General features: G+C 44.5%; 5 protein-coding genes and 1 pseudogene across 5 annotated transcripts; 2 read left to right on the top strand and 4 right to left on the bottom strand.

Annotated features, from left to right (window-relative positions):
- Window positions 1-2,014: 2,014 nt before the first annotated feature.
- On the top strand, window positions 2,015-42,663 carry ANKDD1A (ankyrin repeat and death domain containing 1A). Its single transcript, XM_036273355.1, has 17 exons — window positions 2,015-2,048; window positions 5,306-5,409; window positions 7,705-7,803; window positions 12,455-12,470; window positions 12,579-12,592; window positions 13,690-13,788; window positions 15,743-15,847; window positions 16,534-16,632; window positions 20,749-20,847; window positions 21,407-21,505; window positions 23,579-23,677; window positions 33,309-33,407; window positions 34,685-34,783; window positions 35,774-35,869; window positions 39,077-39,281; window positions 41,121-41,252; window positions 42,528-42,663. Exons 1-17 carry the CDS (start codon window positions 2,015-2,017, stop codon window positions 42,587-42,589), a joined length of 1,560 nt encoding a protein of 519 aa, XP_036129248.1. The 3' UTR covers window positions 42,590-42,663.
- Window positions 24,845-25,463, bottom strand: LOC118637790 (annotated as a pseudogene).
- Window positions 42,664-43,013: 350 nt separating the features above from the next.
- Window positions 43,014-66,602, bottom strand: SPG21 (SPG21 abhydrolase domain containing, maspardin). Its single transcript, XM_036270687.1, has 9 exons — window positions 66,480-66,602; window positions 62,418-62,504; window positions 58,922-59,083; window positions 55,490-55,570; window positions 54,436-54,581; window positions 51,634-51,742; window positions 50,655-50,762; window positions 48,530-48,670; window positions 43,014-47,627 (listed from the first exon to the last, which is right to left on the bottom strand). Exons 2-9 carry the CDS (start codon window positions 62,478-62,480, stop codon window positions 47,511-47,513), a joined length of 927 nt encoding a protein of 308 aa, XP_036126580.1. The 5' UTR covers window positions 62,481-62,504; window positions 66,480-66,602; the 3' UTR covers window positions 43,014-47,510.
- Window positions 66,603-78,758: 12,156 nt separating this feature from the next.
- On the bottom strand, window positions 78,759-107,525 carry MTFMT (mitochondrial methionyl-tRNA formyltransferase). The gene is made up of 9 exons (XM_036267478.1): window positions 107,305-107,525; window positions 105,366-105,575; window positions 102,903-103,025; window positions 100,403-100,505; window positions 99,666-99,741; window positions 89,421-89,512; window positions 82,198-82,276; window positions 81,258-81,340; window positions 78,759-79,124 (listed from the first exon to the last, which is right to left on the bottom strand). The coding sequence occupies exons 1-9, from the start codon at window positions 107,523-107,525 to the stop codon at window positions 78,930-78,932; spliced, it is 1,182 nt and encodes a 393-aa protein (XP_036123371.1). The 3' UTR covers window positions 78,759-78,929.
- SLC51B (solute carrier family 51 subunit beta) lies at window positions 107,437-125,417 on the top strand. The gene is made up of 4 exons (XM_036267491.1): window positions 107,437-107,488; window positions 121,248-121,458; window positions 122,608-122,698; window positions 125,197-125,417. Exons 2-4 carry the CDS (start codon window positions 121,362-121,364, stop codon window positions 125,378-125,380), a joined length of 372 nt encoding a protein of 123 aa, XP_036123384.1. The 5' UTR covers window positions 107,437-107,488; window positions 121,248-121,361; the 3' UTR covers window positions 125,381-125,417.
- A 363-nt stretch (window positions 125,418-125,780) lies between these two features.
- On the bottom strand, window positions 125,781-140,249 carry RASL12 (RAS like family 12). Its single transcript, XM_036272441.1, has 5 exons — window positions 140,035-140,249; window positions 138,016-138,072; window positions 132,295-132,368; window positions 131,410-131,600; window positions 125,781-127,360 (listed from the first exon to the last, which is right to left on the bottom strand). Exons 1-5 carry the CDS (start codon window positions 140,135-140,137, stop codon window positions 126,985-126,987), a joined length of 801 nt encoding a protein of 266 aa, XP_036128334.1. The 5' UTR covers window positions 140,138-140,249; the 3' UTR covers window positions 125,781-126,984.
- Window positions 140,250-143,170: the final 2,921 nt, after the last annotated feature.

Below are 143,170 nucleotides of genomic sequence, written 5' to 3' on the forward strand. Positions count from 1 at the left end.
CTTACTCCTAAAACCATGATTGTTTTAATAAAAATACAACTTTTCCACCCCCTCCCAGGTATCATGTAAAACTGAGGTTTTGATGGCGGTTTTCTGTGCCCCTTGTCCACCATGTGTACTCCAGAGTATGGACACCCCAGTTTGAGATGCCCAGAACCGGGGCATCTCAGAAGGGGGAGCAGGCAGAATGCACTGCAGACCTGGGCTTCCCTGAGGATGCCAGCAGAGACCCCCAGACTCCCAGTGTGTGGCCCTGAGACTCTGAGGAAAAGGTTCCCACCAATGTAAGGTGCCAAGGGCCATCACGGACTATGCCCGGACACTGGCATGTGCCCATCTTTCTGCAGGGGGTGCACAGAAGCAGGCATCACAGCCTGACCCTCCATGAGAGTGGCTGTGTAGCTTATGCGCTGTGTTTGAATCAGCCACTTACTGGCTGTGGGACCTCAGGCCTGTGGTCCCTCAGGTCTCGTGACTATCTTGCAACAGTTCTCCCTGAAAAGAGGTTAACAGCATTCACCTCACAGGGCGGCAGTGGGGGGAGGAGCGAACGTGAGATAATGCTGCTTTAGGACTGAGATAATGCTGATATGGGTCTGACACAGTGGCTGCTTCACAGCTGGTGCTCAGTAAATGAAGACGGTGTGAGAGATTAGATCGGCTTGTGGAAAATATCGAAATAAAAGCCTGTAAAAATGGATGGGGTTGTGTGGGGGTCAACCAGCCGATGTGTCTCTCTCACATTGATGTTTCTCTCTCTCTCTCTCCCTTCCTCCCATTCTCCCTGAAGATAAATGAAAAAAAAAAGTATGCTCGGGTGAGGATAAAAAAAAAAAGGGTTGGGATGAAGTGGTGTGGACAGCCTAGAGCCGTGCTTCTCATACTCTAATAGAAACAGGAATCACCAGGGACCTTGTTGAAATGCAGGTTCTGATTCAGCAGGTCTGGGCTGGGGGCTGGGGCCTGGGATGCGCCTTTCTAACGGAATGCCACCCAAATAGCAAAGGAACAAGAAATCAACTAGGCAAACTGCAAAACACAAGTCACAGTTCTATTTTGTTAAAAAACAAAAAACTCTAATTTCTCAAGATATACAGTAAGAACAAGAAAAAGCCAGGAGTTTCACCTCGTGGAGAAGACTGCCACCAGTGTTGGGGGGGGGGGGAGCTCAACTTCTCCTGAGTGACCTGGGTCAGCCAGGGACCACGGGGCTGGACCACTCACAGACCCTCCCCACAACCCATGGGTTTTACAGATGAAGAGGAAGAGAAGGAGCTGGATTTTAGGGACTCAGTTTGCTGTGTATAATCTCCTTCATTGCTGCCAGACTGTTTTGCAGAATGGCTATCCAGGCTACTCCCACCAGCAGTGACTTGGCTGTGACAGCTCCTCATTCCCCACCAACAGCTGGCATTCCTCAGCTTTCTGGTTTCTGCCAGTCTAATTGGTGCAAGTGATATCTCATTATCATTGTACTATCTCAATATCATTATGTATTTTTCTGATCATGAATAAATCGGACCATCTTTACAAACGCTTGCAGGCTTGCAGGGGCTTCTGTTCCTTAAGAAGCCCCCAAGGATGTGGGGCCTGCTGGAGGCCTTGTGCACGTCTCTGGGCGTGAGAGGCTGGGACAGCTCCCTGACTGCGGGTGGGGTGGGGTGGTAGGGGGAGGTTCGGAGGGGGTGGGGGAAGACACTCCCAGGGGGGCCGGGGGAGCCCAGAGTGGCTCCTACCAGACACCGGTGTGAAGGACGCCGAGGGTGGGCAGGTCCAGGGAGTCCGAGGAGGGACCCGCAGCCTGATCGGGGATGGAGGTGTGGGGGGAGGGGACAGGCTACAGAGCTCTGCCCACATCGTCCCCAAGGGGTCTGGGGGAGCGGCTGCCGCCCGCACCTAGAAGCTCCCGGCCCCAGCTCCGCGCCCCCTCCGCTCCGCTCCCGCCCCGCCCCGCCCGGGACGCGGCTGTGGGCTGGCGCCGGGCCAGAGCGCGCAGGGCCTGCGGAGCGGCGGCATGGAGGAGCACCTGCCCTGGGACACCGACGGCCGTGAGTCCGCGGCGCTGCGGGCCAGGGAGGGGAGGGGGGATGACAGCATCCCCCGCACCCCGCGGGCGACCCGGGCTGGGATTGGTGCGGTCCGCGTGTCCACCTCTGTCTTGGGCTCCTTTGTGGCGCCAAGAGGAACGCGCATCAGGCTGAGGGGACACTGGCCACGAGCCTGAGACATTAGCTATAAATAAGATGGCAATGCGGTCCTTTATTGAGTACTTACTTAGTGTGCCAGGCCCAGCCAAGACAGGCACACTGATCTCCATAGCGGCCCTATGGGTAGGACCTATTGCTATCTCCATTTTTGCAGAAGAGAAAGACGAGGCACAGGCTGGTTAAAGAAGTGGCCCAAGGTCACACAGTCATTAAGTGGTAGAGACGCCGAAGGCCCCAGCTCCCCCAGCATGTCCAGACTGAAGGAAGAGTGGTGACCATATCAGATGGGGAAACTGAAACCCTGGCGGGGAATTAGGCTGTGCTGCAGGTGGGACAAGGCACCTCAGAGCCTTGCAAGGAGGCCCAGTGCCAGGGCCTCCAGGCTAGGCAGCAACCACGTGGGCATCAGTGGCCTTAGGGGACTTTGTCTGGGGGAGGGGAGAGAAGGATGGTGCCCTGTGTCCTCACTGGGATGGGGATGGGATGAGGGACTCTACCAAGGTGCTATTTCACAGGGTACAGAGTTCTGCCTGGGGCAGAGGCTCACATGATCTTTACAATGTGCAGCAAGGTGCACTGAGGTGTGTGGGATGGGATTCTGGACTGAGGACCCAGCCTGGGCGAAGGCTCAGAGGCTAGAGTGCAGTGTGTATTTAATGTGGCCGCAAAGAGGATGCATGGGTTGAGGTAGATGGAAGAGATGAGGCTTGATTTTATTGGTGCTTGCTCCCATTCAGACTCTTGACTATTTTCCAACACAAACCAGACCACTCCCCCTAAGCTTCAGCTAAGAGAAAGGGAGTCAGAACTGGAAGAGCTCTCTTCAGATCACTTTCTTTTCACCCTCTCCCAATGATATAACTGAAGAAATTGAGACCCCCTCACCTCCCACAGGGGGACACGACTAGCCCAGGATCCTGCTGCTAGAAAGTGGCAGAGTGGGTACTAGGACCCCAGCTTCTCTAAGCTTATATCTGGAGTGCCAGCTCTTTCCCCAGATCTGGAGAGCGGGGGTTTTCAGGCAAGAGATTAAGGAAAGAAAAGCTGGGGACACAGTGCTTCCCAGAGATGTCTGAGATCTGACAGGGGCTCTTCCAGAAGGGCCCTCTCCTACCTGGAGGAAAGGCAGACCCCTTTGGGATGGGGAAGGGCGGAGCTATCAGCTATGTCCATGGTGGTGTTTTCTCCATCTTCTGAAGCGTTGACAGGAAGATGCCTTATACCAGGACTTCCTTCCTGTCATTTACCTGAATTTATGGTTTGGTTTTTCATGGGGCTAATGAGTCTTAATTGGGGCAGCATTTTATAGTTCAAAGGCCAAGAGATGTAATGATTTGTGTGTCACTCATACATTCAACAAATATATGCCAGGGCCTGAATTTGGGGATACAGTAAGGAACAAATCAGAAAAAAATCTCTCCCGTCATGGGCTCATATTATAATGGGGAAAGCAGACAATAAACTTAAATATGTGAATATAGCATATGCCGATAGTGAGAGGTGCTATGGAGAAAAATAATACAGGGAGATGGGTAGGGCGGGTTCCTTCCTTGGTTGGAGCCTTCGCTGGCTCCAAGGGCCCTGGATGAAGGAGTCCTTACCACTTCCAGGTCTTTGGTCAGCAGAGTGTAATCTCTGACCCTTCGCCTTGGAGGAATAATAGTGACAACACAATTACAATTACGTGGGCACTAGTTGCCAGACACCAAGCTAGAGGCTTTTTATATCTTAGATCTAATCATTACAATAACCATGCAGGGCAGCTTATGTCTCTATTTGGAATATCAGAAAACTGAGGCACAGGATAATTAAGTAACTAAGTCACACAGCTAGGAAGTGACTCAGCCAGAGCCTATTGCCCTGGGCAGCAGCTCTGAGGTCCACAGGTTGTTTCTGTGAAGCATCTGAAAGCCCCAGACCTTCTCCCACAGCTGGAAAGCTATTTGGAATTTATCAGGACAAACAAACTGCTGGCAGGCCTGTCTGTCACCTCAATGCATTATTAACTTTCCCTGCCAGACGCTGGCCACCTGTCCCTAGATAGACAGAGGCCGGGGTTGGACATTCACACTGGACCGTACATATAGGATGTGGGTTTGGCAGTAATAAAACTGCAGGATTACCTCCCTGTAATGACTGTGCAAAGGGCTGGGAAATATTTGTGCTAGTGTATCTAGGCTTTTCTGGAGGAGGGATGGGTATCTACTAGTCTGGGGTTATTAGTGTCACTCATGGAAGCAGAGTTTTGTGGATTCCTCCCTGTGCCCAGCTTTGGGCCTGCTGTAAGCTGTAGGTGGCTTGGGAAGGGTCAGGCCAGGGCCCCCAAGGAGCTTGAGGTCCAGCTAAGGAGATCAGACATCCTCACAAGCCAAGAGCAATCAGGACAACAGAAATATGGGGGTCACCAGGCCTGATTCTGCCTGACTAACCCTCTGAGCCCACCGCTGTCCGTGCAGGGGGCTGGCAGGGGAGCTCTGAGGTTCTCTCTAGTCTGAGACGGTCTGAGGTAAAGGTGCAATGATGAGGGTGAGAGGCATGCAGAGACCACAGAGAAGGCAAGTCAGAGTGGGCCCCTAGCGGGAAGAAGAGAGGAGAGAAGAAGTGGAGGGATGAGGGCAAAGAATCTGGGTGAACATGCCTCTAGCCTCCACCCGCTCTGACAGAGTAGATGGCTCAGTAGGTCCTGGCTGCTTTCTACGCAGTGCTGTGAAAAGGTAGCTATAGATTGCAGGGGCCTGACTTCCATTCCCTTCCTAAGAGCAGCTCTTGGAGAGCAGACATGAAGCCTGGATAATAGGGCACCCCTGAGGGGTGAGGGACACACACCTAGCCCCGTGGATGGTCTTGCCCATGGTCTCCTGTCTTCAGGGTTTTGCCGATTCCTGGCCGTGTGGACATGTGGTGAGTTAGAAGGAAACACAATCTGTCTGGGGAAGTCTGGTGATTGAAATGGAGGAGAGGCATCCCCCCAATTTCCATTCCTTTGGAAGACCCCAGCCCAGGAAACGTTCAGGGCCCGGGAGGGACTGTTCACTACTCCTTTCTATGCAGTGTGGGGACCCTCTCCCTGATCCCACACCCCCTTTTTCTGCCCCCAGTGCTTCCTCTGGAGAGGCAGCTCCACGAGGCTGCCCGCAGGAACGACATTGGGAGGATGAAGGAGCTGATCAGGAGAAGAGTCAACGTTAGGGCCAGAAACCACGTGCGTAAATGGCTCCTCCACTGGGGAGGGGGAGTGGCGGGGGGCAGTGTGGTGGGGGTGCCTCTCAGGAGGGACAGTGCACGGAGCCTGCATTTGCATGTGTTAACTTGGGGAAGGCTCAGGTTGTCCACACTGTCTCAAGGTCTATGGGGCCTCACCCAAGGTCAGGGTCAGGATTCCGAACCAGGCTTGGGCAGTTTCAGAACTGATACTCTTAATCCCTGTGACTCATCTGAAAGGCATACGCAAAGAACAAAAGTTAGAGTCAGGAGACCAGGGGGTCAAAGGTCAGGAGTCAGAGGCTGGCAGATAGGCAGATGGGGCAGACACCTGGAGGGACAAAGGTGGAGTATTGCCTGTGGTTAGAAGTCCAGGGGTTTGACACCAAGAGAAACCAGACCAAGAGAGGCTGAGCATGCATGAGGCAGCCATTTAGCTCAATTCTTTTTTAATAATTTTTTTTATCCTCACCTAAGGACATTTTTGCATTTTATCTTCAGACAGAGCAGGAGGGAGAGAGGGGGGAAGAAAGAGAGAAACATCAACATGAGAGAGATTCATCGACTGGTTGCCACCCACGCGACCCCAACCGGGCCGGGGACAGACTGCAACCGAGGTACGTGCCCTTAGCAGGAACCGAACCCAGGACTTTCCAATCCACAGGCCAATGCTCTAACCACTGAGCCAAACTGGCCAGGGCCATTTAGCTCACATCTTTGAGGGTTCTCTGTGCCCAGTGAATGGGTGAAGTTGCTGTGGGTCCCTGCCTACTGTTGGGGACTCAAAAACCATGTTGGGATGCTGAAGGTGAGGTGGTCCACAGCCCTGCTGGGGAAGAGGAAAGAGGGAAAAGCCATTCCTTCTGGTGGGGGACACTGAGGATAGGCCGAGCACCACCGCGGTAGCATCTCCCCACCTTGGGGCTCCGGCTGTCAGGAGCACCTTAGAGAGGATGCCAGCTTGAGTGCTGTGTCAGTGGAGGCCGAAAAGGTTGGATGCAGGATTTCTGACCGTAGCAGAGGCTCTGTATGGTGCGACATGACAAGGGCATGACCTGGCTCTTCAGAGCCTTCCTGAGACTCAGTACTAGTAACGGGAATTCTGGGGCTTTCAGAACACTTTGGTTTTCAGAACACCCGTCCACCTGCTTCCTGGTGATCCTCACACACCCTGGAGAGGTGAGGAGGGCAGAAAGTATTAGTCCTGTTTACATTTTGGGGCAGGCAGAGGGGGCAGCAAGCCTCCTTAGGTCACACAGCAAGTTACTGGTGACTGGATCCTTAGTCTCAACTGCTGGTTAAGCACTAACAAGGAAGCGTGGACTTGTTGGATGACAGGATGCTAACGTCAGACTTATTCATTCATTCATGCATGTATTCATTCATTCATTCATTCATTCACTCATTCATTGATTCATCCGATCAATAATATTTACTGAGGGCTTACCATTCTGTGCCAGCACCGTGCTAGGTGCTAGGTATGGAGCAGACCCGTGGTAGACGTAGTGCCTACCCTCTTGGAGCTGATAGTCTGGTGGGGGAGGATGGACATTAAACAATTCATTCTGACAGTGATAGTTGAGAACGTGTGGGGGTCGCACCTTTCAAAGGGTCAGGAAGGCTTCCCGAGGAAGAAGTGTTTTTGTAGGAGCCCGTGAAGAAGGACCGTATTCCAGGCAGAGGCGACAGCATGGGCAAAAGCCTTGAGGAAGGAACAGCAGGTCCCCAGAGACACTACACAGAAAATTAGTGTTTCCTTTTGTTGTCACCTCACAAGCTGAAGACTAGAGGGTCAATGGCTTCCACCAGGCCTGCTCAGACGTGCCGAGGGCCAGAGACCATGATGAACTGCCAGGGTGGTCTGAGAGTGAGTGGGGGTCAGGCCCCTTCGGGCCCATTCTGAGGGAAGGAGGGGACAGAACGCAGGCCCTCTAGGGTCCTCAGGGATTTGGAGAATAATCATAAACCACAGGGACAGACTTAGAGGGGGATGCAGGCGTTTCTGAAGAGCAGTGGTAGGCAGGGCCAGGCCATGCAGTTTGTCCCAGAGCTATGTGGAGCTGCGAAGAGTTTTCAGTGAGGGACAGATGGATCTAGTCGTTGGGTTTTACTATCTTCATGTCAGCACTGCTGTGTGGAGCAGGAGGGGCCAGAATGGGGCTGGGGCCCAGTCGCTGGTCACCAGAGCTGGCAAAGGCCCTTCCCCACTGCAGACCAGCTTACTGGCCTGGGGGCGGGGAAGGGTGGGAGTTGGGCCGGCCGGCAGCGGTGCCTCAGGACTCCTCTCACTCGGCAGGTGGACAGGGTGGCCCTGCACTGGGCCGCAGGTGCAGGGCACGAGCAGGCTGTGCGGCTTCTCCTGGAGCATGAGGCTGCTGTGGACGATGAGGATGCGGTACGGGACCCCTACGGGGGCATGTCTGTGTGTGCTTGTCTGTCTGTCTGTCTCAGGGTGGGGAAGGGGCCTCGGAGCTCACTCTGGGTCTGTGAGCAGCTGTCGTTGCCGAGGTTGCCGCTGATGCGCGTGCAGGTGCACAGGGGCAGGGTGGGCAGGGAGGCCAGGGGCTTTGACCCCGCACTGGTCCCACGTATCCCTCGCACAGACACAAAGATCTCTCCATTTTCAAGGGCCTTTCAGTTCTTGGAGAGCCTTTTCAGTTCCTCCTGATATCACGTGAGCAAGGAGCGATATGGGCTGTAGAACAGATAATTGGGTGGATTAATAAAGGCCTTATTAGTAAAGTCATCAGAAGGCAGGTCTCTCATGGTGTGCCACAAGGCTCTGTCCTGCCGCATCCTCTAACCAACAGTTTGCATGAAGACTAACAGTCTTAGCTCTACAGGTTTGGGGAAAGGGCTGAATTTGACAGTGACATTTGACAGGGATACATTTAAGAGTCTAAATTTAAAAATTTTTAAATTGGTCCGGCTGGTGTGGCTCAGTGGTTGAGCATTGACCCATGCACCAAGAGGTCGCCAGTTCGATTCCCAGTCAGGACATGTGCCCAGGTTGTGGGCCAAATCCCCAGTGGGGAGCATGCAGAAGGCGGCCAATCGATGTTCTCTCTCATCCATGTTTCTATCTCTCCTTCTCACTTCCTCTCTTTCTAAAATCAATAAAGGAAAAAAAGAAAAAAAATTTAAAAAAATTTTTTTAAATTGTATATTGCCTTGGCCCATGTGGCTCTGTTGGTTGAGCACCGTCCCATGCGCTGAGCGGTCCCCAGTTCAATTCCCAGTCAGGGCACGTGCCTGGGTTGCAGGCTCCATCCCCAGTAGGAGGTGTGCAGAAGGCAGCCAATGGATGTTTCTACATCTCTCTCCTTCTTGCTTTTTCTCTAAAATAAATAGAAACATATTTAAATATATATGTTTTTATTGATTTTTTAGAGAGAAAGTGAGAAAAGGAGAAGGGATTGAACTGGGGACCTCTCAGTGCATGAGATGACGCTCAACCAACTGAACCTCACCACCCAGGCTATAAAAAACATATTTAAAAAAATTAGTATAGCCCTGGCTGGTTTTGCTCAGTGCTTAGAGCATTGGTCCGCGGTCTAGAGAGACTTGGCTTCGGTTCCCGCTAAGGGCACGTACCTCGGTTGCAGTTTGTCCCCGGCCCCAATTGGGGTTGTGTGGGTGGCAGCCAGTGGGTGGCAGCCAGTCGATGTTTCTCTCTCACATCAATGTTTCTCTCTCTCTCTTCCTCCCTGTCACTCTATCTGAAGATGAATGCAAAAATGTCCTTGGGTGAGGATAAAAAAAAATTAGTATATTGAATATAACATAGGGACTACAGTAATAATATTCTAATAACTATGTATGGTGTCAGATGGGTGTGAGATTATCAGGATGATCACTTAGTAAGTTATATGATGTCTAATCACTAGAGTGTACACCTGAAACTAATATAATAATGTATGTCAACTGTAATTGAAAATAAAAAATGATATAGAACTATAATATATTGGAATAAACCCATAGGTCTCACATTATAATTTAAAAAATTGTCACTATTTAAATAATTATCATAGTTGTTTTTCTCTGTAATCTCAAATTCCTTCAAATGCATCTATAATTCAAACTATTAACTGTAACAGCAAAGGTAAAGTTATTTGAGATAAAATAAAAAACAAAATCATAAACTTTCCAGCAGATACTTAGCTTTCATGTAAATCCTTTCCTTTGTCCTGGCTTCTCTCTGCTCCCAGGCCCCCCCCCCCCAACCCAAGGAGGGCTTGATTATAACCTACCTCCCCACTCCTCTCTGCACCTGCTGTGGCCTTATGTAGAGGTGACTCTGGAAGGAGATTATCTGGGATCCTTGGTCTGAGTTTCCCAATGAGATTCTGACAGCTCTTTTGTCATCCCTTTGCCCACAAAGACCCCCACTATCACCACTGTGCTCTGATTTATTCCTTGAGGGACGGAGTAGGAAACGAAGATACGAGGGAGAAGAGTATTTTTATAAATCTTTTCCTTTGCAAATAGCAATTAATACATCTTGAACAATAAGAAGGCTGGTGGGCATGCCTACTTTAGTAACAGGGGGATGGAGGAGACCCTGGAGAAGGGAAAGCTATTGTTGGTCTCTAGTGATATGCCACGGGGCTCTCTCCCAGGAAGCTCCTGGAACTAGGACTGTGAGGTATCCCTGGGGTTCCCAATGGCAAGCGGCCGTGGCTTCCATGACTCTCCTCTCTCAGCCATGAGCCTTGATCCTTTTCATTCCCAAGTTCCTGTGGGCTCTCCCCCGGACTCTACCCTAAGCTTATCCATTCCCTCCCTCATCCAACCAGCCCACAGTTACTGCTATTCTGCAGGGGGCTGAGCTCAGTCCGTGCTGGATCTCCTAGCTTCTTTGGCTCCAGCTAAGACCAACTCCAGTCCCTATCTGAGGTGCTATGGCAGGTCCAATACCTTCCCCAAGATTTCAGGAGGAAGGTCTTAAATTCTTGTGGTCACTGCTGGCTCTTACTTTTAGCTTCTGCTCAATTTTTGCCATCCTCTTGAAATTTTGCAAATAACCCTTTGTCTCTCATAGATAGAGGGAATATTTGGGAGGCTGCCAGATGGGAAGGGGATTGGGAGGATGAGTGAAAAAGGTGAAGGGATTAAGAAAGTACGAATTGGTAGTTACAGAATAGTCACAGGGATGTAAAATACATAATAGGGAATATAGCCAATAATGTAATAACTACAGCGTTGGGCAAAGTGGGTATATAGTTGTTCATGTGGAAAATAATACAATAATTACTAATGCAAGAATAAACTCTCTGTTCCATGTACTCACAGCTGTAAACCTGTTTTTGCCTCATCCTGTGTATATGATGTCAGATAGGCACTAGATTTATCCAGGTGATCATTTCTTAAGTTATATAAATGTCTAGTCACTGGGGTGCATACATGAAAGTAATATAATATTGTATGTCAATTATAATTGAAAATTAAAATATTTTATTTTCTTTAAAATTTTTTCAACAGTCACTTATTTCTTTATTATTATTATTATTATTATTATTTATTTTTATTTTTTATCCTCACCCGAGGATACTTTTGCCTTTATCTTCAGATAGAGGGGGAGGGAGAGAGAGAAAGAAACATTGATGTGAGAGAGACACATCGACTGGTTGCCGCCCGCACAACCCCAACCAGGGCCAGGGACGAACCGCAACCAAGGTACGAGCCCTTAGTGGGAACCAAACCCCGGACTCTCTGGTCTGCAGGCCGTCGCTCTAACTGCTGAGCAAACTGGCCAGGGTGATTATTATTATTATTATTTTAAATTTTAACCTGAGGACATGCTTTTATTGATTTGAGAGAGAGACGAAAGGAGAGGGAGAGAGAGCAACATCACTGTGAGAGTGAAACATCAATCGGTTGCCTCCTGCACGCACCCCAACCAGGGGGTCGAACCCATAACCTGGGTATGTGCCCTGACCAGGAATTGAACCTGCAACCTTTTTGTGCATAGACGACTCTCCAACCAACTGAGCTACACCAGCCAGGGCTTTAAAATTATTTTAAAAAATAACCTTTTGGCCCTGACTAGTTTGGCTCAGGGGTTAGACCGTCAGCCTGTGGACCAATGAGTCTTGGGTTTGATTCCGGTCAAGGGCACGTACCTCGGTTGCGATTCATCTCTGGCCCTGGTCAGGGTCGTGCGGGAGGCAACCAGTCGATGTGTCACTCTCACATCGATGTTTCTCTCTCTCTCTTTCTTCTCCTCCCTTCTTTCCACTCTATTTAAGAATTAATGGAGCCCTGGCCGGTTTGGCTCAGCAGTTAGAGCGTCGGCCTGCGGTCCAGAGAGACCTGGGTTCGGTTCCCGCTGAGGGCATGTACCTTGGTTGCAGTTTGTCCCCGGCCCTGGTTGGGTCTTGCAGGTGGCAGCCACTCGATGTGTCCCTTTCACGTCGATGTTTCTCTTTCTCTCTCTTCCTCCCGCTCTATCTGAACAAAAAATGAAAAGATGTCCTTGGGTGAGGATAAAAAAAAAAAAAAAGAATTAATGGAAAAATATCCTCAGGTGAGGATTTAAATAAATAAATAACACTTTGTCTCTACCCTGGCAGCACCCTTAACATGGATCTCAGTCCTTCTCCCTGATTTCCATAGAGACCCCAGACACAAGGCTTTTGGTGTGGAACATGGTGTTCAAACTAAGAGGTGGAGGAGATTTACATGAAAACAATGCAAAAATCCTGAAACCCTCCTTTACATTCTTGTTCTTTCAAGTCCTTTGGCACTTTCCTTGTCTTGACCTCAGCCTCTGCCCCCGTACCCTCCTTCAGTGCTGTCCTTGTCTTCTCCCCAGTTCTTGCCTGTTTCTGAAGCAGAGCTGTGAAACTCTCTTTGGTTTTTAGATTATATAATTAATTTTTTATTTTTGTTAATCCTCACCCAAGGGTATTTTTCCACTGATATTTGTTAGATAGAATGGAAGGGAAGGAGGGAGAGAGAGAGAAACATCGATGTGAGAGAGGCACAACGATTGGTTGTCTCCTGCATGACCCCGACCGGGGCTCTGAATAGAACCTGCAACCCAGGTACGTGCCTTGACTGGTAATCTAACCTGCAGCCCTTCAGTTTGAGAGCCAGCGCTCTAACCGCTGAGCCAATCTGGCCAGAGATGTGAAACTCTCTTTGGATGTTCAGGTGCCTGCTGATCAGTCAGTTCCCTCTGTGTTTCACCTTTTATCCCAACCATGTGTCAGTACTTTTACCTAAACACAGTCTCTAAGAGAAATTCTGGTACCAGCCATTAAGACTCCTTTTCCTATTACCCCTTCCCATGGAGCCAGTGGGGAGGCAGCTGTGACCAGGGTGTTCCATGCAGGTGCTGGGATGCCCCGCCCCCTCTCTGTCAAGTCCAGACTGAAATGGAAGCTGATTCAGGACTTGGAGCTGGCCAGCTCTGTCCTCTGGCCCCTGCCCTAGGACCTAGGAAACTTGGAGCGTGCTGGGGTGGGAGCAGATTAGGGGGAACACTGACCTCTTTAGTTGTTCTTGAGGTGGACTCTGCATTTTTGCTCCCCACTGGACAGGGGAGCACTTGCCTACTACAGACCTGCTCCTCATGCTTGTGGGGAGGTCAGAGAAGGGGCTCTGATGACTCTGCACCACTTTGGGGAGGTTGAGGAAGAGCCTAATAGACGTGCTGGGCTGCTGTCAGAAGAAGGTGGGAACATGTTCTCGTTGCTTCTAAGGGCCGGTGGAGTGGAAAGCACAGGGGTGCAGATCTCAGTGGAGCGCAGGGAGGGACTTCTCAAGGGGAGCGGCACTTGACAGTGATGTCTGTGCTGTGACCAAGTGCTGTCCCGCCATATGAGCACGCTTAGCCATCAGCCTGGAGGATGTTCTGTCGGAGATTTAAACAGGTGATTCTCAAACGCCAGTCCAGGAAGAGGTCTTCACCACTCACAGCAAATCAGAAAATAAGAACAATGTAATGTGTTTTTCGTGAAAACTGTATTTGGAAAGAATGTATTCTTAGATTGGCTCCTTCCAAATTTTGTGTGTTAAATGGTCCCTCTTCTTTATGAAATGATGGTGACAGTAGATGGCAGCTGTTTTATTTTTAAGTTTTGTTTAGCACCTCCCCCCTACCCAAGTTTGCAATAGTATATCAGCCTCTCTTTTTAAATTTTTCCTGGACTTTAAATTCCTAAAGCTGGGAGCTCCTTGGCATGGGTGGCACTTATGGTGCCTTATGGTTGTATGACTTTGCAATGCAGCCGTGCCTCCTCATTCTCCTCCCCTCTGCCTGTGTCCTCTCCCCTAGTTTGGGATGAACGCGATTCTCCTGTCTGCCTGGTTCGGCCACTTACGGATTCTTCAGATTCTGGTTAATTCAGGGGCCAAGATCCACTGTGAGAACAAGGTAAGGCCTCGGCCGGCAGCCCGCTTGACTCCACTGCCCCTGCCCCCCCTGTTCCCCCTGTCCCCAGTGGCACAGGTCTGCCTCACCTCTGACACCTGCCCTGTGGCTGCCACCTTGCTCCCTTTCCATAGTTTATTGTTTGTTAGGAACACTTTGTGGTTTTACTTTGCATTTCAGTAATGACTAATGATGTCAGATATCCTTGTTGTTGTTGTTGTTGTTGTTGTTAATCGGCACCTGTGAATATTTTTTCTATTGATTTTTAGGGAGAGTGGAAGGGAGGGAGGGAGAGAGAGAGAAATGGATTTGAGAGAGGTACATTGATTGGTTGCCTCTGAACTTACCCTGACCTGGACCAGGGATCAAACCTGCAACCCAGGTATATACCTTTGGCCAGGAATTGAACCTGAGACCCGGCTGATGCCCCAATCACTGAGCCAAACCGGCCAGGGCTCAGATATCTTTTTTGAAAAATGTATTTTAATTGATTTTTTAGACAGAGAGAGAAACATCGATGTGAGAGGGAAACATTGATCAGCTGTCTCCTGCACACCCCCCCACTGGGAATCGAGCCTTCAACCCAGGCATGTGCTCTGACCGGGAGTCCAACCGGAACCTCTCAGTCCATGGGACGAAGCTCAATTCACTGAGCCACACCACGGGCTTCAGATATCTTTTCATGTGCTTGTTTGCCTTCTATATATCTTCTTTGTTGTCCAAATTATTATTTTTTATTGACTTTTTAGAGAGAGAGAAAGGGAGTAGGAGAGAGAGAGAGAAATATCCATGTAAAAGCAAAACACAGATCGGCTGCCTTCTGCATGCCCCTTACCAGGGATGGAGCCTGCAACCTGGGCACGTGCCCTGACCACGAATCAAACTGGCAACCTTTTGGTGCCCAGGAGGATGCCCAACCAACTGAGCCACTCTGACCAGGGCTCTAAGTTATTTTTATTTTATTTTTTTGAAAAATCTTTTTTTTTTTTTTTTAATCCTCATCCGAGGACATTTTTCCATTTTTGAGTGTTTTTTTTTTTAATCCTCATCTGAGGACATTTTTCCATTTTTTGTACAGACAGAGTAGGAGGGAGAGAGAGGAAGAGAGAGAGAGGGAAACATCGATGTGAAAGGGACACATCGAGTGGCTGCCACCCACATAACCAACCAGGGCCGGGGACAAACTGCAACCGAGGTACATGCCCTTAGCGGGAACCGAACCCGGGTCTCTCCGGACCGCAGGTGGACGCTCTAACCGCTGAGCCAAACCGGCCAGGGCCATTTTTCCATTTTTTGTACAGACAGAGTGGGAGGGAGAGAGAGGAAGAGAGAGAGAGGGAAACATCGATGTGAAAGGGACACATCGAATGGCTGCCACCCGCACGACCAACCAGGGCCGGGGACAAACTGCAACCGAGGTACATGTCCTTAGCGGGAACCGAACCCGGGCCTCTCTGGACCGCAGGCGGACACTCTAACCGCTGAGCCAAACCGGCCAGGGCTCTAAGTTATTTTTTAATTGTGTTGTTTAATTCCACACTGATGAGTTTTTAGAGTTCTTTGTAAATTTTGGAAACATTTAAAAATAAATTACAGACATCTGTATACTTCCCTTTAAATATTTCGGCATACATATTATAGGGTTCAATGTCTTTACAGACAAGGAAATACACAAATCTTACATTTATACTCTCTGAGATTTAACAAATGCTACTCCTATATAACCCAAATCACTGTCAAGATGTAAAACACTGTTCTGTTGACTTTTATAACCCATTGATTGTTGCAACACACTGGCTGTAATGCTAGGCTAGGGTAGAGGCTCTGAGCTATACACACAGGATTTGCAAACCTCCCTCACTTAAGTTGCTTCTGGGGCCAAGAGACCTCCTTCCTCGCAGTGTGTGAGAAGGGACTTCCTTCGCAGACTGCAGGGGCCTCCCTGGGCTTGTTTCAGGACGGCCTAACCTTACTGCACTGCGCAGCCCAAAAAGGCCACGTGCCGGTGCTGGCGTTCATAATGGAAGACCTGGAGGACGTGGCCCTGGACCATGCTGACAAGGTGAGCGTGGCATCAAGCCTGTCCTTTCCACTGGGCCTGGGGCTCCTGGGGCCACTCATGCCCCTTCCTTGAGTGTGTCCTTTGAGCTTTGGTTAGAGCCGACTGGACTTCGCCTCAGTCGAATGGCTGGTCTGGAAGGGGCATTAGGGCACTAATGAGCAGGACACAGGCGACGCCTGGTTAGTTCCTCCAGAGAGGCCCTGATAAGGACTAGAGAAGTTAGAGAGGGAGCCACTGCTTTCTGCTTCCTGGAGGAGGTGGCATTTGGTGAATGAACTGAATCCTGTCAGTAAGATGGGAAATCAAGGGCGTTCCAAATGGAGGAGAGAGCATCGCTAGAGCTTAGAGGTAGAAAAGGGTCCTTTGCGTGTGCGTTCAGGTGGATCAGAATATTGAGAGTGAGGGCAGAGGGGTTGTTGGGGTTCCTCAAGGAGATGTCGACCCCCAGCCTCAGGACTCTGTCCCTTATTCAATAGGCAGCAGGGAGACACAGAAGGATTTCAGTGGGGGAGAGACCCAGGGGGGTTTTGTTGGGAAGTTGGGTCTGGGCTTTCCAGGCAAGGTGTGTGGGGTGAAGGGAAGGAAGAGTATCTGGGGCAGGAGAGGCCACCGCAAGCCCAGAGTGGTTGGGGAAATAGGGACCAGATGGGCAGGGCACAAAGGTTCACTTTTCTCTTCCTGGTCAGCTGGGAAGGACAGCGTTCCACCGGGCCGCCGAGCACGGGCAGCTGGATGCTCTGGACTTCCTTGTGGGCTCTGGCTGTGACCACAGTGTCAAGGACAAGGTACTGTGACCATGGGTCCCAGGGGAGGGCCAGGCTCTGGGCTTCTGACTGGGGTGGGCGCTGCCAGCTCACCTGTCCCTACTTCTGATTCCAACTTGCTGGAGGGGCAGGTGGCCCGAAGACCAGAGTGTGTCTGATAGGCATCCAGCAGGCATTTTTTTGAGCACAAACTACGGGCCAACCCTGTGCTACAGGTGAGGAGCACAAAAATGCCCAAGACACAGTTGCTTACTCAAGGAACTCAATGCCACAATCCTGGTTAAAGAGTTGTGATCCAACGTGGGGAGTCAGGATGGCAAGTCGGATTGGTTGGTAGTGCTGCCTGGAGTGGGCTTGAGCGACTGTGATTCCACTGGGAACATCTGCTATTGGGGGTGGGGAACAGTTAGGGGGTGGCAGCCACTCACCTGTGGCTATTTGCTTTCTTTGTGGTTTAGTAAGCGACAGTGATGATGGCAAAAGTAGGATGAGCTCCGAGGAGTGAGCACTTCACTCAGGGTGGAGTTCAGGAATCTGAGAAGGTGTTAGGGGTGGGACTGGAAGGGACTACCCTGCAAATTACTCCTGTCAACGGACCATTGCAAATTATTAGACACACATGTTGCAGCAAATTCTAACCAATGCTTCTGACAAAGGAACGGACTCCATTTTTAACCCTCTGATCAACATGCTTGGTCAGAATAGAAGTAGTCCTGTTTCTAAGCTAGGGACAGAGAACTCACAGACAAATATACCACAGGAGAGTGTGAAGCTAAGCGAAATAAGCCGGTCAGAGAAAGACAAGTACCACATGATTTCACTTATTAGTGGAACATAAAGAACAAAATAAGCTGTCGACCAAAAGAGACCCAGAATCATGGAAGTAGGGAACAGACTGGCAAACCTCAGAGGAATGGGGGATGGGAAGAGATAAACCAAAGAATTTATATGCATATATGCACAACTAATCTACACGGACACTAGGCTGGGGAAGGCAGGAGGGGGTGGGAGCGGGAAGGAGGGGGTCAATGGGAAAAAAGGGGGGCATCTGTAAGACTTTCAACAATTAAATAAAAAGATCTTAGAACTGGAAAGCATCTTCATCAGGGGCCAGTTCAATCTTCTCGCCACAGATGTGGAAACTGAGGGCCGAGGAAGGGAATACTTTGGCCAGGGTCTCACAGCAGGACAAAGGTCAGGCTGGGTTTGCAACCCGCGTCTTGATGCCTCGCCCTGTGCTTCTCTCTCTCACCAGGCTGCCTCCTGGGGCACAGCCCTCAGGTTCGAACTGAGTGCGTCTGTCCGCATTCATCCTTTTGGGATGAAAAGGCTGAGTCCGGTCCTGAGAATCAGATTAGGCTGAGTCCCTTCATTTCGGAAACAGGCTGAAAACGGTCGTGTTCTGGGCCAGGCTCTGGGCCAGGCAATGGGGTTACAGAGAGGGGTGAAAGACAGCCCCTGCCAGGACACATCTACCCAGGAGGAAAGAAATGATCGTACTGAGGGCCCCAGGAGAGCAAGAGCACCAAAACCAGAAAACAAGAAAAGTGCAGCTTTGATGAACTTGCTCAGAACCTTGCAATCAGAAATTCCAGAAAGAAGTATTTAAACGTGCATGCCCCTGTTAAGTTTTGTATGTTCAGATGAGGAATATTTTCATTTTGAATTTCATCTGGGGAGGGCAGCACAGAAAGCATTTCAAGGCTCTGGGCTACTGAAGGTCTGACTCCTGCTAGGGCCCCACCTGTCAGATCAACACGATGACAGAACGGTGATGACACCTCTGCCACATGTGCTGGGATGGTAGGGAGGCTTTGAGCGTCCAGAGAAAGTGATTAATTCCACTGGCAACACCGAGGAGATGCTGACAGGACCTCATAGAGGTGGAGAGGCTGGGCATCCTCACAGCAGATGGCAGAGGGCACTGGGCCCAAGGCCAAGCTCTCCTCTCACCTGGCTCTCCTACCACCAAGCCCCCTGCCCTGTCTGGCCCAGGCACAGTTCGAGTGCCCTGTTATCGGGTCCCTGCCACATGCAGATTCAAAGGGCAGGGTGTGGATATTTATAATCCAGAAGGAAGAAGAAAGCCCTGCCTGTGTCCATAGCCCTGGGGGCTAGGGGCACAGATCAGCCTCCCTCAGTTTGTTTGCTTTTCTTGGCCACATTCCCCCAGCCTGATTCTTGCTTACTGCAGAGCTGACTAGGCTGCTGCATGCACCTCTGCAGAGCTGACTAGGCCGCTGCATGCACCTCTGCAGAGCTGACTAGGCCGCTGCATGCACCTCTGCAGAGCTGACTAGGCCGCTGCATGCACCTCTGCAGAGAGCTGACTAGGCCGCTGCATGCACCTCTGCAGAGCTGACTAGGCCGCTGCATGCACCTCTGCAGAGCAGACTAGGCTGCTGCATGCACTTCTGCAGAGAGCTGACTAGGCCGCTGCACGCACCTCTGCAGAGAGGTGGGAGAGAAGCAGAACAAAGCTGGTAGGATTTTAAAAACTTGATTTTTATTTACAATATGACTGTCATCATAGAGGAAGTTTAAATGTTTCATCTTTGATTCCATAAGATATTTACAGTTGTTTTAAATATGTGTGGACTTATCACAAGGGAGCAGTGTAAGTTTTTAACTCTTTTAAATACTGCTTTGGCGTTGGTATATGTGCACATCCTCATGGGCCCTTTAAAGATCTGTGCCTAAGTGTGAATGTCCCCTACTCATGAGGTATGAGACAGGCCAGAGTGAGGAAGGAGCCTGAGCTGGAAGGCCCCTAGGACCTGTTCAACTAGATGTATCCCAGGGGCCTTCGGGGTGTGAGGAATGGCCAAAGCTGCATCTTCCCTTCTGGATGCTTCTGTGATTCCTCAGGGGTCCTTGCCCTGGTTCTCCATCTGTGGTTCCTCTTTAGGAACACACCCCCTCTCTGGCCACTTCCAGCTGTCCTCTTTGCTGGGGCCCCTTCACCCTCCAGGTATCCTCTGCATCCCTTTAAGGATACCCCAAGCAGGTTGCCCTTGGTGGGGCCACTTCTAATACAAAGGACACTGTGCCTTTTGTCTCACTACATGGAGCTACCTCTCTTTGCTCTGTCACTGTCATCTTTGGACTTCTCCAGTGTGAGGCAACTACCAGTCCTCTGGCTCTCGGTCCTGGGAGACATGCGTCCGGCTCTCATCATGTTACTCATTGAACAGATATCTACTGAGTGTCTGCCATGTGCCCCAGGTGCTATTCTAGGCGCTTGGGGAAACTTCAGAGAACAAAAGAGACAGCCATCCCCACGCTGTGGTGCTTATGTTCTAACAACCGAGTCAGACAACAATCAGCATGGTATACACGTCAATTAAAGAGGTCTCAGAAGGCCGTCAGTGCTATGGAGAAAAAGGAGAAATCGAGCAGGATAAGGGGCTCAGAAGCACAGGGGTGGGATTCCAGTTTTAAGTTGTGTGGTCAGGGTCGGCCACATTATTTGATAAGAAGCTAATAATGTCCTGAGCACAGATGAGAGGAGGTGAGTGACTGGTGGCCGTGTGGCTGGCTGGGAGAGTCTCTGCAGTTGTGGCCTTGAGCAGAGGGAAGGGGTGGTGAGGGACCAGCTTTAGACAGGAGCATGGAAAGTAGGGCTTTTAACAAAAAAAATGTTTGCCTTGACGTGTAAGGAAAGAGAGACCAGGACTTGCCCTTGAAAGTGCCCTGGTTAATGGACATAGACAACAATGCTGGGGGCAAGGAGGGAGGGATCTGGAGAAGGGTGTCAAGGGGGAAAAAAAGAAACATCTGTAACAAAAATAAATTAATAAAAATATTTTTTTAAAAAGAAAAAGAAACTGCAGACTTCCCTCGGAGATATTGCAGGTTAGGTTCCAGACCACAACAATACAGTGAGTCCTGTAACAAAGCGAGTCATAATCTTTAAAAAAAAGAAGAAAGTGCCCTGGTTATAGTCTTTGGCATAGTTCTCAGGGGCAGGATGGCTTTGGCTCAGCATTCAGGGCTGCAGCTTGTCATGGACTTGCTCTGTGACTCTGGAGATGTCACTTCCCCTCTATGGACCTGTTTTCATGCCTATAAAATAAGGGGTGGCTCCAGCAGGTCCCCAGGGCCTGGGAAACTGATTCTACCAGCCCCTTCCTGCAGGAGGGAAACACAGCTCTTCACCTGGCCGCGGGCCGGGGCCACCTGGCTGTGTTGCAGCAACTCGTGGACATCGGGCTGGACTTGGAGGAGAGGAATGTGGTGAGTTGCCATCTGGATGACGCAGAGGTGGGTGACACTCATTCTCTGCCTTCAAGGAACCCACAGCCCGTGGCAGGGCCTGGTTTTCCCCGGCAGAGGCCCTGAAGGCAGGAGCTGAGCATATGTTCTTGAACTAACAGCTCACCAGGAAAAACTAAGCAGCAGCACAAAGCTCCAGGCTTCGTGGGCACTAGGCCTGAGGGATTGCGAAGTCATACACAGGGCATGTGCTCAAAGAAGGGAGAAATCTTGGTGGCCAGGATGGTCAAGGATAGCTTCCTGGAGTAGGAGGGAATGGACGGAGCAGGGTGAGGCTGTTTGGAGGGTGGGGAGAATGTGAGCGGAGGGGTGGAGGAGGCGATGAATGTACCCCTGCCCCTCAAAGTGAGAAAATCAGGTGCGGGGCTCAGGGAACCGAAAATAACTGGGTCATTGTCCTCGGTAGTAGGGCAGTGGAGAGCTCAAGGAGCCCTGGAGCCTGGCATGAGGGTGTCCTTGTCCTCTGCTCAGGTTCTGGCCTCAGCCTCCTGTCGTCCTCATACCTCGCCCTGTGTTTCAGGAGGGTCTGACCGCCCTGCACGCCGCTGCTGCAGGGACCCACCCCGACTGCGTGCGGCTCCTCCTGGCGGCTGGGAGCAGCGTGAACGCCCTCACCCAGGTAGCCAGGCCTACCCCAGGCTGACGGCGGCCCTGGCCGCTGAGCTGTCACCGAGTCAGCAGCAACAGCCTCAGTGATTCCTGAACAGTGTGTGTACAGAGGCCATGAGGCGCAGGCCCAGGTTCTGGTCTTGTCTTCTCCACTGCTGAGCTGTTGTGATCTGGGCAAGTTGCTTAACCCCTCTGAGCCTCTTTTCCCAACTATAAAATGGGGATGATTTATACTCACTTTTCACATTGCTGTGAGGATTAAACACGTAGCCCCGTGCCCCGGGGCATAACAGGAGCTCAGCGCCTGTTTGTCTTCCTGTTGTTGGGCATTTGATAGTTCACAAAGCACCTTTATAACTATTACCTCAAAAAATGGCCCCCGTTTTATAGATGAGGAAACTGAAGCTTAAGAGGGCGAGTGACCTTCCCAGGTCCCAAGCTGGAAAGAAGCAAACAAAGCTCAGTCTGAGAAGCCTATTGTCCTGACTCCAGAGCTCAGGGGAGGGTTGTCCCACCCAGTGGGGGAGGGGGAATCCCCAGTATGAGGCCCACCGTGGCAGGGGCCACACCAGCCCTCAGAGCTGGCCCTGTGTGACTCTGGGACAGACCTCTTCTCTCCTTCATCCTTGCGCTCCCTCAGTCAGCCCCTGAAATTCCCCCGTGTCCTGGAAAGGAGGACTGTGGCCTTTCCTCAGGTGCGGAGTTGGTGTTTCTGCTGCATTTTGCTTTGCTTTCTATTTTTAGGTCAATGACAGACAGTCTTTTTTTTGTCTGGTTAAACTGCTTCAAGACCTGGAATTCTTTATTTGTTCTAAATTTTAATAATAAGGCAAAAATAATATTGACAATAAATGATAAAATATAAATAACAGCAAAAATAGTTTTAAAAAACCACAGGAATTAAAATCGTTTGCTAAAATATTTATTTGACACAAAAGAAAACAGGCGAGGAGAAATAGAAGAACAAAATGAAAGGAAACATATAAATAGCAAAATGGCAAATCTAAATTTAATAATATCAACGTTAAACCACCCTAAGTGTGAATAGTGCTTTATAAGCCACAAAACACTTACTTTACAGAACTCCCGTAGGTGTGGGCACCACTGGCCTAAGGGTGTGGGGGTGGGGGGCACTGGGCCCAAAGAGGGAAAGGAGCCACCTCAGGGCACCCGATTGGGGCTTTCTGGTGTCGTCTTCGGTCAGTAAGGCCCCTTCCCTGTGCCCAGCACCGAGAGGGTTTTGTAACAGCAACAGCATAGGAATTTAGTGACTGAGGAGGCTGCGTCCAGCTGCTGGTGGTCACTGGTGGGGTTGGAGCGGCCCATGTCATGGGGCCTTGTGCTTCAGCCTTGGCTTGAGGTTGCTGGCAGAGGCCACATTCCATCTCGACATTCCCACCCCTTGAAGGGTCGTGCAGCAGGATCTCCAGCGAGGGGCCAAACCCACAGTGATTGTATTTCCTACTGGGAGGTGGGCTAGTTCCCACCCACCCTGTGCACTCAGACAGGACTTTGAAAGGGTGACCAACTTGTCCTGGTTTGCCCCATATTGGCAAACTGGACCAGTAGGTCACCCGGTGGGGCCTGCCTGGCACAGAGTGATCTCATGTGAGATCCCTGTTGGGCCAGGAGAGCACTTAGAAGGCCAGTCCAGGATGAAGCCCTCGCCCTGGCCCTGCCAGGTCCTGCTGGGACACCCAGAGACCAGCTCCAGTTGGGCAGTGTGTGCTGGGTGGGGATTGTCCTGGACTGGCAAATCTTATTTGTCCCCTTCTTTGAAAACCATCTCCTCAGAGTCTATACTCTGCGTGTCTTGACCAGCTAAGCAATTGTGCAACCTTTGGCCTCTGTTCCGGAGGCAAGGAAAGGCTGAGATCATAGTGAACTCCTTTTACTAGTCGCCAGGCCTGGGAGAGTCATTGATTTCTCCAGCCTCAGAGTTTAAAGGGGATAATAGTCCCAGGGGGGTAGGGAGGGTGGTGAGGGGTTCTGAGAGAAAATGGAGTAACGAATCCCAAAGTGCTTTGTAAACCCCACTACGAAGGGTCCTTAGGACATGGCATTGATTCCTGTTTTCCTCTAGAAAGAGCAGAGCTGCCTCCATTATGCAGCCCTCAATGGCTCTGAGGATGTGGCCCGGGCCCTCATCCGCTCAGGGGGCTGCACCAATGTGGCTGATCATGTAAGTGTGGGGACCTGGACTGAAGGGGATCCCCAGTGCAAAGTCTCCCATGACCCCATTCATTGGGGTTGGAGTCGGGGCTGGGACCAAGGCAGTGGGCAGCGTGTAGGAGAGTCAAATAAGGTTCTAGTGGAACAGGAGTAGAAACCAAGCTTGCATTTCCTTCCAAGCGAAACATCTGCTCATGTTCTCCTCTCATTTATCCACTGGGTCTTAGTAATGATCTCATTACAGATTTAGCCTCTTGGTTGTTCACTTCTTTTTCCTGTTATGTTGCGGGGACCTGCAATATACCACAGGCAACAGTATAACCTTGTGATTAACAAGTGAACTTTGGTGTCAGACGACCTGGCTTTGAGGCCTGGCTCTGCCACTCACAAACCGAATGACCTTGGGCAAGCAGCTTTGACCTCCCTGGGCCTCTGTTTCCATATCTATAAGTACTATTATTATTTTCATTACATAAATGAGGAATTATCTATTGTTTAAATTAGAAAGAGGTAATTTCATATGGCTGAAATAAATACTCTATTTAAAATTATTGTGAAAACAGTGTAACACAGTGCATTGGAATAGAGAGAGAAGAGGCAACCTTAATCCTGACTCCCTAGGAAAGCAGTCACTTTTCTATATCCCTGTCAGTTTCTCCTTGTGTATAGTAGCACCTCCAGCTAGAATAAATCCAGGCTAAGGCAGAATTCTGGAAGAAGGATGCTTATTTGTTTTTCCCCATCAAGACACTAGAATCTTGACTCCAGTCCAGTAGAGTCCACCTAGCCCAGATACCCAGTGTTGCTGCATAGTTTACCTGGTAGACATTTTTTAGGCGCCGACCATGCCAGGTGTGGTGCAGTGTCCACATCACACTTAACAGACCCTTAACTGTTGGATATTTAAGTTGGTTCTGACTTTGCTGCTATGAAGAATTATTTCATGAACATCTTTATGAAATAACTTTTTATTTCTTTTGCATTATATATGAATTCTCCAAACAGTATTTCTAGGTCAGGTAGTAAAAACATTTTTATGATTCTTTTTTTTTTTTTATTATTACACAGAAAGCCGTAACTGTATTAATGATAGAAACAGTACACATTTCAAACCAAGCAGCAATCACTCCTTTAAAACACACACACACACAAAAAAAAGGTCCTCATTTTCAGATGGTTACAGTGTTAATTCCATAATAGCATTTGCAATATCATTACTGTTATTCTTCAGGGCTTAGATGGACTTTGCTCTTGAAAGACCACTTCTATGTCCTTAACTCCCACATTGTTTCATCATCCTCTTCCTCTTCCCTCTCCTCTTACACAGTTGGAGTTCGTGTGTTTTCTTGAATGTCTGAGACAGCTTCACCTTGAACTTTGAATTTCTCAGCAGTTGCTAGCAGGGCTTGCTGAGATAAATCCTTGATCTTGGCTTCCTCCAAAACTATATCTGAGACTGGCTCTTAGAGACATCTGGTTTTGTGATGACAAAGAGGATAGGCTTAGATTGCTGGATAGTGACCCTTGCAATCCCAGTAATCTGTCGAAGACCCAGTTTGGACATAGCCTTCCTGCCTTCTTTTCACTCCAGCCCTGTTTTGCTGTGCTGACTGGTTCTTCATCGATTTCTGCCACTGCCTCCTGGGCTTGCTGTGTGGTTGCCTATGTGGAGTCGTGTTCCTCGAGCTCTGGACCGACTCATCACTGTCCGATTCTGTTCCAGACCCTGTCTCAGCCTGGGGCTGTGGCGACTGCTGCTCTGTAGCAGGAGCCGTTTCTCTGGCCTTACCAGGCATTTTGTGTTGGAACGTGGAACCAGGATCTTATGATACGATGCAAATCGTTAAATTGCTCTCCCGAAAGGTCACACCACATAGCTGCCAGTCATTTATGAGTGACCTTTCACCAATATTAATTTTATAGTTAAATGATTCCTTGTTATTGTTTTACTTTGAATCTATTAGATTACTATTGACCCATTTTTCTAGTATAAGTTCTTCTGTTGTGAGTTATTTCTGTAGATTCTTTGTCTATACTGGTGAAGTTTTGTTGTTTTTTTAACCAATTTTTATGAGATCATTACTCCTGGACCATTGTTTGTGTTCTTACAACTTTTTGATATACTGAAGATGTAAATGTTTATGTAATAAAAAGTATTTTTTTTTTTTTATGAATTTTTATTTATTTTTTTGTTACAGACATTTTACCTTTTTACCCCATTGGCACCCCCCACCCCACCCCCCCGTCCCCTGCTTAGTTGTCCATGTCCATTGGTCATGCATACATGCATATAAGTTCTGTGGTTTATCTCTTCCCACCCCCCAACCCCTCCCACCCCCTCTTCTGAGGGATGTCAGTCTGTGCCCTATTTCCATGTGTCTGGGTCTACTGTATTCCTCAGACTGTTATGTTCATTATATTCCGTATATAAGTGAGATCATGTGGTATTTGTCTTTTTCTGCTTGGCTTCTTTCACTTAGGATAATACTTTCCAGGTCCCTCCATGTCGTCTCAAAGGATAAGAGATCTTTCTTTCTTACCGCTGCATAGTACTCCATTGTGTATATGTACCACACCTTTTTTATCCATTCCTCTACGGGTGGACACTTGGGCTGTTTCCAGATTTTAGCTATTGTAAATAGTGCTGCTATGAACATGGGGGTACATATATTCTTCCTGATTGGTGTTTCAGGCTTCTTAGGGTATATTCCCAGCAGTGGAATCACTGGGTCAAATGGAAGTTCAATTTTTAATTTTTTGAGGTAGCACCATATTGTTTTCCATAGGGGCTGCACCAGTCTGCATTCCCACCAGCAGTGTATTAGAGTCCCCTTTTCTCCACACCCTCGCCAACACTTGTTGTTTGATGATTTGTTGATGGCGGCCATTCTGACAGGTGTGAGGTGATACCTCATTGTTGTTTTAATTTGCATCTCTCTGATGATTAGTGATGTTGAGCATTTCTTCATATGTCTCTTAGCCATTTGTATGTCCTGTTTGGAGAGGTGTCTATTCAGCTCCTCTGCCCATTTTTTAATTGGGTTCTTTGTCTTCCTTTTGTGGAGTTGTATGAGCACTCTATATATATTGGAAATTAACCCCTTATCTGATACATCATTGGCAATGATGTTCTCCCATACAGTGGGTTGCCTTTCCATTTTGATGATTGTTTCTTTGTAATAAAAAGTATTTTTGACACAAGTTTTGAGTTTTAATTTAGTAATCTTCTAATTGTGATTTAATTTTTGATGTTTCTCTTTAATCCTTCTAAAATATACTTTTTGCATGTGGTATGATATATTACTCAATAGATTCCCCCCAAATTTTTATGTATCTATCTCAAGTACATTTATTAATCAATTCTAATATTTCTTAGTGCTTTTCATTCCTTCCTTTATTACATATTTACATTTTGATATATGATGAGCTCTATTTCTGGGTGAATCATTCTCTTTCAATAAGTGGTATGTCTAATCTTGAGCCAGAAACATACTGTTTTGTTTTTTTATCCTTACCTGAGGACATTTTTAAAAATTTATAGAGTGGGAGAGAGAGAGAGGGAGATAAAGGGAGAGAGAGAGGAACATCGATGTGAGAGAGACACATCAACTGGTTGCCTCCCCCGCACGACCTTGGCCAGGGTGGGGGAACCGCAACCAAGGTACGTGCCCTTGACCAGAATCGAACCCGAGAGTCCTTAGTCCGTGGGCCAGTGCTCTACCACTGAGCCAAACACACCAGGGCCAGAAACATATAATTTGTTTTAACTAGTCTCCCTTAATTATTCTTCTGTTAGTATAATCTGTTATCCTTTTATATTTTCACCTGGTTTTTCTTCCAGTTGAAATTTAAAGTACTTTTATCAATTAAAAAATCAATTTAAGGGGTGGGATTGGGGAGGAGGGGGTCAATGAGGGGAAAAAAAGGGGACATCTGTAATACATTCAACAATAAAGATAAGTTTAAAAAAATCAATTTAAATTTTAGATTAATCACTGTAATAGTGTAAACTAATTGGACATAATTAAAATGATTTAAATATTTAGCCTTCCAATATAGAACACGATATGCCTCTCTCTCTATTCTAATATTAATTTAAATCTGCCAACAAAGTTAAACTTTAAAAATTTATTAAAGGACTAAAATATAAAAGGAAGTTTGGAAAACAGAATAAAATTATCTTTATTCCTACTACCCACAGATATTCTTTTTTTTATTTTATCCTCACCTGAGGACATTTTTAAATTTTTTGTTCAGATAGAGTGGGAGGAAGAGAGAGAAAGAGAAACATCAACGTGAAAGGGATACATCGAGTGGCTGCCACCCGCATGACCCAATCAGGGCCGGGGACAAACCGCAACCGAGGTACGTGCCCTTAGCGGGAACCAAACCCGGGTCTCTCTGGACTGCAGACCGATGCTCTAACTGCTGAGCCAAACCGGCCAGGGCTACCCACAGATATTCTTTTCTATTTATTCTATGATAATCTTTTTAAAAAGTTACCTACTTTAGTATAGTTAGAATGATAATGTACATATATAATTGTGTACCCAGATAATCATGAGCATTTCCATGTTGCTGCATAAATATTGGTGATGATGTTTGGGCTGATGAAGGAGGTGCCATGACTTTTTTTTAACCCATTTAGTTTTTAGAGAGAGGGGGTAGAGAGAGAGAGAAACATCAATGTGAGGGAAACACATCGATTAGTTGCCTCTTGCACATTGGGGTCGGTGATTGGAACTGCAACCAAAGTACGTGCCCTTGACCCGGAATTGAACCTGAGACCCTTCAGTTTGTGGGCCGACGCTCTAACCACTGAGCACACTGGCAGGGCGGGAGGTACCATGATTTATTAACCTCTTTAACTATAGTATAGCATGAAGTTTACTTTCCAGTTCAAATAGTACAGTTTCATGCATGTAACTTTTCTTCTGGAAAGATTCCCAGAAGTGGGAATTTGAGTAAAATATTGTGAACATCTTTCTAGCTCTTGATATATAAACTGAATCACCCTCTAGAATCTTGTGCCAATATGCAGAGCCACAACAATGTGGGCTGCATGTTTCTTAGTCCTCTCACCAACATTGTGTATTAAATTTTATATTTTCTCCCAGTTAAAAAAAAGTCCATAGTTTATATTATGGTTCACTCTTAGTGTTGTACATTCTATGGGTTTGGGTAAATACATAATGACTTGTACCCACCATTATACTATTATACAGAATGTATTCATCAACACCCCTCTACATACCATCCCAGCCTCCGGCAACCACTAATCTTTTTACTATCTCTATTCATAGTAGTGTCTTTCCCAGAAAGTCACATAGTTGGAATCATACAATATGTAGCCTTTTCATATTGGCTTCTTTCATGATTGGCTTGCATTTATGTTTCCTTCGTGTCTTTTCGTGGCTTGGTAGCTCACTTCCTTTGAGCACTAGGTGAGATTTCATTGTCTAGATATACCACAGTTTATTTATCCATTCACTTACTGAAGGACATCTTAGTCATTTCCAAGTTTTGGCAGTTACGAATAAGGCTGCTATAAACATCCATGTGTGGGTTCCTTTTCGTGACATAAATTTTAAACTCCTTGGGGTAAATACCAAGGAAGGAGACTGCTGGATCATATGGTGAGAGTATGTTTCGTTTTATTGGAAACTACCAAACTGTCTTCCAAAGCGACTGCACCATTTTACATTCCAAGCAGCAATGGATGAGAGTTCCTGTTGCTCCACATCCTTGCCAGCATTTGGTGTTGTCAGTGTCTTGGCTTTTAGCCATTCTAGTAGGTGTGTACATCACTGTGTTTTTATGGTGCACGTCCTTACTTTCTGTCACTACAAGATGCTCCAGACTTAGCCTATATTATTTCCTGCCCTAGTCCCAGAATCAGCCATTTCTCTAAGAAGCCCTGGTACCTTTTACTGGAGAATGTATATCTTGCTATTTTCACATAACTGCATCTTTAAGATCTTTCCATATATATACATATTCATTTTGTTGTTGTTGTTGTTTTTTAATCCTCACCTGAGGAATTTTTTTTCCCATTGATTTTTAGAGAGAGTGGAAAGGAAAGAGGGAGGAGGAGAGAGAAACATCGATGTGAGAGAGACACATCTATTGGTTGCTTCCCACACATGCCCTGTCTTGGGCTGGGGATTGAACCTGTAACCCAGGTATGTGCCCTTGACTGAGAATCAAACCTGTGACCATTTGGTGCAGGGGCCAACACTCTAATCGCTAAGCAACACTGGCCAAGGCTCCTCATTCTTTTTTTATAGCTGCATAGTATTCCATTGCATGGATAGATCATAATTTATTAAATTGTCTCCTCTATAAATGTGAATTCTAATATTTTGTTATTACAAACAACATTGCAACAAAAATCTGCACATATATCATTCCATATATGTGGAAGTATACCTATAAAATAAATGTCTAGAAGTAGATTTGTTGGGTCAAAGGGCACATATATTTGCATTTTTTATACACTTTGCCAAATTGCTGTCTGTGTGGCCTATATCAGTTTATATCATTCCCCTACAGCTTTGTCAATGCATTTGGCAAAACTTTTGGATTTGTGCCAATCTGATGAATGAGGAATTTTATCTCCCTATAGTTTAATTTGCATTCCTCTTAAGAGTCTTTTGTATTCCCTTTTCTATCAAATGTCTGTTCATATCCTTTGACCATTTTTCTCTTGCGTTATTTTTTATTTTGTGATGATTTGTAGGAATCTGTTGAAGGACATCCGTGTTGTTTTCAGTTTGGGACTATTATGAGTAAAGCTGCTGTGAATATTCATGTATAGGCTTTAGTATGAACATATTTTTCATTTCTCTGGCATAAATGCCAAGAATGCAATTGCTAGGTCCTATGGTAATAGCATACATATTTAGTTTTCACAAACAATTCCAAAACTGTTTTTGCAGAATGGCTGTATCATTTTACCATGTATGAGTGATCCAGTTTCTCTACATCCTTGTCAACATTTGGTGGTGTCGCTATTTTTATTTTATTTTAACTACTCTAATAGGTGTGTAGTGACCTCTCATTGTGGTTTTAACTTGTACTTTCCTAATGGTTAATGATGTTGAACGTCTTTTCATGTGCTTATTTGATATCTGTATACCCTCTTCAGTGAAATGTCTGGCCATGTCTTTGCTCATTTTCTAAATATTTATTTTTACTATAGAGTTTTAAGAAGAATTCTTTTTTTTTTTTTTTTTCTTTTGGTACATGCCCCTAGCCTGAACCGAACCTGGGAACTCTCTGGTCCACAGGCCAATGCCCCAACCGTTGAGCCAAACTGGCCAGGGCAAGAGGAATTCTTTATATATTCTAGAACTAGCTTTTGAAAGCAATGTGATTTGCAAATATTTTCTCTTGTTCTATAGCTTCTCTTCTCATCCTCTTAACAGGATCTTTTGCAGAGTAAAAAAAAATTTAACTTGATGAGGTGCAATTTATCAATATTTTTCTTCTATGGGTCATATTTTTGGTGTTAAGTCTAAGAATGCTGCCTAGTCCTAGATCCTGAAGTTTTCCTTCTATGTTTTTTTTCTAAAAGTTTTATAGCTTTACATATAAGTCAGCGATTCATTTTGAGTTAATTTTGTGTAAGGTGTGAGGTTTCAGCTTTTTTCTTTTTCTTTTTGCCTGCAGAGGTCCCATTGCTCCAGCACCATTTGTTGAAAAGGCTATCTAACTTCCTTCACTGACTTGCTTTTATACCTTGGCCATATTTGTGTGGGTCTTCCTCCCTTTTCTTAGCATACTATTCACACTGTTCTGCAGTTTTTAATAAACTTTTAATGTTTGAATATATTTAGTTTTACATATAAGTTACAAAGGTAGTACAGAGAGTTCTCATATACCCCATACCCAATGCCCCTATGTGTACCATCTTACATTAGTATAATATATTTGTCACAATTGATACATTATTATTAACTAAAATCCACACCTTTAAAAAAATCCCTTAGTTTCTACCTAGTGTCCTTTTCTCTGTTCGAGGATCCCATGCAGGAGACTACATCGTGTCCCCTTAGGCTCCTCTCGGCTGTGACAGTTTCTCAGACTTTCATTGTTTTGATGATCTTGACAGCTTTGAGTGGAACTTAGTTTTAGGTATTTTGTAGAAAGTCTTCCACGTGGGATTAGTCTGATTCCCCCCCCCTCATGATTAGACAGGGATTATGTGTTCTTGAGAGGAAGATCACAGAGGTAGAGTCATTTCGTCACACCGGGTTAAGGGTACCTGCTGTCAATATGCTTTATCACTGTTGATGTTGGCCTTGATCACCTGGCTGAGGTAGTGCTTATCAGCTTTTTCTGTTATAAGGTTCCTCTCTTTGCCCCTTTCCATACGGTACTTTTTGAAAGGAATTCACCATGCAAAGTCCATATTTAAGGATTGGGGAGTGTCATGTTTCACCTCCTTAAGGGCAAAATAGCTACATAGATTATTTGAATTCTTCTGAGGGGGAGATTTGTTTATTCTCCTCTATTTACTTATTCATTCAATCAATCACTTGTTTATATCAGGATGGACTCATTTATTCCATACTTTGGATTATAATCCAATACTGCTTTATCTTGTTGCTCAAATTGTGTCAGTTTTGACCATTGGGGACCCTTTCATTTGGCTCCTGTGTCCCTTGTGGGCTTGTTTTTTTTTTAATCCTCACCTGAGGATATTTTTACATTTATCTTCAGATAGAGCGAGAGGGAGAAAGGGAGGAAGAGAGAAAGAGAGAAACATCGATGTGAGAGAGACACATCGATTGGTTGCCACCTGCATGACCCCACCTGGGGCCAGGGATGAACCGCAACCAAGGTATGTGCTCTTGGCCGGAATCAAACCCAGGACTCTTTGGTCTGCGTGCCGATGCTCTAACTGCTGAGCCAAACCAGCCACAGCTGGGCTTGTTTTTTTTTTTAATGGACTTTACTTTTAGAGCAGTTTTAGGTTCACAGCAAAATTGAGTAGAAGGTAGAGATTTCTCATCTGCTTCCTGCCCCCACACGTTCATAGCCTTTCTTATTATCAACACCACCCACCAGAGAGCTACATTTATTACAATTACTTGGGTGTTTTTAATCTTCTACATGATTTTAAAAAATAATTCTACTAGGGTTTTTTCGATGGGGAGGATGATTATTTTTACTTGTCCCTCCCTCCCACTCTATCTAAAAACCAATAGAAATATCCTTGGGTGAGGATTAAAAAAGAAAATACTAATAAGAATACCATCCCTATGTACTTTCTAGGTTCATGTGTGGGTTAAATGAGATGTTAGAGAACATAAAGGTGTTGTTGCTAGGAGGGACCTTAGCAAACATCACCCGCTGGATGAAGAGTACCAGAGAAGGAAAATGACTTGCCCAAAGCCACATAGTGAGTTCCTGGCATAGCAAAGTCTCAAACTTGGGTCTTCAGGTCCCCACCCACCTTGAGGTTCAGCTTTTGGACCCCAAGGATTCAGGCTTTGGGGCTGTAAATGACTCAGGCCAGTTGCCAAACCTAGAAGCACCATCAATGCTCCTCCCTATTCCCATCCCCCAGCACCCACCTGCAGCTGGGCAGTCCTGATAGGGACCTGTCGACTGATTTGTGTCTCCCCCACCTCCAGCACGGAGCCTCTCCAATGCACCTGGCTGTGAGGCACAACGTCCCCGCCCTGGTTCAGCTCCTCATCGATGCTGGCAGTGACCTGGATGCCACCGACAATGTAAGTGGCTGCAGAAACCACTTGGTTCCCAGGGAGCCTCTGGGCACCCTCCTGGGCTGGGCGGGCTGGGCTGCCGTCTGCCAGCATGGCCTAGAGCTGAGGAATCACTTTTGTAGCTTGCGAAAAGCTGTTTGAATATTTGCTGAAGGTAGCATTATTTTTATTAACCATTCCCCTATTTCGAACATCTTGGTTGTTCCCAAAGTTTTGCCATGACATATATAACACTGCAGTTAACACCTTTCTACATTCAACCTTCCCTTTCACTGATTTTCCCCTTTCTGGAGAATTCCCAGAGCAGGGGTGACCGGGGCAGTCTTGTATAATAACAACAGGCCACCAATTCCGAAAATTGTGATTAGTCAGGAGCGCTTTTAAACCCGTCCCCACAATCCACCTTCTAAGCATATATTCCTCACACAGCCACTAGGGGCAGAAAGCAATTTGGCAGAATGTAGCATATACTGTTAAAATAGTATTTTGACATCTGAGAATTGAGCTTCAAGAAAGATATTCAAGGCTCATGCACAAAGATATTCACTGCAGCGCAGTTGATCAGTCTTCAGTTTGAAAATGGCCCAAATATTTAATAGAGAAGGGGTTAGGTAAATTACAGTACTGGCACAGACTATTATGGAGCTATTAAAAATGGTGTTTGCCCTGGCTGGTGTGGCTCAGTTGGTTGGAGCATCCCCCCGTATACCGAAAGTTTTCGGGTTCAATTCCCGGTCAGGGCACGTACCTAGGTCTCGGGTTCAGCCCTCGTTCAGGGTGTGCATGAGAGGTAGCTGATGATTTCTCACATTGATGTTTCTCTTCCTCTCTCTCTCCCTTCCTCGCTCTAAAATCAATAAACTTATCCTCGGGTGAGGATTTTAAAAAATGGTATTTAACAGAATTGATAATATGTGTAGTATTATGTTAGGTATAAAAATAGGTGCAAAATGTATATATTCAGGATGATCTCAAATATGTAAAACCAACACAATAAGAATATTCTGCATTAAAAAAAAGACTAGAAGAAATACCATTATAGAGTTTGGCTTAGGTGGGCTAGTGAGTGGTATTTTTTTGTTCTTTCTACTTTTTTGTTTTTACCAACTCTTCTCTGGTATTATGCTTATGATCAAACTCAGATTACCCTCCCTGACAACTTCTTAGAGAAACTCTGTTAAGGCCCACTTGGGAGTGTACCCACCTAGGTCCTCCCCTGGCTTTAAGCACAGGCCACTTCCACGTGCTCTTCTGTTTCCCTGCCCCCTTGGCTTCTCTTCCAGAGGCAGCAGACACCCCTCCACCTTGCTGCGGAGTACGCCTGGCAGGACATAGCAGAGATGCTCCTGGTTGCAGGGGTTAACTTACACCTGAGAGATAAGGTACCTCTGCTCACAACCAGCTTCCCTTTCAAGCTTTCATGGCTTCCTCTTTGCCAGAGACCTTGCTGCAAACGCTGCCTGCTCTCAGAGTGCTCAAGGCTTCCCCTCCTTTATAGACTACCTCAAATGCAGCCTCCTCCAGGAAGCCTTCCTGCTCCTCTACCACCTTCCCCTGCCTCCTCTGAGGGCCCTCAGCACTTGGCCCTCTTGTTTCCTAGTCTAGGCCTATGATATGGTTGTCTTCTGTTTCATGACACCCCACCCCCATCATCAGACTCTGAGCACCTTGAATCACCTCATGGGGAAAGGGAAGCTTCTCAGCACATCTTGTCTCTGTGGTGACTACTTCCTCAGTGGCTGGAGTTCTGGGAATAGTGAAGACTTAGTATGTGGCTAGAGAGGGGAAGAGTATTTGCACGTGTAGGCCAGCAAGGCCCTTGGGATGGTGTGGGGAGGGTTGGAGGCAGGACCAGGCTCTGAGGCTGAACCTGGGAGGGGCTCCCTTCTGTGAGCTGGGCCCATGGGCAGCTGGCCAAACTCCATCGCCCCATCTCCTCACAGCTCCTGGGCGTAGTTGAGGTCAGCACCGTGTGGGAGGCCTAGATCGAAGGACTAGGAGCCTGCGGGGAGGTGGGCAAATGTGACACAGTGAGCCCACGCCCCTTCTCTGGGCTCTGGTTTCATCTGAGAAATGGGGCTGGTAACACCCATTTCACAGATGATGAAGAGTTATGCAGGCTGAGTTGCATACGCACTAAGGCTTCCTAAATTCTAAAGAGCACAGGAGGTGGTGGCTGGAATTATTATTATTGCTTTATTCTACCTGTGACTTTTCCATTTCCCTCGTCTTGACCGGAAAGCCTTCCTCCTCTCCAGGGTAGATGGCTGGAAACAACTTTCTTTGGTCAGCAAGGTTTGCAGTCACTGCTGGAGACCACTTTATGCCCCTCTGTAGAAACTCTGCCTTCCTTTCTCGCTTCTTACCTGCAGCAAGGGAAAACCGCCCTGGCGGTGGCCGCCCGCAGCAACCACATCAGCCTGGTGGACATGATCATTAAAGCTGATCGCATCTACAGATGGGACAAGGTACTGAGACCCTGCACTTGGTCTCTCCATGTTGGAAAGGGGGCGAGCTTGGCTCCAGGTGGTGATAATCCCTGCCTTACCAGGGTTGTTTGTGAGGGTCTGGAGCATCCTCGCCAGTGTGGAGAGACTGCTGGACGCCTCTGTCGCTCCTGGTTGATGGGTGAACATATGCATGCATGCATGCGAGGGGAAAGAGGTGGCAAATTGGTTCCAGCTCACTGCCATCTCCAGGTGATTGGACTTGCTGCTTGGGGTGTTGTATTCAGGCAACTTCCTGAGCCCAGGAGGAGAGTGCGGGGAGTGATCAGTGATGTCTGCTGTGGAATTGGGAAAGAAGGCGTCCAATGTAAGGCCAGGCATTTGCTGTTCTAGTTGTCAGCAAATGGGGGTGGGACAGGGGGTTTTTGGTGCCTTTGAGGGTTGTTTTTATACACAGAAAATAATTTTTTACACTTACTTCAGTTTAAAAAATGAATACTAAATTTATTACAAATTTAAAAACAAACTTTCCTTACATTTTAAATTTATTTTATAAATCTCATTATTTATACAAACTAGTAAAATTTAACAGCCGCTGTGTGTGTGTGTGTGTGTGTGTGTGTGTGTTAATCCTCACCTGAGGATGTTTTTTAGTGAGAGAGACCATTGATTGGTTGCCTCCGGATAGGGGCCTGGGATTGAACCTGCAACCCAGGTACATGTCCTTGACCAGAAATCAAACCTGTGACCCTTCCATGCACGGGCTGGTGCTCTAACCACTTAACACACCAGCCAGGGCTACAGCGGCTTTCAAAGAAGGCTTTTGATTAGTGTTTGGTCCCATGTATAAATTTAGTTAAACTACCGTAACCATTTTAAACCAAATGAATACATTTAATATAATTGATTTTCTTTCTAAGTACTTCAAATGCTTCCTAAATTTTAAAATTATCCTAGTAAACCCAATAAATTAAACCTGTAAAGTGAATTTCATTCAAATATCTTAAACGTTCCAATATTGTTTGCAAACTTAGTAAACTTCTCTATACCTCTCAAAAAAATCACTATTCCAAAACCAGTTGGTGGATAACCAATTTCAATAGGAATCATGAGATATTATTTTTCACTGACAAGCAAGATTCTTGTAAAACTGCCCTGGCCAGTTTTGGTCAGTGGTTAGAGCATTGGCCCACAGACCAGAGAAACCCGTTCCCGCTAAGGGTACATACCTTGGTTGCAGTTTGTCTCTGGTCCCAACTTGGGTCATGTGGGTGGCAGCCACTCGATGTGTCTCTCTCACATCAATGTTTCTCTCTCTTCCTCCCTTTCTCCCTCCCGCTCTGTCTGAAGATAAATGCAAAAATGTCCTTGGGTGAGGATAAAAAAAAAAAAATTCTTGTAAACATTACAACCCCTTTACAACAGATGACTCCTAAACGTAACCCCAAGGTATTAATACAAAGGGTTTGCTGAAATGATTCGTTTCTGTGCTTAATTCTAAACCACGACCACTTTCTAAATGTGCTGCTAGAATCTCGAATTCCCCCTCCTTATCCCCAGGCCAATTCAGTCAAATCTCTGGCCTGGGAACTAAGCATCAGGAGTTCTTAAAACTCCCAGATGATCCTAATGCACAGATGATCCTTAGAGAACACTGCTCTAAGGAACCAGTTTTTACCACCCAGGTGACAGCCAGGCTCCCATGTCATCACTTCACAGGTGACTGGCCAGACACTGTTGCCCAGGATGTGACATGCAGACACCAGGGTGATTATCTCACCGTAAGCTTTTGAACAACCAGAACTCTGCATCCACTCTCTTCAGAGAGGCTTACTGAGGCCTTTGTGTGTTTAAGTTTATGCTACTATGTAATTCCTTTCTAACCTCTCATTTTATCATCTGCTTTGCATAGAAAGACTTCTGTAACCTTAGCCTTTACTGCTTGTTGCCATTTGGCAAGTCCCGTGCCTTGTTCTTGGCTTTCTTGGTTTTAGCCACAACCGCTGAGTCACTTTACTGACGCCTGTCCTATATAGAAACACAGAGAAAAAAGGAGAATTGGGAAGCCTTCCTAGAAGAGGTGGCATTTGGGTGGCCTTTTGACTGTGGCAGTGGGTTTGAGGGACAGGGAGGTGAGGAAAGGATTCTGGATGGATGAACAGTGTGAGCAGCTTGGGTTCCGTTGTAGGTGGTGGAATGGCACCAGGTGTTAGACCCGTGGAGTCAGACCGGACCTGGGTTCAGCAACCTCGGTACTTGAGTTCTGGCTAGGATAGAATATAGGAAGACCCATTTTAAAATATATATGTTTTTATTGATTTTTTTTACAGAGAAAGGAAGGGTGAGAGAGAGAAACATTGATGTGAGAGAGATACATTAATAGACTGCCTCCTGCCTGCCCCTCACCAAGGATCCAGCCCACAACCCCAGCATGTGCCCTGACCAGGAATCGAACCTGGTCCTCTCAGTCCATGGGGCGATGCTCAATCCACTGAGCCACACTGGCTGGGCGCAAGACCCAAATTTTAAGATTACATTTATTTGGAAAATCACAGAGGTAGAAGAAATAATTTGTAGAAGAAATGGACTTAGGAAACAAGTTATAGAGATAAAGGAGCTTAGAAGTACGGACAGTAAAGGTGATGTGTCTGGGGGGAGGGAGAAAGGCCATGATCCTGGGGGGACAGTGCACTGGGTCCTCCATCCTAAGGATTTTAAGGGTGGAGAGTTTTAGGGGAGGTCCCAGGGGAAAATCTTAATAGAATATTCATCAGCTTTCCAGGTGTGTCCTTTCATGGTCTAGGTCTCCACTGATTGATCGGTGGGCGCCAGGGCAGGGGGTCATTATCCAATGCAGCTGCTTTTCTGGGCCTGGATGTTATCTATATGGAGGAAGGTCAGTGGGCCCAAACCACATGACCAGTGATATGCTGGGGAATAAGGTCACCCTGGGGGAGAGGTCCCACCCTACAATTGTCCTTTGCTAGTCACCCAGGGCTTTCCACCCTGGTGACCTTCTGTACCTAGCCTATTGTCCTTGCTCTGCTCACGTCTGTCTAACTGCCTACCAGCTCCAGAGGTCAAGGCAAGGCCTAGAGGCAGAATCCAGAGTAGTGGACAGTACGCCCTAGGCTGGTAATGACGCCAGTTCCCAGTCTGGGTTCACTAGGGAGAGCCTGGCAGGGATTTCCCGTGATGGCTGCTGCACTTTTGGGATCTGCCCCACAGGACTACCTCTCACGCAGGGACCCCAGTGATCCCTCTGGGAAGAGTTTGACCTTTAAGCAGGACCATCGGCAGGAAACACAGCAGCTTCGCTCCGTGCTGTGGCGACTGGCCTCCAGGTACCTGCGGCCCCACGAGTGGAAGAAGCTTGCATATTGCTGGGAGTTCACTGAGGCCCACGTTCACGCCATCGAGCAACAGTGGACAGGTAGGCCTTGCCTGGGCACCCAGAGCAACCAGCGGGGGGAGGGGCACTTGGGGTGCGTTCCCTTTCCTGTGCTTCTGGCGGAAAAGCCCACCCACACGAACCCTCCTGCCATTTCCAGCACACCACGTGTTTTTTCACTTCTCCAGGCCTTTGCACAGGCTGTGTCCTCTCTCTTTCCCTCCCCACTGTCCTGTGAACTTCACATTCTTCACGAATCAGCGGAGCTGATGCCCCTGTTCATACAGGAAAATGAAGGCACCAGAAGAGGAGCTGCTGCCGCCACTATTACTTCACATCTATTTGGAAATTTTGGCCCTGGTACTAAGGCATGAAACAGAATTAGAAATGAGGGCAAATATTGGAAAGGAAGAGAGAGAGATACATTAATTTCAGATGCTATAATTATATACACAGGAAGTCCAGTAGAATCAACTAAAACACTTTTAGAATAAAATAATCCAATGAAATACCTACCATCAATAAGTGGGCAAAATATATAGAGGCATTTATTAAAAGATATTACTTTATAATAGTATGTGTTTTATAAAAAGAAATATGAGTGACATATGAGTAGAACAATAAAAATTAGTTGACGCATGAAAGAAGACTTGGGTAAGTGGGATGACATTTTGTATCCCCGGCTGGAAAAAAGTGTCCTGTAGATATTGATTTTTCCCAAATTAGATTAAAACTTTGATCCAGTTTTAATCAAATTAATATAGTAGATTTTTGAAGTTTGACTAAAGGATTCTACAGTTCACATGAAAGAATAAACAGGGAATATAGAAATGAGTATTTTGGGGGGAAAAAAGAGAAGAAAGTCTAACCCAACCAGAATCAATCGTTCATAAAGCTAAAATAACTAACAGAGAGAGATACCTGACATAAACAGATGCAAGCTAATTAGTGGAATAGCGCAGGGTGTCCCAAAGTAAGCTCTGTTACAGAGAAGAACTTTCATAGATGATACAGGAGCCCTGCGGGCAGGGGCTAGTGAATCAATGGGTCGAATGAAATTGCCACCCAGAAGCGGCACCACGAGGAAGCCCACTGAGGGCCCACAGAGGGCCAGGAAGTCAGACACAGAGAGCACTGACCTGGACCCGATGTCTGTGCTCATCGTCACCGTGCCTGAGTGTGTGTCCCCAGCTAGGAGAGCAGACCTAGTCACAGAGTTTAATGACAAGTTAACCCCACCACCAGCACTGAAAAGTATGAACACTTCTTTTCCAAACATGGTCGTACATTGGACTCACCTGGGAAGCTTTAACACCACTCAGTGCCTAGGCTGCACCCAGACCCAAGTTTGTTGGAATCTCTGGGGGTGGGGGGGGACCTAGGTGTCAGTATTTTTTAAAGCTTCCCAGGTATTCCCAAGGGGCACTTATGGTCAAGAACCACTGGTGGGGGGAAAGACCGTGCCCGCGCTGTCTCTGGCGAAGCTGTCTTCTCCTCTGTAGGACAGGCCCCTGGCTCTCAAGGCACAGATTACCCTGAGCAGCCAGCGATGAAGTGTAGAGTTGTGTACATTGTGGTACCACAACAAGTGCCAATTATTTTTCTCTTAAGAGTGACACCAATAGCATGGGTGATAGATGCTCAGGAGGAAGCCTGGGCTGGAGAGGTTCAAGGGTCCCCAACACAAAGCCTCTACTCTCACCCCAGCTGAGGCTGCTCTGCCCCTCCCCTCCCCATCTCTGGGCTGAACTCCTCTAGAGCACAGAGAAGGGCCTGGAGTCCAGGAGGCAGTCCAGGGCAGCATAGACACGTGCTTAGACCTGGCTCACGCTAAGTGGGCCAGGCGAACTTTCTCCTTTTCTCCTCCTTCATGGTCCTCAGGCACCAAGAGCTACCAGGAGCATGGCCATCGGATGCTGCTCATCTGGCTGCATGGCGTGGCCATGGCGGGTGAGAACCCCAGCAAAGTGCTCTTCGAGGGCCTCGTGGCCATTGGCAGGAGGGACCTGGCTGGTAAGAGCATCCCCTGCCCAGTTCCTGGTCAGGGCAGCTCCCGGCCCAGGGTTGGAGCTGTGTGGCCCCTGCTGGAGTGTGGCAGAGCCTTCCAAGGGCTGCTCAAACCACAGTGCCGTGGCGCTGGCTCTGAGCCATCAGGTCCCTGGTCCTAGCACTGCCTCTTCTGGAATTCAGGCAGAGCCCTGGGCAGATCAGAGCTTCCTGGCCCGGTTTCCCCGTCCGTGCAAGGAGGGTGTTGTCCCAAGTGATTCCTATGATGTTCACAGCCCCAAAGCCAGTGACACTACAATCTCTCCCTCTCCAGACCTCTATACTTTGATTTTTTTCAGTTTAGAATAAAGCTGGAACAGCCTGCAGAGTTCTTTTTCACAAACATTAAGACACATGGGCCAGAATTGGCTTAATTCGAGTTGAACCAGTCAGATCTCACAATTTCCAAGGCCATCATGACATTTGAATTCCAGCTATTAAACAAAAAGAATGAAATAAATGAATTTTGTAAATGAAACGCCAAAAAAGAAAGAAAGAAAAATCGTCAGTCCCCAAAGCCTAATTTGGTATTGAGGGCACCCCATGGAACCATCAGTCAAGAGGGATGAAAGGTTCTAGTACTAATTCCTCATTAAAAACAGGTCTGCTCATGATGACAAAGCCTTAAACAACATCCTGTCCACTGGCATGGTGCCCTCCGGGACACCCAGCATGGGGTATCAGGTTGTCACCGATAGTAAAGGCTACATTAGTCATGTGGCAACAAGGAAAAACGTTGAGAGAATGTATCGAGGGAAAAGGAAAGCCCCCTGGATGCTGGCTACTTCACAGCCGCCCCAGGCAAGGCAGGAAAACAGTCATTTCAGAGTGGAGGGATTGGGTTTAACTTGTCTTTTTCCAAAGTGTTAAATATTGCCCTGGCCAGTTTGGCTCAGCGGTAGAGCATCAGCCCACGGACCAATGAGTCCTGGGTTCGATTCCAGCCAAGGGCACGTACCTCGTTTGTGATTCATCATCGACCCTGGTCAGGGTCATGCAAGAGGCAACCAGTCGATGTGTCCCTCTCACATTGATGTTTCTCTCTCTCCCTCTCTCTCTACCTGAAGATAAATAGAAAAATATCCTAGGGTGAAGATTAAAAAACAAAACAAAAACATAGTGTTAAATATTGTTGTTGCTGCTTCTTTTAACACAAATTCTGGCAGCTAATTAAAACTTAAAACCAGCCCGTTGAGGGAGAGATTGAGCAACATTAGGCAATAGGAATCTTGTCTTTTGCAGAAAGCATCAGGAAGAAAGTAAATGCCGACCCGAGTACCCCCAGGAGGTGCACAGCCATGTAACCAGAGGCGCTGGACCTTCAGGAGCCTGGGCCCTCAGGCTGGGGGCCACTGAACAGAAGACCACCACCATTTAAGGGCTTAAAAAAAATCACTGTTAACAAACCTCCAGCTGCTTTTACTAAAACACAGTCATGCAGGGCCAGCAGGCAAATGTTTGTCATTTCTTTCTCAGTGATTGGTCCGGGGGCCTGTCTCAGGTTTTGTAGGTAATCCCTTCCCACAGGTATGGTCCTTCACATCTCTCAGCTCACGTTCATCTCCGTCATCTCAGAGCATCACAGGGTGCCAGGGCCGTCTGTTCAGGAGGACATGGGCTCAGGCAAGAGAAGCAGCTAATCAGGTGGTAAGGTGAGGTGCTAAACCCAGCATTCTGGTCCCCCGACTGGTGGAGGGCTCTAACCATCACTTACAAAATAGACCACCCTGAACTCATTCATTGGCTTTTATTAATGCTGTGATTTCTCCATAGCTGTTTTTGTTCCCAAGTTTATTTGTACACTTTGACAGTTCCAAGAGTTACACACTCTCGTTTTGAAATTTTTTTAAGTTTTAAAACATTTTTTGAAATCATTTCAGACTTACAAAAATGTTGCGGAAATAATACAAAGAATTTCCAAACACTCTTCACAATACAGCTTCCCCGAGTATTAACATCTTACATAACTAGAGCACAATTTCCAAAACCAGGAAATAAACACTGATATAATGCTGTCAGCTTATCTGAAGACCTTATTCAGATTTAGTCAGTTGAGCCATTTTTCTGGACCAGGATTCAGTCCAGGACCACACCTTGCATTTAGTTGTCATTCTCTTTTTTATCGCCCCATACAAAGCCTCACCTCTCTGGAGCAGCTCTGCTCAACCGAACTTTCTGTGATGACGGGGACGCTGTGGGTCTTTGCTACACAGTCTGTTTGCCACTAGCTACCTGTGGCTATCGAGTACTTGAAATGTGGCAAGTGGCAATCATATTGGATGGCACAGCTGGTCTGGAGTTTTACTTCTGGGTGACAGGCAAGCACAGGTTACTGTGCAGCTCAGCCACACCAACCCGAAAGTGTGGTTCCAGGGAGATGTGACTTTGGAGCGTCACAGATCTGTGCTGGAAGCCTGGCGGTTCTGCCCGCAAGCTCTTTCTGTCTAATCTGAGTCCTTGTGCATGTGGCCCAGCTGGCGATGCCAGCAGGGGAGCCCACAGCTTGGAGAAACTCCTCACAAAGTTACCCATTGGGCCGGAGTCCTGGGAAGGAGATTGGGTAAAAGTCATTCGAGCTGAAAGGCGTTTCAGCTACAACACATGGCTGGTGGGCGTTCACAGTGGTCCGATCCTCTGAAAGGCAGTGTGGCACTGTCCACCAGAATCACAGATACCCTTCCCCTTGGACCAGCAACCCCACACCTAGGAATTTACCCTGCAGATAAACCCGCAAACATCACGCTCACATGAATGCACTACAGGGGAAACTGCCATGGAGAGGGGCATACGGGACCCTGTACTGTTTTCTAACAGTTTTAAAAATAAGGTCCATTAATAAAAAAAAGACCACAAATTAAAAGTTTTGAAAGAAAGGCTTTTAAACCAGGCATTTGACAGGCAGTGACCTGATGATCTGAGAGGTGTCTTGCCTGAGGCCTCACAGTTCGCGTGGTCAATCCCGGCCCAGCACACGGCCTCCGTGCCAGGGGCTCCCACCCTCTGCGCGCTGTGTTGAGGTGCAAAACCCTCCTCTTTCATCTTCCATTCGGGAAAGGTTATTTTGTACTACGTGGAACTCAGATCATTTATCTGGATGAATTTTGTAGAGGTTTTTTTTTGAGACAAAAACAGCAAGTTCTTGAAATAAAAATGAAATGTTGAAGTAGCTCTCAATACTTGTTTCTTTTGTTTGGGAGATCTGTGGCACAATTTCAAACCAGACAAGCTGTTGTGGATTGTCTGTGTAATCCCAACCTTTCAACTCACCATCAGCCGTCAGCACTGACCGAGTGTCCTCGGTGCAGGCAGTCTAGTCTGCTGGGAGTCAGGGGGCGGTGAGGGGCTCAGACACCAAGAATGTAATAGAATTCGTTTGGTGCTGTAAGGGTGTATGCAGAGAGCCATGGGGTTTAGTCTTCCTTGGAGAAGGTAAGGGGGAGAAAGGAGAGAGGCTCACCCAGAAGGTAGAAGCAGGCAAAGCACATTCCAAGCAGAAAGTAGTCTATACAATTGCACGGAGGTGTGGACATGTATCTGTCTGGAGAACTGTGGTGGGAACACAGGAAGCATGGGAGGAGATGAGCTGGAGGGGCAGGAAGGCTGAGGGGCTGGGTGTGCAGAGGGGCGGCCCTTTTCAGCCCCCCACTGAGCCCGTTCCAGTAGCCCCGGCGCCCCGCCTCCCTCAGCCTGCATCAACTGCCCAATCCATCCTCCTCCCACAGCCTGCTTTGCTTTGATCCTTAATGAACATCTTGCACCCAAAGTTTCATCTCAGCACCTGCCTCCGTCTGAGGCATGGGGGTGGAGGTGCAGGGATGGCGGTCCAAGAGGGCTGAGTTTCTAGCTGGAAAATCTGAGGAACAGTGGTGCTGGGAACTGAGATGGGGTTTGGGAGAGGTTTGGGCATGGGGACATGAGTATGGCTTTTGCCAGTAGAGTCTGGGGTGCCTGTGGAACACTGCCCAACAGATAGGCCTGAATAGGCACTCAAGGCCAGCCCTCAGAATTGGTGAGGACTGGAAACGGCGTCATCAGGGTGTAGAGCCAGGGAGGAGCCAAAGCTGTTAGGGGGCTGCTCGCAGGGGGAATCTGAGAAGAAAGTGGAGGGCAGTCCTGGCTCATCACTGCCTGGGTGAAGGGTTTCTGCCGGCCACGTGTACAGTGGCCTTGCCCACAGGAGCTCCGTTTGTTGGGAAGTTACGATGCACACAGTGAAACTAGGGCAGCCTCGAGACTCGATGTTAACAGTTAAAAACGGCAAGCCCTGCCTTCATGGTTCATCAACTGCTTCCATGATTCACAACACTTGTCGAGGCACAAGGCAGTCAGGGAAGACACTGTGGCCTTTCTGGAAAGATCACTGGCTTTAGGGAAGATCAGACCCAGCTTAGCATTCCAGCTTGGCTCCTTACTGTGGGATGCTGAGCAAGTCTCCGAGACCCCACCTGTAAAGTCAGTTTAAAATCCGAAAGAATATGGCCAACTCAATATTCTGAAAACTTAAAGGTTAAGAAGCATGGATGCCGATTTGTCTAAACTGTCCCTCAGAGAAACCAAATAGTTAATGAGGGAAAGTTATAGTTATTTTTTGTTAAATCAGTGGACTGATAAAGATGATGAAAATTTGAGTATCATCACTGTTCTGCAGCCCCTAATGAAATGATGCTTCTGTGCAATGAACAGCAATGGCAGCTAAACCATCAGGGGAATTTTCCAATGACTGGATCTGGCTGACAATGCCTAGGGCCACCTACTGATCTTAGGAACCTAGACACAGACATTACACCCCCTGAAGTTCCCAACAGGAAGCACACAACTCCATCTATGAGGCATTCCTGCCAAAACAAAAATGAGCTCAAACTTGCTCAAGTCTCTACATATAACTATCTACCAGTTTATGGAAAATATCAGGGAATACCAGGGACAGAGAAACAAGTTAAGGACACCGCGAAGTTGCAATCAGCCAAATCCAGACTGTGGTGAATTCTATAGGGCAAACAAGGCTGTTTCTTCAACAAATAAGTGGCAAGAAAAAAAAGAGGGCAGAGGAACTTATAGTTTAAAAGAGATTCAAGAGACATTCCAAATACAAAGTGTGAACTTTGTATGGAAGCTGATTAGAACAAGTCAAAGAGATGTTTATGAGATAGTCATGAATGGGAACATTGACTAATGATATGAAGGAATTGTTGGTGCACTTTAAAGTGTGTTAATGGCATTATAGAAATTTTCTCTCTTAAGGTACATAAAGAAATAGATAAAACCATATGGTATAAGAAATGGCTTTAAAGTAATCCAGTGATGGGAGTAAATGTGGAAGTGAGGGTTGGGTAAAAGATGACACAACACTGACCATGACTCGTAACTTCTTGAAGCTGGGTGAGTGGGTCATGGTTCGTGATATTATTTTATCTCCTTTATGTGTGTTTAAAATTTTGTCATTAAGGGAACAAAGAGAAGGTATGAAGATTACCTGGCACACAGTAGCAGCTCAATAAATGAAAGCTGCTGTTATTTTGCAATGAGCAAACTGTGCTTAAGAGAGTAAGTAACTTACCAAAAGTTACACCAAATTGGCAAACACCACAATCTGCTTCTCAGAAAGTCCTATGTCTGCGTAGCCTGGTCGGGGAGCTACGATCATCATAAAAGCCACTCACTGAAATTGAATTTTTATTCCAAATGACTGTAATGGCTAGAAAGACAACAGCTAAACTCAAAACAATCTGCATAACTGGAAATTAGAAGTATTTGATTTCTCTGGGAACGGTGACAACCAAGAGAGCAATAGCCCATGTCCTTCTGATACACAGTCTGGATGCGCAGTATTTATAGCAAAGAACATAAAAAGAAAGAAAGGAAAAAGGAAAGGAAAGGAAAGAAGACAAGGAAAAAAACCCTGCAAAATCCCAAACCTCAGAAATTAACATTCACATAAGAATACAATGGTGAAGACTTTTGGTAGCAAAATTTTCACAATTCTTAAAATGGGAGTCTTCAAAAGTGCTTCTTCAAATTCAAAAGCTAAAAAACCAAAGAGGGAAGGTTACACTGGCTTAGAAGAGCTGCCACCTGTCACGAAGGTGACAATCAGTCCTACTTCCCAACAGTGATAACCGGTGAGCCTGACGAACTGAACAGAGAGAGAGGCTGACTGCGGGCACTGATGTCACTGATTGTACAAGAACATGCTGGGTTGCTCATCATCACCAGCCAAAGCCCCAGCTACTGCTCCTCCTGACTGATGCTGAGGTTGCCTTTCTGCACCTCGAGTTCCTCGGCACTGACCATCGATGGGTCGATGGCCGCGTATTTGGTTCCATGGAATTGCAGCAAATGTATCTGTAGAGATGCAGAATCATTATTTTAAACGTCACCATAGTATAGAAGTGCTTTGTACTTCTAAAATTACAGAGTAATACATACTAATTAGAGAAAACTAGAAAACACAGAAAAGTCAAAGAAGTATTTTTTAAAAACACAATTTTGGATCTTTGTTGCTCATTCAATATGAAACCAGTCTATCCAAGTTCCTCCGGACTCTTCATGAACATCTTAAAGGGTGCCTGCTGCTCCATGAGGAGGTGTCTGCCTTCCCCTCTGCTGCTGCGAGGCAGGTCCTTCCCATCCTCTGCTGCTCTCCCTACCACCATGCTGAATGTCTCTGGGCACCAAGTTTTTCTGTATTTGGGATCCTCTCCTTAGGATCCATTTCCACAAGTGGATGACAAGATCAAAGGATGTGACCGTTTTTTTTTTTAAAGAGTCTTGATACTTTCTGCCAAACTGCCAAAGCAATCATTTCTCACCGATATTCTACTCCCCATTTAGGCAAAAGATGAAGAGTTGGTGTTTGTTATTATTATTATTTTTTAATGCATTAAAAATAGATCAAGAAGTCACTTCATGGAACTCGGATTGACACTGTTTAGGTCTGGTGTCCTGCTCTGACTGAATTCACTATGTCCAGGAGGCGAGGTCACGTTATACCAAATGGCTGCTTCAGTGTGTGGAGGTGGGTGGGCCTGCCGCTTCGAGAAAAGGGATGGTGGGCAGAGACTCACCAGGAATCTCTATCTGATATGTCTGCTCGAATTCACCTATAAATTATTAATGTAAACACCAACTTTATTGAATCAATGCCTCATTCCTACAGAGAATTCTGTAGTTCTCTTACTCCACCACAAAAAAAAGCTTTATACACCTTGGGTTCAAAGTACTCTGGGTTCCAAGCTGGGACGCACCTGTACATAAAGAGTCACCTCCGCACTTCTGCACAAGTAGGGGAAATTGCCTCCTGTTTTCAGGTGAGCCCTCCGGGCATTAGGATACAGTTTGTACATTTCTTCTTTAGCTTCAGTTGAAAGTGCACTCTGGTCAAATACCTTTGAAAAAAAGGCAAGGTTGAAACCTACTGGTATTTTAATATGTTCTTTTCACATCATGGAAAGTGCCAAACTAAGCATTTCTTTCTCGTGAAGAGAGACTGATGAACCCCTGTGCAGTCTGAGCCACCTCCTCCTCTGATCCCCGGTGACCCTAATCCCAGTGTAGGACATTCACTACACATTTTGCTGCCAAACGTCTCTTGCATTCTTTATTGGGAAAATTCTCCTATGAATTTCCTTCTTCCTCAAACACAGCTAACTAAACAAATAGAATATTAACAGTTAACAATCATTACTGAAAATGCCAATTAATTTTTTTAAAAATCATAAAACCCCCAAACTAGTTTTTAATTTATTAGTTCAAAACAGCTACATAAATAGAATATGCTCAGTAAAAAGAAAAAGGAAGGGAGGGAGGGAGGGAGGGAGGGAGGGAGGGGAGGGAAGGGAAGGGGAAGGGAGGAAAAAGAAAAGAAAAGAAAAGAAAAGAAAAGAAAAGAAAGAAAAGAAAAGAAAAGAAAAGAAAAGAAAGAATCCAAAAATATTTAAAGAGCATAAGAAAAAGTCCAGACCCTTTCCTGGGGGCCACTGCTAGCAGTTTGGGGCATATGATTCTAGACATTTTTTAATGCCCTACAAACTGATGTTTATACACACATGCAAAAATGTTTTTCAAAAAGTAATTTAAAAGAAGCAAAAAAAAAAAAAAAATGCATCTCAACATGCTAAAGCTCAGTTTTCAGCGACCATGCACCCAGATGGTGGGCAGTTTTGAAAGATAAAAACTGTGAGGAGCGAGCATTTCACTAAGTGCTGAAAGGCTTGCTCTACGTTACAGTAAACTTCAGAACGCACACATTATAGTGGAAAATGATAAGAAGTTATTGTTTACATGCTTATAATGAATAATTTCCTGACAAAAATCAACTTTTCAAAATACCCTGTCATTTGAATTTTGGAATAAATGTATTTTTGAGGCAAAATAGTTATATGATATTAAAAAAATATATAAGCCCAAACCACAGTGAATACCACTTCACATCCACGAGGTTGGCCATTATCAAAATGACAGAAAATAACAAGTGCTGGGGAGGATATGGAACAAATAGAACCCTGTGCATTGCTGGCGGAAATGCAAAATGGTGCAGTCTCTGTGGAAGACGATATTGTGGTTTCTCAAAAAGCTAAACACAGAATTACCACATGGCCCCGGCAATTCCACTTCTAGGCATATACCCAAAAGAATTAAAAGTACAGACTCAGACATTTGGACACCCATGTTCAGAGCAGCATTATTCACAAAAGCCAAAAGGTGGAGACAACCCAAATGTCCATAAACAGAAGAGTAGATAATAAAACATGGTATATATATATAATGGAATATTATTCAGCTTTAAACAGGAATAACGTGTTACAGCATGGTTATAGGAACTAGGAGGAGGGGCAGTGGGGAGACAGAGTTTCAGTTTGGGATGAAGAAAAGTTCTGGCACTAGATAATGGTGATGATTGCACAACATTGTGAGTGTACTTAATGCCACTAAACTGTACACTCAAAAATTGTTAAAATGGTTGATTTTGTTATGTATATTTTACCACAACTCAAAAATATAAGAAGTTTTTGTACTAATTAGACTTCAGGGAATCTCGATTCTCCGCCCTCCCAAGGCTCCTTCTGTCTGCTGCCTAGATGTGTAGTAAAGTGCAGTGTCTATTGATAAGAATAACAAAAAGACACCAAAATGGGTAATAACTACCATGTTGGTTTAAATTCATTCTGATTTAGATGGTGTGATTTCTGACAGGAAAAATTTAGGATAAGCAATAGATAGATTATTTTGGAATTAAAAAAGCTGAGGAGTTAAAAAAAATCCAAGGCTGCATCTGAAGAACATTGAAAAATTATAAAATAATTATGAGGAGGATCTTGACATACACATTTAAAAAGGTAAAGCATCTGTTTTACTTAAAAGGAAGCTTACATCCATAATGGTCACAGGAATGTCCCGAATTTTATGAGGTTCCACATAAGAATTTTGACAATTCAGGGTAAGTCTTGAAGCCAGTTCACTCTGACCCAAACTTTCCAGCTACAGAAAGAAACACAGGTCAAGTTTGTGAATTAATGTTGTTTTTCACATTTCCATTAAATCCGTAATATCTGTGCTTATAAAGGAGGTATCATGTGTGATGGGGCAAGAAAGGTCACCGGTAAGAAAACAATGTATTTGAGAGGCATCAACTAGGACTCTAGGTGGTGGCATTCTTCTGTTCTGGGAACCTGGCCTTTCATAATCTTCAACCTGAACTGCTTACTCAACTCCATGCCTGGGCAGCAAGCCCATTCCCGCAGCTCAAAGACGATAGGTAAACATTTAGGTGATATTAGAGCTGGATATGACCTCAGAAAAATCATCTAGCCCAGTAGTTTCTAAATGCAAGTCTAGCTCTGGCTGGGTAGCTCAGATGGTTAGGTCGTTGCCCCCGATATGCAAAGGTTGTGGGTTCGATCCCTGGTCAGGGCACATACAAGAAGCAACCAATTCATGTATAAATAAGTGGAACAACAAATTGACATTTCTCTCTCTCTCCCCCTTCTTCTAAAAAAAAAAAAAAATCAATTAATAAATGCAAATCTATAGACCTGCTACATTGAATTCACAAGGGGGAGGTAGAAGGGGTGAGTGCAATAAAAATACAGGCATCTCAGATCCCATGCCCAGGAATTTCAGTCCGATGGTCTGGTGTGAGGCCTTGGAATCTGTATTTTGAAAAGCTCCCCACAATGATTCTGATGAATTACCAGCAGTAATATCTTCTGGATATATTAAAGTTAATACAGAAGACTACTTAACAAGCACCTCTAATACATACTCAATGAGACAGATTTATCTTCAGGAACTAAGAAAACATAAAAACTCTCAGTACAAGGTGTCCCCACCGCAAAGCTATGATCCTTACCCTGTCCACCATGAAATCAATGGCATCAGCCATCACAGGGTCCACTGGGCCAGATGAAAAGTTTCCAAGAACTATTTTTTTGAGCATAAATGATGGCATTAGCCAAAAGCTGTAAAACAAAAACGTGATAATTTAAACTTCCAAGACTACACAGAAGTAGCAAATATGTATTCAACCCTAATGCATTATATTAGCTAGGTACTTGGGATCTAGAAATAATAAGACCTAGACTCCTCTTTCAAAGCGCTCAGAATTTTTTATATACACTTCCCCAAGCTCCCAAAGAGTTATGTTTAATATGATTGAACTTTTGAGGATCTGAATAATAAGTGATATTTCAAAATACCTTTACCAAGGTAGATACTCTGATGATTCAAAGACTGTTTTTTTCCCCCCCTAATTGGCCTTATTTCCAGTGCTACACTGTTTCCTTTGGAAGATTGAAAACTTAAGATATCAACCTTCAAATGTATATCACCTTTGGATTGACTGATATTTCAAAATAGATTCAAATGGCTAAATAAAAGTGATTGTACCTCCCACAATTTGCTACTATTAGATTCCGCTGGTCTAACTTGAGGTAATTCCACCTTTATGGATTTCTGTATATGATTAAAATAAAATTTTCCTTTCTTTATTGATTTCAGAGAGAGAGGAAGAAAGAGGGAGAGAGAGACAGAAACACTGATGAGAGAGAACATCAATTGGCTGCCTCCTGCGTGCCCCCCACTGGGGATGGGGCCCACAACCTGGGCATGTGCCCTGACCGGGAATCAAACCAGCGACCTCTTGGTGCATGGGTCGACACTCAACCACTGAGCCACACCAGCCGGGCTGTATGTGATTTTTGATGGATATTTATTCCATTAATTACAACTGCTGAGAGCATTACATAAGGTAAAACACTAATTTCTCTAAGCCTATACTGAAAATTACTTATAAAAGGTGCAGAACCCCTTCTGATGCATATTCTCAGTAGAATGGCCTTGTTGAAAACTGAACTTCCCTCACAAGTCTTTCACTTACCAAAGTTCTTCATCTTGCCCTCACAGCTTTCTTATCTTCTAAGAGGCCCGATGCCTATGTACGCTCTGTGAGGGGTGGACGCCTTTGGCCTCAGCGTATGGCACAGAGTAAGCGCTCAGATATTTGTTAAAAAGCAGCTTATATGCAAGAGCACAGAATAGTTTCTGACGATTGAGGCACTACAAATCATCAAGCCCTGGCTGGTGTGGCTTGGTTGGCTGGAGTGTTGTCCCATATATCAAAAAGTCACAGGTTCAATTCCTGGTCAGGGCACATACCCAGGTTGCAGGTTTGCTCCCCAGTCAGAGGGCATTCGGGAGGCAACCAATCGTTATTTCACTCTCGCATGAGTGTTTCTCTCTCTCCCTCTCCCTTCCTCTCTCTCTCAAATCAATAAAAGCATGTTCTCAGGTAAAAATTTTTAAAAAATCATAAAAAATAATCAATGAGTTTTAGTACATCACCTTGTTGCTAACGTATATATGAAATTGTTGCATGAATGCTGAGTAAACTACTGAGATGACATCAGAAAACATTTTTTAAAATAACAGAGCACAATCTTAAGTAGATGTGAAAGCCATGAAAACATCATTTACCTATATCATCATGTGAAAACCAACCTGATAAACAGGCATGTTTAGTCACTGGGCCTTTTTTTAGGGTAGAGCTTAGCCTTGTTACAATGAAAGAAATGCACAGTCAGTCAGCTTTTAGGTATCATTAGATACCTATCAGACTAATTAAAATGACAAAATCAATGAAAGGATGGCTAGAGGAAGCAGGTGTGCCCCTGGTTGCCCCACAAAGCAGTCCACCATCCCCATCTTTCTGAAAAGCAGATGAACACTAAGTGTCATGACCTACAGAACATCTGCTGACAGACTAAAAGCTCTAGTCAATCCATTTTGGGGAACATATCTCAAGGAAATAAGCCTGAAAGGGAAGGAAAAAAGTAATCTGTGCCCTGGCTGGTTTCCTCAGTGGTTAGAGTGTCGGCCCGCGAACCAGAGACTTGGGTTTGGTTCCTGCCAAGGGCATGTACCTTGGTTGCAGTTTGTCCCCGGCCCCCACTGGGGTCAGGTGGGTGGCAGCCAGTCGATGTGTCTCTCTCACATCGATGTCTCCCCTCACCCCGCTCTATCTGAAGATAAATGCAAAAATGTCCTCAGGTGAGGATAAAAATAGATAGATAGATAGATAGATCGATAGATAGAAAGAAAGAAAAAAGTAATTTGTGCCTAGCCAGTGTGGCTCAGTGGTTGAGTGTCAACCCACACACCAAGAGGTCGCTGGTTTGATTCCCGGTCAGGGCACATGCCTAGGTCATGGGCCCGATTCCCAGTGGGGGGCATGCAGGCGGCGGCCATTCGTTCTTTCTCATCGATGTTTCTATCGCTCTCTCCCTCTCCCTTCCTCTCTCTCTAAAATCAATAAAGAAAAAAAGAGTAATTTGTACTAAGATTTACAGAACATGATGAAAAATTGGGAGAAGCCAAATACCTAAAGAAACCGTGTCAATCAATACACAGAACTTTTTACACAAAATAAGTGGAACAAACAGAACACAAGAGTAGTTGCATATGCACTGAAGAGAAACTGTAAGAGCATATGAATGTAGATTAAACAAAGCTACACAATAATTTAGAGTAAATGAAAGTTGAATTCAGAGTTCATTTGATTCTTTTCTTTCGCCAAGGTGACTATTTCTAATTTTAAACGCTAGGGCAGATTCAGAAGACAGAAGTAGGAATGTTGGCCAAATGTTTACGTTCTTACCTGTTTGCGGTCCAAGTTTGATTAAAGATAGAGGTGTCACTGAAGGAATTGCAGAGGATGAGGGAATGAACTCTGGGAGATTTGTGAGTATATTCAGCAAATTTCTGGGCCAAAAAGCCTCCTAAAGAAGCCCCAAAAAGATGAACCTAATTGTAAACAAACACAAGGAGGATCCTATAACAATGATCAATCCTGAACATAAATATAAAAAGCTGTTTTAATTGTCACCAACCACAGAATAGAATGTCACTACTAGCAACAGACTAAACTATCTATTGCAGTTGGAATTTTAGGAAATATTGTATTTAAATGCAATTTATACATCTCTCAAGAAAACAATACAACTATGCATATAAATTATGTAAGTTAAAAAATACTGTTCACAGATTACATTAGAAAATGAAACCACTTAGAAGTTTCTGTTTAAGAAAACTATGATTCAGTAATTCCACTCTGTCCCCAAGCAAACTGAAAACATATATCCACACCAAACTTGTACATGAACATTCACAGCAGTGCTGTTTATAATAGCCAAATATTCCTGAAACAATCCAAATGTGTGCCAACTAATGAATGGATAAAAAAAATGTGGGCTATCCACACAATGGGATATTATTTGACAATAAAAAGGAATAAAGTACTGATACATGCTTCAATGTGGACGAACCTCAAAAACTTTATGCTAATCTCAAGAAGCCAATCAGAAAAGACCACATATAGTATGATTCCACTTACACACAATATCCAGAACAGGTAAATCCATAGAAACAGAAAGTAGAGTAGGTTGCCAGGGTTGGGGGGAGGGTGGGTGAGGAGTGACTGCTGAGTATGGGGTTTCTTTTGGGAGTGGAAAAAGTTCTAAAATTGACTGTGGTGACTACTGCACAATTCTGTAAGAACCTTTGAATTATACACTTGAAAAAGGGTAAATTGTATTGTATGTACCTTTTATCTCAAAAAAGCTTTATTAAAAAATAAGAAAAAGACAACACCAGGCTTTAATGCAAATGCTGCATTAAAGTCACATGTAAGTAATTAGTTTCATGGTACTCACTTTATCCAATTGTAAATGGTCTAAAAGCTTTCTGAATCCATCACAGAATTCGAGATGGTCCCAATAAACTGGATATTGCAACTAAAATAATAAAAACATTTTTAAAATTTATTTTATTTTTTATTAAAAATTTTTAAAAACTCATATATATCTGAAAAATTTAGGACTTTCATAATAGCCTTTCTCAGTTGCTCAAGCTCTGCTCCTTACTCAAAATATGTTTCTCACCTTCTCCTACACTTCAAAATTCATATTTTATCTAACAGACCAATTTTAAGAAGAATAAAAAGTAAGCACACGCTAGTGATATTACGTGCATGACAGTTTCAATTCACATCAATTTCCTTTCCAAATACCTGAGAAACTCTGAGGTTCAAAGGTGCATAGAGCCCTGGCCGGTTTTCCTCAGTGGTTAGAGCGTCGGCCTGCGGTCCAGAGAGACCAGGGTTCGGTTCCCGCTAAGGGCATGTACACCTTGGTTGCAGTTTGTCCCCGGCCCTGGTCGGTAGTGCGGGTGGCAGCCACTCGATGTGTTCCTTTCACATTGATGTTTTTCTCTCTCTCTCTCTCTCTCTCTGTTCCTCTCTCTCTCTCCCATTCTACCTGAACAAAAAATGGAAAAATGTCCTCGGGTGAGGATAAAAAAAAAAAACACAAGGAAAAAAAAAAAAAAAAGGTGCGTAGAACAGAACCCGTCCAAGTAAAGAAATACTGTTTCCCCTTAAATCCAATTTCATTCTGAATTATGGCTCAGGAGAACTAGAAACAAAATCTGTTCTAGGGAGAATTTCCTCTCTTTTGGGTAGCATTTCTTAGAGTATTCACTAAAATTGTTTCTTTCTTTCAGTTGACTTAGTCTGTATGATTTCTTGAACTTTGTTTTTTTTGTGACCAAAAAAGTATGGTGCTTGACCCTAAATTGTCTGTCTATTAATGCTGATGATGAGAAAAAGAAAAATAGAAGTCACTAATTCTTTTCTAGGGAACTCAGCTTGTCACCTAAGAATTCCCTCTCTTTAATAATATGTAAAACCTATCTAACAGGCTTGTTGTTTTAAGCACTTAGATTCATTTTGTCATTAATAAATCATTAGAATACATACTGCCATGTATATTATGGGGTAATTTCAGATTTGATATATTACTTTTACTATTAAAATTCCATTTGTGGATAAGATTCTGCTATTTGAGACAACATGGAGAAGAGACTCTCCCTAGCAGAAAATTTGAGAATTTGAGTCAGATGATAACCTGAAAGAGAGATGACAGAGAAAGGGAGAGGGAGAGGGAAAGAGAGGATCACAGATGTGAGAGAGAAACACTGATTGGTTGCTTCCCATACCCGCACTGACAAGAGATTGTACCTGCAACCTTTTTGGAGTATGGGACAATGCTCCAACCAACTGAGCCACCTGGCCAGGTGAAGCTTACTACATACATAATTGAGTATAAGAAAGACTGGAAAATCTGAATAAGATGGGTGGGTTATATTAATATCAATACCCTGGTTATGATATATGATGTTTTGCAAAATGTGACCATTGGAAGAAACTGGGCATAGTGTATACGGAATACCTTTCTGTAGTATTTCTTACAAATGATGGGAATTACAGATTTCATTTTAAAATTTAAATAAAAACAGTATTTGTGCATTTTATCTGATAGATGCTAACAAATGTCTAATAAGTTTCAAAACCTCATGGGATTGGGCATTCTGTTCAAATTGTAAGGACAAAGTAATTTTGAAAAAAAATTTTTTTTCTTTAATAATTTTAGAGAGAAAGGAAGGGAGAGAGAGAGAGAAACATTGATGAGAGAGAACACTGATTGGCCTCCTCCTACATGCCCCTCACTGGAGATTGGGCCCACAACCTGGGCGTGTGCCCTGATTGGGAATCAAACTGGCAACCTCGTGGTGCATGGGTGGACAGTCAACCACTAAGCCTTACCAGCCGGGCAGGCCAAAGTAATTTTAAAACGCTGTTGGTCTTTTCTTGTATCTAGCTAATGAAATAGGGAAATGCCATATCAAGAAGCTTAAGGGCAAGAAGAAATATCCAGCCAGAAGGCAAGTTATGGGGACCTGCCAGTTTGGAGTGATAAACAAAGTCAGCTTTCGACAGCGCTGTAAAGTGGGACAGAAGCCAGGGGCTGTTCAGTCCTCTCCTCTCTGTCTGATCAACAGTGGCTGCCAGGAAAGGTCGGGTGGGAGGCTGCAGAGTGCTGGGTCAGGTGTGAGGCTGCAGAGTGCTGGGATGAGGGTGGTTACCACTCTGCTCTCATGGAATGCTGTCCACGAAGAGGGATTACCGAAATCCTAGAACAAGAGAGGTTATGTGCAGATACTCAAACATGCCATATGAGGAATGCTTCAAGAATCTGGAGGACTTTAACCAGGAAAGAAAATATTTAGGAGGAAGGCAGCAGGCAGTTTCTGCCAATCGCAACTAGTTTTCTCAAGAAAGAAAAGGGCTGTCAGGAGGAAGAGGAATTGGATTTGTTTTGTGTGGCCCCAGTTGGTGGTGATCTGGGTAGAATTTTTATTTATGTTCCCAGAAAAAAGATCTGGCCCATATTTTTCTCCCATTAGACAGTAAATAAAATGTGTAATAGCAGTAGCATAAAAATTCTATTTGCATTTTAATATGCCAGGTCCCAGAAACAACTGCCAGCTGCAAAGTAAGAGCCTCCTTCCCTGGAAGTTAGGAGATCAACCTCCACTGTCCTTATAGTCAGGGCATGCCAAGGAAATGGTGCCAGCAGGTGCCTTCCCCACCCACACTTTTCTCCCAGAGAAGAAGGCTCAAGATGATCAATGGGAAACTATATTTAGACCAGATTCAGTGGTAAAAGAACAACTAGAAACCAAAAAGTCCTTAATCAAATACTGAGGATATAAGCTAATTATTGAACCTCACTTCAACTGCACAGATGTACATTAAAGGAAGCTTTCAGTCACCTGGATGTTAGCAGATCTCTTTGCTGTCTGACAGTCTATGCTCACCTCCCCCAGGAGCAGTAGTGTAATAAACGAGGAGTGGAAATGGAGTCAGGAGGCTGAGCTTGGTTCTCCCTTCATACCTACTGGCTGTGTGACCTTTGGTGATCACTAAAATGGCCTGGACCTCAGTTTCCTCACCTATGAACAAGGACAGTGCTTCCTACCAATCAGATGTGTGAGAAGAGTGGCAGGAGGGAATGTACAGGAGAGCTGGGAGTACAGAAGGCTTCTGACAGAGGTTTGCCCCCTCTGCATCTCTGTGTCTGTGTGCCACACCACTTTCCTTCCAAAAGCTTCATTTCATTTAAAAAAAGGAAAACACTATCTTATCTCAATAAAAAATGTGCCCTTCACTAGGGTTGATCAGAAACAGAAGCAAAAAACCTACAAAATATGGACCTGAATTGGAATATTAAATCAATAATACTTACAGCTATAACCCGGTAACCCCATCCAGTCAAAGCCAAAATCTGTCGGAAAAATACATCTGCAGTCCCGCTGACTGGAGGGAGAAATATGAGAGGACACCTGATATTTCTGGGACCTGCATCATAGAGTGACCATATCTTACTGTCGTCATCATCCACGATAATCTGGAGGGAAAATTAGAAAAAAAAAAGGAAAGTCTCACGGATTTGGTTTTTGTATTGTTAACTTCACACTATAATTTCGCTGACAATTTTAATACCACTGTTTTGTTTGTTAAAAGGTAACCTCTCTGTGTGTGTGTAGGGGTAATGGGTCATGCTAGATTAGTATGTAAAATAAACTGTTTGGTTTCCTTTTACTTCTTTGGTGCTAAGAAAATATTCCAGAGTTGCTTTTTGCTCTTCCAAAGAGCTGCTTTTTCAACCAGTTTTTAATTTCCTTTTTCATCTGTGATTACATGAATTCTATTTTGTTTACCATCAAACAGTAAACTCTGTACATGGCACCTTATTTCTTCCCCGTGCGTGCGTAGAAGGGCAGTCTGCAGGGTCATTCTCCAGTGCTGGCCCAGACTGGGATCAGCAAGGTCAAAGTGTGAACAGGGGAGGCAAGACTTCAGGCTCTAGGGAGAAGCTGGATAGACAAGGTACCACTCAGGAGATGCTTCAGGAACCTGATCTAGAACAAGCTTCCAAAGGGGAGATTTCTACTAGAGAGGAGGGACAAGGCAGGTATGGGTGTTACCATCCCAGGAGAATGTTTCAAACAATTCAGATGGGTGTGGGGAGAGGGCCAGACAATTCCCTTTTGGATTTGCCCAGGTCACAGGTGGTCGCAATAGTATCTCACATTCATATTTTTGTCCTTTGTATTTTGCCACTCACATTTTAGCTTTTCATTCTTTTTTGTTGCAATTGGTAAAAATCTCTCAATGGCCTTTGACAGTGCATGTAGTAAATCTCAATCTTTTTTTTTTTTTAATCCTCACTCGAGGACATTTTTTGTTCAGACAGAGAGGGAGGGAGAAAGGGAGGGAGGGAGAGAGAGAGAGAGAAAGAGAGAGAGAGAAACATCGATGTGAAAGGGACACATCGAGTGGCTGCCACCCGCACGACCAACCAGGGCCAGGGACAAACAGCAACCGAAGTACGCGCCCTTAGTGGGAACCGAACCAGGGCCTCTCTGGACCGCAGCCCGACGCTCTAACCGCTGAGCCAAACCGGCCAGGGCGTAAATCTCAATCTTGTAGTAATAAAATTCATATGAGAAAAGATCTCTTGCCCTGGCCAGTTTGGCTCAGTGGTTAGAGCACTGGCCTACAGTCCAGAGAGACTTGGGTTCGGTTCCTGCTAAGGGCATGTACCTCGGTTGCAATTTGTCCCCAGCCAAGGTTGGGTTGTGCGGGTGGCAACCACTCGATGTATCCCTTTCATGTCGATGTTTCTCTCTCTCTCTCTCTCTCTCCCTCCCACTCAATCTGAACAAAAAAATGGAAAAATGTCCTCGGATGAGGATTAAAAACAAAAAAAAGAAAAGATCTCTTAAATTTTCCAGACAATTATTCCAGTAAATAAATTTGGAAGAAAAGTAATAAGAATAGCATGTTCTTTTCTTTCTTCCCCTTCTCCTATATCATTGAGATATAATTGACACAGTATGTTCTAAATATAAGCCATAAATACTTAAAGGTTGTTTATCACTTCAACTTTCTCAGAGTTCTATGAATGGCAATTTTGTCAGTATTCCTTTAGAAGACATAATATCTGTTCATTTAAAATCTAGCACCACAAGCCCTGGCCAGTTTGGCTCAGCGGTTGGAGCATTGGCCCTCGAACCAATGAGACCCGAGTTCGATTCCAGCCGAGGGAACATACTTTGGATGTGGTTTGTCCCTGGCCCTGGTCAGGGTTGCAAGGGAGGCAACCAGTTGATGTGACACATCGATGTTTCTCTCTCTCTCTCTCTCCCTCCCACTCTGTCTGTAGATAAATGGAAAAATGTTCTCGTGTGAGCATTAAAAAAATAAAATAAAATCCAGCACCATGAAATTTATTAAGCAAATTTATCATGACTTTTTTGTGGACCAAACTGATCTAACAACTGCAGAAAATCACTTTAATAAAACAACGTCCTACAACTGTTTCTAAGACTATTTAGATAAGTTGGGTTGTTCTGGGTCTGGTGATCAGCTTGTTAAGTGAGTCCATCAAGAGGAGGTCCTATGTCCTGGGCGGTTTGGCTCAACGGTTAGAGCCTCGGTCTGAGGTCGAGAGAGACCCGGGTTCAGTTCCTGCTAGGGGCACATACCCTGGTTGGTCATGCGGGTGGCAGCCACTCGATGTGTCCCTTTTGTGTCGATGTTTCTCTCTCTCTCTCCCCCTCCCACTCTATCTGAACAAAAAATGGAAAAATGTCCTCAGGTGAGGATAAAAAAAAAAAAAAAAGAGGAGGTCCCATGAATTAACTGAAAGGGATGGGACAAAGTAGAGGGACTCCAGAGGCCAATTCTCTTTTTAGCATGGGTAGTAGTTCCCCAGGTAGCAAGAAGAAAGGCTCTCTTTCAGAAGCAGCCAAGTACTTCCAGCTTTGAAGCCAGATTAATTTTATTTTAATCCCGACCCTACCAGGCTATGTGACCTTTAACAAACTAACCACTGGGAACCTCAGTTTTCTCATCTATAAAATGGGCACACTACTACCCACTTTGTTAAATACTGAAAGAGTTAAAAAGATATCTGGGGACTTCCTATAACAGTGCCAGGTTATACAGCAGGTATTCTGTCTATACTCAAATTTCTTTATGGAGAGTAATTATGTTATTAACTCAAATTTGCATGATACTTCCACAGCTGTCTACCCTGAAAAAATAACAGAGACACAGATAATCTTCAGATCATAGTACTCTAATACTTTTGCAAGAGGATCAGCAAAGATTTTACTCTGTGACTGGAACAGCCTTTGTCTAGTATGATCCCCAAACATTTAGGATTAATTTGGGAGTCAGAGACAATACTAATATTTCAAAATAAGTGTCTGGTGATTTTGGACATCCCAGGGAAAAAAAGTTTCCAGAAGATGAGCATGGCAGAGTGAGCATATCATTGCTAACAGAGGATCTCTAGTGTAACCCACTGTAAATCTTAAATCTGAGGAACAGAAAAATGCTTTATAATAGACTCTGACTGCCTTTACTGTATAGTTGCTGTAGCTGCAAGCTTTCCACTAAACTATACTGAGGAATACACATATTCTTGCTTGCTTGAATATGTAAAAGTAACGATAAAATAACAAGTATAATTATATACCCTTTTACTCTTGAATGAGTCTCAAAAGTTGACTGTACTTGACAAAGGGGGCAAACATTATGCTGTGCAACACAAAGTTATGATACTTGGCAGTAACCTTTACTTTCAAACACTACTAAGACATAACATCTAAATCACACACAAAAACAACATAAGATTTTGCAAATAAGAGATGTAGTAAAACCATACATACCTTTTTAAGGGGAACTGTACTTCTAAACCAGTTATAATCAGGAGAGACTTTAATCTCTCCCATGATTAGCTGAAATGGAGGTTAACCCTGAAATAAAAGCATGTGATGTTTCATGTCAAGAATTCGTGTTTACATCAGAACTAAACGTAGAGTCTGGTCTAGCGATACCAACAATGCGTACTTTAAAGGGCAAAACTGAGGAAATGGGCTATTTTTACCTCACTGGTACATACTTAAACCACAGAAAACAATTTGGTGAAATGCTATAATCGTAGAGCAGGACGAGCCCCTGACAGATATTCAAACCTCCTTAGTTCCTTCAAAAGAGGAATCTGGTCTAGAAACTTTAAACAACTTACCAGAGATGCCACGGTTATTGCAGAGCTAGGACCAGCGGCATGGCAATCTTTTCTGACACCAGATTGCCTGTCCTAGTTAAATCATCCCAAACTGCAGTGCCATCCCTTATCTTTTGACAATATCTTATTAATCCATTTTAATAAAGATGTTCCTGTCTGACAGAATTTTGGGAACAGTCCACACTAGAGAAAGGAGTTAATATAAGTCTGCTTCCTGATCAATTCACCAAATACCATAAATCTAACTCTAGTGGAACATAACTTCAGAACCTCACATGTAGTTTTTAATGCAAAATAAGGAAAATTGCTGTTCATATTGGTGTGATTAAAAATGATATAATATCCTCTGAAAGATCTATGATAACATACCAGGATAGGCTTGAAGGCCATAGAACTAGCAACCAAACGGAAAAAATGCATTTAGAAAAAATGTGTGGTCTTTTGCTGCAAGATTAGTGATTTCTAGCTTTTACAGTTCTGTAATCTTGGAACAGTCACTGACCCTTTTTTGGCTTGTTTTCTCATCTATGACTATTTCACCATGGTATCTCCAAAGCCTAGAACAGTGCTTGGCACATAGCAGGTATTATCTGTTGACTAAATGGGTGACTATGTCCTAAGGAGACTGAACTAGGCAATCCTAGAGTCCCTTCTAACTTGAGCAACTATGGGTTGAACTGGCTGAGGATCTTCAATTTAAAGGCTGCTCTCTTTGCTCAGGCATGTGTGTTATGTCATAACAGGAACCTGAAATTATAGTTCCCTGTGGCAGATTCTTATTGCCAAATGAAGACCTTCCACCCATTGATTTAAAAGGATTCAAATAATTGCAATGTACCCTGCCCCTCCTCTACACCAAGGCAAGTCTGGATTTCCTAGCAGGGCTGGAATGAGTTTCAGACCCTAGGATTTAACTTCCGGGCTGACTCGGAGCTGTCGTTTTAGAAGGGCTTCTCTGAACTGACTAGGAGCAGGGGATTCTAAAACCAACAGAGCTCTTCCTCCTTGGCCCTCCACATCTTTTCCCTCAGGCACACAGGGCACTCAATAGTCTCAACTGTTACTTCTAACCTTGGGGGGGTTACTAAATTGAACCCCAAGGAAATGGTAAATGTAGATATCCAATATTAAACTTGATTAACAAGCTCGACATTGTAATAATAATGGTCTCTTCTCTCAAGGCTAACAAGGTACTTTTAGAAAATTTTGTTAAAATCATAAGTTGCTCTAAACTACCAAGCAAATCATTAACTAGTCTTATCCTGAAAATCACCGTGCATAGATATAGTTATTATTTGTATGGAAATAAAAAAAATCATGTTTTATATATCCATTTTCTCTTAAATATTAATATGTTAAAAAATCTTAGCCATTTGAACTATAGCCTTTCTCTGAACTGGTCATCACTTTTAATTAAAGCAACTAGCACATACAGTTAATTCTGGAGTATTTCCAACCTGAACAGACTTGAAATATTCCTGTGTCTAAATACTTCCTAATAGAGACATATATTTACTATTACATTACTATAAACAATTATTATTTTACAGAAATATCAAAAACACCACAAAAAACTACCCAATAGATTTATAAAATACCTTAGCTAATTAAAAACAGAAATATCCTTCTAGATTTAAACCAACTTGGCATAAAACAAATTATTCATAGTGTGGAATCAACTGCAGTGTACTAACCAAACTACTAGACAAGGTACACACATTCACTGTCATCCACTTCTTCCCACAGCAAAAATAGAAAGATGTTCCTTACCACAGTCCTCAATATTATTCACAACCAGCCCAGCATCTAACATTTTATAACTAATCCTGCTGGAGAGATTCCTGTGACTAAATTTTTGTAGAGGCAAGTGATTTTAACACTTGTGATAGTTTGGCAGTACATGAAAGGTAAGACAGATAGCAAATGCTGCCTATGACCAACTGACATCGAAGTGAAAAAAACTTCACTCTGCAAAGGGAAAGCAGCTGTGAGCAGTATGAAAAGGAAGTTTGTTCTCCCAGCTCTCTTTCATCCACTAAAGGGGTATACTTTTCCAAGTCACAAGAACATTCTGTATATTGCAAAAAAGGTTAACTGAGATTGTGACCAAACTGGTCAGGATTAAAAAAGAAAGAATGTGGACCATGAGCTCAACACTGATTTGATCTCTCACAATTCAATTCTTCACCAAAACAAAAGCACCTATTCATGCTGGTAGGGAAAGGGCCCCAGAGATTAGCCTTAATCTTGCTCAAGGAAGCCCCTCCTCAAGGAGTGCGCTGGACACCTGGTCCTCCTTGGCCCTAGTGCTGCTCGACAATAAAACTGCCAGTGGTGAGTGTGCACTAAAAATTACCAGCATTTAAGAGTGAAAAAGATGAAGGGATTAAGAAGTACAAATTGGCTGTTAGAATGACGAACCTCAAAGGGAAGGGGGGAGGTGGGGTGGGAAGAGAGAAACCAAAGAGTTTATATGCATATATACATAACCAAAAGACACAGACACTAGTGTGGGGAAGGCAGGAGGGGGGAGAAAGTGAGGAAGAGGGGGTAAAGGGGGGGGCGCATCTGTAATACATTCAACAATAAAGATAAGTTTAAAAAGAAAAAAAAAATTACCAGCATTTATGTCTCAGAGTTTCAACAGAATTTACCAGTTTACAGTCAGTGAAATCACCTTTATCAACCTTTGTTACCTAACTAGCTTAACTAGTCAGAGGTTCTCTGAACCTTTATCTCAATCTGTAGTTGATCTACATATGGACAATCTGTGATTATTATTAATACCACAATGACAAAATATTGAACCAGGCAATTCAAGCAAGTCTCCGTACCTTACCACACCAGTAAATAGCTATCCCTTTTTAGAGTTCTTCAGAGGAAGATTTCTCTCTTTTTTCTCGTGAACCCTGTTCCATTATCTTAACCTAATGGGAGAAAAAGCTGCCTACTTGACATTTCTTTGGAACACCTCATTTTGTTCTGTCTTGGTATAAAAGCTTTTGGAAAATTGCACACAGCTATTAAGTTACTCCTCAGTCTCTTGAATCTTTGTGCTAACAGGAGCTGGAACATTTAGGTGGAGAAGCAGCTAAATGCAGAATCCATAACTCCCCAGGAAAATGAGAAGAGAAAAAGTGAGACAATATAGCCCTGCTACTTTTCTCAACCCCCATTCACAAGTCTCACACCTGGCCCTACTCAGCAATGACAAAGTCATTTGTCACTTTCAGGCTGAGGCACAATCTCCAAAATAACTGGCCTCTGCTCAGAGTTCTTAAAAGTTTACTGTAAAACATGTATGTCCCTGGGCTGCAGCAGAGGAGCCCCAGGATTGGATTACCGGAGTACGCCCTGCTCAAGCGCCCCTACCCTCACCCCAGAGGACCCCCACCCAGACCCCCATCCTCTCCCAGTCCCACCGGTGACAGCAACACAAAGGCAGGGTCACAGGCACACCGACCACCCCAATAAACTCAATGAGCTCAGTCTCTCTCTCTCTCTCTCTCTCTCTCTCTCTCTCTCACACACACACACACACACACACACACACGGACATGTGATCACGTGCACGGTCACATGGATCGGCCCACTCACAAAGTAACACTGACTGAGGCAGCCGCCTACACTACATACTCACCTGCAACCCCATTACACATCACACACCACACCCCCGCTTCCCAGGGCCTCGCCCACCTCTCACCTGCCGTGGCCGCCCCCACGTCCTTTTCCCTCCTCCCTAAAGCGGCTGTTCCGTCCAGTACAGGAGCGGGCCGGGAAGGTGGGGGCCGGCGGCCGGGGCGCTCAAGAGCCGCAGCGCAGCAGGCAGCGGGGGCGCACAGGACGGCCGGCCACCGAGGGGCGGGGCGCGCGGCCGAGCGAACCTGGGCCGCCCCGCTCCCTCCTCCCGAAACGTCCGTGCATCGGGCGCCACTCTCCCGCTTCCGGGTTTGAAGGGGGTGGGGCCACGTTGTGAGGAAGGGGCGGGGCCGCAGGGCTCCGGTGGTCACCATGGCGACGGGCCGGGTGAGAATCTTTCTGCGCTCTCGCTTCTTCCCGCAGGCTGGGAAGCCGGCGACCGCCTGGGCAGTGGCGGCGAGGCGGGGGGAGGTCCGCGTTGCCTCTGGGTCAGCTCTGGGTCAGCTCTGGGTCACCTATCTAACGCGGGAGAGGTTATGGGAATGGGGTCGCCGAGCCCCTTGGGCCCTGCCTCTTCCTTCAGTTCCCGCCCCATAGGTGGAAGCAGGTTCCCCCTCCACCGTGTAGAGCTTTGAGGGGACCCCTTTGAGTTCCAGGCTTGGATGAGCAGGGCTTTGCGTCCTCTTTTCCTGGCAAGTTTTTTTCCTTTGGCACAGCCACAGACGCCCTCCATAGTCCTCCACTGTAACGTACCCACTTCCTTTTCCAGATTCGTGCTGACATTCTGGGGCTTTCTGGGAACAGCTCCCACGGAGCCTCCAGCTCCGTCATCACTTTCCCTCGAAGGAACAGAAAATATTGATATATTTATAATAATTTTTCTTAAGCAAGATGTTGCAGGTGTCATGACTTTTTGACTAAAATATTTGCTGAAAGAATATATAAGATTGAATAACATTCAAGTCTTCTTGTTTGAAATTTTTAGTGATTTTGCCACAAAGTCCTGTGCTTCTCCCTAATCTGTTTTAGGGAAAACTTGTAGTCTATTTATTTTTAATATTTTTTCTTTATTGATTATAGAGAGAGAGGAAAGGAGAGTGAGAGAGAGATGGAAACATCGATGAGAGAGAGATGGAAACATCCATGAGAGAGAACATCGATTGGCCGCCTCCTGCATGCCCCCCACTGGGGATCGGGCCCATAACCTGGGCATGTGCCCTGACTGGGAATGGAGCTGGCGACCTCTTGGTGCATGGGTCAATGCTCAACCACTGAGCCACACCCATGGGGCTGTACTCTGTTTAAATGCCTTTGGATTTTGCCCTTACCCCAGGCAACTGTTTATGGGGTTAAGGTTAGGGGAGAATCCTAGTAAATTGCATTCTTAGTTATGACCTCTGCCTTCCTGCTTAGGAGCCTTGGATCTCAGTGTAGAACTTGGACAAATCCCAAAAACATTCCAAGAGCACGGTAACATGTTTGCAGCACTCCCACCCCCCCATCACCTCTTTTGGAATTTCAAGTCAGTCATAAATAGTAGTCACAGGTGTAAAGGGCATGTTCCTACGGAAGATTTTTAACCTTGGGGTTTTCCTCAAAACTTTGGAATAGTTTAATGAATAACTGGCAAATCACTGGTGTATGTAAACCCATTATGGGTACTCATCACGTTATTTATTAGTTCAACTGGATTGGAGCTTTAATTTAGGGAAGGGGGTGGTGGGGAGGAACAGGGTGATTCAACCAGTCCCTTAGCAAATGATCGGGCTCAGTAAATTCATTTACTATCCATAGTAAATGAATTAATGAAAGAATAAATAAATCTATCCATATGTACTTCTAAAACCATAGTCCTTAGCCCGGCTGGTGTGGCTCAGTGGTTGAGCATTGACCCATACACCAAGAAGTCGCCGGTTCATTTCCTGGTCAGGGCACATGCACAGGTTGTGCACCAAATCCTTAGTGGGGGACATGCAGGAGGCAGCCAGTTGATGTTCTCTCTCATCGATGTTTCTAGCTCTCTCTCCCTTTCTCTTTAAAATCAATAAAAAAAAAAAGAAAAACAAACAAACAAACAAAAACCATCGTCCTTAGATCCCACTCCTCAGACCTCACTTTAGCAATAGCCCAAATATATTACAAGTCCTTATTCGGTTTGGCAACAATAATTTTTAACTTGATAATGAAAAACCACTTCACATATGCTTTGCTACATATATACTTTTATTAAAATGTAAAAGTCAAACTCAAAATAATGTTTTGTTTCTCTTAGTAAAGGACCCCATGGTCATGTTTGGATCCTCAGTTATTCCATAGCACATGGCAAGCACATTGTCCATTTCCTAATCCGAATGAGGGACATTTAATATCTGTGAATTCCAGCTGTCCTGTAATTGCACAACTGCTGGGAGCAAACTTTTGATCCAGGACAGGCCACAGTACAGACAGACCTGGTGTTTAAGGCTGTGAGGGTTTGCAGCTGTCATTGTTGGGGTCTGCCAGATGGTTCCCACAGCACCATCCCCTGTGTGAGAATTTCACTTAAAAACTGGAATGTTCACAAAATACTCTGTGAATACCAAACAAAGTAACCAGATGGCCAACTGGCTCTCAGAATTGCCCAAACCCACGCTTTATCCCTTCAATTGATCTCTTGACAGGATATTTGTTTTAAAACACACATGCAAAATAGTCCTAGATATATCTCAAATACATGTATACACATCAAACAGAATGGTGGTTACCTCTGAGAAGAAACTGGGGGTGTAAGGGGCGGTAAAGGAGTACTTTGACATTTAGATTTAGTATTTGAATTTATATAAGAATATATTAATATGTTATTGTGTAATAAAAATAACTAAAAGCAACTATATTCTTTTTTTTTTTTGTATTCTCACCCGAGGATATTTTTCCATTTATCTTCAGATAGAGTGTGAAGGGGAGAGAGAGAGAAACATTAAGAGGACTGGCTGCCTCCCGCATGACTCCAATCAGGGCTGGGGACGAATCGCAACCGAGGTTCGTACCTTTGCCTGGAATCAAACCCAAGACTCATTGGTCCTCAGGCCAATGCTCTAATCACTGAGTCAAACTGGCCAGGGCTATATTCATGTTTTTATTTTTTATTATTTTTATCCTCACCCGAGGACATTTTGCATTTATCTTCAGACAGAACGGGAGGGAGAGTGGGGGGAAGAAAGAGAAACGTTGATGTGAGAGAGACACATCAACTGATTGCCACCCACGCGACCCCAACCAGGGCTGGGACAAATTGCAAGGGAGATATGTTCCCTTAGCAGGAACCGAACCCAGGACTCTCTGGTCCACGAGCCGACACTCTAACCACTGAGCCAAACTGGCCAGGGCTATATTCATGTTTTAAAATCCTGCCCTAAACCTTGTTCTAAATCCTTCAATAGCTCTACTCTGTCTTAAAGCTAAAGTCCGAGGTGCACAGGCTAGAACAGGCCTGGCTCTCTCAAAGGGTCCTGAACATTCTCTGAGGTCTCAAACCTGTAGGCATTTGTATATGCTCTTCCCACCATTTAAAATGCCTCCCTCCCTTGACCTACCAGAGTAATTTACCCCTATTTTACCCCCAAGAACTGTGGATGTGTGAAAAAGTCAAAGAGGAACAAAACACTTATTTTTTTACACTAATACCAGTTCTTGGAATAACATCCTTTCGAAGCTTTTCAGGGTACAGTTGACCACAGTGTTATATATCAAATTATACTGACAACCAAGACTGAAAATGAGTTTTCTCGTTGCCAGACCAAGTCTGTGTCAAATACATACCACACTGGAGTATAGGGATCAGACACTGAGTGGGGATTCTGGAACTTCCCAAGAAAAATACTGATATGACTCTCCTACACCTTGCTATCTAAAGGTCCTATCAAACACGTTATATACAGTTATTTATAATTAATAGTTTATTATCATTTGGGAGTTTAAGAAACCTGAGTTCTAGCCTTGGACAAGACATTTCCTCTTTGTGGGAGTGGTTTCTTTTTCTATAAAATGAGTCCAAGTTTAAACTAAATGATCTCTAAGTTCTTTCTAATTCTAAGATTTTAGATTTTATATATTTATGAGAGATATATTACAGACTTTACAATAGCCTTTCCTCAAAGTTGCTTCTCTCTGATAATCCCCTCCACCCCTGGCCCATTGCCTCTCCCTTTCCAAGAAACTTTTTTAAAGTATCACAAAAAACAGCCTGGTACTGGCACAAGAACAGGCATATAGACCAGTGGAACAGAATAGAGAACCCAGAAATGGACCCAAGGCAATATGCTCAATTAATATTTGACAAGTCCTGGCCAGTTTGACTCAGCGGTTATAGCGTCGGCCTGTGGTCCTGAGAGGCCCGGGTTCGGTTCCCGCTAAGGGCGCGTACCTCGGTTGCAGTTTGTCCCCGGCCCTGGTTGGTCGTGTGGGTGGCAGCCACTCAGTGTGTCCCTTTCACGTCGATGTTTCTCTCTCTCTCTCTTCCCCTTACTCCCTCCCACTCTGTCTGAACAAAAAATGGAAAAATGTCCTCGGGTGAGGATTAAAAAAAAAAAATTTGACAAAGGTGGCAAGAGTATACAGTGGAGTAAAGACAGCCTCTTTAATAAATGGTGTTGGGAAAATTGGACAGCTACATGCAAAAAAATGAAACTAGACCATCAACTTACACCATACACAAAAATAAACTCAAAATGGATACAAGACTTAAATGTGACCTGTGAATCCATAAAAATTCTAGAAGAAAACGTAGGCGACAAAATTTCGGACATCATACGCAGCAGAATTTTCACTGATACATCACCTAAGAAAACAGAAACAAAGGAAAAAATGAACACATGGGACTACATCAAACTCAAAAGCTTTTGCACAACAAAAGAACCATCAAAATGGAAAGGCAACCCACTGTATGGGAGAACATCATTGCCAATAATACATCAGATAAGGGGTTAATTTCCAAAATATATAGAGTACTCATATAACTCAACAAAAGAAAGACAAAAAACCCAATTAAAAAATGGGCAGAGGAGCTGAATAGACACCTCTCCAAACAGGACATACAAATGGCCAAGAGACATATGAAGAAATGCTCAACATCACTAATCATCAGAGAGATGCAAATTAAAACAACAATGAGGTATCACCTCACCCCTGTCAGAATGGCCGCCATCAACAAATCATCAAACGACAAGTGTTGACGAGGGTGTGGAGAAAAGGGGACTCTAGTGCACTGCTGGTGGGAATGCAGACTGGTGCAGCCATTATGGAAAACAATATGGTGTTACCTCAAAAAATTAAAAATTGAACTTCCATTTGACCCAGTGATCCCACTTCTAGGAATATACCCTAAGGAGCCTGAAACACCAATCAGAAAGAATATATGTACCCCCATGTTCATAGCAGTGCTATTTACAATAGCTAAGATCTGGAAACAGCCCAAGTGTTCATCAGTAGACGAATGGATAACAAAGCAGTGGTACATATACACAATGGAGTACTATGCAGCTGTAAGAAAGAAAGATCTCTTATCCTTTGAGACGACATCGAGGGACCTGGAAAGTATTATCCTAAGTGAAACAACCCAAGTAGAAAAAGAGAAATACCACATGATCTCACTTATTTATGGAATATAATGAACTAACAGTCTGAAAAATAGGGTAGACCCAGAAACATGGAAATAGGTACAGACTGACAACCCTCAGAAGAGGGGGTGGTGGGGTGTGGGAAGAGATAAACCACAGAACTCATATGCATGTATGCATAACCAATGGACAGGGTGGGGTGGGGGATGGGGAGGAGGGTGTCAATGGGATAAAAAAGGAGAAACATCTGTAACAAAAATAAAATAAAAAATAAAAATAAAATAAAAAGTATCACAAAATGCTTCTTGCCAGGGTCGGGTGGCTCAGTTAGTTGGAGCGTTGTCCCATATACCAAAAAGGTTGTGTTTTCGATCCCTGGTTGGGGCACATATGGGAAGCAACTGATCAATATTTCTCTCTAACACTGATTTTTTTTTTTCTTCTCTCTCTCTCTCTGTCCCTTCCTCCCTCTCTAAAATCAACATACATATCCTCTGGTGAGGATTTTTTTAAAAAATGACTCTTTAATGAAAACAGTATGTTAACTTCTTGGGTAAATTAATGTTTGTCCATCATTAACTTTTTAAAATGAAAGTTCCTAAGCTAAGGTACCATCTGTCAACCTAGCATCTCACTGTTTCTTCCTTAAACAATGGGATGACCTGCCTTCAAAGAAGAGCAGCAATAAAGAACCCTGCATCATAAGATACTACCAAATAAAGCAAAATAAATCTGTAGAGTTCTAGAAAACTTTATGAATCCTCAGAGGTAGTTAAACAGTAACTAAAATGAGAAAATTGTTTTGAAATAGTCTAGCTCAGTGCCTGTGTGTGATGGGCACTCAGTTAAAATGTGTTCCCATTTCTTTGTTTCTGAGTGCTAAAGCCTAACACATTAAATTCCCTGATCAGGGATAAAAAACATTTGCCAATAGAAGCAGAGTAGTCCCAAGTTAGGACCACAGACTGGCGTCAGACTACTGGAGTGTGAACTGTCCAACTCCACCACTTATGAACTATTTAACGTTCTGGAAAGACGAAGATCAATACCAGTACCCGGCACAGAGGGTTAATGTAAAGATACAATGAGATAGTTCAGGTTAAGTCCTTAGAAACATAGCCAGAACTCATGTTAGCTAATAATAACGGTACTGAGAACCTACTGTGTTCTGGACACTATGCTAGATGCATTACAGGGTGTCCCAAAATGTATACAGGGCATCTGTAAATTCTATTACATTTAGAAAATTAAATGTATTTTAATAAGCACTGACTTTATCTTTATTCAAACTTGTGTATACATTTTTATGGGACACCCTATATATTACTTCTATCTTCATGACAACCCTTGCAAAGTAGGCACAATTTTCATTTCCTAGATGAGGAAACATTCAGAGAGAGTGGGTAACTAGCCTAGGCTTTGTCATTGGCAGGGCCAGGGCTCACACCATGTTTGTTGAATCTAAGACTCTGCCTCTCAAAATAGTATAGTTTTACCTTGAGATTGTTTGACTAATATAAAGGAAAATGGTGAAAATAGGTTTTACTGCCTTAAAACAAAGTATAAAAATAATAAACATCCTTTTGGGCAGCCATTCTCAGAGCTCCTTTTTATGCTCAGAAACATTTCTTTTGTCTCCCAAACCAAACCAATAGTATTATCCTTTAAAACAAAATCGCCAGGTTCTAATCTGAGTATTATCACTAGCTAGCTGTTGCTGGACCCCTGTTTCATCATCTCTAAAATGAAAATTTGAGTTACTAAAATCATAGATCCTTTCCAACTAAAATTTTTCCCCTTGTGTTGGGAGACACCTAGGCAGGCAGCTGCTGCCATCCAGAGGAGAAATATGTTGCAGGCTCAGAGAAGGAATGATGGTCGTTTTTGTCTGGGGACAAAGCTGGCTACTACTTATAGTGTTTGCAATGTAGACTTCCCTGGGCATATTCTATATGTATTTCTATACTTCAAGGTAGGTATTACCCATGTTATTAAATTGAGAAATTATAGTTAAAAATTTTTAAGTAACTTGTCCTGAGTCATCCAACAAATAAAGAATAACTAAATTCTGTTTTTTGTTTTTGTTGTTAATCCTCACCCTAGGATATTTTTCCATTAATTTTTAGATGGAGTGGAAGGGAGGGAGGGAGAGAAGAAGAAAGAGAAGCATCAATGTGAGAGAGACACATCGATCGGTTACTTCTGGCACCTGCAACCCTTCGTTCCAAGGGCTGACCCTCTACCCCACGAGCCAAACCAGCCAGGGCCTGAATTCTGTTTTGAGACTGATGTTTTATTAGCAAGAAGAAGAACCGAAATAGAAGCATCTTGCAAAGGAGGGAATGTGTTTGCAAATCCATCCTTTTAGCCAGAGTACAGAATAGATTGTTTCACCTTCCCTGAGAGGACCCTGGACCTAGGGGCCAGCATATGGTTCAGAGCCATGGGCACTTCTTAAGCTAGTTAGTTAAAGCTGTTACTACTCCAGCATAAAAATCATTTATTTAGTGTGACAAAATGCAGAGTCCCATATCCAGAGATTCTGTTGTATGGCCTGGAATAGAACCCAGGAATTTACATTTTATTTATTATTATTATTATTTTTTTATCCTCACCCAAGGACATTTTTCCATTTTTGTTCAAATAGAGTGGGAGGGAGAGAGAGGAAGAGAGAGAGAGAGAGAGAGAGAGAGAGAGAGAGAGAGAAACATCGACGTGAAAGGGATACATTGAGTGGCTGCCTCCTGCATGACCCCAAACAGGGCCAGGGACAAAGTGCAACCAAGGTATGTGTCTTAGCAGGAACTGAACCCAGGGCTCTCTGGACCGCGGGCCAATGCTCTAACCGTTGAGCCAAACCGGCCAGAGCTTTATTATTATTTTTATATATGTTTTAAAAATATAGTTTTATTGATTTTTTTAAATAGAGAGGAAGGGAGAGGTGGAGAGAGATAGAAGCAATGATGAGAGAGAAACATTAAATCAATTGGCTGCTTCCTGCATAGCCCCCTTTTGGGGATCTAGCTTGAAACTCTGGCATGTGCCCTGACCTGGAATCAACCGGCAACCTCTTGGTGCATGGGTCAATGCTCAACCATTGAGCTACACTGGCTGAGGAATTTACATTTTAAACAGGTACCCCAGCCCTGGCCAGGTACCTTAGTTGGTTGAAGCGTTGCCCCAATTCACCAAGGTTGCAGGTTTGATCAACAGTCAGGGCACATACAAGACTCAACCAATGAATGCATAAAAAAGTTGAATAACAAATTAATGTTTCCCTCTCTCTCTCTCTCTCTCTCTCTCCCTTCCTTCCTCTCTCTCTAAAATCAATAAAAAATGTTTTTTCATTAAAAAAAAAACATTAAAAAAATTAAACAGGTGCCTCAGGTGATTCTCGTTCAGATGAGAAACCCTACTCCATCACACTGAATTGTGGTTTCTTCTTTTGTTAATCCTCAAGAATATTTTTTTCCCATTGATTTTTAGAGAGTGGAAGGGGGGGGGGGAGAAACATTGATGTGAGAGAGACACATTGATTGGATGCCTCATCTGGGATTGAACCTGCAACCCAGGTACGGCCCTTGACTGGGAATCGAATCTGAGACCCTTTGGTCTCTGGGCCAAGGCTCTAATCACTGAGCCAAACCAGCCAGGGCCAGATTGTTGTCTCTATAGGAGCTTGAACAGAGGGAGTCATATAGTTTCCAGAGGCCTATCTGGGATGTGCACCATTTACTTTTTCAAAGAATAGGCTGCCAATTTGAAGATGGCTTTTCTAACCTGGTGTTTATCCTCCAGTCCGAGGATGGGCTCAAGGCTCCCTGGATGGGAAACTGTCCTCTATGGGATGGATTTTGCACTCTTGCCTCAAGATTTCATATGTTTGAAAGGTGTTTCATATAGTCCTAAGTATGCCAACCATGCCACTCATGACAACCAACTTCCCTTCCCAGCTCACACTGCCTCACCACCGCCCCCTACTCAGCATTAGGCTATTTTCTGTGCAGGTGAAGTCACTGGTCTGGGGTGGGCCTTGCCTTACAGTCTGGCCAAGGACTAGAGGTGTTCTGACATAAGAGATTCTGACTAGCCCTGGCCAGTTTGGCTCAGCGGTTAGAGCGTCGGCCTGTGGTCCAGAGAGGCCTGGGTTCGGTTCCTGCTAAGGGCATGTACCTCGGTTGCAGTTTATCCCCAGCCCTGGTTGGGTCATGCAGGTGGCAGCCACTCGATGTGTCCCTTTCACATCAATGTTTCTCTCTCTTTCTCTCTCTCCCTCCCGCTCTGTCTGAATAAAAAATAGAAAAGTGTCCTCAGGTGAGGATAAAAAAAAGATTCTGACTAGTAAGGACAATGGTAATTGGCTAAACAATCAGATAGGATCCACTCAGAGTGTAGGGTGGCAGACCTGAGACCATTAACCATTAGGTAGTAAGCAATCAGAACTGATAAACAGAGAGCTATGTCCTCAGAGAGGGTTCCCCCTCCCTGTGGCACTTCCTTCGATCCTCTGCAGAAATCACCACTACTGCACACTATAAGCTCCCAGAGGACACTGATTTTCATTCTCTCTGAATTTCATTATATGAGCTCAGAGTCTAGAGCGGGGAGTTAAGTACTCAATACATACTAACTGCAAACAATAACAACAAAAGAACACTTTCACGCAGGCTATGATTCTCAAAACTATTTTGAAAATGTTTTCTATCAGCCCCATTTCACACTCAAGGAAACTAAAAATCAGTGACTATAAGTGACTTGTTAGAGATCATAGAGCTGCCCGTGGTGGAGTCAAAACTCTCCATAAGAATATAATACCCAAGCGATAACCAAGTTCTTTCACTTCCACAGCAAAATCTTTTAAATCTTTTTCCCAGCTCCCATAATTGGAGCTGTAGCCCAGATCTCCACATTTCGAACTTCCCAACAAATCTCCCTGCCCCAGGTTTTACTTCCAACCTGCCTTTCATCCCACAACCCAAGTTACCTTCCCAAAATGCAGATCTGGTCGTGTGACTTCCTGATTAAATCTCTTGCATACAAGACAAAGGTCTAATTTCTCATGGTTTTCAAAGCCCTTCATAATGTGGCCTTCTAGTCTTGTTTCCTCCAGTCTCGCCTCTATCATCATATTCCATTCATACCAGTTCTTCCAAACACTGTGCTCTTTCCCCACTCTGTTTAACATGCCATTTGTTTCTTTTTCATGATGCACTGTTAGCTTTTTCCCAGCCAGCTTTACATGTAAGTAGATAATTAGCTCATACATTGAAGAAAATGCATAGCAAATTTATGGTTTAAAGAATAATAAAAGGCAATCATGCTCCCACCACCCTGTTTAAAAACATTACCAAAACCCCCTGTGTGTTCTTTTATGACTCTGTGGATGCCCTTCTAGGCCTTAATCTAGTGAACTCATCGTTTGGAACCTCAGATTCAGCTTTATCTTCTCTGGAAAGCTTCCACTGACTCCCTTGTGGGACATTGAATGCTTCCATTATACCTGCATTATGGCATTTATAACAGTATTATATTTGCGTTTGCCTCCCCAGTAGATTCAAGATATCAAATATTATTTAATGTCTTCATCTCCAGCAACCAGCATAAAGTCTAGTTGCACAGAAAGTGCTCAATAAATAGGATGTCCGTATACCTGGTGTGCCTGGGAGAGTCCTGGTTTATGCCCATCGTCCAGGAGTAATACAAGTATTTCCTTTTACTCATGAATGTGTCCTTTTAAATGATCAATTATATAATTGCCTTATCAATAACTGTTGTTGAATGGATGAATTAATGAATGGAAAAAGATTATAACTGACAGAATCTAGGCAGAAAAAGCCGATATGTAAATATTCTCAAGTAAAAGTTCAACAGCTCGCCACTACACCCTGTCCTCCACCAGAAGCACTTGACTCTTAAGAGACAGATGAGCCCTGGCCAGTTTGGTTCAGCGGTTAGCGCAGCGGACTGCAGTCCAGAGAGACCTGGGTTCGGTTCCTGCTAGGGGCATGTACCTCGGTTGCAGTTTGTCCCCGGCCCTGGTTGGTCGTGCGGGTGGCAGCCACTCGGCAATGTGTCCCTTTCGCGTCGATGTTTCTCTCTCTCTCTTCTTCTCTCCCCCTCCCACTCTATCTGAACAAAAAATGGAAAAATGTCCTCAGGTAAGGATAACAACAACAACAAAAAGACAGATGAGTTTCTGCAAACCAAAAGCTCAGTAACTTTTATTGCATAAATATGTTGAAAAATGTTAGGATGTTCCTACTTTAAGAAGACCTAGATGTAAAATGTGAATTTATAGTCAAGATCAACATGACAGATTATTATGATCTGTTTACTACTTGATGGGAACTAGATGATAGAGGACTTTAAAAAAATCTGACTTTACTACTTGTTGAAAAATCAGAAATGTAGATTACATACTCTTAAAATGAAAATCTAGTCAATGAGGACATAAATTTTAAAAATTTAATAGATGTATTTTTCTTTCTTTTTTCTTTTAGAGAGAGAGGGAAAGACAGAAACATGTGCCCTGACAGGAAATGGAACTGGACCTCTCAGTCCACGGGGCAACGCTCAATCCGCTGAGCCACACTGGCCGGGCTAGATGCATTATTTTAAAAAAGAACCTCTCTTTAGTACACACATGCATACTGGTTAGTTGTACTTGGTGTTAAGGAAACAAAAAATCTCCTTGACTTTGACATAAATAAAATTTTATTTAAAGCTTCTTTTGTTATCCAAGTAGAAAAGTTGTTTTTAACTGTTAAACAAAAAATGGGAAGTGAGGTAATTAATCTTTTTAACAATAATCTTCTCTTTTCCAACAGTGTCGTATTCTTTGAAAGTCAAAGTAATTCCTTGTAAATAAGGCTTTTAATAAATTACAAACATGTAATAGGTCTTGTCCATCTTCTTCCTAACTACTTAATGCACTGTTGCATAGCAACAATTTTCTTCCTCTGCTTCTTTGGTGGAAGTCTGAGAGTCTGAAATCTGCACTGGCTTGGACAAGCTTGGGAATTTTTCTGGTGCCAGGGGTGCAAATATCCATTGTAGAAATCAGTAGCTGTTAGTGTTTTCTTGAGCATCACCGATCGAACACCAATCCAGCCATCCTAAAGGGCAAAAGACAGACAGTGAATATGAAGTAGTAAATTGAAGTAAATTTTAGTTTATAAAATTTTATCATGAAAAAAATAAGCCAACCAAAAAACCTTTACTAAATGCCTAGCTGCAAACAGCACTGTAACATATATGATTCTTTGACTCTAAAAGTTTACCAAGGAGTGATACATGTGCAGATCTGCACAAACCTATGTAAACATACAGGGAGCAGGACAAAAAGGTATATGGTGTTTTACAGTGTTCAGAGTGTGTCCATGCAACTTATTATGACTGGTCATCAAAATACAACTACTCTAAAAGGAAGACAGATCCAATCTCATCTACAGAGAAAACTGATGCCAGAGCAAGAGTGACTGGTCTGAGGTGACAACTGGTGGGTCTCAAACTCACATCTTCAGACAACACCAGCCTCTATAAGCACAAACTACAGACCAGACAAGGACCAGACATACGCACCCAATGTTATTCCAGAATAAGTTGGACAGACATGAAGAGAGGTCGATGTAGGAGCTCTGTATTTATAGTTTGTAACATTTTATTTTTATTTATTTATTTATTTATCCTCACCCGAGGACATTTTTCCATTTTTGTTCAGATAGAGTGGGAGGGGGAGAGAGAGAGAGAGAAACATTGACGTGAAAGGGACACATCGAGTGGCTGCCTCCCGCACAACCCCAAACAGGGCTGGGGACAAACTGCAACCGAGGCACGTGCCCCTAGCGGGAACCGAACCCGGATCTCTCTGGACCGCGGGCTGATGCTCTAACCACTGAACCAAACCGGCCAGGGCATAGTGTGTAACATTTTAAACACCCGTTGTGAGCAGGAAATATCTCACATATACACCACATGAAGGACATGAGAGGAATGTGGAACATTTCTTAGGAAAACGCCATTGTCTTATAAAACAGCAAGGGTTCCAAAGTCACTTCATTTAATTTTTTTTTTATCTTCACCCGAGGATATTTTTGCATTTATCTTCAGATAGAGTGGGAAGGAGAAAGGGAGGAAGACAGAGAGAGAAATATCGATGTGAGAGAGACACACTGAGTGGCTGCCACCCACATGACCCCAACCAAGGTATGTGCCCTTAATGGGAACCGAACCCGGGTCTCTCTGGTCCGCTGGCCAATGCTCTAACCACTGAGAAAAACTGGCTAGGGCCAAAGTCACTTTAAATAGTTAGGAAACTTCTGTCTCACCACTGTAAAGACTATCTCACACACACATTAGTTCAGCTAAATACTTCCATATGACTATCTTTCATGATAACTTGTTAATTAAACAAGAGCTTGTAAACTGTATCAGTTTAGTTAGAATATACAACTTTATTTTAAAGTTAGAGCATCAGCCCACGGATCAGAGAGTCCTGGGGTTCAGTTCCTGCTAAGGGCATGTACCTCAGTTGCAGTTTGTCCCCGGCCCTGGTTGGGGTTGTGTGGGTGGCAGCCAGTCGATGTGTTTTTCTCATACCGACGTTTCTCTCTTCCCCCTCTCTCCCTCCTGCTCTATCTGAAGATAAATGCAAAAAAAAAAAGAAGAAGCACTAAAGTTACTGAATCTTCTTTCATCGTTAGAGTAATAATAATGCCTTGGCAAAACTTTATCACTTTCAAAAAATTATACTATACAATGGGGGACAAAAAGGGGGACATCTGTAATACTTGGAATAAAAAAAAATAATGAATAAATTTTTAAAAATTATACTATTGTATTACTTTTCTTTTTTTTTTTTTTTTATCCTCACCCGAGGACATTTTTCAATATTTTGTTCAGATAGAATGAGAGGGGGAGAGAGAGAGAGAGAGAGAGAAACATCGACGTGAGAGCGACACATCGAGTGGTTGCCACCCACACGACCCAACCAGGGCCGGGGACAAACTGCAACCAAGGTACGTGCCCCTAGCGGGAACCGAACCCGGGTCTCTCCGGACTGCAGGCCAACGCTCTAACCGCTGAGCCAAACCGGCCAGGGCACTATTGTATTTCTTAAGAAAAACTGTCCATTGGCTCAATCTGATGGACAAGTAGAGTTCAGTAAAGTCCCAACTAAAAATGATAAATTATACAAATTATAAATTCAGTAAAACAAGTATGATAATTTTAAACTAAAGGAAATGTACCTTGCAACAAACCAGAAGTATTGGTGACTGTTTGTGGTATATTATGGATCCTGGAATAACAGCCTGTCCTGTTAATTTTGGATCTAAAGAATGAGGGGGAAAAGGATGTGAGAGAATGAGAATAATTACACAACTTCATTGTACTTCTTAAAGATCAAAATCATCTTGGGACACAGTACTAATACTACAGAGGACTCATCTGCTGATGACCTGCCTTTGTAACCCAAAATTTATGATGGAGCCACTTTACTCTGTGTGTATCTCATACCCAAAGGGAAGCCTTACCCATGAGCTATAAGTCCTTTACCCAGTCTCTCAGAGATCAACCTAAAAATGTTGAATCTAGAAGTTTTGACTATTTGGGGGAAATAACTAGCTACCAGTGGAGAGATATACAGGTGGCTTAGGATCTAAACTGGCCCTTTCATCCATGACCAAACAAATCCCAATTCCTAGCTTTCTGGGGAACTCCGACTCCCTCTGAACTATACCAGCGCCTGCTGTGGCTGGCCCTCCTTCAGTCTACCACACTGGGAGGGCACTGATGGGCCTCAGAACAGACCTATGATGTGAAATGCTATACCCTGGCCTAAGAGTCTCACTGAGCTGCCCAGACATTTTCATTATGATATTCACCAGAATGAAATTAACCAAGTCATTTTGCACTCCCTGAAAACCTGAGTAGAGGAAATCACAGAGCTTAAAATGGGATAGTAACACTGCTCTGCCTACTTCCCAGGTTCCTATACTGATTAAATGAGAAAATACATATGAATGGACACTAAATAAATGTAAAATATTATCATTACTGAACCAAAGCAAATGAAAAGAACCCCTATTTTTTTTTTTTTTTATAAATGTGACCCATGGTAAAACAGACACATTTTCAAATAGACTATAGTGAAAACATTTTCCACGTCAGCTATTCAAAAGTTAGTACCAGCAAGAACTGAACTATTAACTTCTACCAAATCCAGAAGTTTAATGGTATTTTCCATCCAGAGTGTCTGCAACGGAATCTGCAAATGTAATTAAAGAAGATATGATTAATGTCCTCAACCCCCAAATCCTTTTAACTACTATTCAGTGCCAATTAAGTCTGACTTGTCTCCCAAATACAGAGGAACTGGGAACTCAGTTTATAAATCTTATGGAACAGAACATAAACATGATCCTCTACATCAGTGTCCAGGATTGATAAGATCTTAACATTAAACACTATTTTAAAATCAATGTTTACATCTTTATTAATATTTCTAATTAAAAATGTATGTACATTATAAAAATACAAACATTACAGCAGCTATGTTAAAAAATTTAGCAAGTAAAAATATTCTGTACTCCTATCCCCAGAGGTAACCACTGTTAACAGTTTGATACATATAAATAATATCCTTGTTTTTTTCCTACAATTATTATTAAAAATCTAACATAGTTTTATAAGGAACTTTTCTTTTATTACACCATAAACCATGGACTTTTCATTAGTACACACTTATCTATTTTTGTCTTTTTTATCTGCTGCACAGTATTTCATTTCATGAATGTGTTATATATATATATACACATACATATATATACACATATATATATATGTTTATCCTCACCCGAGGACATTTTTCCATTTTTTGTTCAGATAGAGTGGGAGGGAGAAAGAGGAAGAGAGAAACAAACATCGATGTGAAAGGGACACATCGAGTGGCTGCCTCCCACACGGCCCTGACCCAACCAGGGCCGGGGACAAACTGGAACCAAGGTACGCGCCCTTAACGGGAACTGAACCCGGGTCTCTCTGGTCTGCAGGCCAACGCTCTAACCGCTGAGCCAAACCGACCAGGGCTGTACCATAATTTTTAAAATCCTCACCTGAGAATATTTTATTGATTTTGGAAAGGGAAAAAGGGGGAGAGGGAGAGAGGGAAAGGGAGGGGGTGGGGGAGAGAGATCAATGTGAGAGAGAAACATCAGTTGCTTTAACTACCCAGCCAGGGCTGAATGTACCATAATTTATACAACCAATACCTTTATAATGAATATTTGTTATTTTCAATTTCTTGCTATTATAAAATTGTAAAATGGGGTAATAAGTAGCCTAGTAGATATATCTTTGAGGACTTTTATATTTCTGGAAGACAGTTATTATTTTTTTAATGGGCTACCTGGATCAAAGAGCATCAACATTTTATTGTTCAACTGATAGGAGAAAAAAATGACAATATATTGCTGTTGATTATTAGTGAGGCCGAGGAGCATTCCATATATTTACTTGTGCATTTACTTATTTTTTTGAAAATTACCGATTTGTGCTCTTTGCCTATTAAAAAAACCCAAAAAAACTGAATTGTTCATCTTTGCCTATTAATTTGTGAAAGCCTTTTATATTTTTAGGAAATTAGCCCTTTAACTCTTGAATGTTTTATGAATATTTTTCTCAGTTGGTTGACTTTTCATCTTAGTTACACTATTTTTTTGTGTGCATAAGTTTTAAAATTTTTATGGAGTAATATTTATCAGTCTTTTCATGACTTCAGTGGTTAATGTCATATGTAAAGAGGCCTACCCCATACTTCAAGATTATTAAATATTATACAATTATTCAATTGTGCTTGTTCCCCAGTCCTTTGGTTTTTGTTTTTTAATTTAAATCCTTGATCCATCCAGATTTTATTTTGATTTTAAAAGGTAGCCCTCTAATAGCTAACCAGTTGTCACAGTGCTTTTTACTGGATAATCTATCTCACCCTTCCCTGCAATGTGAAATGCCACCTTTATCACATAACACATTCCCAATGTACCTGACACCCTAGAACTTGATTTAAAGATGTTAACAAAATTAACATATACCAGAAAATAAGTTCTCTCAAATTTCTGAATTAAATAAGTTTTTTTTCAGACTGCAGCTCAATATTTTATTTCATAGATGAAAAAAAATGAGGCCCAGAGGAACGTAGCTGTTTCCCCCTCAAGGTTAGACACAGTTAGTAGCAGAGCCAGGGGTCAGATTTTTTTTTCCCATTCTCAGCTCAGTGCTCTTTTTATGAGATTCCTTAAAGAAGACATTTCATTTTCAGAAGAGTTAGGTTGTTGCAAAGATTTGAACACTGAATTTAAAAAATCAAATTTGAAAAAAGTTCATAGGTGTTCATAACCTTACAAATGACATATTTTGGTACAATATCCTTTTCTATAACTTGCTGGCTCATTTTGCTTTACTCATATTCTCCCAATAAAAGTTTTTCGTGTGTGTAACTTTTTTCTTTCAAAGAACTCAAAATACTTTGGAAACATGCTTATTGACTAAAAAGAGATTTATATATACCAAAAATATGTTAGGAATATAATACAAATATACAGTTCTTTTTTAAAAATTATTTTTATTAATTAGAGAGACAAACCTTGACTTGTTGTTCCACTTATTTATGCATTCATCAGTTGCTTCATGTATGTGCCCTGACCAGAGATCAAACCCAAAACCTTGGCATGCTGTGATGACACTCTAACCAACTGAGCTACCTGGCCAGGGCCCCAAAATATACAGTTCTTATTCTTGAGGAAGTAAAGCTTATCTTCATCTATCATCAGAGCATTGCAGAGAGGAAAGGGATGGTAAGAATATAATCATTTCAGTGTCCACCATCATTACTGTCAAAATCATGTTTTCATGGATTTAAATTTAGTTTATCTCTTTTGATCTTGTCAGTTGTAGACAAGGTCATTAACCCCGTTTTAAAAGCATTGTTTTTAAAAAAAATTTTTTCTTTATTGATTTTTAGAGAGAGAGGAAAGGAGAGGGAGAGAGAGATAGAAACATCGATGAGAGAGAACATCAATTGACTGCCTCTTGCATGCCCATCACCAGGGATCGGGCCCACAACCTGGGCATGTGTCCTGACCAGGAATCGAACTGGTAACCTCTTGGTGCATGGGTCGAACTGGTAAACTCTTGGTGCATGGGTTGATGGATCAACCATGAGCCATACCAGCTGGACGCATTAACCCTGTTTTAGAGGTAAAAAAGCAAAAGCTCATGCCCTGGCCAGTTTGGCTCAGCAGTTAGAGTGTTGGTGCATGGATCAAAGGGTCTCGGGTTCGATTCCTGGTCAAGGGCACATACGTGGGTTGCAGTTTCAACCCCCAACCTCGGCTGGGGTCATGCTGTAGGCAACGAATCAATGTGTCTCTCACATCAATGTTTCTCTATCTCTCTCTCTCCACTCTATCTAAAAATCAATAGAAAAAGATCCTCGGGTGAGGATTAACAAACATAAATAAATAAAAATAAAAGCCATCTCTTTAGCTTGTGTTCATCTTCTCCTTCCTTTCTAAAAAAAGGGCAAAAGCTCAGAGAATATAAGAGGCTTGCTTTTGGTTAGTAATGGCAGCTCTAGGAATCAAATCTCACCTGGCTCCAAGATAGATGTACTTCTGTTATAGCACAAGCTTTTCTCAGTGGAGAGGAAAGGTGAATTGCAGAAGTAAAGACCACTATGTAGTAATATATGTCTGTGTTTAACTTTTTGAGGAACTGACAAATTGTTTTGCATAGCCACTGCATCATTTTACTCCCACCAACAAAGTATGAGGGTTCCAAATTTCTCCTTATCTGTGTCAACATTTGCTATTGTCTTGTTTCTTTAATTATAGTGATCCTAGTGGGTGGAAAGTGGTATTTCAGGGTAGTTTTGATTTGTATTTTCCTAATGACTAAAGAAGTTGATCATGTTTTCACGTGCTTATTGGTCATTTATATGTCTTCTTGGGAGATATGTCAGATCTTTTATGCATTTCCTAATTAGGTTACTTGTCTTTTTGCTATAGAGTTTTAAGATATATATATAAAATCTGCTATTATTTATTCATTCATTAAATAAAATACTGAAGGCCTATGTCAGGCATTGTACTAGGTACTAGACCCTTATCAGATATATGTTTTGCAAATATTTTTTTCTGTTCTTTAGGTTGTCTTTTCACTTTCTTGAGAAGGTTCTTTGAAGCCCAACAGTTTTTTGTTTTAAATCCTCACCCAAGGATATGCCTTTTTATTGATTTTTTAGAGAGAGAAGAAGGCAGAGGGAGAAACATTGATCAGCTGCCTCCTATATGCACGACGAATAGGGATAGAACCCGTAACCTAGGTTATGTGTCCTGACTGTGAATTGAACCTGGAACCTTTTGGTGTACCAGACGACACCCCAACCAACAGGAGCCATCCAGCCAGGGCGAAGCCCAACAGTTTTTAAATCTAAAGTCCAATTTCTCTATTTTTAGTTTGGTTGCTTATTCTTATTTTTTTTTCATCCTCACCAGAGAATATTTTTCCATTCATCTTCAAATAGAGTGGGAGAGAGGAGAGAAACATCGATATAAGAAGGAAACATCCACTGGTTGCCTCCCACATGACCCCACCTGGGCCAGGAATGAACCACAACTAAGGTATGTGCCCTTGACTGGAATCAAACCCATAGCTTACTGGTCCATGGGCCAATGCTCTAACCACTGAGCAAACCGGCCAAGGCTGGATGCTTATTCTTTAGGCAAGATATCCAAGAACCACTGCCTAATTCAAAGTCATTAACATTTTTCTCTATATTTTCTTCCAAAAATTTTAGTTTTAACTCCCACATTTAGGTCTCTAATCCATTGAGTTCATTTTTTATATATGGTGTGAAGTAGGAATCCAAATCCATTCTTTTGATTGTGAATATCCAGTGGTGATAAGGCTATTCTTTCCCCATCAAATTGTCTTGGCATCCTTATAAAAAATTAATTGATCATAAATGTATAGGTTTATTTCTGCACTCTCAATTCTATCCCATTGAGTTGTATGTCTATGATTATGTCAGTACCATACCTCTTTAGCTTTATAGCAAGCTTTGAAATTAGGTAGTATGAGTCCTCCAACTTTGTTCTTCTTTTTCAAGAATTTTTGGCTATTTTGGGCCTCCTGGGATTCCATATGAATTTTAGAATCAGCTTATCAATTTGTACAAAGAAGTTAGCTGTAATTTTTACAGGAATTGTATTGAATCTGTAGATCAGTTGGAAGAATGGTACCATCTAAACATTATTAAGTCTTCCAATCCATGAACACAGAGGTCTCTTTTACTGTTTACTAGCTCTAACAGTTTTGGGGGAATTCTTTATGATTTTCTCCATAGAAGATCGTGTCATCTGCAAATAGAAATAGTTGTACTGCTTCCTTTCCAATCTGGTTTCCTTTTTATCCCCCTTGCCTAATTGCCCTGACTATTACCTCCGGTACAATGTTGAGTAGAAGCAGTGATCCTTCTCTTGCTCCTGATCTTAGAGGGAAATCTTTCGGTCTTTCACCATTAAATATGATGTTAACTGTGGGGGTTTTTGTAGATGATCTTTATCAGGTTGGGAAAGTTCCCTTCTATTCCTAGTTTACTGAGCATTTTTTTTTTGTCATAAAAGGACATTTATTCAATGTTTTTCCTGTATCTACTGAGACAATTCTGTGGCGTTTGTCTTTTATCCTATTAATATGATATTACTTAGATTGATTTTTTAATACATTTTATTTATTTATTTATTTTATCCTCACCCAAGGACATTTTTGCATTTATCTTCAGATAGAGCAGGAGGGAGAGAGGGAGGAAGAGAGAGAGAGAAACATCGACGTGAGAGAGACACATTGAGTGCCACCCACATGACCCCAACCAGGGCCAGGGACAAACTGGAGGTATGTGCCCTTAGCGGGAACTGAACCCGGAACTCTTTGGTCTGTGGGCCGACGCTCTAACCCCTGAGCCAAACCAGCCAGGGCTAGATTGATTTTTGTATGTTGAACTAACCTTGCATTCCTTGGATAAATCTCAGTCATAGTGTATAATCCTTTTCTATATGTTGCTTGATTCAATACGTTAATTATGTTGAGAGTTTTGCCTCTATATTCATAAGGGATATTGATTTTTAGTTTCTCTTTCTTATAATGTCTTTATCTGGTTTTGCCTACCTTGGGTTTTATACTAGTTGCTCCTCTGCCTGGAACACTCTTTTCCTGATCTTGGCATGGCTGACTCCTTACTGTCTTTCAGATCTCATCTTAAATGTTAGTTCAGAGAAGCCTTCCTCATCTATCCAATCTAAAATAACCTCTAGCCCTGGCCAATTTGGCTCTGTGGTTAGAGTGTCAGCCCTCGGACCAAAGGATCATGAGTTCGATTCCCAGTCAAGAGCATGTACCTGGGTTGCAGGTTCAATCCTCAGCCCGGTCAGGGTCTTGTGGGAAGCAACTGGTTGATGTATTTCTCTCACACCAATGTTGCTGTTTTCTCTCTCTCTCTCTTCCCCCGAATCCTCCCTTCCACACTGTCTAAAAATCAATGGAAAACTATCCTGTGTGAGGAATAACCTCCAGTCAGTCTATCACATTATCCTTTTTTCTTATTATTTATCTTTATTTACTTTTTTTTTTTAGAGAGAGAGGAAGGGAGAGATAGATAGAAACATTGATGTGAGAGAGCTACATCAACAGGCTGCTTCCTGCATGCACCCTATCCCCCACCGCCCCAAGGATTGAGCCTGCAACCTGGGCATGTGCCCTGACCAGGAATCAAACCAGGACGTCTCAGTCCATGGGACGATGCTGAATCCACTGAGCCACATCAGCCGGGCACATTATTCTTTTTAAATTTTCATAAAGGAACTTATCACACTACTGATATTTTTATTTATTTGCTTATTCGTTGTCTTTCTTCCCACATCATCTTTATCTTTAGTAGTATCCAGAATAATGCCTGATATAACATAGGCCTTCAATATTTTGTTTAATGAATTACTGAATGAATGAATAAATAACAGCAGACATAAAAAATAATAAAAACAGATATCATTTAATGGGTAACTACTCTGTGTCATATACTATATTAGATGCTTTTATATATTACATCAACCCTAATTGTGTGATGAACAAATTAAAGATCAGAAGTTACTTAATGCTACTGACCTAAAGTTGTTAAAATGGTAAATTTTATATTATGTATATTTTACCACAGTAAAAAAAATATTTAAAAAAATGAATTTCAGGATATTTTAAGTTTAGTTTATGAAACTCATTTCTACATAAAAATGTTCTGAAAGTGAATTACATACTTAGGCACACAATTAAGTAAGACTGCAATCTAACTTCCAACTTACTATATTTCCAATGGCACGGTAAAGTCTGAATATTTCCTCCGAAGTTTGTTCCTCCCACTTTATACAGCTGGTACCAGCAGAAATCTTAGGGGCTATAAGATAAAGCCAACAGCAAGAATGAATATCAGGTTCAATGTCCACAAATTGATAACTATTGATGCTAAATGAGAGACACAAGATAATTTACTGTATTATTTTCTCAATTTTTGTATATGTTTGAAATTTTCCATAATATAATATAAAAATAAATAAATCATACAGGTACAAGAAAAAAACATGGGTGAATTTTTTTTTTCTTGATTTTTTTTTTTTTTTTTTTTTTTAGAGAGAGAGGAAGGGAGAGGGAGAGAGAGATAGAAACATCGATGAGAGAGAATATCAATTGGCTAGCCCCTGCATGCCCCGCACTGGGGATGAGGCCTACAACCTGGGCATGTACCCTGACTGGGAATCAAACCAGCGACCTCTTGGTGCATGGGTCAATGCTCAACCACTGAGTCACACCAGCCAGGCTGGGTGAATTTTTTTATAACCTAGGTGTAGAAAAAAATCCTCTATGATTCAAAATCCAAAAGCAATTAAAGAAAATGATGATAAATGTGACTACATAAAAATAAACTTTTGCCCTGGCTGGTTTGGCTCAGCACTTAGATTTTGGCCCGAGGACTGAGAAGTCTCAGGTAATTTTAGGCCCCAAAGGAGGCAACCGATCAGTGTGTCTCTTTCACACTGAAGTTTCTTTCTCTCTCTCTTTTTCTCCCTCCCTCTCACTCTATCTAAAAATCAATGAAAAAATATTCTTGAGTGAGGATTATAAAAATAAATAAATAAACCTTTGCAAGACAAAAAGAAATGTCATTTAAAAAAAAAGTATTTGCAATTTTTTATAACACAGTACTTTATATCTATTTACATAGATATATATAGGACATAGCTATACAGCAAATATAATATTTATATATAATTATATATTTATATTACATTTAAGAATACTTTTTATCTTTTATATAGATTTATATATCTATTATGTAAAGTACTCCTAAAAACTAAAAATAAAAAAATAAAAAACCTGATAAAAAATTGGCAAAAGATATAACAGACCCTTTCCAGAAAAAAAAAATGCAAACAGTCCTTAAACATATGAAAAGATCCTCAACCTCACTCAAGTAGTAATATAAATTAAAACTATTCCAAGATGCAAATTCTTATCTATTAGATTAGAAAGTAACATATGCATTAAGTTATTCATCGTGGCATTATTTGAAATAGCAAATGCCCACCAGTAGAGGATCACAAGTGAGAACTACACCATGATATAAACGAATGAGGAAACTTCCTATTGATAGGAAATGATCTCCAGGATATGCTATTAAGTAAAAAACCAGCCTGGCTGGTGTGGCTCAGTGGATTGAGCATCCTCCCATGGACTGAGAGGTCTCGGTTTGATTCCTGGTCAGGGCTCATGCCTGGATTGTGGGCTCGATCCCCAGTGGGGGGCGTGCAGGAGGCAGCCAACAGATGTTTCTATTTCTTTCTCTCTAAAAAACAACAACAAAAAGGTGCCAAAGAGTGTGTGTGTGTGTGTGTGTGGTGTGTGTGTGTGTATATATATATATATATATTTTTTTTTTTTTACCCTCACCCGAGGACATTTTTCCATTTTTTGTTCAGGTAGAGTGGGAGGGAGAGAGAGAGAGAGAGAGAGAGAAACATCGATGTGAGTGAGACACATCGAGTGGCTGCCACCCGCACGACCAACCAGGGCTCGGAACAAACTGCAACCAAGGTACGCGCCCTTAGCGGGAACCGAACCCGGGTCTCTTTGGACCACAGGCTGGAGTGTCTATATTTTATGCCACCTTTTGTAGGAGGGGGAGAAAAGGAAAATAAATTTAAAAACATGTTTTCTTGTTTATTTTGACAAAAGGAAAAAACCGGAAAGCTAAATAAGAAACTAACAAAAATAGTTACCTATATAAAAAAAGGTAAACAAGACCGGAGGGGCTAGGGATAGAAGTGAGACTGCTCTGAGTATATCTTTTTAAATAGTTTTAACTGTTGAATCATGTAAATGTTTGCTATATTCAAAAATAAGATTTTAATCATAAAGAAAAAAGCAACCCTGAAAATTAAAAACGAACTGAAACAAATAAGCTGAACTATATATCAAACTAGAAAACAAAATCACATGAAAAAAATAATTATCTCCAGTAAGTTTTGAACATAGCACTCTGACTCTCTTTCTCTCTCTCTCTCTACATATACATATACCCTTAGGATGTATTCTAAGGGCAAACAAAACAAAAAAAACCTGCAGAGAAATCTTAACCCTACTTAGTTTTACTGTTTATACTAATATAGGTGTTATAATTTGGGAACTATTTTATGCATGGAAAATAAATAAACAAGTTAGTATTGATTTAAAGAAGATATTCAGTATATATATATATATATATATATATATATATATATTTTAATCCTCACCAGAGGATATTTTTCCATTTATCTTTAGACAGAGTGGGAGGGAGAGAAGGGGGAAGAGAGAGAAACATCGACATGAGAGAGACACATTGAGTGGTTGCCACCCACATGACTCCAAGCAGGGCCAGGGACGAACTGCAACCGAGGTACGTGCCCAGCGGAAACCGAACCCATGACTCTCTGGTCTGTAGGCTAATGCTCTAACCACTAAGCAAAACCAGCCAGGGCAACTCAAATGTTTTTTAAAAATATGCCTAGCATTGTCCACTGACACCTCATCTTGGAACATACTGTTGTACCAGATAGTTTCTAAATACTACCCTCTATAAAAATAAACAAGGGAAATATGGCTGATTCCAGTGGGACAGAGAATTTATAAGGTGAGCCTGGGATATCTTGCAACAAAAAGCCAGAAAGCACTCAAAAATTAGTTCTGGGTGGGGTGGGGAGATATCAAAAGGATGCAGAAGCCAATGTTAAGAGGTTCCCACTGGCCAATTTGGGACAACCTGAGCAGCATAAATTATGAATGTAATTATATAAAACACAATAAATGAAGATCCATGAGTCAAATATAATTTTTAAAAATCTCATATGCCACCATTACTGAAGATGAATATGGCACCAACTCCTTACTCTACAAATTGACAATTAGAAAAAGAAACTAAGTATTTATCCTGCTATTTTAGGACGAACTAAAATTCACCCCCAATTAATATGGAAAGGCTCTTCTTTACAAAACAATGCCAACTATTACATGTAAAAGAAGTGGGAAAATCCCTTTTGCAATCCCTAATTAAATTATTCATTCAGGGCCAGCGAGTGTGGCTCAGTGGTTGAGCATGGACCCATGCACCAAGAGGTCACTGGTTCTATTCCAGGTCAGGGCACATGCCCAAGTTGTGGGCTTGATCCCCAGTGGGGGGCATGCAGGAGGCAGCCCATGGATGTTCTCTCTCATAGATGTTTCTATCTCTCTCTCCCTCTCCCTTCCTCTCTTTCTAAAAATCAAAAAAGAAAAAAATTCATTCAGGGAAGGAGCCTTAATCCACGCTAAAATCATCATGTGCAAGGTTGTTAGGAAACAAAATTTTTGTATGGTGCCAAACTATTAGTCCACAGATTACTGACTAATTGCAAGTGGAGAAACACATCTTTACACTAAAAAAATCTGGTGGTCACCATTTCAACCAAGTAATCAAACTTAGCTTCATTAGCCCTGATGCAACCTGGTATTATGGATTAGTGATGCGACCATCCTAAGATTAGAAGGGACAGAGGAAACACTATTCTGAGCATCTCCTTCTAAAAAGTTTTAACTTTTGTATCATGTAAATGCTTTATGCACTAAAGAAATAAAATTAAATCATAAATTTAAAAAAGCAATCCTTAAAATTAAAAACAAACCGAAACAAATATCAATGAAACACAGTTTCATCTACTCTTTCTAAAAACTTTAAGCCTGAATCTAATCAAGCCTTTAGAATTTTCAATTTACAGGAAATATAAGAGCTGGAAGAGCAAGTTAAACAACACTGGAAGGCTATAAACAACTGGTGTGGTCTCTTAAAAAAGTCAGTAACATGGAGGGGGAAGAATAGTGGAGAAATTAACTATTATGGATTAAAGAGACTAACGAAACATAACAACTAATTACAATTGGATCTTAGTTTGAAAAATATACAGCTATAAAATGTTTTTAGACAGTTAGGACAATTTAAATATGGACTGGATATTAGATGCTATTGTGGAACTGTTCATTTTTCTTAAGAGATGCATGCTGACGTGTTTGGGGAAGAAAGGTCATGATACATACTTGCAAATGGTTAGGCAGAAATAAAAATATATATACTAACTAAACACACATTTAGAGAAAAATGAAAGAAAATATAGCCAAACATTAAAAACTGTTGACTCTGGGTTAAACAGGTAGTCAATCTTTCAACTTATCTCTCTGTTTGATACTTTTCAACATAAAGTTTAGGAAAAAAATTTCTAATCTTTCATGAAGCTGCATGTTAAGAAGAAGAAGGAGACCTTACCAACCATTCGTTAGAAAAGGACATACAAGCCCTACCTGGTTTGGCTCAATGGTTAGAGCGTCGGCCTGCGGTCCAGAGAGACCTGGGTTCGGTTCCCACTAAGGGCACGTACCTCAGTTGCAGTTTGTCCCCGGCCCTGGTTGGGTAGTGCGGGTGGTAGCCACTCAATGTGTACCTTTCAGGTCGATGTTTCTCTCTCTCTCTCTCCCTCCTGCTCTATCTGAATAAAAAATGGAAAAATGTCCTCGGGTGAGGATTAAAAAAAAAGAAAAGGACATACAAGTGGGCATTCAATCTTTGGTTAAAATTAAGAGAAATGGGATTCCAAAATGGCAGTGGAGTGAATGGCAGCTACACAGACCGTCTCCCAGAACCACACTGGAATTACAAATAAAACACAGACAAATCGACGGGAAAAAGCAACAGAAAAGCAGGTTGCGAGGACCATATAAGCAGGGACACTGACTTGATCCTGGTAGGATTGCGAAGGCGCGAGACGGGGACTGGGAGCCCATGGTCGGCAGCTCAGCAGAAGCCTTAGTTAGCTGTGAGCAGCACCCTCAGGTTAAACTCCCAAGTGGCTCCACAGTGCAGAGCCAGGACAGAGGCTAAAATAGCCACAGCCACTCACCTTGGGCTCCGGCAGAGGGAGGGCAGACTGGACTGGAACTGTGTGGGGACACTCGGGATTTGGAGGGCACTGAGAGCTTTTGCTGAGTTGTAGCCACGTAGGACAGTGGCCATATTGCTCCTTCCCAGGGCTCTGGGGAGAGGCAGCAGCCCCTCCCTCAGAGATTTAACCCCACCCTGTGGGCCATTGAAATGCAAACTGAGGCTCACTAACAACCAGCATCTGCCCCACCCTCTGGAAATCCCCTTACGCTGAGCACCTGAAGAAGTTTTTCAATCAACTAACAACCCAAAACTCTTCAAGTAACCTGGACTGCTAGCCTCCAGGCAAAAAGCTAGAGGATAACAGTACCATTCCTGGGCGAGCAACTCGAACCAGGAAAGTAAGACTTTACAGTGGTGTTTATCATGAGTCCTCCCTCGCTCATCTAAACCCAGAAGAGGGAGCCACAAACAGCAGAACACCAATACCCACAGGGAAAACTTGGCAGGCTCCAAAGTCCAATGTGATAGCCAAAATGGTGAATCACAGAAACAAAAGCCAAATGAAAGAACAAGAGACCTCCACTGAAGATGATATCAATGTGGAGCAGTTAGTCATGTTAACAGAGCTAGAATTCAGAGCCATGATCTTGAGGAAGCTCAACAGCATGAGTAAGGACATAGATATGCTGAAAATAAACCAATTGGAAATTAAAAACCACCAAGAAGAGATAAAGAGTGACATATCAGAAATAAAGAACACATTGGAAGGTCTAAAGAGCAGAGTAGAGGAAGCTGAGGACCGGATCAGTGAATTAGAAGACAGGGTAGAAAAAATCAACCAATCAGAAAACTAAAAGGAAAAAACGATTAAAAAACAGGAAGACAGCTTAAGAGAACTATGGGACAACTGGAAAGGTAATAATATTCACATCATAGGAGTCCCCGAAGAAGAAGAAAATGAGCAAGGGTTAGAGAATATATTCAAAGAAATAGTGACAGAAAACTTCCCTAATTTGGTGAAGGAAGAAGGCATTCAAGTTCAAGAAGCACAGAGAGCCCCAAGTAAGAAGAACCCAAACAGGCCCACACCAAGACACATAGTAATTAAAATGCCAAAAATTAAAGACAAAGAATCCTAAAAGCTGCAAGAGATAAGCAACAGGTTACCTACAAAAAAAAAAAAAAAAAAAAAAAAAACCATAAGGCTCTCAGCTGACTTCTCACAAGAAACACTACAGGCCAGAAGGGAATGGCATGAAGTAATCAAGGTCATGAAAAACAAAGATCTGAATCCAAGACTACTCTACTCAGCAAGGCTATCATTCAAAATAGAAGGTCAAATAAAGAGCTTCCCAGACAAAAAAAGGCTAAGGGAATACATTAGCACCAAACCAGCACTATAAGAAATGTTAAAAGCACTGTTGTAATTAGTAGAAGAAATAGGAAGAAAAATAGAACCACACTAAACAAAAATGGCAATAAATAAGTACATATCAATAATCACCTTAAACGTAAATGGATTGAATGCTCCCATAAAAAGACACAGAGTAGCTGATTGGATAAGAAAGTATGACTCATCTATATGTTGTTTACAAGAGACCCACCTCACAACAAAAGACTCACATTGGTTGAAAGTGAAGGGATGGAAAAAAATTTTTCAAGCAAACGAAAAGCAAAAAAAAGCTGGGGTAGCAATACTCATATCTGATAAAATAGGTTTCAAAATGAAGACCATAACTAGAGACAAAGAAGGCCACTACATAATATTGAAAGGATCTATCCAACAGGAAGATATAACCTTGATAAACATATATGCAACCAATACAGGAGCATCAAAATATATTAAAAATCTTCTGGAGGACTTCAAAGGAGAAATCGACAGCAATACAATCATAGCAGGGGACTTCAACACCCCGCTGACACCACTGGATAGATCCTCTAGACAAAAAATTAGCAAGGAAACAGAGATTCTAAATGAAGCACAGGACCAAATGGATTTAATAGATATCTACAGAGAATTACACCCCAAAATCGCTCAGCAATGTGGGAATAGAGGGATCATATCTCGACATAATAAAGGCCATATATGAAAGACCTACAGCCAACATCATACTCAATGGGCAGAAACTAAAAACATTCCCCTTAAGAACAGGAACAAGACAGGGATGTCCACTTTCGCCACTCTTATTTAACATTGTACTGGAAGTCTTAGCCACAGCAATCAGACATGAAGAAAAAATAAAAGGGATCCAAATTGGAAAGGAGAAAGTGAAACTGTCATTATTTGCAGATGACATGATATTATACATAGAAAACCCTAAAGACTCCATCAAAAATCTACTAGACTTAATAAATGAATTTGGCAAAGTAGCAGGATATAAAATTAACGTCAAGAAATCGACAGCATTCTTATACACCAATGATGAACTCACAGAAAGAGAAACTGAAAAAACAATCCCATTTACAATAATGGCAAAAAAATTAAGATACCTAGGAATAAACTTAACCAAAGAAATAAAGGACCTATTTGCAGAAAACTACAGGACATTGAAAAAAGAAATAGAGGAAGATATAAAAAAAGTGGAAGCACATACCTTGTTCATGGATTGGAAGAATTAACATAATTAAAATGTACATATTACCCAAAGCAATCTATAGACTCAATGCAATCCCCATCAAAATACCAATGACATATTTCACAAAACTACAACAAATACTTCAAAATTTCATATGGAACCACAAAAGACGCCGAATAGCCACAGCAATTTTGAAAAAGAAGGACAAAGTAGGTAAGGATCACAATACCAGATATCAGGTTATACTACAAAGTGATTGTAATCAAAACAGCCTGGTACTGGCACAAGAACAGGCATATAGACCAGTGGAACAGAACAGAGAACCCAGAAATGGACCCAAGGCAATATACTCAATTAATATTTGGCAAAGGTGGCAAGAGTATACAGTGGAGTAAAGACAGCCTCTTTAATAAATGGTGTTGGGAAAATTGGACAGCTACATGCAAAAAAATCAAACTAGACCATCAACTTACACCATACACAAAAATAAACTCAAAATGGATAAAGACTTAAATGTGACCCGTGAATCCATAAAAATTCTAGAAGAAAACGTAGGCAACAAAATTTCGGACATCATATGCAGCAGAATTTTCACTGATACATCACCTAAGACAACAGAAACAAAGGAAAAAATGAACACATGGGACTACATCAAACTCAAAAGCTGTGCACAACAAAAGAAACAACCATCAAAATGGAAAGGCAACCCACTGTATGGGAGAACATCATTGCCAATAATACATCAGATAAGGGGTTAATTTCCAAAATATATAGAGTACTCATACAACTCAACAAAAGAAAGACAAAAAACCCAATTAAAAAATGGGCAGAGGAGCTGAATAGACACCTCTCCAAACAGGACATACAAATGGCCAAGAGACATATGAAGAAATGTTCAACATCACTAATCATCAGAGAGATGCAAATTAAAACAACAATGAGGTATCACCTCACACCTGTCAGAATGGCTGCCATCAACAAATCATCAAAAAACAAGTGTTGGCGAGGGTGTGGAGAAAAGGGGACTCTAGTGCACTGCTGGTGGGAATGCAGACTGGTGCAGCCATTATGGAAAACAATATGGTGTTACCTCAAAAAATTAAAAATTGAACTTCCATTTGACCCAGTGATCCCGCTTCTAGGAGTATACCCTAAGGAGCCTGAAACACCAATCAGAAAGAATATATGTACCCCCATGTTCAAAGCAGTGCTATTTACAATAGCTAAGATCTGGAAACAGTGTCCATCAGTAGATGAATGGATAATAAAGCTGTGGTACATATACAGAATGGAGTACTATGCAGCTGTAAGAAGAAAGATCTCTTATCCTTTGAGACGACATTGAGGGACCTGGAAAGTATTATCCTAAGTGAAACAATCCAAGCAGAAAAAGAGAAATACCACGTGATCTCACTTATATATGGAATATAATGACTATAACAGTATGAGGAATAGGGTAGACCCAGAAACACGGAAGTAGGGTACAGATTGACAACCCTCAGAAGAGGGGATTGTGGGGGTGGGAAGAGATAAACCACAGAACTTATATGCATGTATGCATAACCAATGGACATGGACAACAAAGCCGGGGACGGGGCAGGGGGGATGGGGAGGAGGGTGTCAATGGGGTAAAAAAGGAGAAACATCTGTAACAAAAATAAAATTAAAAAAAAAAATTTTAAGAGAAATGTGCAAGTGAAGAAGTCACGTGTTTAGATGGCCATCAAAACAAACAAAACCCTCTGCCCTGGCTGTGTAGCTCAGTTGGTCAGAGTGTCATCATGACATGCCAAGGTTGCTGGTTCAATGCCCGGTTAGAACATATAAGAAACAACCAATGAATGCATAAATAAATGAAATAACAAATCGATGTTTCTCTCGGTCCTGCTATCTCTCTCTCCCTTCCTCTCTCTCTAAAAATCAAATTAAAGCCCTGGCTGGTTTGGCTCAGCGGTTAGAGCATCAGCCTGTGGTCCGGAAAGACCCGGGTTCGGTTCCCGCTAAGGGCATATACCTCGGTTGCAGTTTGTCCCCGGCCCTGGTTGGTCGTGCGGGTGGCAGCCACTCGATGTGTCTCTTTCACGTCGATGTTTCTCTCTCTCTCTTCCTCTCTCTCCCACCCACTCTATCTGTGCAAAAAATGGAAAAATGTCCTCGGGTGAGGATAAACAAATAAAATAAAATAAAAATAAAAATAAAATTAAAAAAAAAAAGACAGCCCTGGACCATTTGGCTCAGCAGTTAGAGCGTCAGCTCACAGACCAGGGAGTCCAGGGTTCGGTTCCTGTTAAGGGCAAGTACTTCGGTTGCAATTTGTCCCCGGCCCAGGCTGGGGTTGTGTTGGTGGTAACCACTCGATGTATCTCTCTCACATCGATGTTTCTTACTCTCTCTTCTTCCCTCTTTCCCTCCCGCTGTATCCGAAGATAAATGCAAAAAGGTCCTTGAGTGAGGATAAAAAAAAATAAAAACCAAAAATAAGACAAACAAAACCTATGGAAGAGGTAAGAGCCTTTGCAGCCTTCACTCACCATGTGTCACCCCCTCAGTTGGCTGCTGCCTTCCATTGTTCAAACTTTCAGGCAAATTTTTCAAAACTGAAATAAGCTAAAAAAGGACAGCAATATATTCAAGATGAAAAGAACAAAAATAGCAATACGTTACAATTCAGGATCACAAAATTATCTATAGCTTTAAAGGAGCTGTGGTGGCAGGTATGGTAGTAAATTGGCTTAAGCTGTGAGCATCCATGTCTACGCAGTGGGGTTTCAGCAGAGATGTTGCTCTTTGTAGAGTGCAGGTCACTGATTTGCTTCTAGTGAGCGCTGAGCTATGCCTGGCTGTGCAAACTTTCAGTATCAGGACAGACTGTGATCAGTTATCCACACTCTCACCCTGTAGGGGGAAGGCAGTGGAGCCTCAGAGAAGTCGAGTGTATCCTGAAATCACATCGTTTTGGATTCAAATCCCAGTTCCACCACCTACTAGCTGTGTCATTGTGGAAAAGTTATTTTACCTGTCTGTGTCTTCAATGTCATCAACTGTAAAACAGTCAACAGCAAGAGCTACCTCAAAGGTTTGTTGGGAAAGTAAAAAAATAAGTCTATGAGATCACAAATGCTAAGCTAATTTTTTAGAAAGTCAGGGATAGAAATCACTCTTCAAACAAAAATATTACAATTATATACCATAAAACTGTTCTTCTTATCATAACTACTTAGGAAATCTACTGAATGAATAAAAGCAGTAGGATAGCACAAAACTGTACCATGTTGGCACCCAGTCTTGATAGCACTGTTTCCAATTCCTTTGCGGTGCTCTTGGGGGGCACAGGAATGGTTTCCTGTTTGAGAATTGGACCGACATCAAATCTACAAAAACAAACAAACAAAATAAATAACATGATTACTAACAGTTTCTTCCAATCAAAATGTTTGTCTAACCCAGCCAGCATGGCTCAGTGAATTGAATGTCAGGCCCATGGACTGAGAGATCTCCGATCGATGCCCGGTCAGGACACAGGCCTGGGTTGCAGGCTCGATCCCCAGTAGGGGGCGTGCAGGAGTTGGCCTATCAACGTTTCTCTGTTTCCATCTCTCTCCCTTCTCTCTCTAAAAAAATCAATAAAGCCTTAGCCAGTTTGGTTCAGCGGTTAGAGCGTCGGCCTGTGGTCCTGAGAGACCCGGGTTCGGTTCCCGCTAAGGGTGCGTACCTCGGTTGCAGTTTGTCCCCGGCCCTGGTCAGTTGTGCGGGTGGCAGCCACTCGATGTGTTCCTTTCACATCGATGTTTCTCTCTCTCTCTCTGTTCCTCTCTCTCCCTCCCACTCTATCTGAACAAAAAATGGAAAAATGTCCTCGGGTGAGGATAAAAAAAAAAATCAATAAAGCCCTGGCCAGTTTGGCTCAGCAGTTGAACGTTGGCCTGCAGACCAGAGAGTCCCGGATTCAGTTCCCGCTAGGGGCATGTACCACAAATAAATAAATAAATAAATAAATAAATAAATAAATAAATAAATAAATAAATAAAATAGAATAAATAAATCAATAAAAACATATTAAAAAAATTTGTCTACATGAGTGTTTACATACTATAAGGATAGTTTAACCTTGGCTACGAATTTGGCTGTTAGCCATTAGCAAGGGATAAATGTTAGTTTGAAAGAAGGGTGAGTAAAATCTGGTCTGTAATTAAATTTTAAATGTATTTTTTCCTACAGAAAAAAAGTATAAAGTTGTTTATCAGGAATTTAATTGCAATTATTGATAATTCTACCATTAGTAATATATAGTATGGAAAAAAAAATTTTGCCCGGCCAGTGTGGCTCAGTGGTTGAGCATTGAATACCCAAGCACCAAGAGGTTGCCAGTCCGATTCCCAGTCAGGGCACATGCCCAGGTTGTGGGCCCAATCCCCAGTGGGGAGCACACAGGAGACAGCCAATCGATGTTCTCTCTCATCGATGTTTCTATTTCTCTCTCCCTTTCCTTTCCTCTCTAAAAATCAATAAAGAAAAAAAAACTATTTGTATAATGAAAGCATAGAGCAAAGAATTTCTTTTCCGGAAGTACAATTAGGAAACTCCTAATTATCTCTTTCTATAGTTTCTTTTTCAAAGGACAAGAGTTTTGCCTGGATTATAATCATTAATTATAAGTAGGTGCAAATATATCTGCATTCCCACAAGTCTTATATTTTACATCAAGCTCTGTAGATACTGGCCATTAGCTTTAATTAAAAATATGCTTTATTTTGACTATTTATCTTTGTAGTTCTATTAATTCTATTTTTAACCTATAAGCTTTAGCAAGATGTTAATTATGAAAAATTACAAACATTCACAAAAACAGCAGTCTAATGAATCAGCATATATTACTCAGATTTTAGAATAATCAAAGTTTTAATACTCTTGTATTATCTAAACCTCCTCTTAAAAAAGAAAGTTTTTTATTTTATTTTTTAGAGAGAGAGAGGAAGGGAGAGAGAAATAGAAACATCGATGTGAGAGAGAAACATTGATCCGCTGCCTCCTGCACGCCCCCCACTCGGGATGGAGCCTGCAACCTGGGCATGTACCCTGACCAGGAATCGAACTAGCACCTCTCAGTCCGTGGGACAATGCTCAATCCACTGAGCCACACCAGCCGGGCCCTTCCTCTTTTTTTCTGAAGTAAATTAAAGTAAATCATAGATATTAATTTGTTCTTGTGAATTTGTGAATTATTCTTTTCTATGAGGACATTAAGTGACAATTGGCAGAGACTTAATACATTCCTAAAGCAATTTTAAATAACTGTTTCTTAGATTGTAGGTATAATAACAATTTAAGTGTTTAAGACAATTACTGGTATACAATATATTCTTATGTCAAGTTCCAAAAATTTTTTGACCATAGTTGGACTACTGAAACCAAGGCCAGTGGAACCAAGATTCATAGCAACTAACATATAAAAATCCATCTCTTATTTGCATAATGTCTTTTATAAAAATCCAGTTGTTTATAAGATAATTTATTTCAATTAACAAGTTAAAAACTTCATAAGGGCTTTAAAGAGATACTGCATAAATACCAACGCACACATTGCTTATGGTAGAAACTAGGAAAAAACAGAAAGAATACAAAAGCAAAGGAAGGACTCTGGAGTTAGAGAAATTAGAGCATCATCCATTTATCCACCACTACCCACACACACCCTCCCGCCCCAAAAGGACTGATATCAACATTCAAAACCACACAAAAAAATCTCAAGAAAAGAAAATAAGCTCTACCTTTTAGGTCTGATTTGCATAATCGTTACTCCAGTAACTGTGTCTCCATGAAGCACAGTATGTATTATAGGGGCTGGACCACGCCACCTCGGGAGGCAACTGGGATGGACATTCAATATGCCACTGAGTTAGAAAAGGCAGAAATTAGTATGCAAATGGGTTGTGCCATTTAGTTACTGCTACCTAAACTAATATGCTCCTTTTTATCATTAAACTTCCCCAGAAATTTTGAAAAACTAACAGTTAAATCTAGTCTTGTAACACTGGAAAAGGGAGCAGAGCTAAGTTCACTCTCTTACCATAAGAGACCAATGAAACTCAATTAAAAACAGAGCAAGAATAACTATTCAGTATTCCAAAGATGTTGCACAACAGCTCATGATGTCTGGGGTTTTTTTTTAATAAAAACAAAAAATACATTTTTTACTAAATGAGAACCACTCAAACTCTCATGCATCTCATGGAGGATGTGAGTTATATTTGTAGCTTGCTTACATAATTACCCTTATTTCTCTTGGTTGGCATATAGAATGCCTAAAACAACCTTCTTGAATAACCATCACCTTCCCTCTTTATTCCAATACACCTATCACCCATTAATGAGCAATTTAAATAATTTACTGATCTGTCATTAGTCCCCCCCACCCCCAAAGAACTTTAGAGAGAGTGGAAGGGAGGGAGGGGGAGAGAGACAAGACTGAGAGAAACATTGATGTAAGAAAGACACATCAATTGCATGTGCCCTGACCAGGGCATGGGATCAAACCCGCAACCCAGGTACATGGCCTTGACCAGTAATTGAACCCATGACCCTTTGGTGTGCGGGCCAAAGCTCTATCCAGCCAGGGCTAATCTGTCATTAGTTTAATAATGTCTCCATCAGCATGAGTATGCACTTAAGAATGTGTGAATATAAGAAAGTCTTATATTATAAGTTCCACTGTTCAGCTCAGTCTCACACATTCAACAAATATTAACTGAGCATAATCCATGTGCTGGCAATGTGCTACTGGGATACAAGCAAAAGTAAACCAAACAGAAAAAAAAGAAATTCTGCCCTCGCGGAGCTTATATGATAGTATGAGGAGTGGAAGATGGGCAATAAAAAACACAATACATAAAAAGTTTGTCAGCTGGTACTAAGGGCTATGGAGGAAAATAAAGCAGAGAAGGGAACAGGACTATTGGATGGGAGATTACAATTTTAATATTAATTAAAGAAAGTTTTACCAATAAGACACTGGGCTAAAACAGGCGGAAGTAAAGGAATCACCCTGCAGATACAAGGGAGAAAAGCTTTCCAGGCAGAGGGAACACTAAGCACAAAGGTTTCGAGGAAGGTAAACACTGGCAAGTTCAAGGCACAGCAGGGAGGCTGGCGTGGCTGGAGTTAAGTGAACCTGAGCAATAGTACTAGAAAATGAGGCCAGAGAGCCAGCAGGGAACAAAACCAAGTAGGCCGGTCCTCAGAGGCCTTTAACTTTTATTTTGAGTCAGATGGAAAACCACCAGAGAAATTTGAGCAGAGTGACTGATCTGACTTATGTTTGTTTGTTTTTTTAATCCTCACCTGAGGACATTTTTGCATTTTATCTTGAGATATAGAGTGGTAGGGAAAGAGGGAGAAAGAGAGAGAGAGAAACATCGATGTGAGAGAGACACAGGGAGTGGTTGCCACCCACACGACCCCAACTGGGGCCGGGGACAAACTGCAACCGAGGTATGTGCCCTTAGCAGGAACCAAACCCGGGCCTCTCTGGTCCCCGGGCCGATGCTCTAACCGCTGAGCCAAATCGGCCAGGGCTGACTTATGCTTTAAAAGGATCATTTTGGCTGCTGGGTTGGTAAAAGACTGAGAGGGCCAACAACAGAAATAGAGACCAGTTAGAAAGCTGCTGCAGTATAGCCGGTGAGAGCGGTGGCAGTGGAAGTGACAAGAAACAGTCAGATTCTAGACAGCTTTCAAAGGCAGAGCCAAAGGATTTCCTGATGGACTGTGGTGTGAAATAACAAATCAAGAATGACCCCAAGGTTTGGGGGACGAGCAACCAGAAGGCTAAAGGTGCCATCTGCTGAGATGAAGATTTTGAAGAGGAGAAAATTTTGGGCAAAAGTTCAGGAATATAGTTCTGGACCTCTTAAACGTTGGATGTAATGTCCAAACAGGGCTGTGCAGGAGGCAGTGGGTATCAGGGACCTGGAATTCAGGGAGAGAGCTGAACTGAAGGGACAAATTTGGGAGTTGTCAGCATATATATGAAATTTAAATAAGGGGAGTGAAAGCCCAGAGATACTGATAAAGAGCATCATACATTTTAACAATTCATGCCATTAATAAAAGATTTTAAGAGAAAATACTAAAGAAAACAGAATTAGAGTTCAAACTATTGCATTCTATAGATGCCAGGTCCATACATAAAGACCAAAGTCTCTATACTGTATTTCCTTATAAATAAAACTTACTATGGAAATTTAAGAATAAGAGCCTCACTCAAAAGTCGGCCAAATGAAGCGACCACTCCAACATCATATTCTCCAGATCCCACATCTGGCCACTCATACACTGGCAGCTGAGACTGGACAGCATATTGCTTCACTGGCAGTCCTTTTGGAGACGGGGAAGGTACTGTGACCACCTCCAATTTTTCAATTAATTCTTCTTCTTTGTTTTCCCTAAGTTGTAATGATTGGAAGAAAATGTGACAATGTTAAAACAATGGCTCAGAGCTCATCTATTTCACACACCTCTACAGTATTTTTATGATTAAATTCATGAAGCACCTGAGAGACTGAGTTTTCATTTTTTATTTAATTTTAGTTATTTTAAATTTAAAGAGCTATATGTGTCTAATGACTACTGTTTGAAGAGCATAGCTCTAGAAATTTCCTGTGCATATAGAAACATATACAGTAAAGACATTTTATACAATTGGGATAGTATATAAACTGCTCCATCTTTGGTTTTCTTTTTTCCTCTTAACACTATATATGCTATTAGGGGAGTCTTTTGAAAAAATAAAAAAGGGTTAATTATACATTTACTTATTCATGCAACAAACATTCTAGAATAAGAAACCAGTGGCTGTCTCTGAAGAAAGGACCTGGAAACAGGAAAACAGGTGGAACTGACTAAATATCCTTTGAATCTTTTGAATTTTGTACCATAACCATGTGCTACTCAAATACTTGGGGGAAAAAACAAAAATATATTCCATGGTCATCATTCCATGACAGTGCATACAGCACTACCTCATTCTTTTTACCTGCTGCATATTACAGTGCCCAAGGAGGCTGTTTATTTAGCAGGTATTGCATCACACTTGAGGAGTTATTAGAAAAGGAGTATACAGAGGGCCCTAAAAGTGCAGGAGAAATGGACCAAGTGAAGCATCAGCGGAAGGGTCAGGATACATGCAGTGAGAGATGTGTAGTGCGTTATGGAGGGTGTGCAAAGGAAGCATATGTGAAGGAAGTGTTTCAAGGGGTGTGTACAGAGGGCAGTGTGTGGAGGAGGAATATGATACAAGCAGATTGCAAAGAGAGTCAATATGAGGGGCTACTGTGAAGTGTATGAAGGGAAGGCTTGATGGAGTGAGATGTCAGAAATGAGTGGAGGGCTGAGTACATCAGGAAAAAATGGATCGGGCAGAGGGAGAGCATATAAAAGGGAGGTTGGGGAAAAGGGGACAGACAAGCACATATGGTATAGCCATCACATACCATGAACTTTCAGGACAGGCTGGATGCCAATTAATTCTTTTCCCAGCGAACAAGACTTGTTAAGTTTTACAAATACAATATGTATACCTAAAAGTCCTGATCTATACATTTATTTATTTATTTGAAAACAGTTTTTTGGACAATATACTCATTTGGGCCACTGAACACTAGGTCCGGCTGCATACAGGAAGAAGGAGAGCGAAGGCATAAGACGTGGGTGTGTAAGGGAATGCCTGCACCTGTTAAGAAGCCCAAGGGATTGGAGGGTACAAATTAGACCAATCCGAGCAAGCAGAATGGGGAGGACTTTGAGGTCAGACCCCATTTTAGTCTCAATCAACTCAGATGATGAACTTGGGCAATCGCTTAACCTCTCTGAGCTCCGATTTCCGTCCACGCAAACGGGCAGGGAGGGGGCAGGGGTCGGACGGAAGCGGCTAACACGGGCATGGCACCGCGGGCGCTTGGACAACGAACAAGCAGGGCCTGCTGTGTAGGGTGTAGATCGGACCGTGCCGGAAGCGTGCGGCGCACCTTCCGGGCGCCCGGATTCGCCAGATCTGGGCCCGCACCCCTCCGGCGCCGCTGCTTTCCCAACGGGAGTCCAAACCGTCCGGGCCGCCCGCGGAGGCTGGACCCCGGCGCCCTCAGCAGCCGGGCCCCCTGAGCCCGGCCTCCGTACCTGGCGGCGTGCAGCGCCCGCAGGGTCTCGCGGGCGAATTGGTCGGTGCCGAAGAAGAGCACCCGCCAGGGCGGCTTCTCGCGGACTCGGATGCCCCGGCCGTCCTCCCCGCCAGGGGACCCGCCGAGCCCGGCCAGCGCTCGACACGGGGGGCTCGGCCTCCGGCCCGCGCCGCCACCCGCAGGTAAGGGCCCCCAGCAGCGTCGCACTAGCACCCTCATCGCTTCCGCAGGTGGTCTATCTTGCGCAGGCGCGTCGGGATGAGATTGACAGAGCCGGGCTCGAGGGGCGGGACACGGGAGGAAACCTGATGGGCGGGGTCTGTCTGGTTGGAGGCGGGGCCGTTCGCGTTGGAGATGAAGGAATTTGCTGGTTCAAGAGTCCCCGTGATTTTTGTTGTATTTATATTTACACGATTCATCTAATCTCCCAGAATAACTTTTTTGGGAACAAATCAGATAATGAAATAGCACTTATTTCCGTAATTCTGCGTTATTGTCATTTTCTCAGTCATGATAACTAATATTTACTGTGTATTTAATATGCCACGCTTTGGCTAAGCATTTTGATTAATTCCGTTCATCTTCATATCAATCATACCAGGTAGATATTATTACAACTATTTTACTGAAGAGAACCTAAGGCTCAGTGAAGTTAAGTAGTTACCTAAGGTCCTCACAGTTAGCCCATGTAGCTCCAGAGCGTGATCCAAACCATTTGGCATTACAGCAATCCTATTTATTATGAAAGTCGATGTCCCTGTTTTGCACCTGAGGAAAATGAGGCTCATTTGCTTGCTCTCCTAGGCACTCTGGTGAATCAAAGACCCTACTCTATCTCCTACTCTGTGGGGTTCCTCTTGCACAGAGAAATACATAGAGGAGATTCTTAGGAAGAATGATGGGGGAGGGGGGTTGCTCTTAAGAGACCTCTAAGGACCTCTAGTGATTAGATTTTATATTCCTGAGGCCCATGCAGAGGCCTTCTCCTTGAATGCAGTCACACATCCTAGCTATAGAGAATAGATTCCTTTCTAATCACTCTCATCAACTTTCCCCATCACACAGGCTTAGACCCAGTGACCCTAAACCAGTCCTTTTTCCTAAACTACAAGCTTTGCACATCCCTGCTTCGGTGCTTTTGCTCATGCTGTCCTCCCCACCTCCCTGCTCCCTAAATGCTGCCCGTTCTTCATTTCCAAGTTTAGACGTCCTCCCCTGAACTCTTGTCTGTATGGATTTAATGTCTTTTTGCATGCATCCCCTTAATGCTCTGTGGAAACCTCTGCTTCTCAGTTTGGAATTATTGAGAAAAATCATCTAATGTATGCACAGACATTGACAAATTCACCAGTGTGTTGAATAGAAGAGAGGCAAAGAGAAAGGGAGAGACTGTATTTCCAGTGATTCTGCTCATCTGACCATACATGAGGAGAGTGAGATGGAACCCCAAACCTTCTTTTCTTTCAATGGAGTGCTCTTTCAGTATCCTCTCTTAGGGTACGTGGAATATGATTCGAATATTTTTTTAAATGGTCTTTTCATCCTGACCGGTTTGGTTCAGTGGTTAGAGCATTGGCCCGAAGACCAAAGAGTCGCAGGTTCAATTCCAGTCAAGGACACGTACCTCGGTTGCGGTTGGGTCCCGGCCCTGGTCGGAGTCCTTCAGGAGGCAGCCAGTCAGTGTGTCTCTCTCACATCTATGTTTCTTTCTCTCTCCCTCACCCCTCCCACTCTATCTGAACATAAATGGAAAAATGTCCTTGGTTGAGGATTAAAACAAAAAGGTCTTTTCCCATAAAACATGACCTATAAATGCAACTCAAATAGTCACTTGGGTTTTCACATTAGATCCTGGCTGCTGTCTAAAGTGTGACTCTTGATATTTGTGTTAATGTCACTTCTCTCCTTGAGTTAGAGAACCTGCATTGTGCTACATTTAATTTTCAGCAGCCCAAGTTCTTCACAGCTCTTCCCTAGAGCTGCCTTGAGCTGTTCACAGTGCCCTCTGCCAACCACACAGCAACTGGTAGAAACCAGAAGGTTGAGAAGAGGAAACAGTTTTGTAGGATGATCATAGTTCATTTTTCACCAGACAGATTTGAATCTACCATTATCAGCTATGTGACCTAGGTATAACAAATAACACTGAGCCTCATTTCCCCCAAATTGTAAAATGGGGATCAACTACTGTACTACTGCCATCTCCTGTCTGTGGTTGCAGCAGAAGTCCGCGAGGAGGCGCTGCTCACTAACCTTTCTAGTCATTGACCGTGAGGAGGACAACGCAAAGGCAGGGCGCTTCTCATTCGGGTTAGGCTGTCTGTGTTACTGTCCCTTGTGGTTTCAGTAGGAGATGTAACTCCCAAATCTGCCCATGCTCTCTATAAAGCAGGGCTGGGGCTGCAACGCCATCCACTGAGGTCAGACAGGACATGCTGGCCATCCCTCATGCCCCACAGCTCTTAGAGATGATAAAGACTAAGGAGGCTGTTCTGTGCAACAGACTGTCCCCCACCGGGAGACTGGGCTGTCTTTCCGTCCCAGAGGAGAGCTAAAGAGGCAGTCTGGGCCAACAGGACTGGGTGTCCTTGAAAGGAGAGAGACTGGAGAGGTCACATGACATCTGAAGGAAGCCAGAGGTGAGACTACAGGACCAAGAAGCAGATTAGGGACACCTAGTAAACCAAGGGAAATATAAATATTGCCTGCATCCAAACCAAGAGCAGTAAATATTTCTTCCTTATGGACTAGGCACCTGTTAAACAAAAAATGTTCATGGACAAAAGCTTTTTAAAAAGAAAGGGTTTATTGAACCATATGTTAGCCAGAAAAAAACCAGGTCCTGGGACATGAAGTCTAAACCACCAGCAGCAGGGCTAGATAGAGAAAGCAACTGTCCTGGAGTTGACAGGCTCTATACACCAAGGAGGGGAAGAAAGATGTAAGTTGTTTTGACAGAATTTACACTGGTTATAGATAAAAGGGATGAGAGAAGGTGAAGTGAGGCTAATTCTGGGATGGGTGCAGAGTCCAAGAAAAAAATGTTTGTTCTTTAAAACTGGTTATAGGCAACAGTCTGGAAAGTTCATGGGTAAGAAAGAAGCATAGGCTCCTGGAGGGTCAGTGGCTCCTGACTATTCTCTCTAGATAATTGCAGAAATAGCCATCTGGAAGTTAAATCAAAGTTTCAGCATTCAGTAACGTAAGTAGTCTTTTGTTGGTATTTGCTCTGCAGTTGTTAACTGATCAACCTCTTGTCTCTCCCTTCTACCTTCTTGTGTGCTGTAATTTAATTCAGGACACCTTAGAAATTTCTCCTTGTCATTCCTATCCTAGAACTGTCCTGCTTCACCTTTTAAAGAGCCCCGTCAGGTCCAGGACAGTGGACATGTTTGTCTCCTCCAATCAGTCCTGCTTCTGGTGGTTTGGACTTGGTCCTTTTTCTGGCCAGCATATGGCCCAATGAACCCTTTCTTTCAGAAAACTTTTTGGCCATGAAAGCTTTTGTTTAACAAAGGAATAATATCATTATGAATACAAATACTTCTGGCAAAAATGACTGTGCATGTTTTGTATGCCTGCTTGCCTCCTTTTATTAAAAAATGTAAAAAGCGCCCTGGCTGGTTTTGCTCAGTGGTTAGAGCATTGGCATGTGGACCAGAGACTCCTGGGTTCAGTTCCCGCTAGGGGCACATACATCGGTTGCAGTTTGTCCCCGGCCCCAGTTGGGGTCATGCGGGTGGCAACCACTCGATGTCTTTCTCTCACATTGATGTTTCTCTCTCTCTTCCTCCCTCTCTCCCTCCCACTCTATCTGAAGATAAATGCAAAAATGTCCTCGGGTGAGGATAAAAAAAACAACAACAAAAAACAAAACAAGAAATCAAATAATGCAAAGAGACTCATTTATTTATTTATTTATTTATTTATTTATTTATTTATTTTAGAGAGAGAGAGGAAGGTGGAGGGGGTAGGAGGAGAGAGAGAGACATCAATTTGTTGTTCCACTTATTTATTCATTCATTGGTTGCTTCTTATATGTGCCCTAACTAGATAATGAAACCCACAAACTTGGCACATTGGGATGACACTCTAACCATCTGAGCTATCTGGCCAGGGTGACTCCTTTTTTAAACCAAGACAGATCTTTAAAAATTATCTGAGACAAAAGGAAAGGCTTTAAAAGAAAAGTTGTCCCAATACCATTTAGTCTTACTTATATGTGGAACCTAAAAATAAATAAATAAAAATAAACAAACAAAACAGAAACAGATTCATAGATACAGAAAACAAACTGACTGCCAGATGGTAGGGGGTGATAAAGGTAAAGGCATTAAGAAGTACAAATTGACCCTGGCCGGTTTGGTTCAGTGGTTAGAGCATTGGACTGAGGATCTCGGGTTCGAATTCTGACAAGGGCATTTACCTGGGTAGCAAGTTTGATCCCCGACCCTGGTCAGGATCCTGTGGGAGGCAACCAATTGATATGTCTCTCTCACATTGATGTTTCTCTCTCTCTCTTTTCCTCCTTGCACTCTATCTAGAAATCAATGGAAAAATATCCTTGGGTGAGGATTAACAACAACAACAACAAAAATAAGTACAAATTGACAGTTACAAAAGAGTCATGCAGATGTAAAGTACAGTTTAGGAAATACAATCAGTAATATTGTAGTAACCATGTATGGTGTCAGATGAGTAGGAGATTTATCAGGGGGAATACTTCATAAGTTATATAAATGTCTAACTGCTATCCTGTACACTTGAAACTAATATAATATTGAATGTCAACTCTAATTTAAAAATAAATAAATAAATAAATAAATAAATAAATAAATAAATAAAAGAAAGAAAAATTATCCCAAATCTGATCCAGGACAGAACTTTTTTCCTTTAAAAATTTTTTTATTTTCTTTATTGATTTTAGATAGAGAGGAAGGGAGAGGGAGAGAGAGATAGAATATGAGAAAGAATATCGATTGGCCACCTCCTGTATGCCCCTTCTCCCCCAACTGGGGATCAGGCCCACAACCTGGGCATGTGCCCTGACCAGGAATCGAACTGGTGATCTCTTGGTGCATGGGTCAATGCTCAACCACTGAGCCACACTGGCCAGGCCTTTTTTCTTTTCTAAATGATTTAATTCACAACTTCCTTCTGGAAATAAGTTATAATTTCTGGTTGAAATGCTTAGAAAATTTTCTGATGAACTTTAAGAGGATTAAGATTTGTTCTGGAAAACTAATCACCCACTCACCTGACATCAGTCAAGAGTCTTAGTGACCTTTTTTTGTTTCTTTATTGATTTTAGAGAGAAAGGAAGTGAGAGGGAGAGAGAGAGACAGAAACATCGATGAGAGAGAACATCGATTGGCCGCCTCCTGCATGCCCCCCACTGGGGATCGGGCCCACAACCTGGGCATGTGCCCTGACTGGGAATCAAACTGGTGACTGTTGGTGCATGGGTCAGTGCTTAACCACTGAGCCACACCAGCCGGACAAGAGTCTTAGTGACCTTTTAATCAAACATTCTTTTTAAAAAATAATCTGTTCTAATCACTTATTATCTAACCATTTACCAAAAGTGAGTTTCTAAAGTGGGACTACCAGAGTCCTGGCTGGACTCTCACAGCCAGGTTGCAGTAAAACTTTGACTAATGAAATAGTCCTTACTGAATTGTCTACAGTGTTTTTCTTTAATACTGGGGCCCACTGTATGCCCCCTCTGTTCCCTCAAAGAATGTTGACTTGTGCCCTGGCCGGTTTGGCTCAGCAGTTAGAGCATTGGCCTGCAGTCCCGAGAGTTCCGGGTTTGGTTCCCCCTAAGGGCACGTACCTCGGTTGCAGTTTGTTTCCGGCCCTGGTTGGTCCTGCGGGTGGCAGCCACTCAATGTGTCCCTCACATCGATGTCTCTCTCTCTCTCTCTCTCTCTCTCTCTCTCTCTCTCTCTGAACAAAAAAATGGAAAAATGTCCTCGGGTGAGGATAAAAAAAAAAAAGAATGTTGACTGGCTTGTGAAAAGTGAAAAGGTGGGAGCAACAAAATACAAAGTAACACACAGTGCTGACTTACCACACTGTGTGACACTCTTCAAACAAAACATGAGCAAGCCCTCTTCAAGATGAGGCTATTCAGAGAGCTGTTTATGGGAATGATTAAACTTCAAGTACCTCGTATAATTAAAATTCAAGACTGAGAGACTTTGATTTTATGATGCTGCTGTTGGACTTTGATTTATTCAGGGACCGAAGAAGATGTCTGGTTATACTATAACCAGAAGCAAGGGGTCAAAGACATAGAGAGTATTAAGTATCCTGAAGAAGAGCCAATGACACAGAGTCTCAAATGCGATCTAGATAAGATGAAAGGGATGAGGGTGGTGGCTACAGGATGAACTTTCATGTAGAAAGTACATAATTTGTTTCACATTTCACACTAGTTTCTGCCCAAACTGCCAATACTTTGCAAATGTTCCTGAAATGCTTCTAGCAAAATATGTGTTTGTTGGAAAAGCATTTATCATTTAGATCATTTTACTTCAGTGTGAAGATGGCTTCTCACTGGATGTCCATCCTTCCTCAACCACCCTATTGCAGACGGGGGCAGCACGTCAGTGCATTAGCACCAATAATTTTGGACTGAATTGCTCTACTTTTTCAAAAATGCCCTCACTAATTCGACTATATGTTTTTCCCCTCTGGGTTTAATATAAAAATTGCCCCATAGAAGAAATATGCAGTTCTATTGGTACCATAATCTTACCCTTCCCCTGTTCTTGGACATTGTGTGTGTGTGTGTGTGTGTGTGTGTGTGTACCACTTTAAACAAAGTTGCAGTGAATATTCTTGTACATATATCTCTATATATCTCTGTTCCTGTGTGTTATCTTTCCTTACAGAACCTTTAGATTTAATTTTATTTTCCATAAAGTTTTCTCTACTGAGCAGAGAATGTGCTACCAGGGACTTGACAGAATTATTGTTCTAATTGAATCATTAAATTGGTCTCTGAGTATAAGTGATGCTTGTGAAAATAAAGATAAAAACAAACAGCTAGCCCAGCTGCTGTGGCTCAGTGGTTGAGCATCGACCTATGCACTAAGGTTGCTGGTTCGATTCCAGGTCAGAGCACATGCCCAGGTTGTGGGCCTGATCCCCAGTGGGGGGCATGCAGGAGGTGCCCAATCTCATCGTTGTTTCTCTCTCATCGATGTTTCTATCGCTCTCTCCCTCTCCCTTCTTCTCTCTAAAATTAAAAAAAGAAAAAGAAAAGAAGAAGAACAAACAGCTAGCCAAGGGTATGCCCACCCCTCTTGTGTCAGCTGACAATGGGTGGCTCACCACAGGGAGCAGAACAGGCTGGCTTGGAATTACAGAGCAGTCTCTACCACTTTGAAGCCTGTGGGGCTGTCAGCCCTTTTCCACAGTTCTCCCTGTTGTCTGGATTTACTCTCTAGTAGGTTATTTGTCCGTTATACCGTATGGCCACATTTTGTGGTCCTTCTTTTTCCTTTTTTCTTCTTGGAACTTGGACATAATGGTTGGGGCTGCATCAGCCATCTTGGGACTATGAGGGAATCTCAGAAATCTCAGCCCTGATTTCCTTGAGATTTTGACATCAGTAACTAGCTACTTCAGAAATTCTTATATGAGAAAATAAACACTGGTGTGTTTAAACAATGCAAATTGGGTCTTTGTTACTCATAGCCAAACATAATTTTTGACTGATGTGAAATGGTTCCCTGATAAGAAGACGTATAAGCTGAGACTAGAAGAATTATGATATTAGAATAGCAGGGAAAAGACAAAAGCTCATTCCACTCAGCTGCTAATTGCCCATCTGCAGCAGGACAGGGGACTGGAGACATTAGGAAAGAAGATTCTAAGGTAGAAATGATTTATCCAGAAGTGATATTTGAACTATAAGGGAGAGCTTGGTGGTGTGCTCTCATCTCTGTGAGTACGTTTCCTTTATGGCACTTGTCACACAGCAGTCATAATTACTCAACCCATGGTGTGACCACTTGTCTATCTCCCCACCAAACTGAAATCTTCATGAGGTCAGGGACCTCATTTGTGAATTGGGAACTCTGATCTTTGCCGAACCAACTCCAGGGGTTGTTAGAGATGTGAGGAGCCAGTGGGTGGAAAAGTCCAGAGCCCAGTGATGATCAGAATTGAATGGGTCTGGCTTGCTGGGGGGAGCATCTTACATCTTACTCTTGCTTCCCCACCAAGCCCCTCCCCCACTCTGTGCTGTTTGACCTGGGCTGCTTCCTCTGTTCTGTGTCACTTCCACAGCCTCGCTTGTCTTGCCTCCCCACCCCTTGTCCTCCAAAGGTCTTATTTTATAGCTTCTTGTGAGGAATTCATATAAGGCCATGATCTTCCCTGTAAGAAAGAACAGGCTATAAAAGGCCAGGCTTGCCCTGGCCGGTTTTGCTCAGCAGTTAGAGCGTTGGCCTGTGGTCCAGAGAGACCCGGGTTCGGTTCCCGCTAAGGGCACGTATCTCGGTTGCAGTTTGTCCCCGGCCTTGGGTGGGTCGTGCGGGTGGCAGCCACTCCATGTGTACCTTTCACGTTAATGTTTCTCTTTCTCTTTCCCTCTCCTTCCCACTCTGAACAAAAAATGGAAAAATGTTCGCGAGTGAGGATAAAAAACAACAAAAAGGCCAGTCTTGGCTCCCTGCTCTGTGGTTAAATATTGATAACACCAGGAGACAGGCCTGGAGAGGACACATCACATAATCCCCTGCAGTGATGGAACCCCCAGACCGAGGGTCCTCTCAAGCTCATTCCCCTGGGCTGGCAAGACAGTCCGGATGTTTTCTCTTTACTTGAGGCTGACATGTAAGAAAGAAAGCATTGGGTTCCTGGTTCTTTGAGTAATTAAACTTAGGTGGAGCCTGTGTGTCATCCGATGCCACTCATTAAAGAGGTCATTCACCCCAGAGTAGCAGAGAAGACTCCAGGACTGGGCGTGTGCTAAGAGCAGAGCTACCTGATGGGCTGGGCTGCCACAGGCTCTGAGCACTACCCCGGGGGACAGCCGTGTGGAGAGCTCAGGTGCAAAGACCATTCAGTGCTCCTGTGAGAGGAGGAGGAAGAAGACATAGAAATCAGTGCTGCTCCCAACAGCAGATCAAGGCAGGTCGCAGGAACCTAGGATCCAGGGTGAGTGTCTTCACCCTCCCATGGGGATGGGTGGCCTGGGCCTTTAATAGGAATCACAGTCCAGTGGTGGATGGTTAAGCTCTGTTCAAAATGCAGGAATCTCCCAGAGGGCCCTAAGGGGACAGGACAGCTAAATGCAATGTGATATCCTGGATGGGATCCTGGAACAAGGAAAAGACATTCATGGAAAAATAAAATCCAATTAAATCATGAAATTTAGTTAAAAATTTTTAAAAAGCAGGGATATTAATATGATGCTCACTCTACAAGGAAACTGGTTAAGTGTTCTGAAGGAAATGTCTTTGTTTCTGTGCTAATAGTCTGGGAGAGCTGACTCTCAGTTCTAGACTTGTATCCAGCTTGTCCTTTTGTTTTCTTCTTGTTTGATGGTATATGTTTATTATAATGATATTACCATATTTAAAACACACATTCCAATGTGGAATCAGCCCACATGCAAGTTTGTACCCTTATCAGATTAGTTCCAATACCACACTGTCTTGACTGTAGTTTTATAGTAAGTCTTGAAGTCAGGTAGCACCAGCCCTCTGACTTTGTTCTTCAATATCATGCTGACTATTCTGGGTCTTTTGCCTCACCATATAATCTTGAGAATCATTTTGTTGATATCCATAAAATAACCAGCTGAGATTTTGACTGGGATTGCATTGAATCCATAGGTCAAGTTGGGAAGAATTGACATCTTTTAGTTTGATTAATTAAACATCCAAAATTGGAATTGTTGTCTCAAAAGGTATAAATACAATATATACATACATTTAAAAATACATATAAATATATAGCCCTGGCCGGTTTGGCTCAGCGGTTAGCGCATCGGCCTGCGGTACAGAGAGACCCGGGTTCGGTTCCCGCTAAGGGCATGTACCTCGGTTGCAGTTGTCCCCGGCCCTGGTTGGTCGTGTGGGTAGCAGCCACTTGATGTGTCCCTTTCACGTTGATGTTTCTCTCTCTCTCTTCTTCTCTCCCCCTCCCACTCTATCTGAACAAAAAATGAAAAAAAATGTCCTCGGGTGAGGATTTAAAAAAAAAAAAATACATATAAATATATAAAAATATATTTAAAATATACATACAGAAATATATACATTTAAAATATATAATAATTCCATGTATTGTTTTCATGAAGGTAGTGTGTGCTCGTGAGAAATGTATACATACAGAAGTATTCACAGTGTTCTCATGTGTCTGGGCCCGGTTCCACCTCCCCAGAGGGAGTCAGTGTTTGGTTTCTCGACCTTCACACTCTTTTCTCTGTGGGCGTGAGAGGTCTACATATGCAACAGGGGACTATGGGAAATGTTACTAATTCATCCAGGCACTTCTACTGCTGAGATTGGACAGAAAGTCACAATCCTTCTTAGCAAGTGGTCTGGACAGACAGTTGGAGCTGGCAACAAGATCACATTGATTAGCTATTCCTATAACTTTGTCTTACCATTATTTAGCATATATACATATATCCCTCCAAAGGGTACGTAGATAGTATGCCTCTGAGCCTTTGGAAGTCTAAACAAGGTCTTTCTCTGGATTCCATCTCTACCTTGACATGTGAATGCTCTTTCACATATGAAAAGCTTAGCTCAGTATTATATTTTTGTCAAAATATTTCCCTTGAAAACCTGTAGATGTTTCTTCCGTTTTCTCAGAGTATTTAGAGTTTAAGAAAACACTGATGTCAATCAAGTCCTTATTTTAGGGCTCTGGCTGTCTGCCATCCAGTTGTTGTTTTTTCTTTATTGATGTTAGAGAGAGAGAGAGGAAGGGAGAAGAAGAGAGATAGAAACATCGATGAGAGAGAACATGGATTGGCTGCCTCCTGCCTGCCCCCCACTGGGGATCGGGCCCACATCCTGGGCATGTGCCCTGACCGGGAATTGAACTGGCAACCTCTTGGTGCATGGGTTGACGCTCAACCACTGAGCCACACCGGCCGGGCTCATCCAGTTGTTTTTTAACGTTCCTGTCTGGGCCTCTAAAGGCTATTTTGGAAGGCAGGGTCGGAGTAGGGGGCTTGAGATCGTATGGGGAACCCTTTTGTTGTTGTTGTTAGCCGCATGACATGTGCCCTATGACATGTTTTCATGTCTGGTCTCTTCAGAACCTTTCTCCAGTTTTATTTATTTATTTATTTATTTCCTCACCCAAGGACATTTTTGCATTTATCCTCAGACAGAGCAGGAGGGAGAGAGGGAGGAAGAGAGAGAGAGAAACATCGACGTGAAAGAGACACATCAAGTGGCTGCCACCCACACGACCCCAACTGGGGCTGGGGACAAACTGCAACCGAGGTACTTGCCCTTAGCGGGAACTGAACCTGGGTCTCTCTGGACCGCAGGCTGACGCTCTAACTGCTGAGTCAAACTGGCCAGGACCTGTTTTATTTCTTTAGTTACTTTTATCTCCCTTCTTGTTCCCTTTTTCTTCTTCCCCCAGAGAGAACTATCCTAATGTGTTTCAAGTGTGTCTTTTTTTAAGTGTGTTTTGTAAAATATGTTTTGTTGTTTTATGCACATATATTTTGCATTTTCATAAATGGTATGGCATTAAAATGTATACACACACACACACACACACACACACACACACTCCTCCTGTCAGTGTATAAAGCTATGGCCCAGAGCCTCCCAAACACACACCATTATTCACCTTTCAAACTATAATGATCTAATACAGGTCAAGTAGTACTTTATTTTTAATTCTCATTCTTCTGATTACCATAGAGTTTGAGCATTTTTTCCCATGTATTTGCCAGCCTTTTGAGTTTCCTATTTTGTAAATTGTGGGTTTAGATCCTTTACCCATTCACTAGAGTTCCTGTCTTTTTCTTGTTAATTTGCAAGAATTCTTTGTGTATCCTAGATATCACCCACTTCCTGGTTTTAAGCACTGCACATCTTATCCCAATCAGAAAGGGTTAGTTACTTTATTGATGGTATTCTTCATTATACAGATAATCTTATTGTTGATATAATCAAATTAATCAGTTTCTAGTTGTCATTGAATGATTTGAGCGTTTATTGGTTTTATTTAAAAAGTTTTATGCCTGCCCATGGGGAACATCAACCCATGCACCGAGGTCACTGGTTCACTTCCTGGTCAGGGCACATGCTCAGGTTGTGGGCCTGATCCCCAGTGTGAGACATGCAGGAGGCAGCCAATCAATGTTCTCTCTCATCGATGTGTCTTTTTTTCTTTCTTTCTTTCTTTTTTTTGCTACGTGCCCCTAGCGGGAACTGAACCCGGGACTCTCTGGTCCACAGGCCAACGCTCTATCTAACCGCTGAGCCGAACCGGCCAGGGCTCATCGATGTTCCTATCTCTCTCTCCTTCTCCATTCTTCTCTCTCTAAAAATCAATAAAAAAAAAAAATTTAAAAAGAAAAGTTTTACCCCATTTTTATTAACTTTTTATTTTTTCCTCTTACATCTAAATCTTTAATTTTGGATTTTGTTCTTGTATGTGCTGTTTGTTAGGCGTGCATCCGGTCTTCCTTCTTCCATGCCAGCCAGTCTTCCTGACACCTCCTACTAAGTGATTCCTCTTTCCCTACCAGTTAGTAGAGTTACCTTCATTATGTATTACGTTCCCATGTGTACACAGGTCTCTAAGGAATTTCTGTTCTTGATCCCTTGATGTAGTGATGTGGCCTCATGTCAACATCCAAAATTGGAATTGTTTATTATTTTTGATTACTAGGATTCAACATCTGACTTAGTGAACACGGACTGCTTAACCTGCTTTGTTTTGTGGGGATGGAAACAGGCTGAATTTCATGACTGGATTTAGCCAGGGGGCATGGATTCAGGTCCTTCCATTGCAAACGACAGAAAACAATTCTGATAGCATGTCCAGGGTGAAAAAGAAGTGTCGGGGGGCTGCCGAGCTGAGAGCAGCACTGGCCAATCAGGCCCCGGGCTGGGAGCTGAGGAAAGGGAGCCCTCAGCTCTCAGCAGCACCAGCTGACAGCGACTCTTTTCTGGCACTTTCTCTTCTCAGCTCTGGGTTGCAGGCATGCCAATCTCCAGATGAGAGACCGTGATAGGCCCAACCTTTGTCACGTGGGTCCTATGGTTGGCTATCACATAAAATGCATGGCAAGGGATGGGACAGTTTGCTCAGAAACCAGGGTGAAGGGGAGCTGTGGGCTGTAGAAGCTGGATGGGGATGCTGAGCAGGCAGAAACGGGCGATGTTCCCCGCAAGGGTCCCACAGCCCATCAGTGGCTTAGTCCTCCTCACTCCAGGTCGGTGCTCTTCCCCACACATGATGGGTTTTGTTTTTTTTTTTATCCTCACCCGAGGACATTTTTCCAATTTTTGTACAGATAGAGTGGGAGGGAGAGAGAGGGGGGGGGGGGGAGTGAGAGAGCGAGCGCTAGAGAGAGAGAGAGAAACATCGACGTGAAAGGGACACATCGAGTGGCTGCCACCCACACGACCGACCAACCAGGGCCGGGGACAAACTGCAACCGAGGTACGTGCCTTTAGCGGGAACTGAACCCGGGTCTCTCCGGACTGCAGGCCGACGCTCTAACTGCTGAGCCAAACCGGCCAGGGCCACATGATGGGTTTTAATAAAAATTTGAGTGACTCCCAAGTCCATGGTCTCTGCCTCTCCAGGCCCCACTGCTCTGGAGTCAGGATGCTCTGGTTCTGTAACTTCAGGCCAGAGGAGAATTGGGTTTGGGCAGAAAAGGGAACTCAAACTAGGGTGGGCGATGGGTCATGCCCTCTGCTTTGTTTCCAGGGGTCCACAGGGCTTTGCTCAGGGCCCAGCCCCTAGGAGGCCAAGAGGGCAGCTGAGAGGCCGAAGGCGCCCAAGGACTTCATTGTCAGAAAATTCCCCAACCAGGAGCAGGACATGCACCACGGTGCGGGGGTGACCCAAGTCCCAGCTGGCACTGTGGTGCCTCAGGAGCTGCTGGAAGAAATGCTTTGGTTCTTCCGGGTAGAAGATGGTAAGTGGCGGGGGACTGGTGTGGGGGTGTGTGCTCTTAACACAAAACACAAACCACAACTGGACTCTGGGTGAAGCCCTCAACACGGTCCCTTCCTCCACAGGAGGCTGAGGGGTCTCAGTACCCAGAAGGGTGTGGCTGAACCTCACCTTCCTTTTCTCATGGCTTGGTCATTCTTTACTCATCCATCCAATCATTCATAAATACTTAAGTTCCCTCTGTGTGCCAGGCACGGTTTTCAGCACTGGGGTTACAGTAGTGAATACAACACAAACATCTCTGCCTTCACGAAGCATATGTTTTAGTGGAAGAGATAGAAAATAAACAACCGAAATGCACAGTGTGTTGGTGATGAGTTGGGCGGTGGCATTTTTTTAAAACTCTCTGGATGATTCCAGGGCTAAGAGAAAAAATAAGGAGAAAAATGAAGCAGAGAAAGGGACTAGGAAGTATGCACAAGGGTAGGCAGTGCGGTCATGAAGCCTCACTAAGAAGGTGGCATTTGAACAAAGGCCTGCAGGAGGTGAAGGAGTTAGCTGTGCAGGCTATGTGGGGGAAGAACATTCCTGGTAGAGGGAACAGCCAGTGCAAAAGCTCCGAGGCTGCATCCTGCCTCATTTTAGTACAGGGTGGACAAGTCTTGGTTATCCAAATTCAGATTAGTTACATTATGTATTATCTGTGGACAGATCTTAAATCCATTTTTACTGCCACCCCTTCCTTCCTCTCTCCCTCTTTCCTTCCTTCCTTTTCTCCCTCCATCCCTCCCTCTCTTCTTGTTCCCTCCTTCTCTTCCTTCCTTCCTTTCCTTGCACTGCCCAAGGCCGCCAGTTCCTGGCAAAACTCTGATGATCGTGAAGTTTATCTTAACCCACCCCACCTTCACCCCCTATCATCCATCTGCCGTGCTGTCCCCAACTAGGTTAGGGCTGCTCTAAGGCAGAGAGCATCTCCCACTCCCCTCCCCACACTGGAGTTCCCACAGGGCAGGGGGCTCATCTGCACCTTCATTAGAGTCTTCCTACACCTGGTTCACAGCAGGGGACAACTGATGCTGTGAGCTGTGTCTGAGCCCAAAGCCCAAATGTTAGTGGGCCCGAGGGGCACCTAGCTTCTCCTCAAGTCTCTGCCCTTTGTGTCCCTCCCCAGCAACTCCTTGGAATATTTCCATCTTTGCCCTAGTGGGTGTGGTTGTCGTGATAAGCATCGTCCTCCTGGGAAGGAGCATCAAGGCAAACAGGTGAGGAGCTGGATTGGGGGTGGCCTCTGGAAGGTGGGGGCCCTGCCCTCCCAAGGGAAACCTAGGGAAGGGTATCTATGGGCCTTGGTTGTCCACCCTTTGGGACAGCAAAATACAGCCTTCAGGGTCTTCTGAGAACCCAGAATTGTTATAAAACTAGCAACTGTTCCCAGTTGCCACCAGCTGGCCCTGGCCAGTGAGCAGGGCAGGGGCTGGTATGTCTCAGATCAGGATCTCAGGCTCTGGAGTCACACCAGCCTGGGTTCAAATCCCAGCTGTCACTCACTAGCGGGCAACACATTTAATACCTCTAAACCAGTTTCTCCTATAAACGGTGGTAATGACCTGCTACTTGTGAGGAGTCCTCAGTGGGGCTCTTGCAGAGTTAGGGATGGTGTTCAAGGGGAAAGCTTTGCCCTGCTCCCAGGCCAAAGGCAGGGCTCATATGGAGACCGGAGGTCAGTTGAGGTTCCGGGGTAATTTTATCATCTTTATAATGACAGTACTCCTTAACCCTGGATACACAGCAAAGTCACCTGAGGAGCAATATTAAACATACAGACTGCTAAGCCTCACCTCGGAGATTCGGACATAGATGGTCTGGGGTGAGACCTGTGCAGTGGCATTGGGTTAAATTCTCTGGATGATTCCAGGGCTAATGTTTGAGAGATCCTTACGGGCAGGGACCACATCTGACTCAACTTTGTTTCCCCAAGCAACTGGCACAAGGTCTAGTCCTAGAAATCATTCAGTGAATGCTTAGTTCGCCCTTCCTTCCTTTTTTCCTTCCTCCCTCCCTCCCTCCCTTCCTTTCTTCACAATTGCTGTGTACCCATACATCATCACCATCAGTAACTCTGACACAATAATGAGACTCTCTCCCTCAAATCTGTGTCATGTTTTGTAACTTTACAAGCTACTTCACATTCTCTTATTTGATCCTCAAGCCACTCTGTGAGGTGGGGCAGACACAGGATTTTTCTTCCCGTTGTATAGAATAAGGTCGTCAGCGATTCCTGGAAGGGTGGGCCTAACCCTGTGCTCTTCCTTCTGCGCCTTATTTTATGTCACCTATGACCTTCCTCCCAGTTCTGCTATAAAGTCAAAAAGAAGCCCACGTAGTTCACACTGAGAACTGGTCGTGATGAACTGCTGTGGCCGCATTCTCCCCTCAGGCCACAGATAGGAGCTGAGCTCCTGCTCTGTGCCACGCTCTGTGCTGAGAGTGGGGGCCTCGGTGGGGGCCAAGAGCGAGTCAGCCTCGGCCTTACGGAATGTACAGTTTGATGAGGAGATGATTGTAGTTCAAAGTGACAAATGATGACTGTGGTACATACAGAGTATTGTGGGAGCACAGAGCTGGGATCTGGGGCCTTCAGGGCAAAGAGAGGGAGGGTGGGCTACAGGACCCTTTCAGACCAAGGGATAGCATGCCCCGAGCTCCAGGTGGGAGGGAGGGCTTGTTTGGCTATAGCGCAGCGGGGTGTGAGGAGGGCTGGGGGAGGGGAGAGAGGGAGGACGGGGCGGCAGGAGCCAGAGCGTGCACACTCCGAGGGCCATCCTAAGGAGTTCAGGTTCTAGCTCAGAGAAGCACTTTGCACAAGGACATGAAAGGTTCATGTGACTGTAGCAAGACCACTCTGCATGCAGGATATAGAAGGGCCCAGAGGGGTATAGCCGCCAAGGTGACCTTGCCTCTCTCACCCTGTCAGGAAGCATCGCCCTCAGCAAGGTCAACTCAGGGACAAGGTGTCTGTCCAAGGGAGCAGCAGAAATGGAGTGACACCCTCTATGGCCTAAGCAGAGTCTCTGGGCAGTCAGCTCTAACTACAGCTGCGTCCCTTCAGTATGACCAGGAAGTGTACCTTCAGTAAAACCATCTCAGGGGGTGGACATTAGGGGGAGTTGCTGGGAGGAAGGCTGGATCTTGAATGCCAATTAAGGAAGTGGGCTGTGGGGAGCCACTGAAGGTGCTTGGGCTGGGGAGTGACGGGTGCACTCTGAGGCTTTAGAAACACGACTGGTGTGTTTAAGCTGGTTTGGAGGGACGGGAAGATTAGTTAGGAATTTCCTGCAGTTTGTCTGGGAATGCGGTGTGGGGTGACAAGGACCTGCACTAAGTAGGACGACAGCCCTGGGATAGGAGGGGATGTGATTTGGTGAAAACGCAGGACTAAGAGTCAGGAGACTTAAATGCATGTCCCAGGTATGTGTTTCTTTGAGCCCCATTTCCGAGGTGAGGAGGAGCAGGAATGGTTGAGCTCACAGGTGGCACTGAGGCTTTGGGGAGAGGCGCAGGCCAGCACAAGCTGTTTCTCTGCTGAAAGAACCTCAAACCATCTGGGCTTTCTCTGCCCCCCCCCCAGCCCCAGCCCCAGAACTGCCTCCTGGATTTCCCCTTCAAACTCTAGCGCATCTGGGAAGCCCAGCCCTGCCCCAGCCGCTCAGTACCCCCAGCTCAGGGAACTCACGTTCAACAGTGTTTTCTTTCCTCCCAGGGAACGAAAGATGCTGCCACAGGAAAAACAAACTCCAGAAAACTTGGCTGATACCAGAACCAAAGATGACAACAGTGTGAACATGCTAAGAGAGACTCTGCTCTCAGAAAAGCTAGATTTGCCCCAGGTGGAAATTGAGTTAAAAGAAAGGGATGTGCCATCAGTCTCTCTTCCAGGCTCATAAGAACCCCAGAGCTAGCGAGACCGCAGAGAAAATGAAAGACTGGCCATCGGACTGAAATTCTGTTATAAGAAAAAAAACAAAAATCTTTTTATTAAAATGCTTCTGAATATGGACAGTTGGAATTGCATAGTTTGTTCGAATGGTGGTGATCCACACACACGCTTGGAGCGAAAGTGCATAATCCATAGCCAGCCTGCAGGTCAGGAAGCCGGGACTCCTCATGTGGTCTTGAGGAGTTCACAGCCTCTCTCTGAGCTCAGCTTCTCCATCTCCATAAACTGGGCTGAGGGCTGGGTTAGAGCTGTTGTTTTCCAGCCAAACTCCTGGAACTGCTGCCAGGAAAGGAGCAGGATTCTGGCTTGGAATCCCCCTCCCACCCCTCCTCCCACCAGAGCCCTCTCCTCTATCTGCTTATCTGCTGAGGGTCCATGAAAGGCTTCCTCTGGGCCAGGGGTCCCGTGGTACACAGAGTTAGAAACCTAGGGGACGCCCTACCTCTGAGACCCTTCTCTTGCTAACCATGGGATCCCGAGGGAGGATCCTGATCTATGTCTGAGTCACAGTGTTGTCGTATAAGCTGTGGGGGAAACCCCAAATAATTTATGCAAAAATTTGCTTTAGGAACCAAAATGCTTTAGGTTCTATCGTACAAAGACTTTAAACACTCAGACCCATTACTGAGTCCTGCTGAACCAGGGTTCAAACTGGGATACTGTTTCTACCTATGGACCCAAGACAGGCTAATGGTGCCTGGGTGTCTGATCTGCCCGCTGTGGGCTCCCTGGAATCCTGAGTCACTGTCACTGGCGAGAAGGACTTTGTTCTGCAGCTTTGACCGTTACACTGAAGAGGCTGGTCCTGACTGTGGACGGAGTCCTTAATTTAAGGTGGGAAAATAAGGGGGTCCTGCCTTCTGCTGAACAATTCTAGAGGCCCCCTACACTGGAAACCACAGCCCCTCCCTCCAAGACTGGAAATAGCCCCTCCTGCGACTTTGCTTCTTATAGGATGTCCTGTAGGCTTAAACTAGATATTATTTGGATAAACTGGGGGGTTTGCTGCCTGGGGCTTCTGTGAGATCAGAAGACAATGGGAGGGCCAGACTCTGGCCCTCCAAAACCTGCACCCATCCTGCCCTTCCGTCCACCAGGTGGCTCGAGGACCTTGGGGCTGTCCTTCCTGCAGGATGTTCCCAGGCCAACACTTAGGCCAGGCCTCCTGGAGCTGTCCACTAGGGGCCACATCTGGCTTGGCTGTAGCTGGAGCAGGGAGGGGTAATATCACAATAGATGCTATTTCCTCCTGCTTAAGGCTGATCCCAGGTGTCTGGGTTATCCCAGTGGCTGTTTTCCTTCAATGTCAGGGAATGCAATGGTTACCATGGAAACCAAGGCTCTGGATGGAATAGGAGCAGCATTCTTGCCTGTTCCTCTGGCTCACACATTGAACTGGGTGTCAGGGACACTGCTTGGCGCTGGAGCAGAGGTCAGCTGTCCACCAGAGGGCGCAGGCTATTGTTCCATCAGAGGGAAAGCCGGTGGCCAGAAGTCAGCCACCATCCTGCAGCCCTGCACAGCCTCTGAGCCTAGGATCCTCAGGGGTCCTCAGAAGATCTTGAAGCCCTTCAGTAGGGTCAGGGTGGGTGCCTTGCGCTTACTCTGGGCCCGGGATGACTTCACAGTGACCAACTTGGCCTGGGCCACGGCAGGCATCTCTTTCAGGCTGACGGTGGAAAGTGTGTTGAACGTGCAGCTGGCCAGCCCGTGACGAGCAGTGAGTGGGGCCTGGTGGGGCAGGGCCCTCTCCTCGGAGATGAAGAGTGGCCGGGCCAGGGAGTTCTTCTCCAGCTCCCGCCGTGCCTCCCGCACCGCCTCATGGAAGACGTGTTGCACGTGCTCAAAGTCCAGGCATGCAGAGACCTCGAAAAACAGGCACCCGAACCTGCCCGCCAAGGCTGCGCCCTCTGCCTTCGTGACCTGCCTGGTGGGGAAGCAGGGCGAGTGGGGTCAGGAGCATGCCTCCCAGCCAGGCAGGCCTGGGCCTCCACCAGGCTCCCACTTACCAGCTCGGGGTCCTAGGCCATCTCATCTCTACGAGGCTTAGCTTCCTCATCAGTAAAATGGGATAATGATATCTGCCTCTCAGGGTTGTTAAGAAGATTAAGAAAGACATTTGTGCCCTGGCCAGTTTGGTTTAGTGGTGAGAGCGTCGGCCCATGGACAGGAGAGTCCAGGGTTCGGTTCCTGCTAAGGGCACGTACATCGGTTGCGGTTTGTCCCCAGCCCTGGTTGGGGTCGTGTGGGTGACAACCACTTGATGCGTCTCTCTCACATTGATGTTTCTCTCTCTCTCTTCCTCCCTCTCTCCCACCCACTCTATCTGAAGATACATGCAAAAATGTCCTTGGGTGAGGACTAAAAGAAGATATTTGTTTGAGTGCCTAGCAGAGTCAGTGCTCAATAAATGGTGGCTGATGTCACCAAACCCAGAATTTAGGAACAAGATGGAGGGTAAGGGAGAAGCTGGCCCAAAGGCCCTACCTAGACCCTGCCTGTGGCCAGAGAAAGACAGCCATCCCCAGGCCTATTTCTCCTCTACCCCAAATGGGGCCCTTGGTCAGGAAATGAGCCTCCCTCACCCCCCACTTGTGGGATCAGCTCTAGAAAAAGGCAGTGGTTTGGGCTGAGGGGTGTGAGACCACAGCATCTACAGAGGCATGGAGGGTCAAGGTCACTCGGGATGCCTGTGGTTGGCAAAGCTCTCAGGGCTTGTGGGAAGTTTTGTCTGCCTGTCCCAGGGAGGGGCAGGGCAGAGAAAGGGTGACACATTTCCTGGGGAGAGAGGGAGTAGCACCATTCTCAGCTTGGTCCTATACAACCTCCTGGGATGGTGGGATCAAATATTTGCAACTGGGAAGGTCCTGAAAGCTTCTGACCTGGAGGCCATAGGAATCAAGGTGAGAGGGGGGGGGGAGACTAGTTCTTGGGTATGTCCAGATGTCCACAAGAGGGAAGGGACTGGGGGGGGGGGGCGTCCCTTAAGTCTGGTGGCCAAGGTTCAATGGCTGAATCCTCCTGACCCCCCCCCCCCACTCCTGAGGACAATGGCACAACCCATGAGATGAGAGGAGACACTAGGGTGGTACTGGTGGGGAAGGGTTTCTGAGCCAAGGCAGGAGCAGGGGCTGGAGGTGGGATAGATCCCCAGGGAGTACCAGATAGCGTGACTAGGGTAAAAAGGGGCGGGAGCAGAGCACCTAATCTCCTCCACACTCAGGGCTGGTATCCTGTCCATAACCTTACTGCTCCTGAGGAACCCCTCTGGAAAGAGTATTTAGTATTATTTACTTTTATAATCAACTTGAATCTGAAACTTTGTCATCGTGAGGCTTGAATAATGAACTTTTAGAAACAAGAACACCATGCATCATGCATGCATGTGTGTGAATGGGTGATACAGATATGTAACAGTATCCTTTTTCTTACTTTGTTGCAATCTGGTGAAAATTTTATCAGTGGCTTTGGAACCACTGCTCTAAACCACTTTAGCTGCAAGACAATCATGAGAGACACTGATCATTGCTCAGCTCGGAGTTAGGTTCACAGTGCCCATCAAATCCTGACCTCCTCACCTAGGGACCTGGTCAAAGGAGGAAGTGGGATAAATGGATTGTTCTTGGGGGATTGATGCTGCTTCACTGGAGTCCATATTCTCTGTTATTTGCTCCCAGACCATTTTTAGACCATCTATTTGGCAAAGATTAGGATCACAACAGTGGTCTAATTTTTGTTTTTATAATGAAAACTGGTTTATCTCAATCCAGTCTTCTGACCTCTTTTCTAGGCTCTGGGGGGCTCTGTGATTCCTTTTGGTTTTAAGATCACACAACTTCCGCCCTGGCCAGTTTGGCTCAGCAGTTAGAGCGTCGGCCTGCGGTCTGGAGAGACCCGGGTTCGGTTCCCGCTAAGGGCGCATACCTCGGTTGCAGTTTGTCCCCGGCCCTGGTTGGTCGTGCGGGTGGCAGCCACTCGATGTGTCCCTTCACGTCGATGTTTCTCTCTCTCTCTCCCTTCCTCTCTCTCCCTCCCACTCTATCTGTACAAAAAATGGAAAAATATCCTCGGGTGAGGGAAAAAAAAAAGATCACACAACTTCCCTCATTCCCTGAGATGGATTATGTCTGGGTCTGAGGGCCTGCCTGCCTTTGAAGGCCCCTACCCTGCTCCCCCTTCGTGAGATCACAACCCCTTTTCCCACTGTCCATCTGACCTGTTTTAAACAAAGGGCCCCCTCTTGCTATCACCAGTCAATGTCCCTTTGGGGCCTGGGGAAGCAAGAGTGGCCATGAGCAGGGAGGGACCGGTGGAAGGCTGGTGGAAGTTTCCATGACTTGCAGGGGTCTGGCCACATAGGACGAATGTCAGTGTGGGAGAGGAAGGCGGTGGGTTAATATCATGAGGAGGCATCACAGCCTCAAATGCCTCAGGGCAGGCAGGCAACTTAAATGTGTGGAGAAGGTAAAAAAACAAAACAAAAAAACCCACCCTGGCTGGTGTGGTTCAGTTGGTTGGAGCTTCCACCCATACACCAAAAGGTTGTGGGTTCGATTCCCAGTCAGGGCAGGTGCAGGAGGCAGCCAAGTGATGTTTCTCTTTCACACCAGTATTTCTCTCTCTCTCTTCCTCTATTTATTTATTTATTTATTTATTTATTTATTTATTTATTTATTTAAATGTAGACTGATGTCTGCCTAGCACACATCATTTTTATGTTATTTTATTTTATTATTATTATTTTTTTATCCTCATCCGAGGACATTTTTTTTCTTCGATATTTTGTTCAGATAGAGTAGGAAGGAGAGAGAGAAACATCTACATGAAAGGGACACATTGAGTGGCTGCCTCCCGCACGACCCCAACCAGGGCCGGGGACAAACTGCAACCGAGGTACGTGCCCTTAGCGGGAACCGAACCCGGGTCTCTCTGGACTGCATGCCGACGCTCTAACTGCTGAGCCAAACCATCCAAGGCTCTCTTCCTCTCTTTAAAATCAATAAAAAATAGCCCTGGCCGATTTGGCTCAGCGGTTAGAGCGTCAGCCTGCCGGTTCCCGCAAGGGCACGTACCTCGGTTGCAGTTTGTCTCCGGCCCTGGTTGGGTCATGCGGGTGGCAACCACTCGATGTGTCCCTTTCACGTCGATGTTTCTCTCTCACTCTCTCTCTCTCCCTCCCACTCTATCTGAACAAAAAATGGAAAAATGTGCTCGGGTGAGAATAAAAAAAATAAGTAAATAAAATCAATAAAAATAAATGAATAAATAAACACATATACATGAACACATATACATGTGTAGAATGTGTGGAGAGGGTGGAAGTAAGCCCTGGGAAGCAGTGAGGCCTGTGGTCAGCTGGAAAGAGCATGCCCTGCCTCAAAGCCTTCCAACTCCAAGTCTTCAAAAGGACAGTGCTGACCAAGCAAAATAAAGTTATAGTATTCTATGGTAATCTGCCCTCTGACCTCTGACCTCTGACCTCTGACCTCTGATTCAAGTCCAACCCTTGCGGAGAAAACCTGCCCTCAGCATAGCCAGCCGTGGAAGTGAGCCTGGGGGCCATGCTTGGGTGAGGGGAGAGCTGGTTGGACCAGAGCAGACACTGAGCCAAGAACCCAATCTGAGCCTCTCCCTAGAACTGGAATTAGGCACTGAATGACCAGCCAGCTGCACTGAGTGGGAACAGAAGGTTATATAGATTCAGACAAACAGGGTGAGGCCGGGGGAGACCACAGAGCCCCATGAGGATGGAAGGAGTAGCCTCTCTTCTGACTTTTAGGGTTCAGCCCCTGGACGGCTCAGATGCCCTTCCCTTCCTGCCCATGGCTGCCTAGAAGATCATACCCTTACAACATACTCCCTTTTGCTTAAATTTGAGATTACTGATCTTAGCAGCCAAATGATCCCTGAAGAGGACACCAAGACCCAACAAGTGAGGAAAGTGAGCTCCGGAGCTTTGGGACACCCCGTGCTCACCTGTACTGGGCCATGTCCAGCTTGTTGCCCAGCAGGAGAGTGGGGTAGCTGCGCTGTGTCTCCTTGGCGTGCAAAGCGAGCAGCTCCAGGTAGCTGCTGCTGCCCTCGAAGCTCTGGCGGCTGTCGACGCTGTATACCACCAGGAAGGCATGGGCCCAGTTCAAATAGCGCTCACAGTTCCTGGGGGTGTCCTGGGGCAAAGGAGGGAAGCCCTGGTCAGAGACAGAGGAGGTCAGGGTAAAGGCCTTCACCTGAGCTACCCCAGCCCACCTCCCTGCTCTCCGGGTCTTTGTATATTGTTTCCCAGCAGAGCCCTTGTCAAAGGGGCACTTGAATGTGGACTTGGCTTGGTGTGAAAGGAAACATTGTCTCGTGAGCCTCCCTCCCACCACCCAGCCAGAGACTTGGAGACCTTGGCCTCTGAGGCACCAAGCCAACACTCTGGCATGGCCCCTACCGAGACCTGGCTGTCTCTGCGCAACGATGGTTTTGGGTCAGGTTCATGGTGCCCTTTTGGCTTCTGAGAATACCTGGCATCCAGGCTTGGCAGGGGGTAGTGAGAACATGGGGGAGATGTGTGTATTGGGGGAACTTGGACGGAGGGAATTCTCTGCGCAAACGTGTGTGTGCACCTGTCTCCACCTGTGCCCAAGCATCAAGCCCCAGAGCACAGGATCTCTGAGCTGATGCCCACAACCATCAAGTTTCCCCAGGCCCCGTCCCATCCCTTCTCGTTTGGCAAATGAAGAGATTCAGGCTGAGAGAGGGTCACACAGCAAATGGGAGCTGAAAGGGGATATATATTCCCATCTGTAGCCCCCGCTGCGGGGCCAGGACTTCTCAGGAGGCTGCACTGACTCTCAGCTGTCATGGGGGTAATGTTACCAGGTCCGCAGTGTCCATGACTCTCAGGTGCACAGGCTGGTGGTCTACAGTCTCCTCAGAGCTGTAGGTGTCCTCTGCAACACAGAGAGTCAGCTAGGTTAAAGGCAGAACAGGCCACTAAGTTGACAAGGGACTAGGTCTGAGTCCTATCTTCACTCTGTGCTGGATCCCTGTGCAGCCCTGGGGTGCCTAGTTCAGGGTGGGCCGACCTGGGACCACTGCAAAGGTCTTGGCTCTCACCCACGTGGAGGGCATGAGCAGAACCTCCCACCAAGGAGATACTGCTCCACCTGTCAGAGCAGCAGAGGCCACTCACAGAACACGCCCCCGGGGATAGGATTGTGTTCTGGGTCCACCCTTCACACCAGCAGGATGGAGTGTGTGGCCGTGGGCCTGTAGCAGCAGAGGCCTCAGGAACTGCACTGCCAGCTCCTCCCTCCGGAACATCAAGCTTCTCCTCCCTCTTCCCCTTCGCCCACAGTGATTGGCCCACAGGAAGCCCCCAAGGACAGTCCTCCTGCCCCCACTGGGAGAACCCTGTTTAGAAATCCCAAGGAGGTTTTATAATAATCCTTGTCAAAATAATAGCAGAGGAGTCTAGTGGTCGAAAGTTTTAGGTTGAAGATGTGGAATCAAACCCCACTTCAGCTACTTTTTTAACTGTGTCAGTTGATTAAATCATTTCAGCTCTTTGAACATTGTTTTAAACATCGGCTAACAGTTTTCAAGCTTTTACCCTGTGCCAGGCGCTGTGCTAACTGTTTTTCCCTGCACTGTCTCACTGGGCTGTGGGAGAACTGGATAGGCCCCGGGTGGGGCCCTGGCCCTCCACTAACGCCTGGTAAAGGACAGTGGGGACCGTGGTGCTCCGAAGTTTACAGGGCAGGCTCACATTCCTAGGTGACTTTTTAAACGTTTTATTTTGAAATAATCCCAGACTTATGTAGAAGTTGTACAACAGTACAGAGAGTTCCCGTGTACCATACCCCTGCTGGGCCGAGGGAAGTCCCTGTGTAAACGTGTGTGCACCTGTCCACGTGTGCACGAGCACCAAGCCCATCCCCCCACTGTGAACACCTTACATAACCATAATACAATGATCAAAATCAGGAAATTGGCATTGGTACCATACTATAACCTAAACTACTGATCTTATTTGCATTTCATGAGTTTTTGCTTTTTTTTCAGTTCTCATGACCTCAAACCTGAGAAGGGAGCAAGTGGCCAGGCATACAGAGGACCTCGCTGCCATATTGGCAACCACTATCCCTACCCCCAACCTTCCCCTGTGCCACTGGCTACATGTATGAGTGCACTTGGTCCTTACCTTTCCCTGGTGCCCCTGTACCCCAAGTGACCCCAAAGAAGACCCCTCTGGGCAGAACTGGGGCCCTCTCTGTCTGCCTGGCAGCAGCGGCTATGAGAAGAGAACCCCCTAACCCTGGCTGAGTCAAATACTTCTGAGGGCCACTGGCAGCCAAGCCAGGCCTGGACACATGCCAGGTCCACTAGCAGCCAGCAGGAATCACAGACAGCTCCCGTCCCCAGCCTGCTTTGGGGACTTGGATAAATGCCACTCTTATTCAAAGACACACAAAAAACCTAATGGAAAATATGCCCCAAATGTTTAACTATATTTGGTGCAAGAAGAGCTGCCCCTAGATGCTTACATCTCATTCAGATTTTCCTGCCCAAGTTGTCTGATGCACCCCCTTTAGGTACTTCAAAGCTCCTGCTCCCAAACAGGCACCATGTCCTGCCCAACGCTGGTCCTGGTCTCCAGTAGTCCCTCATAGCACAACGGCCTTTTGAGGTTGCTTTTAGCTCCACTGTAGACAGATGACAGGGAGGCCAGGCCCAGAGAAGGAGGAAACTCATCCACTGCCACACAACATCTATCTGTAAAGGAACTTGAACTCAGGTCTTCCAGGCTGGGTTGCCTCCTCATTGGGAGCCCTTCACTACCTTTGCTCAATGGACCAGTCAACTTCCAGCTCCACTGGGCAGAGTCCAGGGAAAGGCAGAAGCTCCCAGCCTAGCTGAGGATGTGGAACATGCATGTGTGAGCTGAAGAAGCTCAGAGGTCCTCTTATCCTCTTCCTCTCCTTTGCAAGCGAGGAGACTCTGGGGTTGGGGACTTCTTTCCAAATCATAGTTATGTCCTTTCTTTTCATCACCTAGTTTCTGCCCTAAGGGCATTCTGGTATCTTTAAATATATGAACCTCACAACTTATAGTTCTAAATAATATTCTGTGGACTTTGGTGCTGAGAGAAGATTCTTTTCTCAAAGAATTTTTCTCTTATTTGCAGTAATACTTTTTTAAAAGGCACCAAAGGAGCCTGGCCAGTGTGGCTCAATGAATTGAGCATTGTCCCATGGAGTGAGAGGTCCTGGTTCGATTCCCGGTCAGGGCTGTGCCCGGGTTGTGGGCTCGATTCCCACTGGGGGGCATGTAGGAGGTGGCTAATCAATGTTCTCTCTCATTGATGTTTCTGCCCCTCTCTCCCTCTCCCTTCCTCTCTCTCTCAAATCAATCAATCAATCAATAAAAGGCACCAAAGGAGCTCAGGTCAGAGTGTGCATAGGATGATGCCTCAGAAGTGGTACCTATGGCCTTGCTAGAGCAGGATCAGGGCAAGAGAGAAGCCATCATTCTGCCCTGGGCAAGCCAGGAGAGATGACCCCAGCCCTTTGCAAGAGAATGTTCTCCTGGAGACCCCTGCCCTCCTGCAGCACTCCGCACAGGGCAAAGCCCTTTCACAGCTCCTACCAGCTCTATCAGTCACAACCCATAACAAGGCACGACTTTTACACAGACAGAGCATAGTCTATTAGTCACACCTTTCCAGATGGGAAAACCAAGGCTCAGAGAGCCCAGTGCCACACAGACCTCCGACTCCAGGCCCTCTATAGCATGAGGCTGCCGGTTTGGTGTCTCATCTTCCTTTGTACCTGAGGTTCTCCATGACTATAGGGAAACCACTGCCTCAGTTTCTCTATCTGTAAATGGGGATAATAATAGAAGCTGTTCTTTAAAGGACAATCCTAAAATCAAAATTCAATTTCATGTTTACAAGCACCTATGTTGTACCTAACATTGTGCTCCATGCTGGAAATGGGAACAAACTGTACAGGTTCCACCCTCCAGAGGCTCCATTTGAGCTCAAGCCCTTGGAAGACCTTTGAAAGGGGGGAAAGAATGGTTTTCCATCTCCCGATTTCCATCTCTGCCGTTGATGCTCAGACCTTTCTCCATAGAAGGAAAGGCCGTGGTCCCAGAGTCGCCACTGTTGCTGGAACCAGCCATGGGATAGTGGCCATAATGTTTCGACAGTGAAACAGAACCCCCAGGAGCGGCACTGGCCTCGCAGAATGGCTGAGGGCAGAGCATCTGGACATCTCTCCAGCTCACAGGCGCTCAGGGTGGGATGACTAACCATTGCGGGGCTGCTGCCCCCCACACAGTTTGACCACGCATTCCACTACCAGGTCAGACTCCAAAATTACTCATCAGGAAGCTCCGACTCCCACTGTCAGAGGCTCCTCTGGTGGGACCCTGCACAAAGGGTAGGGACTTGGGGGCAGGGAGGAAGAGAGACTGGAGGCGGGTTGCCAGATAAAATGCAAAATGCCCAGTTAAATTTACATTTCAGATAGACAGCAAATACTTTTTAGCATATGTATGCAGTACTGGAGCTAGACAGAATCTGTTTTGTGGCATCATCCTTGAAAATCCCTGTTTTCCCTTCCCAGACACTCTTGCTGTGTGCCTTTCCTTCCTGTCTTCTCCCCTGGCCTCCCCCTTCAGTCCCCCCACTCCATCCGACCTCATGTTCTGGCTTCTCCCAACACCTCCTCCAGCCAGCACCCAGTCGCATCCTGTGTCCCACTCCCATGGGCACTGACTATTGCTAATCAAAGGGGCTCTCCTCAGATCTGCTGTGTGACCTTGGCCCAGAAGCCTCAGCTCCTTGGGCCTATTTCCTCCACTGGAGCATGGAGGGGTTGATTAAAAGCACTAGTGGTCCAACCAAGTTTTCAGGAACAAACCCCTAAGGGGCTGTTGGCCAGTCACCTGCCTTGCACTCCTAATTTAACCAGGAGAGCCCTTCCGATTTTTCTGTTCAGCACCTTGGGGTTCTGTTTAAGATCTCCTTACTCAAGTGGTTCCTTACCCAAGTTGACATCATATTCACTGATAAATCTCCTGATCAGAAGGGAGTCTGCTACTCAAGGAAAACATTCTATCCTCACCCGAGGACATTTTTTTTTTTTTTTTTTGTTCAGATAGAGTAGAAGGAAGAGAGAGAGAGAGAAACATCGACGTGAAAGGGACACATCGAGTGGCTGCCACCCACACGACCCAACCAGGGCCGGGGACAAACTGCAACCGAGGTACGTGCCCTTAGCGGGAACCGAACCCGGGTCTCTCTGAACCGCAAGCCAAAGCTCTAACCGCTGAGCCAAACCGGCCAGGGCAAGGAAAACATTCTAAAAACCATTAGCCTAAAGTCCTTTCCTGCTCTGACACTGGGATTCAACATTCCAGCCTGAACTGAGGGGCTGATGGTGCCAACAGGCTGAGGAGTTCTTGCCTTCTGGTGTCACGGGCATGCGCATTCGCATTTGCATTCGGTTGACCTGCATTGACCTGCGGCAGGAAGCCCCGTGCTGTGCGGCCTTCCACCTGTGCCCCCAGCCCTGGGCTTCCGCGGGGGTCCTTGGGGATACACACTGCTTTATTCAGTTCTTATGAACAGGAAAATAAACCAAGACAGCAGTCTTCATTTTCTAAAGGGAATCGATCCAGACAACTCATTTTTCTCAGTGCACGGTTTACAATAATAAATGTTATGAATGTGAGCTTCAGGTTACGTGTATACTAATAAAAGTCTGCCTTTATTGGTTATAGATATTGGGGTTCCATGTAAGAAGTTATTTGAGGAAAAGGTCCTGGTGCTAAAAATAGTTTTCACAAACACTGATCTGATTAATTTGAGGGAATCTCAGCCACCATAGATGGGAAGCCATATGAGGAGGAAGGAGGAGAAGCAAATGCACATTGAACATCTACAGTGGGTCAAGTACTAGGCTCACTCTTTTATGTGTTATCTCTTTAATCCTCACAGTAATTCTCTGAGATAAGTGTTTTTACGCCCATTTTATAGATAAGGAAACAGACACCTTAAGGTTGCACAGCCAATATGTGGCAGAGCCAGGATTCAAACTCAGCTCTGATTGACACCAGAACATCCCTTTTTCGACTTTACCATGATATGTTAATAAAGCAAGACTAGTTTTCTTGTGTAGTTCTGAAGCTGGTTCCACTAGAAAATTTCTCAAATGACCTGTCCAGCTTTTCTGGAAAAGTACACTGAGTGACCATCTTGAAAAACAACACTTAATGGATGTGGATGTTTTGCTATGTTTGACTTTTTTTTTTAAGGCTCATCATACCTCACATTTTAGGGCAAATCACACAGCTCTCTGAATTTGGTCAACCCCCCATGTTGTCTGGGGTGGGCTGTTGAGGGTATATTTCTAACAATTAAAACATTTTCCTGCCTTGGGCTGAGTCATCCTGGTGACTCCTCCCCTCTGCCTCCAGATGTTTGGTCCTGGTCACACCTGGGCCCACCACAAGGGTAGATGTCTGATGGGGGAGGGTATGGACCCAAGTAGGGCACAGCAGGAGGAACAGGGAGGAGTGGTTCCTTACCCAAGTTGGGGTCATATTCACTGATAAACCTTCTGGTTAGAAACTTCACGGTCAGGGCTGCAAGAAGCAGAAAGAAATGGGCTCAGTCTCCCCTGATGTGTCTGGCTGCTGGCCCTGGAGGCTGCCCCTTTCATTTTAGGAAGGCCTTATCTAGCCTCTGTGACCCTTCACTGACACCATGCTCGAGTCTCTGGGGGAATGAGGCTGGGAGCTGAACAGTTAAGAACTAGAAATATGGGGAACTGTGTCCCTTCAGTTGCATCCTGGGATTTTTTTTTAAATGGCAAGAAAAGCAATGAGAGGCAAGGACCCTGAACTAAGGAGTCAGGACCCATGCAACCAGTTACTTTAGGGTCAGCCCCAACTGAAGGGAGACATCCCCCACCCTGGACAAGTCACAGAGATTTTGAAATGTGGGGCATTTATTCCAGTTTAGGCTACAAGCCAAAGACAGAGTTAGAGCCAAGTTGATCAGTGGGTGATCCCTGGGGGCAGTATGACCCCTTGAGGGCCTGGGATTTCCAGGCGAGGTCCAGGCAAGATCTGTGTCCCAAGTAAACACACTCTAGTCCTCAGTTCTTCACATTTCAAGTCTTGGCTCTAGGGCCTCCAAACTCATGATGGTGCCTCGATGAATATAAAATTCTAGAATGAAGTTATCTCCAGGTACAATGCATCAACAGAATTCTGATTGTGTTCAGAATTGAACCACATAAAGCCAAGGGCCAGCCAACTATTATACTGAACTCTTAAAAAGTAACATGATATTTTAAGGAAAATCCTTAAAATTCTTTCCCAAGATTCCTATTAGTGTCAGTTTACAAAGTAATACCCAGGGAATACACATTTTTAAATTTAAATTCCTTTATTAATGTAGCCACTGGCTAAACTGTACCAGTGACAGAGCTCCAGATAATCACTTTATTTTCCAAGGGAAGAGGGCAAACCTTTTCTGTAGGAAAACGGGTTTCAGAGTCATCCCGCTCTGAGCTAGTGGGCTGGCTTCAAAAGTGGAGAGGAAGCCCCCAGTGAGTCCTAAAGGAAGGGGAAGGAAGCCAACAGCTAACCAAGCCCATGTTGGCCATTTACTAATGGCTGTCATTGGAAAGGGGCCAGTGGAGGAGCCCCCTCTCCCCTCCCACCTTCAGCTGCCTGGGACTGTGAGTGGAGGAGGAGGGCTGGACCCTTCTTCTGGGTCTCTACCTATGGGGACAGCCCCACTCCCACCCGCCTTGGCTCCAGGTGAGTGAGAGCTGCCAGGATGGTGAAGGCAGAGTTCAGTGTTGATAGAAATTACCTCAATGGAAGCCAAGATCTTGGTTTGTCAAGGATAGTCCCAGGCACCTGGGACCACAGTCCAGTTTGTTTCCAGAAAGTCAAGAGAGGGGTCTGGCTTGAAACAAATACATTTGATAAGAATGCACACTTTATTCCTGAATCCCAGGGAACTGAGGAGGGGAGCAGGGAGTGTGGCCTCGGAAATCCCAATAGCCAGTGACTTCTACCAAATCCCTTCAAGGGCCAGTGGCTCCTTCACCTCCAGCCTAAATTGGGGAGTAGCAAGGCTATGACTGAGCTCACAGGGGCCTAGGGCTGGGGATCGGTGCCTAACAGGTCCCTCTGGTGTCATTTACCAGAGCTGACTGCTAGCCCCAGGGAGAGGTGACAGGGGTAGGGGGCCACAAGAGAGAGACCAGCTGAGGACTGGGAGACACAGAGATGGACAGAAGGGAGAGAAAGCTGGGGTCACAGACACAGTAGGGAGACAGAGGAAGAGCCAGGCAAGGAACAGAAGACAGATGAAAGATGGAGGAGCTGAGGACAAAACAGAAAGAGCACCAAGCAACAAAGAAACTGAGGCAAAGAAGAAAATCACGGTGTTTTGCCCAACTCACCTTGGTGTAGGAAGCCCCCAGACCCAGTGGAAGAGTTTGCCCTCAAGTCCACAGCGCCCCGATCCCTTCATCAGCTCCTGGTCCCCACCCAGCCCCTTCCCTTGCTGCCACCGGCCCCACTCACCGGACTTGCCCGCTCCGCGGCGCCCCAGGATGGCCAGGTTGACCTCGAGGGGCGCGCTCTGCGGCCCGCTGCCCGCGCGGGGTTTCCCGAACACCGAGGACATGGCGACGCTGGGGAGAGGGACGCGGGTCCTTGGCCGAAGGGCCCCAAGCAGCGTGCTTGCCGGTCAGGGCCCTCGGGGGTGACTCGCGAGCTCCCCCAGCACTCGCCGCCCAGCCCCGTCGGTGTCCGCGCCCCGGGCCCCGCGCCCAGCGGGCTGTGTTCCCGCCGCTCGGCCAGAGCAGGGGGAGGAGGGGCCGGTGGAGACCGGCGGGCGGGGCCGCCCCGAGCTCCGCCAAACTCCTTGTAAGGGCTGTGGGAGCACCCCGCGGGGCGCACTCACCCCGCAGACGCCGCAGGGAGGGTGCTCAGCAGCCCGAACACCCCGCCGAGCTTAGCCTCGAAGGTCGGGGCGCTGTCACTGTCGGGGCGCTCCCAGATCCTGCGGGGAAGGACGGGGACCAGAGAAAGCGAGGCCCTGGGAAGGGAGATAGAGAGGAAGTATGTTTCACTCAATCTCTTCTTCCAGCAAGAAAATCCATCCCTCCCTTTGTTCTACCCAGCTGCTCCTGCCTCCTCCTCTGGGAAGCATGCTGGGTTCAACTCCAAGCCATGCCCTTTTTCTAGGTCACAGCTAGCCCGGTCTTGGTACAATTTCCAGGGCTGCATCACCCTGCCTTTGTGGAGAGTCTCAGGCATCAATCACTGCAGCACCCAGGCAGAACCCAGGCTTCTGAAAGGGGGTGGATGAGACCACCTTACTAATATTTCATGGCCAATATGGGTCCAGCTTCAAGAAACCTAACCCATCCTGCATTACTCTTTGCTACTTGATCAGAGCTAATGAGTTGCATGTGTTTGTGTCCTAGTGTGTAAATGGAGCGTTTTATTTGTCCTAAAACCTGGCACTCCTTCCTGCCTATAATAATTCAGGGATCGGTGGATGAGCCTGGCAGGGGTCACCTATCATTCCCCTTGGGACACAGGGTAAATCTGGTCATATTGGAGACAGGGCAAAGGGCCCATATGGGGAATCCAGACACTTAGGATCTAGTGCCAGCTCCTTCACTGGGTGACCTTGAGCAAGTCACCTCATTTCTTTGGGCTCCCCACCCCCATCTATACTACTAAAAAAAAGGGGTGGGGATTAAATTCAAAATTCCATGATGTGATTTGGGCCTAACAGAGAGTGACAGAATCAGCCTTGGGCTCCAGGCCTGAGGGTTCTCTAGAATTCTGTGGGGACTCTCTTTTGGAATACAGTGCAGGCTAGAGTGGGGGAGGGGATGGGAGTCAGAGACCTCTCACTGCAGCCCTTCTCCCCCAACCCCTACCTCCCCTGCCACCACCCCAGCTAATCTACCTACCATGCACAAAAGAAGCCATAAACCCAGGTCAGCAGTGTGTGTGAGAGAGAGACAAAGAGAGCAAGTGAGCGCCTGATGGTAATACTCTTCAACCAAGAAGGAAAATTATTTTCCAGCACAGGACATGAATACTGACAGCATAATTGTGTTTCTGGGAGATCATGGTAAACCAGCTGTGTTATTACAACTCTAAGGTGTTGGAAGGAATTTGTTGAGATTACACCCTCAGACTAGAATTGCTCACAGAGCTAATGGCCAAGGGTTTTCCTGAGTTGTAGGAGGAAAGAGAGTGGGAGCCAAGTTCCAGGCACATCCCTTGGGCCGGCTCCAGTCCTGTGAGGACAGACTGGTTCTGAATGGGGTCTGTGGGAAGAGAAACCAGTCTCACTGGAGGGCTGCCAGAGAGAGGGCAAGCTGTGGATCCCTACAGGCCCAACTGGGTGTAAACTTGGGTTCTGCTATTTCGCTGCTTGTGTGAGGCTGGAGGAGTTACTTTCCTTATCTTTAAAACTCGGATCAAAAGTAGATGGGAGCTACAAGGAGGCAGGTTCTTGTGAGGGTAAGCTCTAACCATCTGAACACCCCCCCCCCAACACTGAAGGCAAGCAAGGGGTGACCACTTCAAGGAAGCGTTGTAGAGGAGACTGCATCATGACTCATAGGATGGGATGAGATGACCCTTAATTCTCTTCCAGTTCAGAGATTATTTGAACCAGTTGCCGGCTGATTACTCAGGCCCTCAGCTGTGACTGCTAAGTGCCCAAAGTCGGCCCCTCCTTGGAGCCTTGAGAGGAAAACTGAAGACCTCACCACTGCAACCATTCCATTTTCTCATCCTCGGGCTCCTCATCTGTAGGCTTCTTGTCCAGCACCACGAAGTGCCATGGTGGAATGCAAAGGCCTTTGGAATAACCACCTAATGTCAGACCCTGGAATAAGCTACTTTGCCCTTCTGAGCCTCAGTTCCTTATCTTTAAAATAGGGGTAATATTAAGGATTAGATGAGATGACATGAGAGTCCCACACAGAGCCTGGCTCATGGCCCAAAAAAGCAAATGATAGTTCCCTCCACTCCCCCTAGACATGAATAGCACACACTTTTCACCAACCTACCAAGAAGCCAAACTTGGTGACCATAAGTTTGGACACTTCAGGTCAAGAGAAAGGTTATTCTGCTTGGGCAGTAGCCAAACCTTATTTGAGGCTCCTACATGGGGCCCTCGAGTACTCAATGTACATAGGGTGTAGCACCCAGCCTAGGAGTGGGCATGTAGCAGGTGCTCAACAGATGTCTCTGGAGTGGATGAGTGGGGCATGTACAGGTCTAGACAGGTAGGGCCTGTGAAGATTTCTGGATGCCAGGTCCTACCCTTGCCACCCACCCCCCAGGAGCCATTCCACAGAAAGCTAAGCTTTTGAGAACTTGTTGTGATATCACTGCATTCTCTGGAGGCACAATAAATTCAGATGTCAAAGCTGAACAGAACCTTAGAAGTCAGATACAAAGTTCCATTTTACAGAAGAAGAACTGAGGCCCAGAGAGGTTGGGTAGTTTTTGCAAGTCAATGATAGTTCCAGCACCAGAGTCCATCAGTAATCCTGATTCCTAGTCTAGTGTTCTTCCTTCTTCAGGTCCAGGCAAGCTCCTCACTACCTTGTGTGCAGAAATATCACCAAGGACAGCAAAGGCCAGGGGTCCCCCATCAGTCTGCAGGGGGGGGGGGGTGTCT

This window comes from Molossus molossus, unplaced genomic scaffold (assembly GCF_014108415.1).
Source record: "Molossus molossus isolate mMolMol1 unplaced genomic scaffold, mMolMol1.p scaffold_m16_p_1, whole genome shotgun sequence".
Taxonomy (NCBI): domain Eukaryota; kingdom Metazoa; phylum Chordata; class Mammalia; order Chiroptera; family Molossidae; genus Molossus; species Molossus molossus.

Coding starts and splice junctions, on each gene's coding strand:
- ANKDD1A (XM_036273355.1), top strand. CDS start 2,015: ATGGAGGAGCACCTGCCCTGGGACACCGACGGCC. Junction 2,049..5,305: donor GCCCTGGGACACCGACGGCC/GTGAGTCCGCGG, acceptor TTCTGCCCCCAG/TGCTTCCTCTGGAGAGGCAG. Junction 21,506..23,578: donor GCGTGAACGCCCTCACCCAG/GTAGCCAGGCCT, acceptor GTTTTCCTCTAG/AAAGAGCAGAGCTGCCTCCA.
- SPG21 (XM_036270687.1), bottom strand. CDS start 62,480: ATGGGAGAGATTAAAGTCTCTCCTGATTATAACTGGTTTAGAAGTACA. Junction 54,582..55,489: donor ACCATTTACAATTGGATAAA/GTGAGTACCATG, acceptor GTTTACAATTAG/GTTCATCTTTTTGGGGCTTC. Junction 48,671..50,654: donor TTCCTGTGACCATTATGGAT/GTAAGCTTCCTT, acceptor TTTTTTTCAAAG/GTATTTGACCAGAGTGCACT.
- MTFMT (XM_036267478.1), bottom strand. CDS start 107,525: ATGAGGGTGCTAGTGCGACGCTGCTGGGGGCCCTTACCTGCGGGTGGC. Junction 89,513..99,665: donor AACTGAGGGGGTGACACATG/GTGAGTGAAGGC, acceptor TTTATCTTATAG/CCCCTAAGATTTCTGCTGGT. Junction 81,341..82,197: donor TAATAGTTCAGTTCTTGCTG/GTACTAACTTTT, acceptor CTCATTCTTTAG/ATCCAAAATTAACAGGACAG.
- SLC51B (XM_036267491.1), top strand. CDS start 121,362: ATGCACCACGGTGCGGGGGTGACCCAAGTCCCAGCTGGCACTGTGGTG. Junction 121,459..122,607: donor GTTCTTCCGGGTAGAAGATG/GTAAGTGGCGGG, acceptor GTCCCTCCCCAG/CAACTCCTTGGAATATTTCC. Junction 122,699..125,196: donor AGGAGCATCAAGGCAAACAG/GTGAGGAGCTGG, acceptor CTTTCCTCCCAG/GGAACGAAAGATGCTGCCAC.
- RASL12 (XM_036272441.1), bottom strand. CDS start 140,137: ATGTCCTCGGTGTTCGGGAAACCCCGCGCGGGCAGCGGGCCGCAGAGC. Junction 131,601..132,294: donor TCATGGACACTGCGGACCTG/GTAACATTACCC, acceptor CCTTTGCCCCAG/GACACCCCCAGGAACTGTGA. Junction 127,361..131,409: donor CTGGACATGGCCCAGTACAG/GTGAGCACGGGG, acceptor CTTCCCCACCAG/GCAGGTCACGAAGGCAGAGG.